Genomic DNA, 144,179 nt, shown 5'->3' on the forward strand with positions numbered 1-144,179 from the left:
TGTTGACTGTTCTGTATTGATCAGAGGGTATGGTACCAAAATAAAAGAAAAATGTAGGGGAAACTGACAATTATAGCAATAGCTAGAGGACATGACAATGCTTTAGACTTAAGTCATCATAAATGTATGCTATGTAGAGTAAATAGAACACATTTATCTAATGGGGAAGAAATTTATCTGGAGAAAACCACTATAAGGCTCAAACTTGTATTCTGTTTTGAGGAGTTAAATAAGACAAAGGGCATGCTTCTACTGAAGCTTGTGGAGTGATGGAGAGACCGACTTTAAGCATCACTTGGTAGCATGTACAGGCACAGCAGAGTGAAATTCACTGAGTTGATTTACCTTAATTTTTTGTTTTAATGAGATTTTTGAATAGGCTTCAAGCACATTTCTTTCCCACAGATATAGATAAATGTTAATGTGATGCAAATGACAATCTTCATTTTGGAAATACTGTTCATAGGACAGGGACCATGCAGGCAGCATTGTGGGATTCTGTGCTTCTCCCTGACCCTTATTTGTTTCATGAGCTAAGGCTAAGTAGCATCAGATTTGTTCAACTTTTCTCATTCCTTCTGCTTAATTGCTATAGAAACATAAGCTAAGTCCTCTAGTAAAAGCAAAAATACATAACTTGTCTGTACACTCTTGCACACAAAACTGTTGGAACATAGTTGCAGTAGCTCACCACTAAGCTTGCATGTCTCACCTCTGGGATGTTCTCACTAATGTTGTCAATGGCTTGCATTCACTGTTATTACTGGTTTCTGAAATAGGTCTTGTTCATACTCACAGCTGAAGCAGACAAGTATAGAAACATCCCAAGTTTTGCAGAGATTAAAGACAAGTTGAAAGCAATATGTGTGTACTAAGGTGTTATCTGGATTTAGAAGGAGGTATGCTTGCCAGGTTTTGTATGAATACATGAACTCTAAGAAATGTTCTCGGTTGCTAGATGTTCCCAGCCTTGTCGCAGCGCAAAATCTGTACTGCGGTTCACGTAATTGGCATAATGCTTTCTACTCTTGGGCATGGCAGACCTGGCACTGGCCTGAAAGCCTTTATTTCCCTCTTTTGACTACTCTAGTAGTAGTAATCATATGTAGAGTGGCTTGGAAGGAGTCACTGAGGGCTCATGTAGAGTTGCACAGTTTATCTCAACCCCAGCCTCAGAACTTCTCTTGCATTTCCTATCTGCCACTCATAATCTCAATGAGTATAGTTTTCTGCCCCTAAAAGGCTCCATGCATAAAGGTTTGTAAGAAGAAAAACTCGCCCACACATTTTACAGCTTCATCAAGTTTTAGATTAAACAGATTTGGGGTTGAGTTCTGGCCCAAAAATCGGCTTACTCCTTAGGTCTTCTGACATTGCATTCCTTCATATATGTGACAGAGCACAGTTTAAATCACAGATTAACTGGACCAGAGGCTTTCAAGCCTGAATGCACAGTCTGGCTAACACTGAACAGAAGCTGGAAACAATGCAGTAATAATGCTCAATTTTCAGATAGCAGATTTGATTAGAGGGAAGGAATCTGTTCTGTGGATAACAACATTTCCTATTTTCATGTCAAACAAGAACTAAATAGCTCAAGTTAATGAGCATGAAAAAGGAACATGAAATCATAAAGGATGTTTTCTGGCACAGGAAAAGTAAGAGCAGAGGTGGAAATTGCAAGAGGGGGTAATTTGATGAAATGCAATAAGGGTGTGTTTCAGGGATCCACAGATCCTGGTGTAGTCACTGCTAATGTAATCATTTGTTTAGTACTTAGGATGGGAGCTGATAGTTGCCTTCTGAATGCATGTACACACAGTGCAGATTAGAAGGTTTCTGCTGCCATATCTTAATGGAAAAAATTATAATGAGTAACAATTTTGGGGTAAAATAAAGGCAACCTTCCTCCCTCAAACCCTGTGTTCTTGGTGTTGACTTACTGAGGCCCTAAAACTTCATCTGTTTTGTCAGGAACAGTGTCTTGATTTAGTACCACAGTAATGCCATGATCTTATTAATTGCAACCTGCACATGTTTTCATAGAACTATATGTGCTTATGCATCTAGAAAGATACCTATGACGGAGGAATAAATCAGTAAATTTTTTAAGCTAGATCTGTTATCCCAAATTTGTATTTGGCTATTTCCCTACTGCATTCACTTGTTATGACCATACTTTAAAGGGCAACTGATATATGCCAGACTTTTCTTGCAATACTGCATTCTGTTTTTGAGGCTGTATGCGATGCACTCAGTGTATCTTTTTATCTGCTCCTTGCTGTATATCCTTCCATCTTTTTCTATTGTGCTGCTGGTTTGATGCGAACAAGTCACTTGCATGTTGTCAGAACAGATGGCTGTTCCGATTTCAGCTTCTGACTTGACTGCTGCATTTCCTAGCAAGCTGGGTGGCCAAGTATTTATGTGTGCCTTATGAAAGGAGGAAATGAACACTTCTGTTATAAATTTGTCTCTAAATTTCTACCATCCCCCTAAAGCTGGCATTTCTTAATTGTACTTGACAAAAGCTGAGGCAGAAGTAAGAGATTAGGAAAAGAAAACAAGAGTAACAATACAGACTTTCTGAGGCACAGATTATCTCTTCGTACAGTCCAAATACAGTTATATCCTGGCCCAAATCAGGCTACTAGCACCACTGCTAGATTTCCAGTTTGCAAAGTCAACAAGCATTGCTTCACTTTTTAGCAGTAATGCTGTTGAAAGACACTGGATTGATCTTTAATTTATGTAACGGACTGGGGAACACCTACTTCCCAAAAGACTTGTGGGAGGTTCCCATGTGGTCAGTACCCATACGAAGGACTAGGTGTACAAATGAAATGAGCAGCCACTTTGGTACCTTGATTGGGGCTTTCCAAATAGGTGCTGAATTTGCTTGCAAACTGACTGGAAGACGGGCAGCATTGCTGCCAGCCTTCTCTATCCTATTCTGTTAATATGTCTCAGAACAATCTTGAAATATCGCTGGAGGGGGGGAAAAGCATCTCCAGCTGTGCTATTTAATACCTAGTATCACTGCTGTTATCTTCATGCTATGAAAGCTCAGACTTGATGGCCTGGTTAGCCCATTCCAGTATCATGTTCCTGCATTGCTTCCTAGCCAATTTCATGCTCTAAGTTAACTGAAGATGCCACAGCTCCCATTTTGAACTTTTTCTTGCCCTGACAGGAACCTTTACTAGATTCCACCGTACATTTTTTTTTATGGAGACCTATCTATTTGCTAAAATGCCATCTCAGTGAGAACAGCTGGTTTAGAAACTTCTATTTAGAAAAAAAATTAATAGGTCTGTTTTTGAGCATTCCTAGCAGATCTGTCATCTGTTCCTCAGCCCAAATGACAAGTAAGTTATACAATAGGGCTTCACAAAGTTCAAACCATATTGCATAGCAGATGCTCTGATACTATTATTCAGTAACTCCACACAGACTCCCCATTGTCATCTCCTTCCCTTGAGGCAATTTATGACCAGCTCTCTGCAGCATTACATTATGGCTGCATTAATCCTAAAGATACATTAACTTCACCTTTGGCTTTGCAATTTTTCTCTGAAGTTCTGTTCTGTACTCCTCCAACCACATCTGTGCAGTGGGTTGGTTCTATACTACACTTTCTTATTATATCCAAGGTGATCAGTTTGATATATTTCAACATTTTTCCCCTAATTCACTAGTTCTAGACTTTTCAGATTTATTTTGCCCATAAATCCCACAGCAGCAGTAGCATCCTTAGAAGATAACGATCATGCTCCTCTTTCTGTTCTGTCTCATTTCCCAGTCAATCTTGCCTTAAAATTAACATCATTTGGCACTTCTTCATACATAAAATACCAGGTAATGTCCATGGTCATTATATCAAATCTGTGAAATTACTGGCTCTTTTGCTTTCTAAGGACAATTATTGGCTAGTTGGTTGAACGTTGATCTCCTTTTGGTTCTGCTCCAAATCTTCTGGTTATTTGCTTATCTTGGATGATTTTCAATTATCTGATACCTTTGTTATTTTGTTATTTCATCAGGAATACTGGGGTCACAGTGACAGATTGCCTTTCTGGAATATTTTGAGATCTAGAGCTGAAAAGAGTTGCCAAAATAACATTTCAGTTGCATAAACTTAAGTTGCAGAAAACTCATGTATTTCAATAAATACTGAAAATGTTCTCTACACATACTCTGTATAGAAAGGTGCCTTACTTCTGTACAGCAAATGACAAATTAAAATTAAATATCTGGGTGATTTATTATATATAATTTTGGTTGTGACAATACCAAATAACCCAGAAATAAGCCAAAACCCCACATTGTCTCTCTAGTGATTTGCTCATCGCCTGTATCCCATCTGAGGAATGTGGCAGAAAGTCTCACTGGGTATCTGATAGGCCATGTCAGCCTTCCACGTTCTTTTACAGTTCTGCTTGGATCTTCTGATAAGCAGGTGCTGTTAATACAAAAGGAAGCTCTTGTCCCAGAACACTTTGTCTTGTAGGTTTTTGCCTTAGAAAATGTAATACCTTACTATACAGAACTGAAAGAGCTGCATATCGAGTTGCTAACTTCCCTGAAGTGAGAGCAGGAAAATGAGGGCAGGAGAATGATGGAAGAACAAAGTAAATAGTCTTCTGTGACTGTTCTCCAAAAGCTGCCTTCAAACCAGGTAGAAAGATATTAGCTATAGTCATGAAAAGAAGCTATTTTTGACTTGCTTAGACACTGTTTTACATTGTACAGTGTATAGTACAATGGGATATTTCTTGAGCTCTTTGACTCTTGCTGTAATAAATAAATTTGGAGGTTTGTTTTGGGTACCTATCCAAATGTTATCAAGCTGCAAAATTGAACTGAATAATCTTGACTAGAAGGATGAAGGAAAAATGAAAAACTTACCAGACACTAAACTTTCCATTAAGAAATAGCATGGGTTTCCCTAACAGTGTCGCATAAGCTGTGACTGTCTCTGAACTGTGTTCCCCATTCCTAATTGAATCCCTCTGTACCAACACTTAGAGCTGAAATTTAACACACCGACCTCCAATTGATCTTAGGAATGATATTATCCCATCAATTTTCTAGCAAATTATAGTTCTTTGCAGGAATGCATTAAACTATCAGATTTTTCTCATTATGTATTTCTCATAGGGCTTTTAGCTCCAAATGAGCTTTGAGACCAACTAAATCTCTGAAGCTGTAGTCTCCCTCACTGCATGAAATGAAAAGTGCATCTTCTGTGCCATAATGTGAGAACAGGTTTGCTTTTGCGGAGTTAGGCAGCAATAGGCATAGGTTACTATAGCTGAGAAATTGAGATGGAAAGACTCAGCAATAGTAAATTGACTCAGGATCTGCAGCCATGCTGATATGATAAAAATATTGGCTACAGTATGTTTAATACTCACTTTCTCTTTTTCCTCCCCAGAATCACCCATAAGGGAATTCCACAAAGCATTTGTGGCAATCTGAAGATCTTGCTACATAATTATCAGGATGTGTACTGATATAAATACTATTGTACCAAAAGAGACATGAATCTCTTCTGATCAGCTCTTGGCATCTGTATGATTTTGGGACTATTTAAAAGGTAAGAAGTCCCAAATTAACTATGTAGATTAATTTTTAGAGTCTACTTTGTATATCTGCTGTAGCTAGCAGTGTCAGCTTTGTTGCTTAAAACAAAAGCTGTTTCCCCATTTGCATGAATGGACCCATCACCGTTTTGCTGGAGAAGCATGGAAGAAGTGGTGAGTAGAGAATTTAATCTGTCTCAGTGTTGGTTCAGACAAATGCGCCTCCCAACACTGCCGTTCTTTGCTGGAAGTTCAGAGTATGAAGGCTACATATTTCCCAGTGCTTCAAAGTTAGAAAAGACAACCAGGAACTGCTGCACAGCAAATGCTGCATTTACTCGGGCTGATCCCACATGAGACTGAGCTCCCAAAGGAGCTGGGAAGGATTGGCAACTTTTCATTAACATCTTGTATCTCTTAGGGTGAAGATTTTTGTTCTAATGATAGCAACATTAAAAACTCACAGCAGTTAAGTTTTCAGTGCCTTTGAGCATGTATGAATCTTATTGTTGGCAGAAGACTGACTCAGTATTTTTGATGTTGCTAAAATACTGTACAAGCATGTAGATTCCAGTTCTTCCTTTGAGATACTGTCATTTATTCTGTGCTTCTCACTGATATCCCACCAACTCTGTCATGGCTTGGCCGGTTCTTCCTGCCCTCTTTGGTTTGCAGGGGCACCTTGTTATGACACTCCTTTTTCCTCTTTGCAAGATGGAGTGAGATCTCTTCAATAAAGACATGGGTAGATGGCACAAGTAGAGAAGGGGAGTTTGACTTAGCCCTGAGAGAGCCCATATTCAAACTCAGCAGGACAGCTTTTCAGAGGCATAAATGAGACCCTTTGTAGTGAGGGCCAGGGATCTAAATGTTATCTGAATCTTTGAAAGCTAATCCTTCCCCAGTTAAGTTGTCATCTTAACTTCTTCCTCTCTGGATGGAAATAATTTTGCCTTCCTTTGAAAAACAATTTATTCTCCATATGATTAGGCTAGGAGAAATGCTAACTGTTGCTACTAATATGGAATGGTATATCTGATAGACAATGAAGTACAGACAATGTGCACAATGTGGTATATGCTGTCGGGAGGAATAGTCAGGTGTGATGGCTGTCTTTTTTTCATGGGGCCATTCTGCAGGTTATGTCTCCCCTTACTGTTAGCTAGACAGCAATCTTGCATTACGTTAGCTCTGGTAACAGATGTGCAGGATGGCATGATTTAAATCACTCCATGAGAATCCTCCCAAGGTTTGCAACTGGTTTTAGTGAAAAACATGAAAGTAATTTATAAACTTTCAAGTCAACCATAGATCCCCCTGCTTGTTAAATTAAGAGGCATTGTGCTGTGAAAGGGGAACTCAAAGAACTCAGCAGCAAGACAGGTCTAAGCAGGTTCTCCAGTTAAGATGTCTCTTAAGCAGGCCACCATGGAGAGCAGAACATACTTGCCTCCTGCTGGAGGCAGGAGGAGAGACATTTCTCATGTTTCTTTTCTGGCTGCCACTTAACCTTTTTCTTCTGGCTCTTCTTTGCTACCATGCTAAAGCATGTTTGTATTCGTGAGAAGAAGAGAAAAGCAATCATCTGGAATATTGGTGAAGAATAGATGTAGGACATCCGAAGTTCCCCACAAAAGTTGCACTTCTACTTACCTTGGGTTACTGTACAACTTGGGTTTAGATTGCTTTAAATGAGTTGTATTACTTTAACTACATCAGTCAAGCTAAAACTAATATAAAAATAGCCCCAAAGCTGCAACACTTTAACTAAACCAGTATCAAATGACACTCTCAGTTAAATGAGCTCATGTTTGTGCATAAGCAAGGCAATATAACTCACAGCCTATATACCATGACCAGCCTTCTTAAGTATAAAAAAGTTTGGATATAGCATTTCTTAAAAGTAGACAAGGACTGCATAAGCCTCCCTTGTGAAGCCCTGAGTAACACCTTTACCTCCCAACTACAGTTCCCTGCTAGTTCAATTTTAGATACATCCACCAAACACTGCTCTTGAAATTTCTTCTTGATTGGCCTCTCATTTATATCCTGAATCTGGTTTGAGAAAAGTGTCTTGCGGTATCATATTGTGTGGAGAAGACAAGTAGGGGACAACTGACAATAAGGTATGATAAAGGCTTCTTGTTCAGACATTCAGGTCTGAATTTAAATTTGTGCTAAGGATAAGACTCACAGCCACCAAAGTTTTTAGGAATATGAATGTCAACTGTTTTGGGGACACTTTCAGGAGTGGCTAATGATTTTTTAGCTTCTCATTTGGGATGCCCATTTTCAAATACCTTAATTGTTATCTAAAACATGAAGACACCCTACATTGGTGTCCCCTTTTGAAAAGACTACCCACAGCGTTTGAAGAATTATCATAGCACCTTCAAATAATCTGGGTAAACTTGTTCACTTGTTTGCAGAAGGGAATTCACACTTTCTGAAGAAGCCAGTGGTATTGAAAATCTCTTAGTCATCAAGAATAGGTCATAAATCCAGTGGTCTGATCTGGGTATCTGAATAAATCAAAGTAGTCAGATACATTTATGAAAGACATGGCAGGGGAATGGACAGAAAGGCCATCTAGGCCTTTTCTGGAAAGTATTTATCTCTGAAGAAAAGAGACTATGCCAAATGACTTTGCCTAATTTTATATGCAGCCTACTAAAATATGCACTTTTATGCTAAAGCACTGAATGTTCAATCATGTGTAAATAGATCTTATCAAACCATCAAAGTTAAGCTAGAGAGGAAGATATGGTATCTATCTTTATGGTAATTAGCTATACAACTTAATTAAAAGATAGCTCTGTTTGAGAAATCAAGCACCTCTGGGTTGCCAAGCTGTGCCTTGAAAAGCTCTCTTTCCCTCCCTGGGCTGCGATCATCATTTTAAAGACAGGCTTTTTAAATCTAAAAGCAGAAATGGAAGTGAGCAGAATGCAGAGTTTTCCCTTCTGAATCCAGCTGAAGAGACTGATGAAATAACAGATAGTCTTTAACAAAATTGCAAGTCTACCTGACAGGATACACATCCATTCAAAGCGTACAACAGCAAGAGCAGTGCATTTTAAACATACTCCCAACTGGTTTGTCAGTAACAAATTAGACTTGTCACATTCTCCAAACAGTTTTAGTGAAAGCATTAACAATGTTAATGATCTGTGGTCTCAGCAGGAGAGGTTGTTTAAGTCTGGTTTCGGGAAAGCACAGAATGGCTTGTAATTTTGTTGTTCTTGAGGTTGTAGGTTTTCCAAAAAATATATAATGTAAGCTATTGCTTGGTTTGGAAATTTAGAGTAATTGGTAGTCATTATGCCCTCGATCATATAAACACGTCAGCATATGCATAACTTGACTTGCTTGGTGTCAGATTTCAAAAATACAACAGCTCCTTTCTAAACAGTCACATAAGGGCTAGAAAACCTTGGCACCCAGTTCTGGATTCTGAGCTGTTATGAAAACTTGGGGCTTTGCATATGTCCATGTATGTTTTTTATAGAGCTGAATCAGACTGTGTGTATGTATATTTGCATGTGAAAACAAGGGAAAGGCAGGGTAGGTTGTTGTGTAGCTTTGTGGAATTGCTGTTTAGTCTCTGTCCTGATGTAGGTTTCTGCCAAGTTCTCTGTGAGGACATAATCAGATACTATTACTTTTCATATCTAAGCACTTATCAAGAAAAAATACTGTTAAAACAGATTGCTAGACTTCTGTGAGTACAGTCATGTTAACAGAGTAAAGGAGTGGAAATACAAATGTCTTTTCTTGTTTGTTTTGAGCTTTCATGACACAATACTATGTTCCCAATTTCCTGGGCTATTGAAGAGGACTAATAACACAGCTGTCTTCCAAGTAGAGTAATGCAACTGAAGATCTTTGATATACACACCTTAAAGAATGTATTTGGATGCATTTCCCACTTGGGGGATATTCCTGTTTGACACATCTGGGATTCTCTGGTACCTGTCTTACAAAAAGCAGAGTAATCTGCTTTATTGCTGGTGTCTTGCTGCAGGACAGAGGCCAAGAGGCTCTTTCACATGTGGTCATATAAGACTTACTGCCATAGGACCCTCACTGAGACATTGCTATAATAACAAGATAATAATAGTAAAAATCCTCATAATCATGTTTCAAAGCTTTTTGCTATTCCTGATCCAAAATACAAGAAAGAATTCAAGATAAAAGTACCCTGTGTACACTTTAAAAGTCTTAAGCTCTGTGTGTGTGCGGGGGGAGGGGGAACCTGAAAAAGTATTTTGCTTTTCTTCTTATAACAGTCTTATTGCATTACCTTTCTTGCCTAAGGTCTGATTCAAAGTGGAGTACTTTATAAGGAAATATGTTCACTGTCAAGCGTGCAGGAGAACACAGAAAACAATCTACCGGTTTCTCCTGATCTCCGGTAATTATGCCAATGGCCCAGACTCAGAATGTATAGCTAGAGGAGAGAGAAGGCTGGAATGATGAGTCATTCAGGTTGAAGCTGGCTGGTAATTAATTCTGCAAAACAAACACTGTAATTACTAAAAAGTAATAAAACTTTACATTAAAGAATATAATAGGTTTTCTGAAAGGATTCTGTTAAGTTTAGTGCACTGGAAATACGCTAGTTATAAATGTGAGCCTTGTAAAATGTCAACAGCTTGGTGTTTACCTAGGAAATTAGGCAACTACATAAAAAAAAAATATTTTTAAAAACACATTTAGAGATTCTTTCATTAGTGAAATTAATTACATAAGGCTTGTGGTGCATAATAGTTCTGATTCCTGAAGCTCTGAAAATAAGTGATCAAGAGAAAATGAAAACACGAACCAGGAAGACTATCCCTTCCTGCTTGTTTCCATTTCAAAACAAAAAAGCTATGAATTTTACTCCCTTTGAAAGAGAGCACAGGACTCCTTTAGAGGCTCTGGATTAGGGCTGTGCGAGTGGAGAACCACATCAGATTGATGGGGGGGATCAGAGGATGGCCTCTTTGCAGGTTGTTACCACCCTGAGGTGTGGTAACTGACTTTTGTGGTAGCTTCAGCTCACCAATTTTATTTTGATTAAAATAGGATTCTGTTGATAAGAAATGGGAATATTAGTTCTTGTGATGGTTGTTCATGTAACAGCAGCACTGGTACAAGAAAAACTGGGCTGAGACTACCACACAGTGATCTAGTAAGGCATGTTTATCTCTATTGTTTCTATATTAGATCCATTGGCCTATTAAAAAGACACTTTAAGCCATTGCTGATTTGGAAGACTATATGTTCTCTGCAAAAGTAATGTTCTTACAGTAAAGCACTAGCAGTTTTTGGCCAGGTTGAAGTAGGTAGTAGTGGAAATGAAGCAGAGTGCCTGTACAGTCAAAATACTACATTCCCATGTATTCCTCACCTTGCAGTTTATCTTGACTATTTACATCTAGGTAAAAACATGTTTCCTGCTGAAATTCTGCATTAAAATAGCAATCCTATGTTAGCTGTTTTGACATAAAACATTTCTTATTTCTCCCTCCCTGAAGGCACTGATTCATCTAGTTGTAAGTATACTGTGGATAGCATGGTTTTACCAAAACTTTTGTTTCTGGTAGGACTTGTGCTAAACTGCACTTTGAAAACTGCAGTGGAAGGGAGAAAAAAAATGAGATACTGTAATAATACAAATACAGATACTCAGCTGGACTCCCCCTGCCACCCATACTCCCCTTTTCCTGGCAATGGGAGAACAGCAGGCCCCTTTTTTAGCTTACACTAAGTGCTGTAACTTTCATTCCTGTAGTTTTGAAGTTTTCTGTAGTGCTAACATAGGAAGCTGAACTTCTGTGGGGCATGATTCAGTTTGCCTGATTTTTTTTTTACACAATTCAGTGTGTCTTCTGTCTTGTCTCTCCCTTGCTGCTTGTTTTTTTCTAATAGTTTTCGATTCTAACCAGCCTGTTTGTGAAAAGATGTTCAGGCTCAGCAAAGGATCTCTCATGGGGCTGTTTGTCTGTATGAGTTTCAAATGGAATCAATTACATCCCTGAAACATGACAAAGCCGAAAGCAAGCCATTTGACTGCGTGTGCTGTGCTGTTTACTTAGAGCAGCTACTAGTCCAACGTACATAAAGCCATGAAGGAAAGTGCTGAGGGCTCAGCTCTATATGATACAAGAAAAATAAGGTGAGATATAGTGCAAGTCCTCTTAAAGGTGAGGACCGGAGGCAGAGTTCAACGTGGCATGGATTCTTCCCTGAGCTGATGAGAGATCTTATGAGCTGATATAACTGACTCCATTATATGTTCTTTGGTTTGCTTGGACAGTGGGACTGGCCATGTCTGTTAGTCATTTATTCTGTGTAACTTCTAGGTTCAGAACAGCCCTTACCTTTATATATAAGAGAAAGGTATTTAAAGCAATAAAAGAGTTGCTTGAACTTCTTCCTAATGGGACAGAAAACAGCTCTTGGGCCAAAAAACCCCCTACACCTAAGAAATTATTTTTGTTATGGTTTGTTTTGGAGTGTTTTTTTCTTTTGTTATCATGTTTCAACTTCTTACCCAAATGTCCGAAGCTTTGATTTGATTTCTGATGAAAGTATGAAAATCACACAAGTCCAAAAATACATTTTTGTATCTATGAATTTTGCAAGAACAACCTGTTTTGCTGGGAAATCTATATTTTTACCATTGCCTCTGAGAGCCACCCTAAAAAGTCTTCAGGATATCATGGCAGATTTGACAAGAGAGCTCACAAGACTTTTATCGCTTGGTCCAAACCCTTCTGAACCCAGTGGAAAGAATTGTGCTGACTGCAGTGGGTTTTAGGTCAGACCCTTTATGACTCTGCCTACTTAACCCTGAGATGCCAATGTGCAGTCCACATGCTGTGTGCATGCTTGTGTGTGTATACAGAGTTTGCTTGGATTTCCTCTGCTAATAGTTACTTACCATTGATAAGCTGATGTATCATTTCTTTCTCTTTTATGAAGAAAGGCAGAAAATAGAGATGCCAAGTCTGTTGGGAAGACTAAATACATTCATAGTCTGTGCAGTCATTTGTTCAGGGAACAATTCCATTGCTTCCTTTGCAGGTGTGCAAAGGAGCTTCCAGAAAACATCCCAAGTGCATCCGAGTATTATTTTTGTGATTTGGTCATATTTTAAACAAGTTGCTACTTTAATAAATGCAAATGTTTTGATTGTTTACTTCAGGCATGATTAAAGAGGCCAGATTTGCATGTGAGCTACACTATCCATGACTGACTGTCATTTAGTATATTTTACTGTGTTAAAGATTCAGCCTATGGGCCAGGTTCTGGATGGGCATCATGCTGACACACTGAGCAGTAAAGATCTTGCTGAAAGATGAAGATTAAAGGGAAATATTTGGCTCGAGTCCTTGATCACAGCACATTCTGACAGGGACCTGGTATAACAGACCACTGCTTTTTATAGCAGGTGTGAAAGCTACTTCTTGGTTCATTTTTCTGGCCTAGTTTTCAGCACCAAATTGCCAAATCAAGTTGCAGACTGCCTGGAGGGGGGTTAGGTATACTGCTATAGAAATTTACACAGATAACACCTTCCATCAAAAAAGCTATGCTCTTTGACAAGTGTTTAATTTTTTTAACTTCAAAACATTCCTGTAGGACATGGAGCATCCCTTCCTCTCCTACTGAATTCTGTGATGTTTACTGGGACAGCTGCTTAGCACGCACAAACAATGCCATGCAACATTTTAGTAAAGGAGAAGAAAGAACAAGGTCATATTTCTTTGGAGGTCATACTTGTTTTACAAGGTTTGTATGGCTTTTAGCGTGGCAGATTACAGTTTACTGAGTAGGTCTAAACCCATAGCATGAAAATTGCTATGCATGCCATCTTCTCTATGCCATTTTCAATGGCATGAGAATCTTTAATCTTGCAAAAATTTTCCTCAGAATTTTGATGACTTTAGGTGCCCAGAAAAGTTACCATCTGTCTCCTTCAAAGGCCATCACTTTCTCTTTATCATTGTCCCTTTGACCTTGGTATTTTTTTTCAGACAAAAAGCAATGTGTAGTGAACTAACACCAATACCTGACACTGCTTTGGGCACCTCTTGGGTAGATATCCTCACATGATCCTTCCTTAATTCTAATCTAATAAAGCAAGATGTCAACACCCCAGCTGTGACAGATTTTAAAATCATATTAAGAGTATTTTAAAATCTGCCTAATTCTCATTTTATTACATTTTGGCATGTGAAATCTGTCTATTGACTTCTGTGGTAGTTCCATTAGTCCCTGAAGAACCTGCATTAACTAAAGCTGTTGTAATGCCATTGGAGCCCACATTCTCTCTCCTGTGTTTACAGCAACATGAGTATGTAAGTGTTTTGCTTGATCAAGCTTTTTGGCTTGGGGACTAGATGGGAGAAGAGAATAAGATGACAGAGCTACAAGCAGGGAAATATAAAGAGAGGACACTTGTGAGTTTAAATATGTGTATTTGCCTTGTAAACAAGCAGAAGCAAAGCTGGAATTTCCTGATTAGCCTGGGAGAATAATCATAGGGCAGAGAATTTGTACAGTATTGCAGAGAGATGGAGGAGTACAAGGAATAAAACGATAAACCTCCAGGCTCCATTCTGGCAAGCACATCATCTGGGTGGAATACCTTGTAGTTCCTGCTCAGATACAATAAATGTTAGAGCTTTACAATGAGAAGAAATGAGAACTGCCATTCCCAAAGGATACAAAATACATCTCTACCTATGACAAGCAGTTAACAATATGGATAGCGTCTGCCTGGGCTTTTATCATGATTTAAATTTGTTTTCCATTCACCAGACTCAATTGCAGAATAATACTGAAATGTGCATTAACCACCAGATACAAATTTTATTACCATCTCTGTGGTGCTCCTACTGTAGAGAGAGAAGTTTATGAATGAACAAGAGCATGGGATACTTAGTCACCTCCAATATTTGTAGTCAGGATTGGAAGTAGTAATTGATTTTCTAATAATAGAGACAATTCTCAGCTGGAAGCATACTATTGTTGTTTAGCTCACATCTAGGTGATGTAATCTGCTACATATGGAGTCACTGAACTGCTTTATGGTGATTGGTTTGCAGGATTACTTCTTAGTCTTTCAGATGATATATCAGTGCCAGAGGCCTTCTAGTCAGTATACTTGTTAAAGAATGCATGCCCATTTTTCACAGCTGTGAAGTTGTCAGCCCCTTTGAACATTGCTATAGTCCTGGAGGCTTAAAATGCCAACTTTCCTTCAGGGTAAATTCCATTGAATATCATCGAGCCCCAGTAATAATAAAACAGGCATTCACTTCCTGGAGGCAAGATGGGATCTCAGATGCCCAGGACACAATAGATCTGATTCTCTTCTGCTCCTGCTGTTTTAATGCAGGGGCTGCCTAAGGCGGCAGAGCACTGTGCCAGTGCAGGATACCACTGCCTTTCATGGAAAGCTACCTCTTCCTGATAGGAACGCTCTTTAATCTTGGACAAAAGAGCTGGTTTAACTGAATGAAATGTTGAAATGTTTTAATGGTAGGTCTGGCTGACCTGTCTCATTTCAGCAGAAGCAGATCAGAAATACAAGTGCTCTGCTTACACACCTGAAGAAATGGTAACCCTTAGCAAGGGTAAAGTGATAGGAAGCCAAGGAGGGGTAGCAGAGTAACTGCTCCAGATATTCTAACTACCTGTCTAGGCTGGGAAAGGAATTCTCTCAAACATAGTGAGGCACAGTGGGCAGCAGAGAATGTTATGCTGTACAAGTTGGGGTTTTTTTAGCTTTCTAGGTCCAAACAATTCATGTCCTTCAAAGTGATTACTGGTCTTGGTAAAAATTGCCAGTCAGGACAGAGAGCCTGCTGCTTTTTACTGGCTGACTGACTCACTGATCTCTATGTCTGACATACCAGTCTCAAAAGCCATTTCCCTTCTTTCATTCTGAATTATTATTATTCAAGCACAAAGCGTATGTATACCACATTGTAGAGAAACCACAGCAATTCAACCTGATGGTGTTCAAACAGATTTTGAAAGGGTTTCATATGAATTTCAAAGAGCTTTGGATCAGGTCTTCTGTGAACTGCATCAAAAATGCAGTTTGGGTCAATGCGTGTGTGTTCACTTGTACTGAAGTACTTACTGCACGTTTGCTGCCACTCTGCTGTCAGTTAACAAACAGGAGGTGGAGCCTGGGAATGCTCACTTACTTTTAGTTTTGCTGTAAAGTTATCACACTGATTCTTTGAGTGATCTTTGAGTGAGGAGAAAATGCATATGCTAATAATCTCCCAAAGTTATCCGGAGCCTCTAATTACAAAATATAATCTGTGCAATTTGCTTTAGTTTTCAGTTATGAGGAAGTTATTGGGCCTCAAATGGCAACCCTCCAATCTTGTGAATAACCAACTTTGAGGGATATGTCTGTTTATCAATCTGTAAAACCATAAATCTAATAAAACAAGGTTCCTTGGTGCAGTCAGACTTGTATGTGCAGATCTCCAGCCTCTAGCTGTATCTTGTTCAAGGGGCAACATGCCCTTCTTTTTTCAACAATGAAAATAAAATAAAAGATTAACCAGTAATTAGGACTGTAGAAAAAAAGCAAATACAGAACAATAAGAAGCATTCCCACTTGTTAATGTGAATCAATGTTATCAAAGTAGATTGTGCCGTGAGGGCAGGTGTCAGCTGAGCTGCAACTAATGACAGCAGATAACCTTTAAAAGAGATTAACTAGCTACTCAGGGGCCTCTCTTGGTTCCTGCCAATGCTGCTTTGGGTGGCAAAAGGAAGCACTTGCGGAAAGGATACTGAAATCACTTTGGTGGGTCCTTGTGGGCTGCAGCAGTCTCAAATCTGCTCTTCCTCTGTAGAAGCTGTTGTCTTTTTGGTCTTTGTAGTATTGCTATGTTAAATTTTGGAGCCTGTTGTATTTCTTATGTACTCTGTATATACTGCTTATGCGTAATGAATATAGGTCTCTGTGTTATGATCTCAATCCCTTTTTAAGGGGAAAGACTAAAAACTTGATATCAGGGTATGTATCAGCCAGGTTGAGTCTGTGCACAGTATCCAAGGAGATTTTGTTTGAAAACTTAAAGCTATAAAAATCCCATGAGAATAAATTTATAGTTTACTTTTGTGCTTTTTAGGGCATATTTTTATGTCATGCACAGAGGGTATGAATCACAAAAACAGCTGACATATAGGATTAAAGTATGATATCTAATCTGTGATTTGGACAGATTTCTGGAGAAATCAAGTCTTAAAATCATCCATAAAGAGGAAACAAGTTTCCTATCTAATCACAGAATCACAGAATGGTTGAGGTTGGAAGGGACCTCTGGAGATCATCTAGTGCAACCCCCCTGCTCAAGCAGGGTCACCTAGAGCACATTGTACAGCATTGCATCCAGGCGGGTTTTGAATATCTCCAGGGAAGGAAACTCCACAAGGTCTCTGGGCAACCTGTTCCAGTGCTTTGTCACCCTCACAGGGAAGAAGTTTTTCCTCATGTTCAGACGGAACTGTCTGTGTTTCAGTTTGTGCCCGTTGCCTCGCGTCCTGTTGCTGGGCACCACTGAAAAACGTCTGGTCCCATCCTCTCGACACCCTCCCTTCAGATACTTGTACACATTGATAAGATCCCCCCGCAGCCTTCTCTTCTCTGTGCTAAACAGGCCCAGCTCTCTCAGTCTTTCCTCATAAGAGAGATGCTCCAGTCCCCTAATCATCTTTGTAGCCCTCCGCTGGACTTGCTCCAGTAGTGCCACATCCCTCTTGTACTGGGGAGCCCAGAACTGGACGCAGTAATCATCAAACACTTAAATTTTTTTAGTCCATCAAAAATATTAATTGAATTTAGTGTTGGTGTTTGTGTTCCTATGCGTGTTGGCATTTTTACTTGTTTTTAAACCTGTTATGTCCCACCTAGAGGCCCTGATAATGGAAATCAGTTTTGTTCAGTGTGTGCTCTGCAGTCTTCACATGAAAAGGCCAAAGAACTTATATTGTCTCAGTGTGAGATATGACAACATCTGCTTAAAGGAATCGAATGGCTAGAAGGTGAAGGAAAATGCAAAATGTAGCAAAGTTTGTAACTTAATAAATAATAGTTTCAGGGACCATGTAGACTTTTTCAAGGGGCTTGAAAGTACTGCCAGAGCAATAGATTTTTAAGAGGATTTTTGGAAGGGAAATAATGTAGCAATTTTAACTTTTTGTTTTTTCTTAAGGGCAGTTGCGGTACATGGGGGGGAAATTTGGATATATGCAGAAAGGTGTGAGAAAGATCATAGGCTAAATGAGTTCCCGTTGTCAGGCAGCCTCAAATCAGGGGAAATACTGCATGGTCTTGTTAGCAAGGATGAGGAGTGGTACTTGAGGGCTCAAGCTCAGATGAAAATCCTCTTAGCTCTGACATGGCTAGTGCTTTGACAGATAGTAATAGTTGAGTTGGAAGTCTTCCAACAGAAAAAATGTTTGAAAAAATAGGAGGAGAATGACAAAATATTTTTTTCCTTTATTTTCTGAGATACTTTTTCACACCCTGATTTCCAAAGAGATCTGTTGACATAAGTGCAGCCAGAGATGAGAGGGTTTTAAAACAACCTTCAGTGATATACAGTTTATACTAGGAAAATAATTATTTTTCAAAGATTCCTGAAAAATAGTTTAAGGTGTTTAATGTTTTAAAACCTGATGTCCTGAATATAAAAGTCAGGTAAAAGCACTGCCAGGGACCTTAATGCAGCTGAAAGGATAAACAGAAAGGGACCAATAATGAGCAAGCCTGAGGTGATTACATTCTCTAATTAGAACACATGTATCATTTAGGCATGTTAATCTTCATCTGTCTTACGTACTTTGGTTAGACTAACCTATATCCAGTGAACAATACTGTGATCATAATATCAGCATGTACAGGAAGAAGAACCATTACATGTGTTCGCATTACTCTGGACAAACACCCATAGCATTATGGTTCACCTTTGCGAATTCACCTGAGTGGGCTAAGAGCGCTGATGTGATGCCATGGGCATCTTGCTGCATTAGTTTCCTTTGAATATCCCCACCAGTATCTCAGGAGCAGAGAAAAGATGTTAAAATAAGGACTGACCCAAGCTGTAAGCTTAATGTCAAACACCTGCTCTTTAACATTCCGGACGAAAAAGGCTAGGAATAAGGTTATATAGCTGCAAGCTCAGCTGCTGGGTCAGTTTGTCTCCATGGGTATGATGCTCAAAATTCACTGAATTACACTACACCTCTTTGTGCTTGCTGAGGATCTGGAATGTGGATCTTGGTGCCCTGTGCCTGGAATCAATGGTATCTTAATGTCCCTTGGAGCTGTCTACTGCAGTAACCAGCAGGTGTGATTCAAACAAGTCTATGTGAATACATATCACAGTCCTGGTCTGTAAAAGCCACTGGCACAAGCCAGAGTAGTGTATGGCAGCACAGGACAAAAAAGCAGCTGGGCTGGCTACTAAATCTGTGTTTACTGATAGGTTTTGCAGGCCCTGGGGTTGTAAAATACTGTTATTTAATAAGCTGCTTGCCTGCTTTGGCTGGGTGGGGTCACAGAGAAGCACCAGAGAAGTAAGAGAGGTTACAGTGGGAGTTTTTCAGAGCTTCATGCTCTTGCTGAGGGAGGTCTGATTCTTAATATGACTGCCTTTGGTGTCACCGCCTCCTGCCCAGTCCCACCCCTCTCCATGTCGAGGATGCTCACTCTCTTAATTTTGTTTGCTAAGAGGTTTCAATGGGAGCAATTTAATCTAAGCTAGAGATGCTTAAAACACATACCTGTGTTAACCTCCAGGAGGATTTTAAACACCAAGGAACTGATGGCCTTGCAGCTGTTGCCCTCCTTGTTCCCGCTTGCAGCTTCTCCCACAGCTTCTCCCTTCCCACCACTTCTCCCGGAACAGGTTACTGCGCTGTATCTGCTGAAGGGCTCATCTCATTTCAGGTTGTTAGTGGAATCTGAGCTTTCTTTGCTGGAGCTCAAATGGTAGAGGATTATGTAATACGTGGTGCATATACATGTAATGCATTTTGTTCTGTGAGAAGTGAACCTCTCTGTGGGTCGTGATCAGTATGTGATATTAGCATGTTACATCAGGGCCCTTATGGCCATCCTTAGTTTGGGTGTGCTATGAAAGCAAGTTTGCCTACAAAGGCAGTGACCAACCTTTTTGCTGTGGCAAACCACGGGACGTATAATGAAGACAATTCAGTATGTTATGGCCCTTCAGTATGTTAAGAACCCTACGTGTACTGACTGAGCTAAGAAGGATCATCCATTAATGGCAAAGTCTGCATAGGACTGTGGTACTCCTGGAATGCCTAACTATTTCTGGAGACCGAGAAAGGCCACACATAACTACTTGGCTATTCCAGCATCCTGGATTATCTGATAACAGATTCCATCTAAACCTAGGCATTTTTCTTGCTTGTACACAAAGGTGCCATCCTGGGTCTGTGGAGAGCTCTGCAGTTAACTCCATAATTGTCAATTGTGTGCCAAAAATCCCAGCCCTTTGTGGACCCTGCCAAGGACTTACAGGAGAGCAATTCTAATTGCTTCGAGAAGGGGACAGTGGGTTCTTTGGAAACTTCCAGGTCTCAGCAGTATTAGCATTTCCTGGCCTGAAAGCTCTTTGAAGCAACTGCATTTCAGCTGTAGGTGCAGGCCTGTCTAGCCATTCATTCTGATGGTGCCCATAAAGTTGCTCAGGGTCTGGCTCTAACAGAAAGAAGCACTGAAGGAAACATGAGGGATTATTATCCTCATCAAGAAAAAAATGTATTATATAAATAGAATTCCTGTGCCATTTATTCTTTTACGGGCAGGGTTGATCCTTTGTCACATGTCGGGGGTGTGTCTGGGAGGGTGAGGTTGCATCTTAGGCAGAATAATGACCTTTCTGAAAAGATATTAGTGGATTATTTTCCTCTTGCTGCAGGTGGCATTAAGATGAGAGGCCCTGGCTATTGTGCTGTCAATTTGTTTAATGATTATTAGAGGAGCAGGTGATTTCTATTAAAGAGAAGTGACAGACTGTCCATTAGATATAGATGCATGTTTATTAAATTGGAAGCCTGGAGCAAGCAGCCTGGCTCATTTGCTTCCAAATTCCAGACCAATCTGTTTTATTTTGTACCTGGAAGGTTCAGAGCACAGTGAAAGTGGGAACTATTTGCCAAGCAAGGATAAGAGGAATACTGCATTCATACATTGATATTCACTTTCTTCTGAAATGGAGACTGCAGTGGGAAGAAGGGTGGGAGAATGCAGGCTGTAGTACATGTTTCTCAATTTAATTTCTTAGCCTTCTTACCTGGTAGGCTTGGAAGCAGCGAGAGAGGTGACATAAGTATTTAATCTTTACACACAAATGCTTTGTCTGTTCAGTCTGTGCGTATGTCCCCATTTAATACAAAGATAGGTGATTTCCTCTAGGCCCATTTATCCCAGAGTCCTGGGTGTGCTGGTAGCCAGCTGCTCCAGTGGGAGATGTAAAGTTCTTCTCTAATTGTTCACTGTAGAGAGAATCTACCCAAAGGAGACATTTATTCACAGTCCCCATCAGCTATTGGTTTATGCTCTGAAGGAGCAGAATTTATCTCTCTCTTTAATCCAGTCTAATGTGACTGTGGATGTTCTCATTACCCAGACAGAAGTTTAATCCTTTCAGGAAATGTCTCCCCAATTCAGTGCCTCTCTTATCCTTCTTTCCTTTCAGTCACACTGGTGCACTTTAAAATCAAATCTTTCCCTTCACAGATCTAACATAATAAGCTTAGCACTCCATCCACCCACATTACCCAGATCTTCTCTGGGATAGTGAGTCGGGTTCTGGTGTCTGCAGATCAGAGGATGCTGAAAAATTGGAAAGGTTCATAAGAGCCATATACATGATTCAGAGTCTGGGAAACATGTTTCTAGTGAAAGATGTAAGGAGCTTGATCCATTAAGGCTATCAAAGAGGAAATAAAGAGGAGACTCCATCACAATGTGCAAGCACAAATATAGAGAAGATTATTTCTAATATTAGATGGTTCCTCCAGCCAGCAGAAAAAGATACAGTAATATTTGTCTGGAAGGTCAAGATCTAGTTTTCACTGAAAGTTGAAACTAGCACAAGAGTAAGGAGGAAAAAAAAAAGTGCATTTTCAGGGTAAGAATAATTAGCCATTGGAAGAATTCACCATCAGGGTAATGAATTGGTAAAATCCAGTGCATGAGCTTAAATTCGGAGGTCTATAATGCGCGCTGGTGGAGAGCATTATCTTATTCTACAGACTACAGAAACTAGCTAAGTGATATGCTAGAGTGGGCACTGTAAACACCTGTCTTAGAGACAGCAGCCGAGCATCATATAGATTTGTTGCAGTGGAATTCATCTGACTGCAAAAGGGAAGAATGTAAACATAGGCCTCTATGTTAGAAAATCCTGAAGTCAGGTTCCTGGTATCCTGCTGGTTCCCCTTTTGGCCTTAATTTTTTCTCTCAGGTTTTTCTACCTGCAAAATATTGATAGGACCGAGCTATTTCCTGTCAGGAGACAGGTGTGGAACTCATCATGTTCATAAAGCACTCTGAACATAAGTATCACTATTTTTGCACTGGAAATGGGCAAAGTGTTATGTCTCTTGGTGAATTTCCACTCTGTATTTAATTACATATGTGTGCATCAATACAGCATAAACTACAATTTAGTCAAACAAAAGAAAATAAAACAGAAGTCTGCTCTCTGCTGCGTGTTCCCATTCCTGACTTACGTATCTGTCACTGCAGAGACAAGGCAGTGTGCTACTGCATGCTAATAAATCACTTTCTTTCTGCAGCTCTGTACTCTTGCTGAGTGGCTGTGATTTGTGAATGACCTGTTTCTGCTCTGGGGACAGTTGGACTTAGAACTGAGCTGCGAGTTATGGTAAGCTGATCCTTTACCAGTCCTGGCTCAGCAACAACAAACAAATGGGCAAAGGCTGCCATCTTCAGTCAAAACCTTCCTACAGCAGCAGAGAAGAGAAATACAGAGAAGAGTTTCCACCTCAGAAAGGGATTTGAGACAGGGCAGGGACTAAGTGTAAGCAATATACTACAATAGCGGTAGATGTGGAACTTCCCATTTCCATTACTGAAGTGGGAATATCTGCAGGATGAGGGAGACAATTCTGCTATCACTAGTTTACAGCGAGAGTGAGCATTGTGGCCTTACTGATCACTGCAGCGTCAAACCCTGTTTTCTGTGACAGAGCTAAGAGCAGCTGAGTTCCAACCTGGTACCTTAACCTCAAGACTTTATCTTGTCTTAAGAACTTTCTAGCTTACGTAAAACTGCTTCTGTGGACAGTCCTAGAAAGTATCTGGCCTGAATTTTTACTGAGATAGTGGATGGGGAGCTTCATGACAGTCTTTGCTACTTCCTTTGCCTGTATTGTGCTCTTGGCTTGCAGAGATACTTCAATATGTTGTCTTGTTGATAGCAGACCTCACACCTAGCATTTCAGAGAAGGGCCAGAGCCTCAGACAGCTCTGTTTTCAGATTTGGACTATCCCACAACTGCCAATCCTGGACCAGAAAAGCTTAGCTTTAAGAGGTGATAAGAATACAGCCAAATTTAACATGTGCAGGTAAAACCCAGTTACACCAGGATAAAAGAGAAAAATTCCTCAGTTTAGAATAGTATTTTTTTCCCTTCCCTTTGAGAATGTGTTTAAAATTCTTTCTGTTCTTGGTTCAGGCATTCTGGAGCCTGAGATGAGGAGCTGATTGCAATTGTGGTGTATTAGTCTCCATGAAAACACAAGTAATGATTCTGCCAGCTGAGAAACTGTCCCCACGACTACCCTCACCATTCAAAACATACCCTACTGGCTCCAATCATTCACAGACCTCTCTGATGCTCAGCATGAGAGGAAAGGGGAGGGCAGGCATTATATATTACTGTATTTAAATACAGTACAACTACAATAATACATTTTTTTTGGCTCCCAGCTGACAATTTGTTGGGCTGTTATTTCATCATTCTTCCCCTGCCCCAGGCATGCGTTTTCCCAATTCAGGCAAAATCACTACTTCCACACTCAGCTGTCCTGATTGCATGAAGAAGAGTCTGATTGCATTATTCATGTGCAGTGTTCATAAAAAAACTTCAAAACTCTTGGCTAGACCTAAAGCTTTTGATGAAATTCTGTTTCAATGGAGAGGGGGAAGGTTACTGAGTGAACTGGTGGCATCTGATCCCATTGCTACCACACCAGCTGCGAATGGGACAGCTAGACCTGCAAGGTGCAAGCTGAACTGTTTTTACTGAGCGATTTGTGGGAGATAGCTTACTGTGCTGCTCTGCTTTGTTTTCCTTCATCCAAGGTTGCAGTGACTCTGGGAAGTGAGGTGGTTTTATATACTGGGATGCAAAGGTAGCGTGGCTCAAAGGAAATGCTTCACCTGCAGACATGAAAGCAGGTTTATCCCAGGTTGGTTATGTTCCTATCCCAAGAAACTTTGACATACCTCATTAAAACTCTTCTGATTAAGAAGTTTATCAATCTAGGAAAGAAATAAAGAGAGGGGAATACAGTGAAATGAAGACAATAGGGGAAAGGTAACATCATAGTTCTAACAATTGAGCACTGACAGAGACAAAAATATTAGACTAAGTGCATCTTTAGTCTGACTCATCTGACCGGTCTTTTTTGCTTATTCACTGTTACCATTGCAGTGATTATCAAAGCATCTACTTTTTCAATGCCATGGTATCTTGCTTATATTTGTTTTTGAACAATAGAAGGACTTGATCGAAAAGTGAAATGGAAATTCCCAAGGGGAGAGTGAGTACCGCAGTACGTGTGTGTTGCAGGTCTCATGAAAGGAAGAAGAAAGTGGGGGCTAAATGGATGAGTGTTGAGTCTCACATGTGAGACTTTGCGGGTCTGGATTAAGCAACTTATACAGTGAATCTGTGCTCGAGCTAGCTCTATAAACTGAGATGTTCCTGAGAGAAAAGTATCTTGGTGTTATTAGGAAAAAGATACAGTTCTGGCTTAAAACCCCTATTCAAATCTTTCCATTGCTGAGGGAGTCCATTTCCATTATCGTATCTTACCAGTGACATCGTGATGGACAGCACAGACAGTGATGTCATTGCAGTGTCACAAAAGCAGTGGGTGTTCTAGAAGGTCAGGACCAAGCAGTTAAGGAAGCCGAGGAGGCAGAAGGCAAAACAAAGTGATTCATAATATGATAGAGAAATTTGGCTTCACTGGTGCACTATATTTTCAGCTGGCTTTTATTGTACCATCCTTATTCATTTTCTTGGGAGGCCTGTTTACCATACTGGCTTTCAGGTTAGCCAGATACGCTTATGGATTCATCCTAGAGCAAATCTGGAGGAAAAAGGTAAAGGCACAGTCTTTCTGAAATAGCTCATATTTTGTGTGTTGATACAAGAATGCAAGAGTCAGGAAAGTTTTGGGTTCTTTTACTTTTTATATTGAACTAGTACTCGATTAGAAAATCTGTATCTTCTGTTGTAGTGCACTGAACTCAGCATGCTCAGGGAAAGTTTGGTCTGGGGAAACCCAAAGGTATTGGTTTTACCTCCAAGATGAGTACTTTTATGAGATTAGTGTTTTGGATATTATTGTCCTTCCCCTTTTGAGAGGAGGGGGCAAGAGTGGTTTTATCAATGTAGATACTACAAACCATGCAAATACATAGATACAGAAACCTCAGCACTTATATATGCATAAGATAAACAGATGCACACAAAACCACTGTAATGCTTGCCGTTTCAGTAATGATCACAATTATCCACACTTGCATATAGCCTGTCAGTTCTAAACACACAAGTTCATATGTGCAAACACACCATATCTCATACACGTTCTTACTTTGACCCCCACATTAGATGTGGTTGTGTCTGGATGTGTTGGTGTTAGCCATCCTGAGAAACAGAGTCTTGTAAGCCCAAGGATAACAGTCTATTTGCTTCTCTGTCAGAACAAAGATGCCTGGTGGCCTTACCAAAGGAAACAAAGCTCAGTCTACTGGATAAGAATCTTCTCTACCCAGGTGGAAATGATGCTATCAGCTCAAACATCCATGGGGCGTGTGCTGGTAAGTAGATGGATTAGCACAGTGTACTAGTTCTTCTGAGGACATCAAGACACAGTGAGAACACAAGTATATGTCAGATTTTGCAGTTCACGTGATCCACTTCAGACTTTTCCCTAATACAAGTGTGTTTGACCTGGGAAGGTGATTTGGAAAGTCTTCCTAAGCAGAGGAAAAATGATAAAATGGCTGAAACTCATCATCTGATATTTGTCTAGGTCTGGTTGTAGGCAGATTGCTGGGTTTAGTTACACAACCTCTGTTTTGTGGGTACTTATAGAGGCTCAGCGCTGTGGCTCACTTGATGCTTACTCATTCAACCAAGCCTACTAAAATGGGAACTAATTATAATGGTATTGATGAAGATGATTTTTGTTATTTTAAATGCATGTCCAGTGGATTGAGGGTGCCATCTTCATCCACCAAAAGAATTCCAGATGATAATGACCTTTGTAAACAGGGATGACTAGGAAGGCTGTAAATGAAGTGAATTCAAACATGTACCCTAAATATTATACGTCATTCATGGGGAGAGCTTCCTAGCTACATTCAGTTCCTAAACACAAAGAAATCATAGGTAGGATCTTAGCTCTGTATTGCACACAATTGTTATCCTAAATGCAACTGGATCTCAGAGACAGCTGCAAAAATGGATGTAATGTTTTTCCAACTTATCTTCAGCACAAGTAATTTGAAGTTTAAGTTGGACAAACACTGGGAACACAGAAAAGCCAAGCAGAAGGCATAACCCAAACAGCACAGAAAAGAAGATCCATCACAATCTCACCTCAGTCACTTCAGTGTTGGGACAAATTACTGCCAATGACATTTCTCAACAGAACTTAATTGCCTTTTTTTGTGTGAGCTTCCTTCTGTATGTTAGATTTTGGTGGCTGCAAGTGAATGAGCAGCTTATCACATGGGTCTGATCCCCCAGCCTTTCACAATTACAACTAAGCAGCTGGAGTTACATGGGAATAATTAGATCAGCTGGACCCAGCCGTCATAAGCAGCAAATCAACATAACAATGTTCCTTTATATTGGTTGACATCTTGGTTCTCTGCGTGTAGGCTTAACATCCCTTTTCTGGGATTGCTGCAGTATAGGTAACTGAATTTTGTTCCTTCTGCCTCTCCTGTAAGTTGCAGACAAACAGTAAAGTGGGGTCTTAGATGTGTGTTTGGAACCTGTGTTACTACAAGGGTAAACCTCACAACATCCTCTTTGATGCCTATGTTTTCAGGTGATATTGGTGTTTCTTCTGAATATTGGCTCACTCGTAATTTATTTTGTCGACCTTACTGAGTAAGTAGATTACTGAAGTTTATCCAAAATGTTTGTTTAAACAAATTGTGGAAGCCCAAGCTGATGTGCTTTCTTAGAGCAGTTTTGTGACAGCAGCCTATGGGTACTGTTATGTGATAGGCCCCTCTGAGCTCCGTGGGATGTTGACTACGTATCTGTCTGTTCCCTTAAGATCCTAATGCTTCATGGGGATTACAGTTACTTAAAAAGCGTACCTTTGGCATAACTGCATGATAGCAGTAGACTGTGTAGTGCATGGAACTAGAAAATGCAGCCAGGAAGGGGAAAGATGCCTTATATATCTTTCTGTTATAGCAGTTTAGGGGGTATTTTGTTTGTTTATTTTTGGGCGGGAGAGAGGGAGTGTTTGGGTGTGTGGCTGTTTTCTGTGTGTGCTTCCCCCCCCCCCCCAGTTACACCTTCAAAGCTGGATTCTCAGAAGAAATGAGGGACAGATTTCCAAGTTCTACAGCTGGAAACAGATTTTTGAAAATGGTCTGGCACCCATTTTGATACACACATTTTCAAAAGCATTCAAAGCCCGGCTGTTCCTGTTGCAATATTTAGAGAATGCTGGGCTTTTAATAAAGCTCACAACCCACTACCCAAAACTCTTCTGAAAGTCTGGCCATGTATTTTTCGTACCAAAATGGGAACAGAGCTCTCCTATAAAATCCAGCCTTCAGTAAACAATTTGATGGGAATAAAATAACGAGACTGAGTAGGAAAGCATGCCATGGCCTCTATCAATCTTCACCTGAATGCATATATTTTATAGAGTATGCTCAGGGGTAAAAGGATATTAACATGTAAAACCCTTTGATCGATTTAATATGCCAGAGCATTGTTCTCAGTGCTTTGCTTGGACTGGTGCATAACATTGGAAAAATAAAATGGAATCATAAAATGAGATAAATATAAAAGCTATGGAGCAGTCTGAACTGAATTCAATCAGCACAGGTAAACCTGAGAATCAGAATTATACATTGAGAGCAATCCAATATTATGTTTAATCCCAAGACACTATAAATCTGACAAACAGCTAGGAATAGCTTCAGAAAGGAAAGAGTTTCTTTTTAAGGAGCAAATGGGCAGTTAATCTTATTCACACAGAGTTCTTTCCATGAATAGCATTACACCCCATATATGAAAGTAGATGTTCACCTGGGCTGACCTATGGGACTAGATTACTTAGTTCTGTTTCTCCTTTTAAAATATCCCATCTGGAGGAGGAAGTGTCTCAGCTGGCTCATAATCAATGTCCCTAACTCACTGTCAGCCTGGTATGGACAATATGTCAGCAAGTGAGTGTGAGAATCTACCCTGTAATCTCTTGAGCTACTGTCAAACATCCTTTGTTGGACAAGGTGGTGGCAGTAGGAAAAGTTTATTCCCTCAGCTTTCCACTGCCAGATTTTACCACCTGCATCTGTCTCCACTGTTACACTTTGTTTCAGCACTCTGTAAGCCTATTTGATGCAAGGTCAGTGGAGCTGGCCTAGAAAGTTTGAATTAGTGTTTGAAACTAGCCTGGCTGACTTTGCCGGAAACTAGCTAGTGCTTTAAACTGCTCTCTTGGCAGATAGAAGTCCGTGTTCAGTAGGGCTTCAGTAAGAAATAGCTGCAGGAGCTATCTCTTCCACTAACTAAGCTGAGTACAGAAGAGGATACTGGTCCACAGCAGAAAGGTGCTCCTGGAGAAGTTGATAGGAGGATTTGCTTAAATGGATGAAAACCAAACTTTCCAGTATAAAGTGCAGGATAGATAAATAATGTCGTGTTTTAACATACTTGCTAATGCTAATATAAACCTGCTATTAACATTCACTCTAACCTGCTGAGGAAGCAGTGATTTAAATTACACAAAATTGTGAATACTTTGAACTTCTGGTTTAGTGAATATTTTGTAATCAAAATAAAAAAACTAAATGTCACTTTATAGCTTATCTGTTGTTTGTTTTCTTCTTGCCTCTCCCTCCTTCCACTGGCTGTGATTTATATTTCCCCATTAGAAGACAGGATTTCAAGATCTCCTTTCCAGACAGCATCCTTTTTATAGATACAGGCTTCAATGCTTTCTTCCTGCTTTACTTCGGATTACGGGTAAGGGGACTTTATGAGAAAGGTGAGTTAAAAATACATATTTGGGAACAGTTTACCTGTATGGGACAACAGGTGTTCTGAAATATGATGTTTGATTGCCTTAGCTTAATTCAGAGCCACCCTGTCTTTTAGCTTCTTTTTTAATTGCTTTCTTTTTGGAATCTGGTTATTTTCCAGCATTTTCCCAGCTCACACATTAGTCATGTCTTTAAACCACTCAATCAATTAGCCAGGTCTCTATTCTGCTTGTCTTGAATGGACTGGATAGCTAGCTGTATGCCATCTGTTAAAATACCATTAGTTGTGCTGTTGTGAAATACATTTTGATCCTAGCTTTTGGCATTAGAATTTTTAGCCAAGTCATTATAAAGCAGGATTTTCCCTGTGATGATTTTAGGTAATAAGGATGGGGTCTTGCCTGTCCCTGGGTTTTATACTGATCCTTTAGAACCACAGAGAAAGGTACCCTAGAAAAAAGATGGAATGGGCAGATGAGAGAGGAGGAGAGAAAGAAAGTGTCGTTATACCTTTGGGTCCAACCTGCCGTTATGTTCTCAGGGCTTCAGCCCAAGCCTTTCTGAAACAAAACAGAAGCCTTAAGTGGGTGTCCACAGAAGCTAAAAAAAGCAGACTGCAAAAATGAGTCTCCTCCTCAGAGAGCCTTCTCCTTCCTCTGATGAGACCCAAGATCACACAGGTTTCGTGCTTTTTGATGTTATTCATCTTTAGTTGGTGGCAGCAGATGACAAGCTGAGATTCTGGCTTGAGCTGAATTCTCTTGTGGATTTCTTCACCATTCCTCCAGTTTTTGTTTCCTATTATTTAAAGAAGAATTGGCTTGGTAAGTGAGACTTGGAGGTCCTGCTCTCTATCCTTGTTATTCTGCATCTTACAGCAATGCTCACTTAGTTTATTTTAACTTGGGGACACTTTGACTAACCACCACTATGAAAACTGTTCTTTGTAAGTGGGAGCAAAATTATGCCTTACTGGTAAAATCTCTTAAACTTTAAGAGGCTTGTGAATTACCAAGCACTGCCTATGTTCAGTTTGTCTGTCTGCCTGGGTTTTAATACCTTACCCATCACTGTACTTCCCCAACTGGATGTGGAGTTATTCAGAAGGGAAGTAAAGATGGTACCCTGTTTTTATGAATGACTTTTATACATGCTCTGGGATCTAAAGTCCAGTGGGCCTGTATGTCGCTTAATCCCTCAGGCTGTAGCTCAAAGAAACTGCATTTCTTAATTTTTCTTGTAATTTAAGGCACCCTTTGAGGACATAAATGGAAATCCAGCAGCAAAAGGCTCTGAATACAGAGCAATGCTATCCTCTCTTGTCAGGTTTGATGTAGGATCTACTATAAATATGTGGAAAGCACAGCATGCATGTCTAAACTTGTCTGAATACATGCAAACACTCTTCCTCTAGATGGAGATTTTTTTTGTCCTCTTTGACTTGCTTGCTTTTCTGCAGGTTTGCGTTTTCTGAGAGCACTTAGGTTGTTAGAACTTCCCCGAATACTACAGTTCCTCAGGATCACCAAGAACAAGTAAGTTAAAGCCTGACCAAGTATACTTGGAAGCATAATGTTCTCCCTGATGTCTGTATTTTGGCCAACTCTGGTAATAAAGGGGAGGGGGGAAAAAAAACAGTTTTGCATATGGAAATAAACTGACTATCAATAATGTTTGGCTAGAAATTACAAAAAGTTTTATAACTATTAGTTGTGTGAAACTCTGTGGGGAAAAAAATAAATGGGAATCATACATACAAGAACTCTTACAGGTTTTGGAGTTTGATAAATATCAAAAATGGGATTATTTGACATGTTGCCTATGATAGAAAAGGCTGGATGTAGGAAGTTGTTTATAACTCTAAATCCTTATGTAGTGTTGCACACATGAGAAGGGTTTTTTTTGAGCAGAGATAGTGTCATGTAGGAATTTTAACTTTTGCAGAGATAATGTTATGTCTTAAAAGCTCTGGGCTTTTCCATTTTCCATCTCTAGTTATTCAATCAAGCTCTCCAAACTCTTTGCTGTATTTCTCAGCACCTGGCTCACAGCTGCGGGATTTATTCACCTGGTATGTACAATCAGTTACACATCCTTCCTTGTTGCCTTAAATCAGTATTACTGTGTGAGCTTTGGGTGTATGTTTTCCCAAAGGAGTGCGGCCTCCTCTTGGAGAGGGGGAGAGAGGGAACAGTTTTGTTGTATCAGGACAAAGCATGATTTAAGCCAGTGCAGTTACTTGGATATGTTGCCAGACATAGTCGCAAGGCCCCATTTTCTGGTAGTGAGTCACTTCTGCAGTAATTATAATAGTGCCATTTTTTCTTTATTAAATAATCAATAATCAGAGATGGACTCAAACCATCCCCCTTGATTCAATCCTCTTTTAAACTTTTTTTCACTTCTTTCTTCTTTCTCCCCCGAACAGGTAGAAAACAATGGAGATCCTTGGGTCCACCCTGGAAATTCCCAGTCCCTCAGCTATTTTGAATGCATGTACCTAGTAATGGTGACTATGTCCACTGTTGGTTATGGTGATGTTGTGGTTCAAACAGCCCTGGGTCGAACCTTCATTATTTTCTTCATCATTGGTGGTTTGGTAAGAAACCTTTATTCCTTTTCTGGAAATGGCAGCTGGGGACAGAGTAAACAGCGATGTCACCAAAGACTTGAGCCTAGCAGAGTTCCAGCAGGGATTAGATATCTAGGCACAAACACAGAGTTTTAACGCGAAGTACTTACTGACACGGCTGTAGAGTATTTTGTCCTCTAAGAGCTGGCAAGGCTTCTAGTATTTCTTCCTGAGGCTGCAAACGCTTGACAGAACAAAAGCCAAAATACTAGCCAAAAAGAATCCAAGGTGTCAATGATTTTAGGAATCCAAAGTAAATTTGTAGTTGTTGTTCCACACAATTTAAATTCTCACGGGTTAATTTATCGTAATTAGGATAGATGGAAGTGGTTCTGAGAGATGTGATATTTCTTGTTGTCTTAGGTACTGTTTGCAAACTTTATCCCTGAAGTTGTGGAAATTATTGAAAGCCATAGAAGTTACAAATCCTCCTATGAAGTGGTGAGTGGGAAAAAGTAAGTATCGTTGCTATTTGTATTTGCAAAGTAAAAATCAGATCAGTTATTAGGTTGGGAAGCTTCCTGTAGTAGTTCAAATCAAATCCTGAAACTTACTCTTGGTTGATCCTTACCTCAAAAGTGTCTCAGCAGACCTTGTCAACATCACCCTTCAGCATAGGCTTTATGCTCAAAAGAAGAGAGAAGCTAGCTGACATGGTAGGTCTCTTTGATCTCTAAATTAGGCTATCTTATTGGCTTTTTTGCCACTCAGGATTGGGCAGATTAGGTACAGGCTTTACCAAGCTTTATCAAGTTCCTTCTGTGACTCACCTTTCCTTTCATAATCTCTACTGTTCACTACTTCTAACAATTACAGTTCCTTTTCCTTTCCAAAATAACTCCTGAGGTACATGGTCATGATGGATGAAATTAATCAAGTCAAAGACACAAACTGACTGTCTTCTGCAGTACTCGGTTTAATAACCAACAAGCAGAAATGTAATGTCATACAATGTCAGATTTGCAGCAATCACTCTACTGTTTTCAAAGTGTCAAATCTTGCTTGATCTCCTCCTGTAGATATATTGTTGTCTGCGGTAATATCACTCTGGAGAGTGTCACTGCTTTCCTACAAGACTTTTTGCTTCAGGACAAGGGAAATGTTTGCACAGAAATCCTTTTTCTGGGAGAGTAAGTATCTGTATTTCTCTGAGATAGTTCACATTCATTCCCTTAACGCTTTTAGGGGAAATGTAGGAGGTCTGAAAGTAAAGGAAAGCCACGCTGTATAGCTGATTAATGGGAGTTACAAAACAAACTGGGGCATGAGACTTTCATGCTGGAATGTTCATGATAAAATGTTTTCTGTTGTGATCACTTAAAAAAGAATCCCCTGTAAATTGTGTAGTAAACTGACTTTGCCTGAGATACCCAACTTTAAGTCTTGCCAAATCTGTCAGTCAATTAATTATCAGCTGTCTCAATTTTTCATACTTTTTTTTTTTATCCTGGGTAGGAAGAAATTTGTAACTTCTGCCTTTGCCATACCCCAGTATGGCAAAAGGAGGAGAGTAAAACCACTTTTCTGTGGCAAAAAAATATCAGGCATCCAAACAAACTGTCCTGTTGGATCCCCTTCTTCTGCTTGGCTGAAACTATTAGACATGTTTCTGAAAGCAGAAGCTTCAGAGGGAGGTGATGGTTGGGTGAACAAACATGATTTTGCCTTGGAATGCAGTGGAGGTGGGGTAAAAGGTGAGCAGAATATTATAGGCATCTCTTTTAAAATACCATGACATTCTGAGAGAGCTGTTGAATTGAGGATGCATGGAAATGAGGTACAGGAATGGTTCAAAGACAGGAAAAAATGCTTTAGAGGAAGAGATGCAGAGTTCAGTCTGTTTAGCTTAACAGAAAGATTGGGAGTTGGCTTGATTGAAGTGACTAAGTAGCTTCACAGCCAGTAGAAAATTCCTCTTTAATATAGAAAAGATAGACACAACAAAAACTAATGACTAGCATTTGAAGGCAAGCAAACTCAAGCAAGAAACAAGGCATGCATTTTCAAGAGTGAAAAGTGACTAATAATCACGGGGACAAACTGCTTAGAGAATGGATGGGTTTTCCCACTCTTATCTTTAAATCAAGATTGGATATCTTCCTACAGGGTATTCTTTATTACTAGGCTTAATGTAGGAATATCTTGTCAATGTTATTTATAGGTCACATAGTGTTACAGAAGTTTGTGGATGAAATATAGTTTACCTAAATTGAATGGGAGAATAACACTTGAGTTGGGAAGAAAAAGTTCAGCAGTTCCATGTGAACACAGAATGCAGAATCAAATTCTAGGAAATGTCATTTCCTGACTCTCATGGAGTAACAGTGAGCTGCAAAATTAGAGTTGCATGGATGGTTGTGGAATGATACTCATGGAAAAATTAATGACCTTAGCAAAAGACAGGAAAAATCTAGGAAATATTTCCATGACTCTTAAGTTTTATAAAAATTTGTTTTCATTAAAATCTAAACTATGTACTTTAACTGAGCTACCAAAATCCCTGTAGTTTTTTTATAAACAGCAAGTAATCATGGCAAATGGCTTCTCTGAGAAATGGAGAATTGAAGAGAATATAATTATGAGAGAATGGATTTTTTTTTTCTTGTTGTTTGTATTGAATAGGTCTCTTCCTAGTCTGGAGCTGGAAGCTGTATTCAAATGCTGTTCGGCTTATACTACTTTCTTTTATGGCTCTGCACTGAACTTTGAAGATCTAAAGAGGGTTGGGGTAAGAACTTTATCGTTTGCTGTTTCTGATTGATGAGCCAATCTCTGGAAAATCTTGTCCCTTATGAAAGGATACATCAGCTGCATTTACTCACTTCGTGTTGAGATTTATACTTCAAGTAGCTCCCTTTATTTTGGAGCTACGTTTTGCATACTAACGTATCACTCATGGGAAGTGAGAATGCAAGGGTTGGGCATAACAGACTTTTCAGACTATAAATTTTTCGAGCACCCAAAGAAGAAAAAATAAAGGACAAAGTCAAACGGATGAAGTAATTTTAATAAATATTATGGAATGCAGGAATAAATATTATGGAATATTATGGAATGCAGCATTTCTGGAAATTTTATTTATATTACTGGAACAGCTCTCATGTAGCCCTCCTTTAAAGCAAGATTCATGTTTGAGTCTCATCCATAGATGACCAGAAAAGGAGTGAGATCATATTTTAAAATACTGAAGACTCAGTAAAATAGCTCAATAGAAACAAAGGGAATGGACCTGACTTAAAAAACAAACAAACAAATGAAAAACCCCAGACATAAACCACTGACTTAACTATGGTTTCTATTTGTTAGTGACCTACATCAGTGGATCTCCATCCAGTTCCCAGAAGATTATAAAAGCACTACCATAAATGAAACTATTCTTTGTTAACAACTTCACTGCACAACTCAAATACCTATTAGATGACAGAGATGGAGCTCTTTTGACCTGCCCAAGTATTTACCCATGAATTACTTTGGCTGGACTTTGCTGAGGATGAATATAACACTGCTGCCTATTTTGTAACCTCTTCTAGAAGGTTTTAGCACAAGGAGCTATAAATTTCATGTATTTCAGCACTTTGAAAATGGATATATGCATTGCGTACTTTATCTACTGCTTGACTGGAACATTAAGGCTCCAGGCTATGTCATTCCCAAAACATTTGGGCATGTGTACAACTCCAAAGTAATAGGATCATGATGTCTTTAGTTATAAACATGCCCAAGATCGTATGCCACTAAATCAGCTCACTATGGGAGATTATTCTACTTCATATGAGATTAAACCCTTGTATGACTTTTCTTTCCTGGGATACAGATGGGGTCTGCAAGTGCCTGTCTGATTCTAGCAGATGTTAACTCTCTACAACCTTATACTGAAGATACTTCCAATATCATGAGGTAGGATGAGATGCTCCAGTGCCTTTGTTCTCTACACGACTGATATTAACGACACAGACAGTGAGTCTGGCAGGGGAGCATATTTGTCCTGTCACGTCCTTTCAGTCAGGAGAACTCTGAAAGCTAACTGACTGCTTTCTGCTATGATTTTTTCAGATGCTTTGAAGGATTGAGACAGGTAGGATCTGTGCAGCCTTGCAGCCCCCTACAGAATATGGTGTTATTTAGTATGGTGTTATTACCCTTTTCACTGTCATGAATGCTCTGTCAGCAGTTGAACAATCTAGCTCTTTTACGCTGGAGAGAGTTATGCACTGCTGTCCTGTGCAGCTCTACTGCCAGGTCTCCTAAGCATCTTCATACTGATCAGACTTGAATTAGGGACTCTTTTAATACTGCTGGATTATATGGAGTTGATGACTTAACTGGCATAGCATCCTACCCCAGAATCAGTCCAGAAGTCCAAGTTCCAAATTGGTTTATCCTTGTTTTCTATTTGTAGGGTGTGTACTGAAACAGAGGTTCTAGTCTGTGAGTGGAATTTACAGGTGGAATTTGCAAAACGAATTAATATTAATTACTGTTGCCACTCTCAGCTCTAGAGTTTTAGTGGGGTACAGGTACAGTTTTTTACCCTGTGTCCTATATTGTGTGCCATTAGCTTATAATCGTTCTGTCTTCCTCACTAGATGATGGACTTGGATTTGCTCAATGTGTAGAGGTCCCTTGATATGGGCTTTGGGCTGTATCCCATTTTCTGGTGTGACCACTCTCCAGTTGCTTTCTGCTGGAGTAATCTACCCAGACTTGAAAAATGAAGGACTTTAGCTGGAACCAAGCATATTAATCAAAAGTTATATTTTTTTTCCTAGAGTGCTGTCTATCAAGAATAACTACCCAAACACAAGAGTGATTTTACAAATAATTCAGTCTTGTAACAAGGTAGCACAATTGTCTGTCTGTCATGCTAGTTGTCATGGCTGAAATTCTGGCCTTTTTGGAATCAAAGATCCTGCTTTTATAAAAGGCCAAGATTTTATCCAGTGTCTCTTGCTCATCCAATTACTAATGTAGGTAGAATATCTTTTAACATTACTAAAAAAAACCCAAAACTTTTTGATTGTTTTGTTGTTTGATGTAATAGTTGTCAGCAAATGCTTATTCAACAGTTAAAACACCTATCTTGGGCTTAAATCAAGCATCACTGAGGGCTCAGACATCAAATGTTCTTGGGCCATACAGTGAGTGCTTCTAGCATGTCATCCTTCAATAACTTGCTTAATCATATGTCTGCTTTGGTATTGGTCGTGGAAAGTACAGCCTATCAAATGATATCCAGCAATGCATTTGAAAATGTTGGCTTTGGGCTTTTTGAAAAATCCATTTATAATGAGGAATTCAGAAGCCTGTTTAGCCATCTATTAGCATATTCCAGCACAGATTTTCAAAAAATAGAATAATGAAGGCAAAGAAGACAAGAAACATTATTTTACAGGAACGTTGTGGCCGTGCTTATCTTGGCTGACTTGTAATCGCTTTCCTACTATGAAACAGGCATACCTGCCAAACATCCCCAACTGGGACTGGAGGACTGGAGACAGCATCATCTGTTTTGCTGAACTGAAGCTAGGCTTTATAGCACAAAGCTGCTTGGTTCCGGGCTTGTCTACTCTCCTAACCAATTTATTCATTGGGAAAGAGAATTCTGAGGTACATCCTCCACTTGTCTATGTAATGCAAATGTAGGCCACTGAGATCTTCTCTGAAATCTGTGCCTGACTGCTTTGAGCAGAAACTGCACCTGGATCTTCTCAGGCTTATCTTTAACATGCTGGGTTTTAGCTTGGCAGAGAAGGCAAGAAAACCTAATAGACTATTTTTAATTTAATATTTGAATTTGAAACAAGAGGTGAAAAATAGAGCTCTAGAGCACAGCTAAAGCAAAAGAGCATAAGGATGTATTTTACAAGGGAGTGTGCAAAGAGGTGCCAAGGCAAAGGATGGCCCATAGCAAGCCACACTGCTGTATTTAGGTGACATGTGGAAGTACCATGACTGTTGCTATAGGTCTAAAAGCAGTAATGTGATGTTAGTGCTGCACTGCCTCTGAAAGAACCCATAAATCAGTTTTGGTTACAGCATTGTATAGACCCTGTTAGCTCTCTGCCTCTGCACCTGATTTCATTCTGTATTGCATTCATAATTTGAATCTCTACTTAAAGCACTTCAGCAGGATCGCTTCTGCTTGACCCAAAGAAAATGGACTGAAAATCAGGCCCTGTGCAGTTAATAGCATGTTTTTCCCACTTCAGTGTTCTTCTGGGCTTATTAATTTCTTTGATTTGTTCTTATGGGGCCATTTACACAAGAACAGTCTGAGGTCTCTGAATTGCTGCAGTGCTGCTTAGGATCTCAACATAGACTTTAACAGAAACTGAAGTGACACTTAGAAATCATATCATCTCTCTGAAAGGGAGATGATCCAAATTTATCCTCCTTTCACCTGTCTTTCCTGATCATTACCTACTACAACACAAAAATCATAAGCTACGTATTAACTTTGCAGTACCCAGAAATTGCTCAGCATTTTCCCAGTCAATACCAGAAGGTATAATAAAAAGATAAAAAGAAATAACTGTTGGGCATTGAATGGCCTGAATAAGTCTTGGTTTTGCTAGTCCTGCAGTGGACATGCTTTTACTATCACCTAGTGGCCATGTGTGATACTTCACATAAATTTAACTTCTTGTGCTAGAGATAACTGTTGGTTTTCAGGGATTTTTCACAAAATTTATTTCGGCAAACTAAATAGATATTATGTGAAATAAATAGAGAATTCGTCAATGTTGAAGTTTTATGTAGAACTGGAGCTACTCCCTTGTCAGGTGGGGTTTTTTTCATTGACACATGCTGTTTCATTCAAGTCCAGTTATTTCGTTGAGACATGACAAAGCTGATATTTTCCATTTTTTAAAGCACACTATGAAAACTCAACAAACTTTTGACATAAGAGGTTTTTTCCAATTAAAAAAATTCCATTAAATTTTATTTGGAAAGGAACTTTTTTTTTTTTTTTTTTTTTACATAGCCTATTAATTTTTATGTGAAAGGTATTCATATGCCAAGAGAATGGCTTATACTATGAGGTAATGAGTGACAGTCTACAACTGTAAGGAGCTGTAAGCAGCAGAACGTTTTGCTGCTTTAACTACTTGCATATAAACAACCCTTCTTTAGTCACACAACTATATATTTTAAAAAAAAAAGTGCTTGTACTGGAGTAGGGCATCACTGTTCAGCAATATATCACATCTCTAATAATTGTAGTTATGATTGGCAAAACTTAATGCAAGACCAGTCCCCATTTAAATATTCAGGGAGACGCATTAATCTTACTGCAAAGTAAGGTGTAACTTTTCCCAAAGTAATGGGCTCCCAGTACTTTGCGGTCTTGTGAAGTTTCTCCTTAACTTTATTCCTCTGTCATAATAATGGCTGTTCTTCTGTGATAATGTGAATTGGAAGTGTCCAGAAAAGTTAAGGGTTCTCCTGACCTAATAGGTTTTCCTAGTATTTATTAACTCTGATATTGTCTCTGACAACATATGGTTGATTTCAGTTCCACTTTCAGTAACTGAGGGCCATCGATTTAATACCATATAGTATTAAAGTATCAGCCCAGTGTTAGGTTACATATGCTACTCACTCTGCCTTTGAATAAATACATCATCCTTATGGTTGGCTCTTTTAGACAAAGAGAAAATATGTGGAGAACAAGATGCTTCTGAAAGACGAAGACTACAAAGTAATAACTTTTCAGCTCTCCAGTGATTTTGCAGGCATGACTTTTATTGAGGTTTGTCGGTATGTAGAACAGACACGGATGTTTTTCTGTTGCTTCCCTTCAGATGTGTCTTTTCACAGTACAGACAGGTCCAGATATTTCTGCTCTTTTGTGACTGTGACCTGCTTTCTTTCCCCAGGTTGTGCTTTGTTAAACTGAACCTTGTCCTGTTGGGAATTGAACTCAAATTTGGCAGTCAAGGAGAGAGGTAATTGTCTGGGAGACTTCTCTTCCAGCAAGAAGTCAACTAATCCCAAACTAAAAATTTCCAAAAAACTTGCCCCCAAATCTGCACAAAGCTTATACACCTCTTTATTCCCTATACACAATATTTAGGACACAGGAACAAGATGTCTGTTCTGGTTGCAGAAGTGCCAGTGAGTGAATTTTACCATATGCAACAATTTCCTTTGTCTCCTTTTTTCTCACAGATAATCAGGCAAGAGACAGAGAATGAAACATCATCCTCACCTTCCATTCCACATGCAATTCTCACTTTGATTTGGCATGACTCAAGCATATTTATTTTCATTGGTAATGGAAACGCCTCCTCATTTTTTAACCACATGAGTTTAGAGAGGCTCCTAAATGCTATAAAGCATTGTCATAAAGGGATAATTTGTCAATGCTGGCAGCACAGCTCTTTCTCTCTGAAGCTGATCTGGTCCTGGGCCAGATAACACTCTCTGTCTGTTCTAATGATGAAATACAAGACATCCTAATGGGGAAGCTGGAACTAGTTCAGAAAGAGGAATAAATGAACACCATAGATCTTAGAAAAGCTTGAGAAATCATCCAGAAAATGCAGACTATTGAGTGCAATTATTACTCTTTCCACTTGTATAAAGGAAATGGCTGTTTTGAGCAAACTGTAGAATAGAAACTCTGAAAGCAAAATGAAGAGGTGTAGGGAAACACTGCTGTGAGGAATACATTGGGGCTGATTTCCAGAAGTGTTGAGTGATCCCCACGCTGAAAGAAATCAATGGATGTTGTAGTTGCTTAGCACTAATGAAAACCAGGCCACAGCTCAATCTATTGTTTCTTGGTTTATATGTTGTCTGGGTGAAAAAGGAATGATGGAAAGAGAAAGCAAGAGGGAAAAGGGAACTGGAAGCTTTTGGAGATAAAGTCTATATTTGAGCTTTGTTTACGCAACAGTTGGTATAGAAGAGATACCTCTTCTGAAACTGGGACCTCTAGTTGTTGCCACAATATCTGTAATAATGATTATAGTCATTCATATGTCTGTTTTGTTTGTCCTCTGAACCATGAATAAGGAGGAGCTGAATAGAGGACCTTCATGTGGAAGGCAAAGGTTAGCAACCTTGTCATCTTTCCCCATTCCATTCACACTGCTAATATTCAGTAAAACTGTGGAAATCAATAACAATTTGGACTGAGGTGGTACCTTGAGTGGTCTGCCTAGGGGAAACTGGTAAATTTAATCATGTTGCAAGGGGATTCCACCAAGATGTGCTTACAGCAGCCCAGGAGGGATATTTGACCTGGATTTTGAAGGGAGTCCATTAGAAAAAGAGGTTTCCTCCCCTGGGTATAACCGGCACGTTCAGCATTACAGCAAATACATCAAACCCTCTAAATCCGTACTATCTTTAGTTGCACAGAAATTGTGCTTTGACTGGGAGTATTCAGGATTTTCAGTGACCCCGTGGAGAAATGAAAATATATGGCCCATTCAGTCTACAGGTAGACTATGAATGGTTTCATTGAATTAAATGCATTCAAAATAATGTGGTGGTAAAAGCACCCTTTTCCTATGAAGTTTATAACTTTAGCAAACTATTTAAAAACAACCTCATATCCCCAGGAACCTCTCAGAGTTGAGTAAACTGAAGAAATCCTAACAAAAGCTGATGTGCATGGTTTGAGCCCCTGTTCTGCCACATCTCCACCAAGTTTTCATGGACAATAAATTCCCTTTGTGTCATTGAAATTCATCTATAAAATGTATCAATTAATTTTCCTGTCTCATGTCTCTCGTAAGTCACAGAAGTTATAACAAAACAGAATAATGTAAGATTTTGAGGTAGGAATGAACCATTCTGAATTCTTACACAATCGAAGCCGAAAATTTCAGCTGATAGACAAATTGTAATTACTTTTTTGATGGTTTCCTAATACAGCACTATCCTGATCAATCCATCTGTACAGATAAAGCTGCATCGGAATACAATGGGCTTTTTTATTGCTCGTTCCCTGGCAGAAGTCAAAAGGTAACATTCCCTTTTATTGTATTGTTAAAAAAGGTCTAGAACAGAAAAGCTTTCAAGAGCAGACAAATGCATTTATTCTTTGCTCAGTTAAATATAATCCATTTCTGCCTAATCCACTTTTGTTTTCTAGGGCACATTTCTACTGTAAAGCCTGTCATAGTGATATAGAGGATCCAGAGCAGATTAAAAAATGTCAGTGTAAAGGCAGACTTCACTCAAAACCTTTCTCAGGTAACTTTTTTTCAATTATAAAGTCTCTGTTTCCTTTTTAGAAAAAAAAAAAGTGGCTGAATGAATCTCAGTGTTAATTGTGTATTTAGTAACTATTTTTCTAGAAGGATAGGTTGGAATGCAGCCATTTACTTGTCAGATAAAATAGGGTGTTTTCTGATAAGGCTAATAAACCTCATGGATTATTCTTAGACCTTAAATGCTTCTTTGTTCTTTTTTGAAGGGTCAGAACTTCTTAGCTTAAAAGAAAGTAGGATAAAACATACCTTTTCCAAAACTTTCACTCTGCTTACAACTGGGTTTAGCACAGGCTACTGTTCTTTAACCACAGAGACTGAAGCAAATTTGTCTTACTACTACAGCATGCATATAATTGGAGCAAAAGGTACAGCTGGGTAAAACAAGAATTTTGCACCCAGTTTGTACTAGGTTCTTGATCAGGATTCCCTGAGGAAGTGTGTCTAGATCTTTGTAGTCATGAGAATAGGAAGTATTAAACATGAAGTCAGCAAATTGTTTTTGAGGTTGTGCAGGGCATATGGCAACACTTACCGGTGTTTGCTCAGAGGATTGCAAAACTTAGCTGGATGGAAAAAACAGTTTAATCATGATAACATCTAATGCAAAGCAGAGCAATTTATTCCTCCTTCACCTCAAATTCTGTTTTCAAGGTTTGGGGGCTTGTTTGGCTTTGGTTTTCTGTGGAAATAGAAAATGTGACTTCTTGGATCTAAGTCTAAACTGCACCAAAGTGAAGCTTGCTGCATTTTTTATTAAGAGTTTAAAGCAAAATATAATGTTAGGTTATCTAGCCTGACCTGTGTCATATAACATAACGTTAGCATTTCCACATCTATTTTTAGTAAACCTAGTGGGTGACACTTGATTTATGTCCTAGCAATGGCAGTGGACTGAAACTGTTGTTTGCAATACCATTCTGTGCTCACCAAAATTGTGGGGCTATTTAGGGCTAGTGTGTGGATTCTGCAATCTCATATGCTAGCTGAAACGCTCAAAGCATTCTTGGACTTCTAAACACACATCATTTGTTACTTTTAGTGTGTGAGAATGTGTGTGTGATGTCTGTGTATACATATATACACACACACACATGCACACTCCTTCCAGGCTCTTGTGAACTTCTCTGCTAGTGTCTCCCCTCCATGGAGACGGTGCTTGCTTTAAAGAGTTGACAAGGAGCTTTCAATTAAATGTGAATATATACATGCATGCCTACTTATATTTCAGACGCTTATAAATCTTTTTAGCAGCAGATGGCAGCCAAACCCCATTACAAAACATCTCTCTGAACTGCAGATGGTTGAGATAAACGCAAAACTCATTCACAGTGTGCTCAGCCAGGCTGAGTGAATGAGCACAAACATGCTGACACCTGGAGGACTCCTTGTAGTAATGTCACATAGGAAGGCAAACTGGAGTCCATTTTCAGTCCTACACACTTAACAACGTAGATACAACTAGGGTCTCTGAAAGCCAGGTACCTCCTAGAAAAGAGACTTCCATAAACTGCAAAGGCATCTTAATAAAAGTCAATGACAAGCAAAAAAAACATTGACATTGTAGGAGCTCCCTGCCTGGTTGGTTTTGTTCCTGTTCCCTAGGCAATTTTAGATTTTAAAAGGACAGGTTGGCATTTAAATATAAATGCATATTAATAAAGCAGGTGTTTACAAACCTTGCCATCAGTTTCCTGTAAGATTCTGGATGTATCAGAGCAAAACAGAGCTTAATTATAGGCACTTTGGTTCATTCCTCTCCTCTGTCTATAACATAGTTTAAATGGTACGTGGTGGTCTGGTTGCCTCCAAAGCCAGCATGTGGTGAAGGGAGGTGGAGAAGGTTGGATGAGGAAGGCCCCCAACTAGCATAGACCAGTATGTCTCCAGTACCTGCAGTAGAAATAGGGAGATTTACACTAGTGGAAGATTAAGTTCATTGTCATGAATCTAGAAACTAATACAGGAGCCTCAGAGATTGTGAGCTTCAGACAAGGAGCTAACATACTATTGTCATTTTAACAGGAGCGTGAATGGCTTACTAGAGGGCGTTCAGTTAAAAGAGAAAACAATGGCTGTTTCTCCTTTATCATCCAAACTTGACCAAAAGCTATTACTACATATATATAAAAATATAAATAAATATAAATATATATTATATATATATATAAAATCACCAGATATGTATTAAGAGGCAATAAGGTTTCCTCAGACAACCACCCTCCCCACCAGGACCTGGTCAAGCAGTGAAAGTAAATGAGAGCATTTCCCCCTGTTCTCCCTCTCTGAAACATCTCAGAGCTACCCTGAGCAGTCAGGCCCTGCACAGATTGTTCACAGTGACCCGGAGAGTGTGGTGAAGGCTGGAACTGAACCCAGCTCTACTGAGTTAGCCAAGTATCTTGGTTTAGAAAACTAAAAGAGTTTTCTCAGTTCCTTATTAGTCCCCATGTGGGACAGACTGTTTTTGAATTTTCATCCTCTGACCTGGCTTACAATACTTTCGTTACGCTTGACCTAGAGGGATTGACTGTGGCACATGGTGCTGTCAGAGAGCTCCCTCTTTATCCATCAAACTCCCACCTCACTGAACACAGGGCTGTAGAACGAGCTATCCTGTTACCAAGACTAAGTGCACCTGCTTTTAGCACATCAGTGTAGAGCAGGTTATTAAGGTTGACAAATCACCCATTCAGAGAGATGTCCCTTTTTGTGCCTGGGTATGTTTAGAATCAGTAGCTGTTTCGTATGGGTTAGTATGGTTAGGCAGTAGTTATGACACCACAAGGAAGCGAAGGGTGTATGGGATGGTTCACCTCTGAGACTGCGAGATAGAGATGTGTGTTCGAATGTTCCTCCAGTCCAACATTCCCTTCCCCATCTGTATGTGTTGGACATGTTTGGACAAATGTGACATGGAGAGCTTTGCTGCGCCTTCTGTCAAATGTTGACACAGGGAGGAATGCAGATTAGCAACAAAGATACAGACCAGGGGAGTGGAGTGTGAGAAATAGCATGATGCATCCTGAACCTGCTGCATCACTGTGAAAAGCAGGAGATTGCAGGTAGGCTTTGGTGCTCTTAAAAATCTCCAGAGTTGCTTCTGTACATCTCAAATCACTACTGGGTGTTATAAAGCTGGGCTTAATGGCCCATGACCTCAGAATTTGGCCCAGAAAGGACCAGATCAAATGTCAGTGAAAAGATGTTCCAGCTGTTAAATTGCTACTCTAGGATTTGGAAAACTTGAGCTCATTTTCTTGATCTGATTCCTCAGACTTGATCTGGGACTTTAGGCCACTTAGCGTTTCTGAATTTTGGTTTCCTGATGGGAAAGTGAGGAAGCTAACATGAGTTTGACTCACAGAGATGCTATGGGAATAGAGACATAAAAAATTGCAAGTCACTCATGATAATTAAGAAGACAGCACGGATTCTGTGGATGAACTCTTGCTACCCTCTGACTTTTCTCATGTGGAAGGACATGTTTTCTTTGAGCGCTTAGAGCATGCCTTCTCCCCTGCAGGACCAGGACTCCCCCCACCACACACACACCTTCAGGACAGGCCCAGCCCCAGGACCCCCCTGCAGCTTGGTCCCCCTTGCCTTCAGGACCAGCCCTGGGCCCCCGTTTTCTAAGATAACCTGTTATTCAGTCTAGTCAAGAATGTTTCTCTTTCTTTCTCGTGCAAAATGAGAGAGAACAAAGGTCGTACAGATCACGAGTGTGTGTTATGTTGTAGAATACCTTGGTTATGTGTGGTGGGTGTAAGTTTCCTTCATCCGTTTGTCCACCTGGACAAGAGACAAAGGTCTCATTCATTTGGGGGAAAAACTCAGCAGTTTTCAATGAGTTTCACTTTTAGCTTCTGCATTCCAACAAAAGAACCTCACAAAGAAAAGGAGTCCCCTTTGGAACGAAATGCTGCATTAAGTGTGTAGCATTCACCACTTTTAAGACTATTATATGCATACTAGATAGAACTGCTGTTTTATAATGCTGTACTATATTTCTGGGCAGTTGTATGGATAACTGGTTACTCAGGACTTCTTTGTCTAGCCTTTTTGAAGCCCTCACAGAATCCTCAAATGGCATAGTAGCCATTTGCAGCCACAGTCTAAATGCAACTGAGGGCTATACAAAAGGAAGCCAATTCTTTTTCATTGCCTTTGTTTCAGAGAAACTGAAATTCTATCAAGAATCGCTGCGTATTTCAGATGGACATCCTGCAAAGTCAAGGTCCTTTGGGGTTCTTCCACCTCTGAGTTTTGTTGATGGGTAAGAAATACAGAGCTGTATGTGCTGAGCAAGCATTTCCTGGACTTACTGTGTGGAAAGTGGGAATGGCAGGGTGTGCCTGTTCCCTAATTCCGCTATTGTTAGTGGTTGTGGCTGCAGTGGATGGTTTATGACTTCTCTCTGCCTTGATTAATTGAACAGCCTGGAAAAGCATAACTTAGGCTTGTGTGTCCAAATCTTTGGCCCCACAGCTCATACCCTCCTGCAGGCTCAAAGCCTGTGAGCATCTATGAGATGCTGTGAAGTCCTGATGCCAGTGTGGAGAAATAAGGGGAAGGAGAAGGAAGGGATTGATGAACCTCACAGAAGTGTTCATTGCCTTCTAGACGGAAGCCCAATGACACCATCGCTGAACAGCTGAATCATGAGCATGTTTTATTCTGCTGCTACTTCTGAGAGAGCAGAGGGGAGGCAAGGGCAGCTGCTGGGGTGGGAACATGAACAGCCAGTGCTGAGATTTGCTCATCGCTCAGATACTTAATTTCTATGTGGTCATGGCAGCAATCTGGAAGAGTCGCAAACTCTGGCATGCCCTAAAAGAAGTTTGCTCTAAAGCCAAATGGAGACCCAAGAGAAATCACACCCTACAGCCTTTCTCTCTAGCATTAGTAATGCTGGAGAAGGCTTTTCTAGGCTGCATATCTAAATTCTTCCTTGGCTGGAGGAATCTGATTCCCAGCAGAGTTCAGTAAGTAATGGCAGAGCATAGTCATCTGTTTTCTAAGGCAAGGTGTGAATTGCAGAATTCATATCCACAGTGTAGTTAACTTGCTGAGCAGTCCAGTTGACTTTCAGTGGGACTCCTCATAACCTGAGCTGCTCTATTCAGCATAAGGAGGGGTGTCGTAGTCTGATACTGAGCTGTCAGTAGTAGCAAGCTGTTACGCTTTTCCAAACCACCCACTAGAGAGGGTGGCAGGACACGTTGGCAAACTGTTATACTAGAATTTGTAGGGCGTAGACAGGAACCTAGAAGTGGAGGGGAGATGCACAAATTAGCATTTCTTACCTTGTTTCTACTTGTATGCAATTTACAGGCACCATAGAGCTAAAGAGGCTTAATAAATAAAGCCCCCAACCCTCCACAACCCTATTTTGTGCTTCGGCAGCAAAGGCAAATGTCAGCACGGCACGGAGTCTAAGATCTCCTCTGGAGAGCTTTGCATCTTAGCAGCTGTCCCCAGTGCGTACAGGGTATCAGGACAATAAAATGTTGCTTGAAGCTGCTGCCCTACAACCAATTAGGTCAGCTGAAAAAATTTGGCTGGCATGGTAAATACGTACATGTGTACTGTTATATTGTGCTGACTTGTTAAATATAAGTGAAAGCATAATTAGATTTATAATGTGGCCCTCCCCCTCCTCATGCCCAGTAACATAATTTACCAAAGGGGGAAGGAAAAAAAAAGTCCTCACAACCTGCTGAAATATCATTATTAACATACGCATGAAAAGTCAATTATGCCAGAGGGAGGTATTTAAGAGAAGTGAGTTTCCATACTCTGGGATTACACCTTGGGGATTATATATTTCTTACTTATTTATTTATTTTCCCTGAGATCTCTGCTGCTGCTTAGCAAGGTACAAAAATCTTACTAGGAGATGATCTGAAATCCCTTAAAGACATGGCCAAATATCAGATAAATAATTGTTCCCTTCCCCACCAAGATTATCCCTCCTCACCATATCATAAAGATGCTATATTCTAGCCAGTCAGGGCAGGTATGTTTTCTGGTGTTTAATTTTAAATGCCACCAGGGACTGGTCTTCCACCACTTCCCTGGGGAGGAAGTTTTACAGTGTTGTTATTATTAGTTGCAGTATTTATTATTTGTATTATAGTAGCATCTTGAGACTTCTACTGGAACTGAGACCCCATTAGGCTGGATGCTGTATATGCACATAGTAAAAGACAGTTTCTGCCTTAAAAAGCTTGCAGTCTAAATAGAAAGGGCAGACAAAGGGTGGGAAGGCAAAGGGAAGTAGAAGAGGTGAAATGAGATATCTAAAGTCTTGGAGCAAACCTGCACAATGCTAAATATAGCTGTTTTGAGGCTGACTCTTCATAACAAGCTTAGAGGTTTCAAATCAATCCCATATCCTTTTTTATTATTATTTAAACCAAAAATAGAATTGGATCCAATTGCTTGTTTTCAGATTAAAGCTGAAGTTTCCCACCTGGGATGTTTAGCCCAGAGAAAAGCTAACACTGACCCTTTGTATTCCAATGGTTAGGATAGTGGCCAAGGGGAGCTCCAAGTTCAGATCTCTTCTGTGTTTAATTTGGGATGGTAAACTGTGATCTGAACCAAGGAGAGCAGGCATTTCAACATAAGTTTCATTCTGAGAGCCCTCTGGGTAGACAGTGTGGATTACTTCCTCTGTGTCTAGCAGGCAGGGCTTCCAAATTGACTTGGGTACCTATCCCCTCCCACCCTTACAGGTTCCTTTGAAAATTTTCATTAATCAGGAAGTTTAACCAGCTAAATACTTAGTCATTAAATACCCATTTTTTTTAAACAGAAATTTACATCTAAGGCTTTGAGATGAGATTTGCATGTGGGATAGTTGATGAAAAATTTAATCAAACCAGAATACATGAAAATTCAATGTCTAGTGAGAAGGAATTGGACATGGCCTGTTATAAGACTCAAAACACATACTTGGTCCAGGCCTTGCTAATATTTCTGGTGTCCTAGAGTATTTTAATGAAAGATATCTTCCATTGTACTGCACACACTCAACTCATTCCTCACTTTTTTTTTCCACATGAAAAGCAGCAGATCTCTGTATCCAGGGAAAGAACTTAATTAGCATCATTAAAAACAAAAACAAAACAACAAAACAAACAAGACCTATAAAGCTGGGCCAGAAGTGAATGCATAAAAACCTGTTAGGATTCCTCAAGCACTTCTGAGCCCCTGCATCGATACACTTGCTTTACTAGTCATGGTTTTTCCCCACATTCTTGCCTAAGGCATGACAAATTTAATGGTGTGTGTTTTGCTGAATTGTTGACTCTTGTTTTTCATTCCTGCTAAGCTTCTCATGAGGCACAAAAGAATGTTTGTGAGCAAGGCTCCATGTGTACCCAGCACTGCAATGTCTCCTTCCCTTTTGTCTTGGTTAAGAGTCACTTCAGTCAAGCAAAGGATTAATAAAACCTGAATTAGATGAAAGGGGAAAACAGGTTAGAGAACCAAGTTTTAGCTCCCCCTTAATTGAAACTTATCTAGTGCCTGGATAATTGCTCATAAATACCTGCTGAGTTGCCAAGCCTACGTTAGGGCTTGTCAGTCTTTAATAAATCTTAAAGACTTAAGATCTTACTCTTTGATGCAACCCATCACTTCCCAATCCAAAGGTAGGGCAAAACAAAGCAGTAATGCTAAGCACTCTAGCTCAGCTAATCTGGCAGAATGCATCACGATCTTTATAAATGTGTGAGAAGGGCTGTGCAAGAGCTCCCGAAAAGGTCATTGGTATTTTTGGAGCAATAAATCATGGAGGGAAAGATTTGCATTTTGGCTGTATAAAATCCAGGGCTGGATTAGAGAGAGAATACTTTGCAGTAATATTTCTCTCCTGACTTGTTTTATTAGCTTCCTTTAAACATGTTACATTATTGCTTATAGAATTTCATTTACTTGGATTGGCAGCTTGATAAATATGTCTATTGGCGATGATTTGGATTGCTCTGGGCATTAATATTATTAAAACCTGTCACAAGGAAATGTCTGAAAGATGACTTACTGTAAAGATTACAGCATGAAATAAATCATACAATGGTATTTGTTACCGTTTATGGCCTCTTGGAGCCGAGTCAATCCCTTTTTATGTTGCATTATTTTTCAAGTTTTTATAGCCTTACATTATATATCGCTGTCAGAAATGAACAGATGGGGTGTCAAACACGAGCCTTCTGAATAATTCCCACCCTCGGGTTATTTGTATGAAGGACAAGTGTAAAACTGTGTTCTCAAGAAAAGGGAGATAGATAGAGGTGGAGAAAGTGTTGTTACAGTGAGCAAGATCCCTTTTGTCAGCAGGCACATTGTGCTTTTGATCACTACCTGATATTTATGCGACAGGGTGGGGGCTCTGTGGAAAATTTAGCAGTCTCTGTTGGCATAGTGAAAACCTCACAAGTTAGACGAGTTTTACGTTCCTTCGGTTTTACTTTTATTCCTAGAATGGAGGAGACATGGAGGGGGTGTTCTGGGTGATAGCCAAACCTCAGAGGGTTCGTAGAAACGTGGAAAAGTGTGGATACCTCTAGGTACCTCTCAAACACTGCAGTGGAGGAGTACTAAAAAGAATCCCTCTGAAGCTCCACAAAGGGCATCTCTGGAGTTTGGGAGGCTCAAGGAAGAAGATGGGTATTTTGGACACTGGCAATCTGTGAACTGATGTTAAGCAGGGGGCTCCTCTAGGAAGACGAGATACTATTTTCCATTCCACTTTTTGTTGTGTTGGGGAGTCCCATATTTCTTGTTGTGTATTTCTGAGAAGTCCTTGTCAGTGTCATGGTGACAGATTAGATGGATTGATAGTTAGATATCATGAGCTGGTAAATACACATGCAGTTAATTAGATTTATCTGTGTTAGAAAATTCAGATGGGAGACATCCATCCATGCATATTCTTCTCTATACTTTCTCTCTCTGAATCTCCAGCCCCCAGAATCTTGCACAGGTACACAGAAAATAAATCGGCATTATTTTTGGAACATAACTCTTCTTTGTATAAAAGAATCTTTAAGCCACCCTAATAAATTGTTCTGTCGACGCGTAGTGGCTGAGTCTTGCTCACAGGACAATGAGGTCTTTTTGATCTTCGCTGAAACTCACATAGCCAGTAAGGCTCAAGGATCAGTGCACGGATCAGATACTTTAGTGGAGCCTTGACACACAAAACCCACTGGCAAACACCTTGCACGGTGTGCAAAATCTGCCCAAACTTGCTTTGTATGGACTGCCTTGTCTCTTTGCATGAAAACCCAGTCTGTTTACTGGCATTGAAGTGACAGGTTCCCCCCCACCACCAAATCCTTAATAAGCAAAAGCATACTCCGTTTGGGCTTTGAATTTCTAAGACATCCCAGGACATTGGGTTGGAAGGCTAAAATTCTTACCCCATCATAGTCACTGGAGATGGTGCTACTAACTCTAAGGGCACTCTTCTTTCATCAGTGATTTATTTCTTGATTGAATTTCTGCTGAATCTTGTCTATGGGCTTCCTTTTGTTTCCTTTTAGAGAGCAAAACATTCAAAACACTAGATATGAAAAAGTCTCAGCCCTTGCCCTTAAATATAGTATTTTTGTTAACTTCAGTTTGTATTCACACTCACTGTATTTAGGCAGTTAAACTCCCTGTTATTTTAGCTAGCCGCCATTCTTGATGACTTTAACCAACCAGTCCAAAGTTTATTCCAACTTCTCTCTAAAACTCTCTTCCCTTTTATTCACATGCCTTTCTTCTTTCTCTCAGGCTTGCCATTGTTGTCAGAGAGCCTTATCCTTTGTAGTTTCTACCTCTTTCAGTACTTAACAGTCTCTTTCTATGTCTCATGTGAAAATATACCTTCTCTCTTTTCACCAGGCCCTTGACGCACATCTGTAATCAAGCTTGTATAAGAGTTTTGGGGATTCACATTCACCATGTAAAGTACAGTTGTACTGCACATTGTACCTGGAGTTGCGCCCACCTGTATATACTAATCCCATTCCACGTTATACAATAGTATAATCACTTAAAGAATTTGCATGACTGATTGTGTGAGTTCTGAGTGCATAAGGATAAGTTTCATAATTAGCTTTCCCTGTGAACTTGTGCAAACCAGTCTATTTATAATTTGGTCAGCTCCTGATTTTTAATGAGGGTGCTGAGAGTGACTGAAGCCTCTGGCAGCATGCATTTCATATTTTAATTACCCACAGTAATTCTGACAATTACACCGATGTCATAAATCACATCATAATGACCCATTTAAAAAAAAAAAAGCATATTTAATGACTGGATGGGGATTTGAATTAAACAGGTATGCAGGGGCTTAACAAGGAGCCAAAAGCTCCAGAGAGTTAAGATTCTTCCACATCTTTTTGTTGAACTATGGCTCTAGCTGGTGAAGAAACTTGGTGCAGAGTTTCTTTCACAGGCCAAAACCTGATCTCCTCAGCAGGGCATTATAGGATTACTTTCCATGGGATGAAATCCAGTCCTATGTGCCAGGCCAGAACTGGACTTCTGTGTGATTCGGGCCTTGGAAGCTAATGGGCCATTCTGAGCTCTGTCACTGACTCTAGGAGACTTTAGGCACTCACTTACCCTTGGCAAAGCTAACACAGTAATCGCAAGCATCCCTGCATCTCATGTAATCATAATTCTTTAGCTAATTAACTTGAGTTTTGGTAGGAATAGCATAGAGCTACTGCTGACATATTTTTCTATTTTAGCTGGTAGCTTTTGTTACCCTGTCCACGGTTTAATGAAATTTAAGCTCTTCCATCTCTCATGTGGTGCGTAATGCCCTCATCACTAACCACTGGTGGAAAGGGAGAGTAGTAAAGTGAGGGCCAACAGCGCATTGCTTCCCTAGCATTTCCTCCTTAGGTTGTTCCTTCGACAGTGTAACCGTATGCCACCTCTTACAGAGACCTGAAATGACAGGGCTGGACTAGATTTCACAAACATGTGCGTGTAAGACCTCTGAAGAGCAGAGTGCACAGATTAGGGTACCGGTTCAAATATAATGCGAAATAATGCAGTGCTCCCCAGCATTGTCTTATTACCCAGCTGGGTCCTGCCTCCCTGATTTTGGCCCTTAGTGAAAATTACTTCTGTTGTTTAAGATCTTGACTAAGCCAAGTTCTGTTCTTTAGATTATTTTGCTATTAATAACGTCACAATAAGTGGGTGGAAGTAGCTAATAGCTCTAAGCCACAAATGATCCCAAATGTTCCCAGTCTCTGCTCTCCTGTAAACCTTGACAGATTGGGAGTGCTTAGTAAAACATTGTAACACTCAACACGCATTTACAAGACAGCGATCTGTCCCATGACGGCTTCCAGATGTGTGAGTGTGTGCAATTTCATAATTCAAGAGCAGATTCTGTTGCCCTCTGCAGATCCCCCATCAGGCTGTTCATAAACACTGCTTATAATTAAATTAGCCCACTAACTAGCCATGCAAATTTTGATAAGCAGTGACCAAAAAAAATAAAAAGAGGGAACTGTCGAGATGCTTTCAAAAAATGACAAGGTTGTCTTCAGAGATTATTTGTCATTATGATAAGATTTGTTTTTCCCTTCCCGTCTGCCAAATTCCACTTTGTCCCTTTGTACATGACAGCAGTTTTCAGGTTTTAATCTAATAATTAGGAGCTGAATTTTGCCACCCTTGCTCAAGCTGTCTGCTGTCTTACTCTCTGAACAGCCTTTCTGGAATCAAAGCAAGCAGCTATCCTCTGTGTGGGTAGCAGGATCAGGCTTTATCTTCTAAATCCAGCCTGTCCCCAGCCCAACTAGCAATGAAAGAACAAAAGCGTGTACACACACATGTGCCTGCAAAGGGGAAGAAGGTGGATTTTATCTGGCCCTCCTGTGACCTTGGAAAGGAAGACAGGGCACTTCACCAAAGATTTCACAACAGAGGCTATGAATAATAAGCTGTTGTTTTCTGTCAGAAATAATGGCTCATAGCTCTGGCACATGAGATCTGCCTGCAGAAGGAGTATCTAGCTTCCCCATGATAATTGTGCTATATTAATTTGTGAAAGTGCTGAAGTTATTACACCTGGTTTGTATCTATGGCTGAACACCATGTCCTTATATAGTAAAGCGTTAGCTGAGGGAGGTGGTTAGGGTGGAGGTTGAATGAGGAAATGCAGAGTAGATAATGAGCAGAAGTTTTGGAGTTTTTTTATATGTCACTCTAGGATTTCTTTAATGGTGAAATGGACCCATAAGAGCATCTAGATCACTGTTGAAACAGTCCAGTCCAGTGATCCCTATGTACTCTGAATTTCTCCAGTGTTGCCAGCTCTTCAGATTTTGCCGCACGTATATTAGGAGTTCTTCTTAACGTACAGCACCTAAAGTCCTGTTACTATTTGAGAATCCTGCCTCCATTTTTAAATGTGGTGTAGTGCAGCACTTATTAGACTAGGACCCTAACTTCAGCCTATTTGTGTGTTTTGTAAGTCCCAGTGCCTGCATGTCTCTTTCCATCCTCTGTTTCTTAGTTCAACCTTTGTTGTTCATATTTACAACTCTAGGTAAAGCAAGAGTTCCTAAATTTAGTGGGAGGCTAGGTATTGCTGCAATATAAATGATAGCTACCAACTATTTTTATTTTAGTGATTCCTATACAACCACACTGACTTCACTAGGATTACATGTGTGTTGCTTAGGGGCAGATTTGGTTTGGTGGATGTAATTAAAAAAAAATTTAACTACTCATTTTTAAGATTGGTTTTACTTGTTGCCTGATGTATTTGTTAATTATTGGATGGAATAGTCTAAATTATAACATTTTGCAATGACGCAAAGTACCTCTGAGTCTATTAATTAATTAAGCCTCACAGTTCCTTGTGAGGTAGGCAAAGCACTTTGATGCATTATGATTAGAGTGATATAATCCATGATGATGAATAAGCCAAGTCCAGACAAGCACCATATTCTCACAGTGCAGGCCTGGGAGTGAGAAAGGGGCTTTGCAGCAGCCTTCTCAGGCACAGGCAATTTTCATTCTGTGTGTGAAACTCCACTCCTCTCTGAAGGAGAAGGTTAACATATGTGCAGATCTGGGAGTGATTCAAAAAACAATAAGAGGATTCCCAAATGGGATGTGAACTGAACAGCCCACATGCCAAGTGTTAAATCATTCACAAGGCTGTGGTACACAGGGACAATGGAATGACGTCAGGGCAATTGTGCCGGTGGGCTGGGGCCTCGCCAGATTCGGCTGTTGGAAAAACCTGCCTGCTTCACTCAGGTGCCAATGGGTGTCTTGTCTCTGGAGACCTCTGTGGTAGCAGCTCACAGATTTTTTCATGTGTGGAGCTTGCTGTGGACCAATGATGCAACTCTTCCAGGCCTTGCTAGTCCTGAGGTGCTTTCTGAGTAGGTCGCTACACCTTTTTCTCTCCCTATGCAAAATTTAGGAGACAAATAATCTCTGAGTCCTGAGGATTTGCTGCTGTTCTGTACTTACAGCATGGAATGCAAATCAAATGAGCACAGACCTCAGTGTGTACACATGACATTCAGACTCACTGTAGCCATGCTCTCCCACAGCAAGGAGTGGAAGAGCTAATGTCAGAAGACTGCAGGCAAGGGATTCAATAGAGCTTTCAAGGCTTTGCAAAGGCATTGTGAAGAATTTAAAGATAGCTTGTCATCAGGAAGTTGTTGGCAGCTAAAGATTTGATAAAAGGACTTCCACTCCCTGCCTTGTAATGCTATAGACAACTGTTAATCACTTATGTTAGTCCTCAAATTAAGTTTGAAACATCTTGGATGTGTCCGACCCTCTTCTAGTGTAGATGAAAGCTGTTATCTACCCTGGTTCATGGAAACATGACTGACTGGTTTATATTAGGTCATGGCCATGGGAGCAGGCAAAGAAGGAATGTTTCACTATGTGGTAGTTCTCTCATTTTGACTCTGGTACGTTGGACTGAGCTGCCATTTTGAATTACATATTAGGTATTGAATTGAGGTTATTTGCAGTGTAAAACCAAATTTCTTTCTGAGTTTAATGTTGGGCCATTGTTGTAATAGACTGGATTCATCTGCAAGTTGGACAGAGGATAGACTGATTACACCAGTGGCTTATGCGTCTGACACCATGAAACAAGTTCAGATGTTCAGCACCAGCTGCTGGGATGACATTTTCAGAAATGCCCGGAGTCCAAAATACCTAGCTCTTTTGAAGAAGTGAGCTCCACTTGTATGGTCTTCGGTAACATGATTCTGTGCTCTTCTGATAATCTGTCCAATGTGAATTAAGTGATGAGAACCTTAAATGAGAATGTGATAGAAAAAAAAGTTCAGTAACACACACATGACAGTGCACAGCATTATGTCAATGAAACTGTTCTGCTTCCAGGTTCATGCAGAACCAACATGGTTAGCTGTGCATCCACAACACAATTAATTTGTGACCTAGATAACCTGCTAATGGCTGTGGTGAGTGACTCTAGCTCAATCAGAGATTACTTCTGTGTCTCTGTAGGGTACTATGCCACATCAGTTCCAGTCCCCACATCTCAAGATCCTCAGAGTCCAGGGCTGGATGATTTACTAGTCTCTTAAGAAAATCAGATTTCTGTGAGGATCATGTAATTTGCAGAGCATATGGCAGAAGGAACCCTTAACTAAAGAATGGTTTGCTAAATCAGAATGTGCTTGTCTTTGGCAAGGTGGATGCCTTTATGATGAAGTGGGTTTCCTGCTGTCTCTTCCCTCCCTCTCCTACTTGAGGGATCCAACAGGTGTTTCCTCCAAGGCATGTATATTTCCCATAATATTAGAATGAAGAGATGTCATTTCTGACAGGTTGTGTATATAGATGATGGCTTTATTATGATAGAGATATATACACTGATTGATTGGTAGAGCTGAGTTAAGTAAAGAAAGCTTGTGAGAAAATAGTCTCCAACTTGCCAAAATAACGTTTAATCATTGGCCAAGACATTCATTATCTGAGGAGGGGGAGAAGTGTGGCTAATGGATACAATTGCCTGCAGTTGGCACAGGGCTACACAGTCACTGCAGAGATTTAAGGGGTACTGCTCCCCTTTCCTTCCAGCTTTGTACTAGCTTGTTAAATTCAGGAGAGCCAGTTTGAAGCTTCTCCCTACTCCTCATTAGAGAGACAAAAGGACCTTTCATTTAGCTGAAGGGTGGGTAATTCAAAGCTGATCAGAAATGCTTCATGCAGTGTGCAGTTTGCCTGTGAAAATTCTTGCCACAGTTGCTCATGAGACCAAAAATACTGTAAGTGGCAGAAGAGGAAGAGCAACAGGCATAGGTAGTGTGGTGGCCTCAGCTGTGGTTTGTGAACCTCTGGAGGTCGGTGGATTTCAGCTAAGGGGCCTGGGAAAAGATTGGAAGCCTCCTGGCTTGATAGAGCCAGGCTGTGAGAGGAGCAGAGCTGTCATGAGCCGTTTAGCACCCTGTTTTCCATTTGCTCTTCTTTTCTTTTCCTCCAAGCTAGTTCCAGCTGCCAGTGCCTGCTGCTCTTGCCTCCTCTTCAGCAGTAGCAATGCAGTAGCCAGTGTGTGCAGATACATTTCTTGTTCTTTGGTGCCTTTCTTGCTTGAAAGGAAAAATTTCCTACATTTTCCATCAGGCGTAGCTTGCATCTTGCTTTGGATTGTCTGGTGTTTGCCCTCATTAAAGATTAGATGGTACTTGAGTTGGATCTACTGTAGGCAATCTCTGTATTTCTAACCTTGCAGTAGTGTGGATCGAATAGAGATAGGAGGCACTGCAGTGCTGGAAAGACCAGTTCCTAGGTTTGGGATTACAATCAAACACAGCACATGTCGTGAGCATATTGCAGAAGAGGCTTGTGAGCAAGCCTTGGCAAGAGTCAGTCATTATGGTTTTTCTCAGTGCCATTAATAGACCCTTTGTGGCTTTTGTATTTTGTGCTGATTTTAGGATAGGTGAACAAGGTAACCTATTGTAGTATAAGCAGTCCTGGGATTTGTTATTAGTCACTTAGCTAAAGACCTGGGGAGCTAGCAGGAACTGCAAGAAAGTTCTGGCCTGGTCTTTGATGAGATCTCACATAGAAAGGAAGAGATTCTGCATCTATGCTGCAGTTACTGAAATAACTGTGGCTTTTAATTAGTTATCCTGGGTATGAGTTAACCGTATTGCCATAGTACCATGGAATTTGGCACAAACTGCAAACCTCTCCTCCCCCCCATGTTTGCAAAAATGGGCAAATTCTCAGGTTACTCGCTGCAGCGCTAAGCCTAGTACCAGCATAAATCAGTCTATACAGGGCACCATCTAGATCTGCCTTGCAAGCATCATAATGAATGATACCTTCCCCCTCTCCTCTCTGTTAATCTTATCTCACTTGATACTGCATAGGCAAGGTAAGGACAAATTGGACAAGAAAAACAAAGACAGGACCATACACATCTCTAGTCATACAGCTTCACTGAGGCTGTTGTGTTCAATGTATTTTGTAATTCTAGATGGCAAGTCTCAGTTATCATTGCTATTTCAGTTACAGAGTTCAAATAAGCTTTGCTCCAGAGTCAGCTGTCCAAGGTTGATTCTACAAACAGTAAAGCTGGAGAGATGGTGTTGAGCAGATGGCTTATCCAACAGGTTTCAAGTCTTTTTCTGTTCATGCTTGGATCATGAGCAGACACCAATTCTTCCATAATCCATTGTTTGATCTGTAGCAGTCCTCTGAAACAGTTCAGTGTTCAGAGTAGCTTCTAATTGAATAGCTCTTGTTTCACATGGTCTTGTTACTGCTTCTGGACTAGCACAGTGCTCACAAACACAGCTGCATATCTGAAATCTGCCTCTGAGACTATCCTGCAATATGGGTCTAATTTAAGTCCCTGAAGACAAGGGAAAAATTCCTGCTGACTTCTTTTTTTCTTAATCAAGACCATGTTTATGTAAGTATTGCTCTAATGAATATCCCCACTGAAGAACTCTTTGCAGTATATTTTTCCTTATATTTGTCCAGCTCAACTGACATATTGCAAAGGAATTACTCCACCACACAACACTTTTTGCCCCATTTTGTCATGGTTATGCACAATTCATATACAACCGAATTTTCCTTGCCACTGTGGGATGTGAAAGCTACGAGGTAAATAAAGAGGGTTTCTCAGCAGCAGATGAAGAGATGATATAAACTGTAGTTGCCACTGATCAGAGGTTGTTCTTTAGCTGATCAGTTGCTCTCTCTGTTTAGGGATTTGGATGTCCAAGGAGAGGACAACAGCAGAGTCATCCTAGACTCAACAGGAAGGTTCCACTGGTGCGATTCCGTTCCACTGCAGGAGGCTCTTCTGGTAGGTGTGGTGTATTTGTCTTTGGGACCCTCACTTGTCTTCTTCCTTGTTCTCCTAGGAATAAGCTGGGTCTCCACAGCATTGATCTGGGTGAAGGGCACAGCGCTCTCTAGTTTACTGTTGTTTATTTAACAGTGTTACCTTAGCCTCTGTCTAACTTTGACCTCATATGCAAAGCTAAGAGACAGACTTTGCCCTGGAGAAGACAGACTGAGGGCTATTACCCAATTTTTCAGGAGTGAAAGTATAAAGTATCTTGACCAGGGTCACATAGAGACTGTCACACTGATGGGAGCTGAAGGCTCATTCCAAGGCCACATTCCTTTGTAATTTAGGTGGTAACCTGGGAACAGAGAAAGATCTCCAAGGTAACAAGGGATCAGTAATGCCTTCCATGTTCATCTAAAGCAGGGTGGGCCTCCTATCTCAGAAGAGGATCTCAGCAGATGGACAAAAGAGGGACTGATTGACACCTATTTTGCTTTTAAATTTTGTAAAGTGTTTTTTGACCTTTGTATCCCTGACATTATTGATCCGAATAGCTTTAAGACTGTTTGGTTTGTTTCTTTAATGTAAGTGTTTAATCCTTAAAAAAACAAATCCCATCTAGAAGTGGCAGGTTGTACTCAGAGCTGCCAGAGAGCTGAGAGTAGGCAACCAAATCTTGCAATGAGGTGATCAAAGATTTCATCAAAAATACAGAATGTTCAAGCTGTTCTGCCAGCTGGGAGACTTGTAGCAGGCTGGAATTCATGCTGCTTGAAATGCTGCAGCTTCCTTCCAAGCAAATAAAAGGACCCTATTGCCCAGCAACCTCCAAAATAGGATTAGTTGTTACAAATGGGCAAATATCCCAATAGAACTGGAAGCTCAGCTCAGAGAATTGAAGGGTAATGTTTTGAAAAGATCTTACAGGCCTGCTTACATGAGCAAAAAGCTTGCAACAGCTAGTGTGTCCTAATTCCCCATGTGCCACTTTTGTACTGTAGTGAGCGTTTTTGTGCACCTAAGGTAGACTGTGCAAGAGTCTCTTTTTGAGGATTAAAAATGTCCACAAAGGAAATTAGAGCATAGTAACTATTGCAATGCACATTTGTGTAGTATCTTCTTTTACAAGGAGATTTCTGGGACAGGCAGGCCCTCAAAAACTTGGGAGTTTAAGATGCATTTTCAAAAGTGAATTGGGGATTTGACAAAGTCCCAGAATGTGCTTCAAGCTTTTAAGAGCTATATTTTTTAAGTTGTTTAGGTGCCTAAAAGTGCAAGTGTACCCCCATGGGATTTTTCATGAAACCTCAGCATTTCATTGTTTGGAAAGCATGGAAACTTAAATACATATACCTTACAAAAAATCCCCCTTGATGCCTGTATAGAACTCAAGGCATCGAAGCGCATCTAAAAGTATGATCTTCTTTGACTTTTGCACAGGGCTTATTCTTAAATCATTTAAATGTTTTGCAGAAATGTTACCCTTCGTCTAATACTACATGGATGTTTGAGACCTCATGTAATAATTTTTCCTTGACCTCACTAACAAGTAATAAAGTTGGTCAGATATGACCAACTTCTTTGCCCCAGGTTGGAAAGAAGGCATAAGTCCTTTAGTAGTATCCTCAAAATGGTTCACCTGTCCCCTTCACTATTCTGCTCATTCACTATTCTCACTGCTCCTGTTGATCTTGTAATTGCATATTTCCTCTGCAGGTTTCAGCAGTAATAGTTTTTCCAATTGTTCCTATAAAATAAGCTATAAAATAAATTGTGTTTTTAATTGTTTAGCTTCATTTCAGCAGACTAATCGTTGGACTTTAGGCATGTTACATTAAATACAGCTAAAGGTTTCATTATTCAATTTAATCTAATCTAATTAGTTAGAGACAATCATTTAATTTGGTTATGATTCTAATCTCTCATCAGGAAACTTCCCCTGACAAAGTCCCTTGTTTCTCTTTGAAAAGAATACTGCCAGCACATGAATATTGCAGGGGTGTGCTGATCCCACAGTTCCTGGCTGGTTAATGTGGACATTAATGTGGTGCCTCTGACAAGACTGGTTTGGCTAACTGGTCATACCACCTAACAATCGTGAGAAACCACACTAAGCACTACTTGCCCCCCAGTACTATATTTTCCCAGAATACATCTGAGAAGCATGATCAATTAGCCAGGAAAAAAAAACACCAGGCCAAAGCAGTTATTCTGCTTCTAGCATCAAACTAATATCTTGGCCTCCTTTTACAATTTTGACACTTTATGTCAACATTTATGAAATTTTCACTTCTGTAAGATAAGCTTGGATTCCAAATACTTAAGAGGAAATGCTTCGTTTTATATGTAGTCCTGTTCTACCCAAAGATGTTACACAGCTAAGAAAGAATAAGTCTTTCTAATTGAAGAGAAAAAAATAAAATATACCTCGCAGCTGGTTTAGCAGAATTCTCTCTACTCAGCCCTGGTGAGGCCACATCTGGAGTACTGTGTCCAGTTCTGGGCTCCCCAGTACAAGAGGGATGTGGCACTACTGGAGCAAGTCCAGCGGAGGGCTACAAAGATGATTAGGGGACTGGAGCATCTCTCTTATGAGGAAAGACTGAGAGAGCTGGGCCTGTTTAGCACAGAGAAGAGAAGGCTGCGGGGGGATCTTATCAATGTGTACAAGTATCTGAAGGGAGGGTGTCGAGAGGATGGGACCAGACGTTTTTCAGTGGTGCCCAGCAACAGGACGCGAGGCAACGGGCACAAACTGAAACACAGACAGTTCCGTCTGAACATGAGGAAAAACTTCTTGACTGTGAGGGTGACAGAGCACTGGAACAGGTTGCCCAGAGAGGTGGTGGAGTCTCCTTCTCTGGAGATATTCAAAACCCGCCTGGAGGCGATCCTGTGCAACGTGCTCTAGGTGACCCTGCTTGAGCAGGGGGGTTGGACTAGATGATCTCCAGAGGTCCCTTCCAACCTCAACCATTCTGTGTGATTCTGTGTGTGATTCTTTTTTAAATTTAGAGTTGCAAGGATGAAGCACTACTGAACCTGCAGAATCACATTTTGGTTTGTGTGTTTGGCGATGCAAACTCACCGCTGATTGGGCTGCAGGACTTCGTGATGCCCTTACGAGCTAGTAACTTCATTTACCATGAACTGAAAGACATTGTTTTTCTTGGGTCTTTGGAGTATCTGCAAAGAGAATGGAAATTTATTCAGAATTTCCCAAAGCTGTGGTTATTCTCAGTAAGAATTTTTTTTGAATATTCTCTCTACCTCTTTCTTCCTTTCTCCAACTTTCATGCACACTTTTAAATACATTTTAAAAGTTCAGTATGTTTCACATGATAGTAGCACAATTCGATTCAAAATAACCAGAATTATCTTGGGCTCAAGACTTGAACTTGAACCCAAGATGTTGTTGAAACACTTCACTTTTCAAATATTTATTTTCTTCTGGGGGAGCCTCAGTGCTCTTTGATTTCCTACAGAAGCACTGAGAAGCTGATCCTGATTGGAAACAGGGAAGTACCCAATAAATTGCAAGATAAATTCTAGACCTGTGAATTTGCTTCTCTGACCAAAGTTGCTCAGACTTTGGAGATGCTTCCAAAATAGATTTGTGCCTGCTGGGTTTGAAAAAGATTTCATGTTCACTTTTCATCTTTCATGTTTGATAATATTCAGCTTTCTCAGATTTCTGCTCATCACTATTTCTTTGATTTTATCAGGGTAGTGCTCTCTCCTGTGCAGATCTGAGGGCAGTTAATGTCCAGCACTGTGCTGCATGTGCCATTCTGTCTTCCAACACCACTGCTTTGAGCAATCCTTCTCTGGTGGATGCAGAAAGCATCCTAGCCACTCTGAATGTCCGATCCATGCAGAGGAAGCCCAGCTCAAGCCCTCTAGGTAAGCATGTTTCCCTTTGCTTGTGAGCATGCTGATGTGATAGAAATGGAGGCTAGAGAAGGGAAGAATGGAAGGGTCACTTGTCACTACTCTGACCCACAGTCTGTCTTTCCTGAATATAAATATATATATGTTAAAAGGGCTGGAAGTCAGTTTTAGCCTAGCTGGATGTACAGCCTAGTCCAGTTTCTGTAGCCAGAGGTATGCAAAGGACTGATAAGGCTAACGTTGCACCTGGAAATTTGCCAGTCCCTCCTGCAAATTCTGAGTGAGGCTTCTAGGTTTCCAGCAGAGAAGTGGTTAGAGGGTAACGGGTAACCAGTGTTGGTAACTCCTGTGTTATCTGCAAAGCAAATTTGAGTGGAGTCTCCTTCCATTCTTCAAAAGGAAAAAGAATGTTGCCTTTCCTTGAGGCTTGAGAGGGCGGGCGCTCTGTTCCCAGAGAAACAGAGCTTGTAGCACAGAAATGCAATGAAAGCAAAAACAACTTCAGCCCAGTATAATATTTATTGTGTCTCTTCCTCCCCTAATGTGGCAAAGGAGCTAAGATTTGTCCTCCTCTTGAGAATGTGGAAGTATTAATTAACCGAAGACGGGCTGAGAAATGGATGGCTCTCCTAAGTGTTTTCCCTATACTTTATTATCATTCAAGGCTTTTAAAACAATGGTTGTGCCAAGGAAAAGATTAGAGTGAGGCAGAGACTGCTTTTTTAAAATAATAACTTGACAAAATAATATCAATATATAATATATACAATCAGAACAGAAGAAGTATGACTTATAAGGGATATTTGAGTAAGAGGTAATTGTGACTTGAATACATTACTTTTTAAGTAATGTATTTATGTCTATATAGATACAAAGATGTATGGAACTCTTTATTGAATGTATATAGAGAGCAGGTAAACAATATGTACTTTATATATGTGTGTGTGTATGTGTGTGTGTATAATCTATGTGTCTTATATGTGTTAGAGCAGAGACAAGCAGACACACGGCTATTTGTGTATTACCACTAACACTGTTTCAGCACATCAGAAACAGTCCAAATACACAACATCTTTTTTCAGGCATGAACAGAAATCAGGATTGCTTGGTCCTCTCTCAGGATCCTCAGTAAAGTGTGGTCTAAACATTAGCACAGGAAAAGTCAGCACTTCTGGTTTTTGGTTTTGGTTTTGAGAAGGGGCAGGATCAAGTAAGTTTCATGGTATCAGATCTACTTCTGTTTCTCCCACTCCTTTGCTGTGTGTCCTTGGCAGCTACCAGAGCCATGCTGCACCTCAGTGTACAGCCCCATAATAATATTTTATCTCCCAAACCTGTTGTAAAGCCAGACAAATTAAAGTTTACAATGTAGCACTATGGAAATGCAAATTACTCTTGTTATTATTATCCATTACTGTGATCAGTTATTTCTGAAAGATTGATTGAAATTAGAGGGGATAGATTCTGTTACCATTTACTTTAATAGCATTGTCTTCCTCTACTTAACAAAATACTGTGCTTCTATCCCACCCTGGTTTTACTATTTTAGGTATTTCACTTTACATATTTATACAGCACCTATTGCCTAGCTCAGATGTTTGTGAGTTGTCACTCCATAAACTGACTACAGTTGCAATCTTATAAATCTTTGGCTACTAAATTAAGGCCGTTCCTCAGATTTACAGTGATTTCTGCGGACAGAAAAGCAGTATTCACTTACAGGATATTATCATCAATAAATAAAGATATATTTATGAAATAAGGCTAAGAAACAAGCTTCACTTCTTTCCCAGACTAGCTATTAAATCTGTTAGTGATTCACCCTCTGTGTAAAAAATTAGCTCTCTTTCCTGTAGGTTCATTAGATGTGTTGTTAAAATACCCAGCCCATGTTCTTCTTTGCTGCTGTAATTATTTATAATTATAGGCCCAGAATCTTGGGTTGGGATTCTTGTACCAGGCTCTCCTGCTGATTCAATTGCAAGACTAGGGCTGTGTTTTACACTCCTATAGTGCTTTGCCTCTGAAAGTCTCCAGACACATTGCAGACCTGTGCCCCTATAGGACAGTAAATTACTTGTAGATTGTTACCACCAGGTTTTGGATCCAGGTGCCAGGAGTGGGAGCAGAACCTGCGTGTCCCCACTCCCGCTGTTCCAGTATCTACACTCCCTCCCTACTCCCATTATTATTTTACAGGAATTCATCTCTGAGAAGACAGAATTGTGACTGATAATATGCTGCTGTGTCTAAAAGCAGGCAACAAAAAAAAGATTATGTACAAGTCCCTTTTTTAATGGCCATTGCCTTTTCATAGCCTTACAGATACAACAGCAATTCCTTGCCTTCCTCAGTCAGCTGCTCCTGTTCCTAAGGGCTCTTTTATTGATGTCTGTGCCGTGTAAGACCAGATTCTAAAAGGCAGTTAGGTACCTTAGGATGCAGTCACTGGCATTTATAAATGCTTCCAAGAAGGCTGGGGCCAACACACTGATCTTGAAACCTAATTGGACACCCGTTTGTTTAGTTAGGCACGTGAGTGTCTTTGAAAGACAGGGAAAACACTGACCTTTCTTCCTTTACCAGCACTGAACAGGTGATGAAGGGGTTAAAAATCTCATCCTGCACTGCAGCTCTACTAGGGAGTATTTGCAAGGTCTCAGCTCATCTTAGGTGGTCCCAATGGATGGAATGGCCTCCAGGTGAAATAGTTCACGGGGTGAGCAAATGAGGAAGCTTTCAAGGAAAAGAGAGACCCTGATACAAAGTGGGAAAGAAGGGCTATTCTCAGAATTTATTTCTTTCGGTGTGGGGAGAAGGAGTAAGAGTATGGACAGAGACACTGGCATTATTTAAGTTATGTAAGAGCACTGAAGACAAATGCAACATAGAAAAGAACCAACAGGATGGAGAGTATCAAGAAATTTGCCAGACTCAGTAGTTGTCAACTGAGCTAGGAGATAATACGGACAGTAAATAACAGTAATGTAGTCAGGCTGTGCTAATGCTCGTCAGAATTTGGTGCTGGTGCCACCTCTTGCAGTAATTAATTAGAGAAGATTGTAGAAGCGAAATCTACATTTTCCACCAGTGTAGTATATGTACAGTGGGTGCTTCCAGCAGCAGAGTTGCAAAAACAGCAAGTTTAGGAAAAAACCTATCCTTTTGTAGAATAAAGATCTAGGAGGAGATGCGCGGAAAAGCAAATGGGCAGCTACTAATGTACGTAGGGAAGACCCAAAAAGTACAGCAGTTTAAAACCTCCTGTTTTGAGAGAGAAGGGTAGATTTATATTCAAAAGCCTCGGTCCAAGAAAGACCCTCAGCTTGACCTTGATTAATGTTAGAAGCCAAAAGTGGAAGAGCATTGGCTAACGGGAAAGGTAGGAAAAGACAGAAAAACAGGAGGGGAGAGTGGATTATGGGTAGTTGGGAGAGCTTACTACAGCAAGATGTTAAAAAGCTGCAGTGGATAAGGTGCAAATTTAAAATCAATTTCTAATTAGATTATGAAACTATTCATCTGATTTAAAAAGAAAAGACAAAGTCTGATGTTTCTCATATTGCAGTTGTCATTGCTGATAGGACAGCCAGTAACTTGATATCCAGCTACCAATCCAAATCCTTCCTCATCCCCAGGTTTGGTGCAGTAGATAAAGCTACAGCCTTTTGCATCATAACTATAGGGAAAAATGTTCATTTATAATTATTTGGATGAAAGGCCCTGTGTTCCCTTAACAGCTCAGGAGCTTTAGCAAACATTGCAGCAAGCATAGTTTCAATTTGGAGATCGTAACAAAGCCCGAATCAATTGCATTTCCTGTGGTTTTACATTTCAGTGTGACCATTTCACACCAAACCAACCCAATGTGTGCATTACCTGTCTCATGGGGTAGAGAATTAGACAGCTCTCTTAGAGAATCAGATCCACACAGAGGTAAACATTACTTATACTTGCAGGAATGAGCGTTTACTAGGGTCAGTGCTGATGCCAAGGACTTCTAGTCTTTCCCATGGAAAATTTTAGGTTTTCCAGTAATGCTGTAATTATCACCCTGTCATGTCACAAAGCAAACAGGTTGGCAAACCTAGGTACCGAACTAAATAATTTGTGGCATAATCTAAACATATAATGGTAATTAAGTCTGACAGCTTAATAAGCTAGTGAAATTCAAATGTACAGTAGTAATCTACAATTAAGTAATCTTTTGTAATAGCACCCTGCCAGTTTGTAAGATTTCAGGTATAGCGCTGTGTACTGTTTTGCAGCAAAAATATTGACGCAAGGAAAAGGTACCCAGGCAATGATCAGACATATATTCAGATCAGCCACTACAGTACATGGAAAGGTAGAATAAAGGCAATGATTCATTTCAGGCATTCAGTTGCTGCCATTTGCATGTATTCAGAGATGCCATGCTGTACTTGGGAAGGGCTTTTTCTGCTGTACTGAGGGGTTATGATGCCTGACATCTCTAATGTGTGTTTTGGCGGTCCGTCACCTAACCTTAGGGATGGTTGATTAGAACAGTGGTCTCTCCGTGACCCTGTTAGAGTCCACATATTGTTCAGTCCTGCTCTTCATCTGATTGCCAATGTTCACTTGCTCCTGCAATGGATAGTAATGGAAAAATTTAGGCATAGTAGTAGGGAAAGGATTGGGTATAATCAAAACACAGAAAGCAGATTTCAAATGGGCTTGATTCTTCCCTCCCTTACTTTTTTGTAGCTCCCTACTAAGTCAGCCAGCTGGTGAGAACTGGGATGGAATCAGGACATGTGTTTCTAGGAACTTTTAGATTTCTCTTTTAAGGCTTTTGGGGTGTCAGATTTTCAAAAATCAGGATATTTGCTTTTGCTTTCACTTCTGCAGCACATGTCCCATCCATTTATGCACAGCCTTCTTGAAGGAGAAGGTAGAAACGCAACCCCATCCCTCAAAAAACTTTGAGTGCAAATTGGCTTACTGGGGACTTTGTGCCAAACAACGCTATAACCAGCACTGCTGCTCCACAGAGGGTAATTATATTTTAGTTATGATGTCAATAAGCAGCTCCCAGGAGAGATTTTCTTTTTTAATCCTTTGAAGTTCTGAGTGAATAAAGCGAGCCTTGGAAAAGCAAACCAAGGCAAGAAACTTTCTAAATATAAGAACTGCTTTGGGATTTTTGCATGAAAATTACATTATTTTTAGACACAGGTAAGAGATTTCCTGCATTTGTCAGTCCATTGTGTCTTGTGTTCTTTTTTCTTTTTCTTTTTTTTCTTTTTTTTGTTTCTGCTTGTACCAACTTCCCCGTCTTCTCATGTTTTTATTGACAGTTTCTACAGAGACTGTTTTCAGAACGAGAGCATTGGGGAATCAATCAGAGCCATGTTATAAAAGGATCCCCGTCACCACAGAGCTGAGTAAGTTATTCTTTGGGAACAAATTTCACAGAAGCAATATGTGTGCTGCATTATTTATTTACCCCAGGCCCTTTTTAGAATTCACAGACAGAAAGCGACAAGCACTATATGTCCAAGGAACATTAAAAGGTTTGACTTAGATGTTAATTCACTAGCTTTGAAAGAGTCAGGATGGTTTATCTGGAGAATAAATATAACAAAGTGTTGCAAAGGTCTCAGTGTGTAGCAAAACTCCGAAGCATCCATTTAGGAGAAAGATGATGGCCTTTTTTTTTTTTTTTTTCTGCTGGACTGGATCTTAGGAGATGTGAGTTCTAGTCACTTGGCCCACATTCATCCCATCTATCCTAAGACACTTCACTGAGGTAAATAAATCAGAAGCCTATTTGCCTGTCTTCCCCTTGTTTTCAGTGGAGAAAGAGGCACCACCAAAGGCGATTCTGCCCACCTGCCTGAATCTAACTTGTCCTTTTGCAGTGCCTTCCTTGCTCCATTGATTATAAAAAGCACTGAGAATAACTCCATGCCCAGTTTTCATCCCACAACAAAGTGGGGTGAATCAAGGCCTAATTTTCTGTGTTTCAACCCCCTCTTTCTGAAATACTTGTAATGGTTCCCTCCTCCTCATCTGGATTATGGTGGTAGCTACAGGCTTCCTCCCCATTTGTACAAGTGGCTGTGAAAAGACAGAGCCTGTTCCAAACCGTCTGCAGTTCAAGGCATTGTGCCGTGAATGCCTGGGGTCCAGTGCTTGGACAGGTCCATACACACACCAAGGTGGACCAGCAGCGCAGGCATTTTCCTCTAGATCCCAGACACCTCTGTCCTTATCCTTCCACAAGGCTCAGCCTCTCTAGATTGCATTCATAACTGAGGCAATCCGAAGAGCTCTTTCATGCTGTACTTGGCTGTTTTTTTATCTTTGTCTTCATCCCCCAATGATTTCAAACGAGATCCATTAATTAGGAACATGTGCACTGATTAACTGATTACTAGTAACATAGCAGTCAGTGTCACACCAGAGTGGTGTGGCTGGGCTGCCAGTCCCTGGGGACATGGATGTTTAGCTCCATTTAGAGTGCTGACACAAGAACATACTCATCAAATTAGCATAGCATGTTGCTAGGCATCATGACTGGCCCCTGACTCACTCAGGCTTTTTTCTGTCTGTCTTTTTTCCTTTTTGATGCAATGCTTGTAAATAGTATGTGGGCTTAGCAAATTCAGGGAGAGGTCTTTGCTTTCCAAACCTTCCCAGGTTTGTATCTGAGCCATGGTTAGTGACCAGTCCTGGTCTGTAGCAGGCACTAGCAATACTTTATTTGTATGAGGCTGCGGCATACTGCATAGTCACAAATTACACCTGATGAGCTGGTAGGTCAATGTGGGAGAAGTGCAATGCTGTGTCCCAGAAGCAGTGAAGCACCTCAGCAGGCTATTGAGTCTGAGGAGCTGCTGAAAGAGAAATAGTGCACGATAATGATAAGATAATGATGCCTCCTCCAGAGTCATTTCAGAACTCTTGAATTTCCTGGAATGATGTTTGGATGCTCTGTTGTGCTGTGGTTTAGACTTTTATTTCTCCTGTGTCAAAAAGTTTCAGAAATGTTTTGAGCTGGCTACTGAGGCCCAGCTCCTCTGAGAATATGCTGTGTGGTCAAGCTAATATCTTTAGACAGGCATTGCACCAATGTGATTTCCCTCCAGGATCTGGTGTGTCAGTGGAGAGGAAAACATCTGCAATCTGTTGACATGACTTGGATTTTAGTCATGTCAGATCTTTGACAAAATAATGAATCGAGCCCAGGCTCTTAACACGCGGTGCCTTTGCCCGGCACGTGCTGAGCTAACAACACATGTAGTAAGGACAGAGTTGGTAGAATTAGCTGAGGGCCTGCATACCTCTAAAAGGGGCTGAATATGTATTTTGCCTTGGGGAACAGGAGAGTTATGTGTTGTCATCATACTTTGATGTAGTGCTGCTTCTCCCTGCCCAGTGGTGAGAAACCCTGGGAAAAAAGAAATGCTAAGCCAACCACTTGACATCAGGCTGATGTAAGGCCCATTAAATGGCAAGCTGCACATTGGGTTTCTGCGGGCCCAGATCTACCAAGCTGAGAACAGTTCAATGAGCTGAGCATCTTCTGAACTTGTGGGTTGGTCACTGGGCTCACAGGCATGTTATAAATGGATATTCCTCTGAAACAGTGGATTCTGGAAACGCTTGCCATAAAGGGCCAGAGATTTGGGAGTGATACAGCAAAGTAATCTGTGAAGAAATAAGAATCCCGCAAATATGTGAAAAAGAAAGAGAATGGTGTGGGGAAATAAAGTGGGTCGCTTATTATGCCTGCGAGACCATGCTTTTAATACCCAGACTTTTATAAAGTAGTCAGTGGAGTCGTACTGATTAATACCAGATGCAGAGCCAACTCCTAAAATCCAGGGTTGGTAAAATATCTGTATTGAGAAGACATGGCTGAAGGATGACACTGATACTGCAAGACAACAGGAGGCATTAATAGTATTGTGATTTTGGCTAGCTTTAGTCATCTTTAAAAATGATCCACTCAAATGCCTCCTGGCCTTAGGGGACATAATAGAAATTAATCATTACTCACATAGAGTTACTTATTGTCTCTATATATTTTTTAATGGGAAAATATGGGTTCTTGATCTCCATTTCTTTCACTCCTCCTGTCTGTCTCCTGCTGTGCTGCTGTCATTCATCAGCATTCTTACTGGCAGTGCTAGAATGCCAGGACGTACCTAGCACATTCAGTCACATTCAGTAGCACAGTAGGGGCCCTCTACCTAGATGTACTTAGACAATTCGCTGAAAATAGCAAAGAAAGTTAAAGAAGAATCACTTTCAGAGTAGGGGGAATTCTCCAAGACTATCTCAGACAGTAAGAATAAAGCTGAGAAGCTAGTGAAGATTCTAACATATCACTGTAACAGTAGGACAGTTGTGATAGGGACTCCCTAACTCCAATTTAAGCCAATAGAAATAGTGATTGTACTTCTGTTAAATCAGGAAATTGAGGGGAAAAGATCAGGCTAATCCCTTTTTTTTTTTTTTAAAGATCCTGTGTGTTTTGACTCCTTTTGCACAGTTGATCAGCAGCACTGAATATTTTGTTCCTCTTTCCTTTACAAATCCAGCATGCTATGGCTAGTACTGGACACAGAATGGCCAGCTAAATTTATGAACTTCATTTCTGATTCTAGATGGCTTCTCTCTGTTTCTAAGATGTTTCCTGTTTCTTCCTTGCTTGTCCAATAGAGTCTTCACCAAACGCCCAGTTCATTAATCAGGCTTTCGACATCAGTTCTGAGATCCCAGACCAAGATCAGCTTTTCTCCACTGCTGCCTGCACGGGAGATATCTTCTCAGATAGCTGCTTGAATTCTCTTTTGTCTATTGTAAGTAGATGCATCATGTCCTGTCATAATTAGTGGCATCAGAGGCATCCCTTCCCTGTGAGGAGTGTAACAAAGTGATTGGCAGCCAGGGTAAGTCCACTTAATCTAGCCTTTGCAATGGTCAGTGCCAAGTGCTTCAGAGAAAGGCACAAGAAACCTTGCAGTAACTGGTGATTCAGTTAGTTAGTCTATGCCCTGAGAATTATACATGTCCATTCTTACGTAAGTAATTTGCTAATCAGTGGGCCTGTGTGATTTCTTGGGGTAGTGAGTTCCACAGACTGAAAGACAAGTATCAGCTCCAAAAGACGTGACTCTCAATGCACTCTCCCTGTGGTTGATAGGCACATAGAATTATTTGGAGAAACTTTTAAAGTGTTTTGATAACTTCCTCCCTTTCCCAGCTCCAAAATACTGATATGCTACAAAAAGTATTTACAGTCAGACTACTTTATTTACTTCTTGATAACATGTTGTTACAATCGGTCCCTCTAAGGGGACCGCAGTCACTGAAGCCAAAATTTGGCACAAGTTGGCCCCATGTTAGAAGTTCCAGCAGTGATGCCAAGGGCTGAGCAGATTATGGGGACTCTGAGTTCTTTCCCGTTCATGCAGAACAGATTTTTACAAGTCTGGCTGGAGGTGCATGGGTGAGCAAGGGAACAGGGAATCTGCACCATCACCATTTTACTAGAGCAGACATAGGGATAAATAGAACATTTAACTTTTCTTATCTTCTTAGCTGTCAGTCCAGCACCTGGGCAGAAGTTCAGTGGAAGTTTGGATAGAAAATCCATTGAACTCAATGGGAATTTCTCAATGCTTATTTTCTGAAATGGTATAAAATGTATTCCTGCTGATCCAGAAGACCACATCAGATTTTAAGAGGAGAACATATTTTGATTCTCTGTAAATTCCTGGCACTTTCCCTTTGAAAACGTTTGCATCGTGGGGATTGGGTACATTGCACCAAAATGCAAGAACAGAGGGAACACAACAGTCCTGTCCTGCTGTGTAATCATTTTAAGTTTCTGTCAAAAGTGAGTGATACTGTTTGAGGTGACACCTGTGAGTGACAGTTTGGTGCAGTTCAGCTAGGATTTGGCTGCAAAACAGCAGTTCCACTCATAAGCTGGCATTTTCAAAACGGCTTTCTCCTTTTCTGAAAGCCCCCTTCTTCCTCTTTACCCTGATTCCCCATGCCTCAGTCAAGTTCCATATACCTTGCTCTCAATTCAGGTCCAAGGGAATAGTGCTTGGGTGGCAGTTTTAGAGAAAATGAATAAATAGAAAACAAATCTCTCAAAGGGATAAGCAGTCCAAAATAAGTGTGTCAAGTCCAGTTATGCTTTCCTGAGAAGGCTTCTGTGTTAGTGAAAGTATTATATTGCTGCTACTCACTGATATGTCAATCAGTCAGTAATTAATGACCACTAATGTCAAGTGTAAAAGCAGCTTGAGACAGAGCATGACCTGTCTTAAAGGATAAAATTTCACTCAAGTGTAAGACTCCAAGTCTGTCCAGGAATAATCAGCACTCAACGGTGCTTTAGAGTAGAGGAGCACCTTAAGTTGGATTCAGTTAGTCTGTAAATATAGGGAAGAAGGAGAGAAATATGATATTGCTTAGTAATTGCAATATCAAGGGAAAAAAGTGTGAATGAGAAGAAAGAGGAAGAGTCCAGCAGTCCAGTATCGCCTCCATTTGCTATCACTGTGAATATCTGTTGAAATTTCTTGAGACATGCAGAGGAGAGTTGCTGTTCTCTTTTAGTTTGTAAGGAGAGTGGCAGAAGAATCTGCATGGTACAAAGACATCTTTTATATGGTCTATAAAGTGACATGTTACCCCTTGGAAGCCTGAAGCAGGACTGGCACTTGCTCTAACCTGACTCTTGGAGTCTCCCTAGGCAGAAAAGAACAATTCAATGAGCATGGTCATTAGGGCTCGGGTACTGTAATGAGCCCTCAATTCCCCTCCTGATTCAGCTGCAGGTTCCTAACCTGTACAGGGCCAGCTTAGTAGCAACATGGAGTCAGTGGGTCTAAGCAGCTGCTTGGTGATGGGAGGAGGTTTCTAGCCTAGCCTTCCTGTGCAGGTACATCCCTGGAAATGTGCGTATCTCAAGCCGTAGCCAAACAGCAGCTGGCAAGGAAGGTAGTGTCTTTCTGGTACATTACCGAAACAGCGCTCCTTTAAAGTCAGCTTGGAGGCCCATTCTGAATGCAGGGAGTTTTTCCTGAGTGCATGTACATACACACATGCACACCTCCGTAATTGTTTTCCTCCTTTCAAACTCCTGCAGTGTAACTTAGCAAAGAAAGTACGGAATGAGGGTGACATGCAAATCCTATTAATTCATCCAAGTATGGAAATACAATCCTTTTGATGTCAAAAAGTACAGCAATGATATGTTAAAGAGCTCAGCGTGCTTCAGTTAAATATGTAAAGTGCAGATTCCCCCAAAGCTGTATCACTCCTGGATAACCCTGGACTATAGCTCCTTACTTTAAAAGCCTGAGAATTACTCTAACAGCATTATACCCTTTTGCCCAACAATATGGTCAGATGTTCTTAAGCGGATTTGAGTTTAGCTTGGATTTAGTAACACCATTCCTTCTCTGCAGCTTGTTTAGTTTCTTTCCTCAGGAGAATGCAGGTGACAGATTCCACAGAGTGGCTCTGTACAGGAAATGAGCTTTTAGAGAAAGGGTAGAAATTAAGTTATTTGGTGCACTGCAATCACAAGGGAATGCTTTTAGATCAAAAAAAAGACCCTGGGTTTTGGAGAGGGGAGGGGTTGCCCTCAAATCTGAATTTGAACCACAATATTTTTTTCAAAAAAAAATACTGACTGAGACAGGGGCAGAGAGGGAGGCTTTCAAAACCCATACAGCAACTACAGGGACAGAGTTTCCTCCTGCTCCTGTGCCCTAGCTGAGCAGGGTGGTCGCCCTCATCAGCTCCACTTCACACGCTGTGCTCATGCTCAGGGGGCATCAGAGCAGCTGCCCAGGTTTCTTGCCCCCCCCCCCCACCAACTGCAAAAGTCATTTGAGAAATTAAAGGGAGCTATGACTGACTGCCATTTGTGTCTTTGAAAATCTCCCATTCAGCTGCTGAGTGATGCATGTTGTTATAAGAACATAGGTGGGATCTTCTGAGTGCTCTTTGAAACTGAAGTGGGCTAAGCAGGTGGTGATCCATAAATATTGTCAGAATACTTTATACACAATTAAGGACTATTTTAAGTGCACAAAAAACTCCAAAGTCATTAATAGTATTCTCCAGATTTTCACTGGAACAATTTTGTTTTTCTTTCAGGAACCAGGGCATACTACTTCATCTTTGAATTTTCAATGTCTCTTCCTTTCCAGACCTACTACAACCATCACATCTTGGCTTTGCTGCAGACTTTGGTGACAAGTGGGACAAACCCAGCATTGGAGGAGCAACTGTTGGAAAAGGACAGCATACTGAGCAGAAGTTCCGACAAAATGATGCACAACGCCTCCCGAGCCAGATCCAAACTGGCACTCCTGCCACTGTCCAAGAGGTTGTTAACGGGTGCCATGGTGAGTTATATCACTGAGTGATACTTCATAGGCTAGGTTTTCATCCCTACCGCTAGCACTAGGTGGAAACAAAAGGCTGATTGTGATTACGTGAAGTTCAGCTTCTTTCAGCTGAATCCACTATACAACTTAAAAAGGCTAAAGACATCAAATAGCCTCATTTAATACTGGATTCTAAGCTTTTGGGGAGCACTGGTTTTCTTTCCTTTTTTTCTTTATCCAGTGATAAACACATAAGGGTCCTGGTCCTATGACTGCAGCTCACAAATGTTATGGCACTAGAAGTAGTGAACAATGATGATACCAGTGATGATACTTGGCTAAATGCCTGACTTAGTATTAGGCTGAATTGTCTATTTTGGTCCCTTTGGGATAAGAATGTTTTCGCTTCTTTTACAGCAGGAGAACTCCTTTGGAGACATTTACTGCAGAGCTTTAGACTTGTTTGGGATACTCTGCTTTGGGCTCTACCGTCTGATGGAGGAGCCCAATCCATGCAAGAATAGGCAAGTACACTTCATCTGAAATGGTACCATAAGTCAAAAGAGTAGTCATGACTGAAGTTAAACATTGTTGTAGACAACCTGAATGACTTACTTTTCTCTTGAATTTAGACATCCTTGTAGGCAAGTAGGGCCATTTGAGGCAAGCTGGTGTGTGATCTGAACACTGCTCTCTGACTAATTCTGGGGACTCTGATCAAGTGAGCCTTCTTCCTTAGAGAGTTGCTGGAACATGAAGATAGTAATGCTGCTGAGGTCATGGATTTCAGAGAATTTACAAGCAGAGAGAACTTCCTCATCTAACCTGTTCTACTCAGTGATCCTTAAAATTTCAAGATTTTAGTGACTGCTTGAGCTTCAGATCTCTTAGACATTTAGTCTTGATTTGAAGATTTTGAGCAATCAAGAATTTAACACATCTTTCAGCAGCTGTTCCAGAGACCAATTAGCTTCATTTAAAAAATATGTATCCCATTCTTAGGTAGAAAGATAGGTAAAATTAGACCCTCTGTACATCATCTGATCGTTTCAAAGAATTCTGCAGATGCAATCAGCCATTGCAAAAAAAATCTGCAGTTTGCTAGCTATCCTAGACATTCAGTAGCAAGACCTCACAAAGCAGTCTGAATCTCATGTACTAGTGCTTTTTCAGGTTTGTGATTGCTCGGCCCCGCAGTGATTTGAAGATGCTGCCTACAGATCTGCTGTTCTGTGTTGTTCCATTCAACATTGCAACAACTGATGACCTGTGACATTGGGTGGAGAGTCAGTTACCAAGCAAGAAAACAGGTAGTAAAGACAGCCTCATGACAGAGTTATGAGAGATTGTGAAACGCCCTGCAAATAAAGAAGAATTTTACAAATTATTAAGACCCCGCAGTAAATTTTCCTGATTCTTATTTCTTAGTGGTACAGTGGGCAGTTTGAATTTGGCTAAACATTGGCATGATATTATCACTGAAAACTGTATTAAACTTTAGGATCGGAATGGAGTAAAATGCCTCTCTGTGAGGAAAAGAGCAAAAACTTGAGCCTCTGCTAAGCCCTGCACAGAGCAGACCCAGTTACATACAAACTCAATGACTGTGTCAAGTTTAGAGATTCTCTGCTGAATTTCTCAGTTCAAAGAATACAGCACTCTAAAATGTACTTTTCTTGCAAACACAACTGGAGATGTTGGATTGATATGCATTAAAGAAGAAAAAAAACAAGCAAAAAAACCCCCATGAACTTGTACCATAAATCAGGTCCCGCCCTTATGTTACAAAGTCAGTTGCTGGAAGGAGGAGAGAGGGGTTTTTTTCCTCTCTTTCCCCTAACACTAATTAGGTTTGAAAGACTGCAGCTTGAGTCCAGATACCACATGCTGAGAAGAAAGGAACCCAAACAGCTGACGCAGAGTTCAGACTAAACTAACTGCAAGCTCCCCAGGGACATCACAAGGTAAACTTGATAGTATCTGTCATTTACAATCATTATCAGGCAGCTGAGTCTCTGTAATTTTACTAGGGAGCCAATTAACAGAACCCTGAAGCTCAAGAATAAGGTCTTGGTCCTTTTTCTGTTTTAGACGGGAAGAAGGGAAAATAAGTCTTTGTTTAAAATAAATACTCCAGAAGCCTTCCCACCCAGGGGAATGGTCAGATCTGGGCTTGCACTTTTCCTTTTGAGGGATAAGTTAAAGCACTGAACTCAAAGTCAAGCAACTGCCTTCAGTACCCAACTCTGCAACAAGTTGGTTGTATAAACTTAGGTGAGTTATTTAACTCTCTATCCTAATGCTGCCTACTGGACCCAGGGAAAAATAATAAAATAGTTGTTCATTTAGATTATGAAAGCTTTGGGGAAAGAACTGTCTCCTGTGATTTGTGTAGCCTACCATAATTAAGTACTGATTTAGGATGGGACATTTAGGGGCTCTGCTCAAATAACATAAGAAGCAAGAGAAAGTTTGGACCAAAATTCCAGATGGAAACATATCTGCACTTGGAGAAGTTTGGAGTTTGGATTGAGATCTGAGCCTTAATGTGTTGGACTCATCTTTCCTGGAACAAACTAATCATACATTTTCAATTCAGGACAGATTGCAAGTAGTAATGGGTAAACCATGCTTAGAGCAAACAAAATACCATAGCAAGTGTGCTTTCCCTTTGCCAGCCCTTTGCAGACCTGAATTTGTGCCAACACAGTCAGCTGATCTCTTGGTAGGAGCTTTTTGGCCTAAAATTACCCACTGTATATACAAACTCAGATAAAAATTTGTGCACTGGATTCTGCTCACCCTCTGGCAGAATGAGACTTCAGTAATACAGTACTTCAGTCCATTCCCTAGCATGCATTATTTTAAACAGACAAGACAGTTAAAAGGTGGAAGGAACAGCCTGGGCAGGCTTTGCAGTGTCTGATACAAGTGCTAGGAAGAGCTGAGAATTGACTATGGAAGATAGCTTTTACTAAGACTCCCTGCAAACTTTCTGTATTGTCATCATCTAAACCCGTCTTCATTTGCAGCTGTAATACTCTCAGTCTAAGCAGAGCACAGAGGAAGTAATATCCCTGTTCTTTTCTTATTGTTCTATTGCTTTTAAATAACTGCACATGCCTGGAACTCTTTGTTCTTATTTTAAACAGGTCCTGTGCAGTGTTAATGCATTTTTATTACAAAAACTGCGAGAAGCCTATTTACTTAGAACTTTCCTGAGTGGATGAGAAACTCAGATGATCTTGCCAGCAGACTCTTCTATCTGAAATCATCTGCTTTGTGTAGAAAATGGGGACAAATATTGAAAGTACTCCTTCATGATTGAGAGCCGGAACCTATTCGTTTCAGCTCTAAGGCACAAAACATTGGATATGCCACTGTGTTACTCCAGAACTATGCTACATGACATAAAACTGAAGCAACCCCTGGAGTGAATATCTGTCTTTCTTTTTTCCAACAGAAAGAAGAGTCTGCAGCAAGTACTTTTTTTTTAATATGTTCCGTGTCTCCAAGGTCTCTTAGGTGCAGACATGGCATGCTTTCCCCTCCTACATTGACAGTGTCTCTGTGATAGGGGAATATGCCCATCTCCAGTCATGGAGCTTTTTTAGTGCTGCGTATCTCCAGATGCTTAATCTTCAACTGCTAGAGCGTGTACTTTACTGGGGTAAGGTGGGGCGGCTGAGAGATGACAAGGTGGGGAAAGGACCTTTTTCACTTTGTTCCACCTTGTTGTTTGGTTGCTATCTCTGTGCAAGCAATTTGTTTCTCATGGAAAAAGGAAGGGGGAGAGAAATTCTCAGGAAGGTAAAAGCATTAATGGGTCAAGGCCTTCTTTGCATAATTCTATTATCACCAGGAAGATTCTACAATAATCATGTTAGGCATGTGCTCTGGAGCATCAAAGTGACTTGTCTTACCTTACTTTTTGATGTCAGACAGATTTAAATGCTTTGTACAGATGAGGCACCTCAGGCAGCTGATCAAGAAGGCATGTGCTGCTCAAGCAAAGCAAAGGCCTGTTTCATTTTTTTTTCTTAATGTCAACAATGCCACATTCCTCCAGCAAAGAATAATTTCTGTTGTCACAAACTCTGAAAAGCAAAGGTGTAGGAGAGAATCTGTGTGTGGGTGCATGCAAACATGCTTTTTTAAAGTTACAACCTCTGAATTCTCCGCAACAGAATCTTCTTGTGTATTGGTGGGTAATATATAGATATTGTATCTATAAATTTAGTGCCTGCAGTGAAAACCACTGTGTGGTACACAAAGCTGATACAGGATGTCTGCGCTCTCATTTGCTAATCTGCACGCATTCTAAGCTGTAAAGGTCACCTCAGTGTGTGGAAGGGAGATAAATATTAGTAGTGTTTATTTTTTAGCAGTGTTACTGGAGTCTCCAACTGAGTTCTGAAGCTTTTTGTGTCAGGTGCCAAACAAATATAATGAGAAGTTGTCCCTGACCTAGTTTGTTTAGGTGGTATATACAAAAAAATATTTAAAGGGAAGCAGAAGAGATGTGGTTTGCTCAAAATCATATACCAGATTGGTGGTAAGGATGAAAATGGAACTGAGGTGTCCTCATTCCTAGCATGGTAGGAATCCTTCCCATTGGGCCATTCTGCATCTCTGCTTTCACATCTCAGCTCCTGCTACATATGCCTAACATGATCATACCCTTGTCAAACAGTCTGTCTAGGGATTTAAGAGAGTCTCTTCCAGAGGTGGCAAGAAGATTTCTAAAGTAGCCTTCATGGAGTACTGCCTGGCTCATTTTCCCCATGCATTATAAGATGGGTCAGCCTGTTTACAGAAGCCAGGAAGTATCATCATGATTTCAGAGAGGAAATTACCTGAGATTACACACTAGGTGAGTTGACTCTCTTTCTGTCTTGTTTATCTTATCTGCTGGGCCACAATGTCTCAAGCTGGTAAATGAAGAATGGAACCAGAAACCTCTCCAAAGATGCATTCAGGGATATGTAGATTCTCCAGAGACTCAGACATGCAAAACCACTTATCCTAACACGTACATCCACCCAGTTCTGACCACTGATATGGGCGCGCACACACAGATGAGCACAGGCCTCTACAAAGAGCACTTGCCCATAAAGAGATGAATACACACATCCAGGCCTGGGTTGTTTTGCTCCCTCCTCCTTTGTGTAGTCAGATACAATCCAGCAGAATGAGTAGTGAGGGATGTCACTGCTGTGAGCTGGGTTGGGTTTTGCAGTACAGCATGCTGCAGGTGGTGACTGACACATAGTCAATGAGATCTGAGGAGAATCCAGACTCTATAAATGTTAGATGAAGCAGGCTGGGGACTGAGAAAACAAGAGGTGGCTGCAAATACCAAGTGTCATTATTCTCTGAGCAGAGATGGTGAGAGAGCAAGGAACTTCCCATGGAGATTAACTACCGCACGGCAGGATGAAGAGCCGTCTCTTGATACGATGGGACATCTCTGTCCTGAGAAGACTTGGGCAGAAAAGGTACATGACAGCAGGAGCAGCTTTTCAGAGTGTATATACACGGTTCCCCCAAAAGCACATATCTCATCTGAGAAATGATTTATTCTCCTCAGATAAACTCTAAATACCTGATGGTTTAAGTTAATGCCAGAACAGAACGAGGTCTCTTTTAATCATTAATTGGCAGCGGGTTCTCTAGCCTCTTCCTACTGAAGAAAGGGCTCTTTTCTACTTTCCCATTCATCTACTTCAGCTTACTTTCTTGACCTGCCGCCAGTGTGCCGTATAGCCATAGTCTCACCCCCACTGTCTCTCTAGTGGCCAGTTACAAAGGGACTAGAGCTGTCTAAGTGCTGATTGCTTCCCTGTTTGCAGCAGGAGGCCGTGCAGAGTGAATTAGGTGAGCTAACCATATTAAGCAATCTGGAAGTGTATCATTAATGCTTCTGACACTTTCTTTAGCCTACATGTGCTAGCTAATAAGCATTAATGACTGAAGTTTCTCCATTTCCTTGCTCTAGCTGCATCTGTTTTCTGAGAAAGTATTGACACAGTCCACCGGGCTCTATCTGTCCATAAGTTCAGATGCTTATCCAAACCCTCAAATCTGTATATGGGTGGGAGTCTCATGGGGATGACCTAGAGCTGGCTAATGTTCCCAACTTCTGTTGAAGCTTTAATGGAGATTTTGGGGTGGGTTGTTTTTTTTTGGTTGTTGGTGACACAACAGCATTTCATTTTCAGCCAGAAGAAGTGAAATCAGTCATTGTGACTTGGAATTTCGTTGCCTTGTAAAGTTTTCTGCTACAAAAATGCGACCTTATTGAGATTCATTCTTCACAGTGGGATTTTCAGGATGGGGGAAAGGGTTATTAGTTTTTGTGAAAAAGAGATGGATTTTTTTAAAGTCCTTCCTTTTTACAGAAGGTTTCTAAGGTTGAGGATAAAGGTTTAGTTCTGTTTTCCTGTAGTTTGCTTTCTTGAATAAGCCCACACTAGTGGAGGCTTTAAAGAAAAGAAGTAGTACTGCTATGACTTGATCTTGTGACTCTTATAGAGATTAACGTCTGAGTAGTGGTCATTTCTTTCTCTCTTTCTCTCATCTTAGTCCTCCCATTCTCTTCCCAGCAGTGGAGAAATAGATGTACCCAGTTCCTACACTCCTCCATAAGTATCTGGGACTGGCTCTTGCCAGAGATGAGCCTGTTGTCTCCACCGGTACGGCTGTCCTTATGTACTTGCATATCCAGGCAACTACCAAAAAGAAGCAGCAGTCCTCGATGCCAGACTAATACATCAATCATAACTCCTGAGCTGCCAGCAGTCATGTAACTGCTTAAAGGCCTCAGCAGCCCTCTGGCACTTAAAGAAAAAAATCATCTAATTAATCACAGGTGAAACAGCTTGGACCTACTCCAAAAGCCCCTGAATTTACTGCCAAGCTTTGATGCTAATTTTCCTTCTAAGTAACCCCCTAAAGAAATTTACGATTAGGTAATTAAAGTGATGAATAAAGAGATACTTAGAAGAAGGAGGGAGAAGAAAAAAAAAACCCTTGAGTCAAAAGCCTTAAATCTCCTCCCCTCCTCAAAGAAAACGTTAGTCATTTCTGCACATGCATTGTCTCTGAAAATTGGTTTGGATTCCCACAGGAGGCTTGAGAAATATTCCTTAAATCAATGTTTTCGTAACCAAATAAAACAGAAAAGAAAAAATTCCTAAACAGAATGTAATGTCAAGGCGGTAGGGAGAGAAAGGACTTGTGGCTTCTCTCTGAGAATCACATACTGTAGAACTTTATTAGAAACTGCTTCATGCCTTTTCCCCAGAGGTGCCTGAGGTCTAGTTTATTGAAGGTAATTAGATACCTAGCAATGCAAATTCATTTAAAAAAATGTATTGGCATCTAATTAAGAACCTTTGAGCATCTAAATAACTTTTAAAGTCTGGCCATAAGTTTTTAATAGGACGCAAGTCTTGCACGAGAATGAAGTTAATGTTTTTCAATGTCCTCTTACATTCTTCCTCTCATTTCTTTCAGAGGGGAGAGAAATAGAGTTTGATATGTGTTTTTTCTTCAGGCAAATGTGCCACTCAAAATAGGGAACATGTATTTAAACGCAGTGGCACATGCTGCAAAATTTTGGTGGTGCCCAGATTGTTCCCACAAAAGATATGGATACAGACCTGAAACAGAGGAAAAGGTTAAGACCTAGTTTCAGTTCCAGGCTTTTATTTATTTTATTTCTTTAACACATGTCATTATCTGGGGATTTGGTACAGTTTTTTTGGTGCAGTCATGGCTAATTCTTTCCTTGTGGCCAAAAGAGAGTCTTGGAATCCAGGAAACTTTACTTTCTGGCTCATAAAATGAAAAGTATTGGGGGGGGGAGGTGGCAGGGGAGAGGGGGTGCAAGGCTCATTTGTGGTGGGGGGAATACTTTCCCTCCAGGACTATGCCTCACTTTTCTTTCTACATTCTGGTCCCAGGCCTTGAAGTGGCAGAAAGCTGCCGTGCACTTGCCTGGGTCTGCTCTGCTCTACTCTGGGTGTGCACCCAAGTCTCCGCTTCACACTACATGGTACGCCTGACCTTTCTCTGCTAATAAATGACTGCTGACCCCATCACATGGACCCCTTCTGCTCTGCCTGGCACTGAGGGAAGAGATGCTGAATGATTTTAGAGGGGACCAGAGAGGATAAAAAATGAGAAAATGGCAGATTAGATCTGTGGTGACAGAGATGAGAAATAAAAGCCATTAGAGCCCATTTGCAGTGTGCCCTCATTGAGTCAAGTTTCAAGGTGTTTCTCCAGATTATTAATAGCCTGACAGCAGTTTTTGTACAGGAATCTGATACATGAAATAACACTCATGTATACACACTGCAATGTAGAGGGGAAAGTAGAGTCCCCTCATTTATTTACTTACGGAGATTTGAAATACAGCAAACCAGCCAGCTGGGTTACAGACAAAATAAACATTTTCCATTATAATAGTGGCACCTTCAGACACACATCTCTATAATAACACAATGGTATGAAAGAAGCTATCATAAAACCCTACAACCAAACTTTGCTGTCTGTACAGTCTGGACTGCCTTCAGAGTGGCTCTCCTGAAGCCATAGCGTTCTTTGGTGTGGAGCAGGTTGCTCTCAGTCATTTCAGTTGTTGGTTAACATCCCCAGAGCCTGGATTCTGTGGGCCGTTTTGGTAACTTAATCTCCCAGGCATCTAATTTTCTCAGTGCAGTAAGTTTCTTTTAAAACTCCTGGTCAAGTCCTAAGCAGATCTTTCTTGTCTCTTCTCCCACTCATCTGAATTACCTCAATCTTCTCAGGGTGATATCCCAGTGAAACGAAAGTTACAGAGAGAGGGAGACAAGAACGAGGACATTTGGGCGTGTGGGAAAGAAACAAGGGTTAAAAAATTCCCAAAGTTACACTTTGTAATTGCATGCTCATAAAACAGAAATACCAGGTGGGTAGTACTTTAAACTTCACAGGGCTTTGTGAGACTGAGTTGTCAAATATGAGTAATTGTAGCTTTCTTCATAAACAATGGGTGGCACAGAAAATTGAACTGATACAGCCTATCATGCCTACAGGCCAAATGGACACTGAGCCAGAAAGAAAGAAGATGATGATGTCTGCTTGTCTATGTCTGGTGCTTTCTATTAAACTTGCTGGTTTTACTTCTTCATCTCATGTTGCAACCTAACTCTACTTGTGTGTATTATTGGGCAGAAGTAACCACGGCTTGATCTATATTGCATAATATGCTGTAGAGATGCCCGAGCTAATTTCCAGTGAAGCCAGACAAAGAACTGTAGAGTCTAATTTTACCCAATTTTTCTCCTTTCCTGAACAGTCTCTATCATGCAGCCTTGTCTGGAATGTACTACAATGCAAACAAGCCACCATCACTACACATGCAGCATTTTCTAATGGTGGTTGAACAGCCTTAACCAAAACAAAAGGAGCTGTTATCAGAGGTGCTCAAAATCACACAGATTTGTTTTCTCTTTAGGGCGAAAGGAAGGTTCTTTTGATAGATGTGGAGCAGATCTGAGACTGAGGTCTCAGCAAGATGGGGAGCTAAATTTGCAATAAGAAGAGCTCTACATATGGTAATAGATATATTATTTACTGGACTGCCTGCAAGAAGGTGAGACAGCAGCCACCTGTCTGGGTCAGTCTGAAGGACGACACAATTGGAAATCCTACTGGGACGCTGAGGTAAGATTAGAACAGAGATGGCTAAATCTCTTTCCTGCCAGCACCTTCCATTGTTTTATGGTCTCACAATCTATAGTTTAACAGGAGTTGTAGTTTGTATGCTAGCAGTCTTGGTCAGTGCTGGGTGCTCTTATGATACTTCTTCCTAGCAGAAGACAGATGAACTTAAAACACTTGGTTGCTTTCTAATGAAGCAATATCTCTGCCATCAGGTCTTTTCCAGGAAACAGATGAGACAGCCTTAAAACCCGCTCCTACAGCAGGGTCAATTACCTCCCGGTAGATCTACATCACTTACGATGCAATTGAGCATGTGCAATTCCTGTTTAGTATGGTACAACCTGTGGATGCACAATTATTTCCAGAAGTTAAACCATGTATTGTTGTGAAAGAAAGCAATGCCTTGACAAAGAGGCAAGGCTGAGGACAGCAGCCCGCCACCATCTCAGGCTTTCACACCCTTAAAACTGCTGCATAACTCCTAGGAAGTGTTGAGAAGCATTTGTAATTCCTTGCTGGCACTTCTTGACTTCTTGGACTTGATGTGCAGGCTGCAAGTTGCTTTGGGAGCCAACAGGTACGATAGCGTCTTACCTTCTTGAGCTAAACAGTGGTGTGAAGTAATTCAGATTTCCTGCAACTGCACTTTCAGTTCCCAGTAGCACTAACTCAGCACTTCGTGCTTTCCAGCAAGGTGAGTTAGGGATCAAGCACTTTGCTCTGTAGATTTCCATTTGAATAAACCCTTAAGATCTGGGATTTTGTCCCTGCAGAGAATTGACGACACTTTGAATCAGTCTAAGACGTTTTCTTTTAGGGGCTTATCCAATATTCCCATTGCCTCTACATTTTCTACAGTGCATTACGCCGCTGGCCTCCCCTTTCTTATCCACATGTTGCTGCTGCCACCTTTAAACTCTACTGAGTTCTCACAGGACACCCAGTATTACTGCATCTGAACAGCTCATAATGGCAACCACAAACTGCTACCTACAATGTAAAGAATTTGTATCTCTCATGATTTAGTCAAAAGACCTCCCTCGCCTTTTACTGTAACTGATTGCTTATATTTTCAAATGAAAATAACATTTTCTCCCCAGGAAAAATTGCTTTTCTTCCAAAAAGTAGAAAAAGATGACTTTTTTAAATGTTTAATTTTTCATGCAATTTTTCAGTAATGTTTTTCATTGACAGTATTCTCCAAGCTATAATTTTTTAATCAACTTAAGACTGAAATGGTAAATAGTAATCCAACCCTGCAAGATGAAGCAATGTAAAAATTGTGAATATTTTCACTATACTTAAAAAAAAAAAGAAAGAAAGAAAAAGAAAAAGAAACTCCAGTGCTGACATCTGCAGCTTGTACTGTACTTTGCTATCCTTTGGGATGAAAGGTGCCGATATAACAATAAGATGTTAATATACTTCCTTTAGTGTTTTGTACACGCATAGTTTACTGACTGCTAAAAAACCCCTGGTGGAATACCTCTTTGATGTCATCTGTCTTCCCTAAGTACTGGTTACTGCTTGCTTCTTTCCTACCCAACTGGTTGTGAAGCTGCCTATGGCAATTTCAGTGGCTAAATTCCTTCCTCCAGTAAAATCTTAACTAGTTGGACTGAATCTTGAAACAGGTCCACATCTCCCTCAATAAATATCAAAAGGGAAATCCAGCTTAATATAAACAGAGAATAGCAAAATGGTGCTATTTATATGGTTCAATTTCCCTTCAGGTAAACCACTAATGGCACATATAACTCTTATAATTAAAAGCCACATCTGATGGAACAGTCATCTGTGAAAGCAAAGGGGAAGATGAAAGCGCCACCAGTACAAACCAACAGTCCAGCTATAGGTCTGTACTTGCCTCTTTTTCCTATTCTGAGAATCAGTTAGAGCTTGAAACCTCTTTTGACAAGCAGCTTCCCTGATGACAGATGCTCCCCGCAGCCTCCACAGGCTGCAAACAAATGCATTGTTCTTGCTGTCAGCTCCCCACTGAAAGGTGATTCCAGTAAGCAACAACTGGCCTCACTTGTTCGCATTAGTCAGCAAGTGGATGGATCAGATTTGCTACCAAGGAAAAGGAAAAGCAGGTCTGAGACTGAAAAAACAGAGCTCGTTATCAAGAGCTTGTCAGTGTGTAAGTTTTGCTCTTTGGAACGTGAGTGAGGGACTTCTTGGCGCTTTCGAACAGAACTCATTTTTGTGGAATGGTCTGGATAAAGTGATCATATCCCTCTGCAGGATAATCACCTAGACAGCCTACAGACTTCATCAGCTGTGGCAAGACTTGGTGTCTCTAGCAAAACTCTGATGTGAAAAGGGAATGAACTATTACAAAAGACTGAGTAGGACTATTGATCAGAATAGGGTGATGGGGGAGAAGGGGGAGGCTCTGGATTAGAATATTAATTATTTAGAAAAAAAGGCAGAAAATCAGATGACCCAAGTCAGGCAATGATGTTCCTGTTGTGGAAGGATCTCAGATGGCAGTTGGAATTCAATGCCAGCAAAGTTGCACAGTGAAAAAAAAATCCCCATAATATTTACTCACAAATCCTGCACACATTTCTGGTCCCTCCTCTGAAACTGAAGCCCTGCTCCATTAGAAGTACAATTAAGTAGCTTTGATTATTGTAGTGATACCTCTTCAGCTGCAGCTGGAACAAGAAAATGGAGAGCCTGCCTACTGCTTCTTAAACAGCAGTTGGCAGTAGGGAACAAATTCCTGCTATCATTTTCCACCCAAGTTACCCTACCACCTTCAGTGCATCTGACTGAGGGCAGTCTGATACAGCAGTGCTTGGCTCATGTGCTTGATTCCAACTTTGTCATGGAAAAATTTAAATAACTAGGTAATTTATGACTCTTTTCTTTCTTTAGCTCTCATCAGCAGCCAGAGACCCTAAAGAAATGATAGATTTTCCCCGTCCTGGGTTCCAGGTAAGCAGATACCACACCAATATGATGCTAACTATAACTTCAAGCTTGTCTATGGTGTACTTGTCTGTGCTTCACAGAGCATCAGAATTGCTCACAGTGCAAAAGCATAGAGCAGAGATGAGCCACAAAGATGGAGCAGATGATTTAACACTGCGCATGCAGGCTGGAGCTGCAATTGCACCTGATTTTTATTTTATTTTTTTTAAGTACGTCTCAGCACTTTCTCCCCAGCCCTTCCCCTCTTCTTTCCCCCAACACAGCTAGAAGTAGTCCATTAGTGTGAACGATGCGTGTCACTGCATGCTGATCTAGGGCAGAGCTCAGGCTGCTTTTCACAGCAAGTGCCTAGAAGCATACTATACACAGGCCAAGATTCTCAGTGGTGATTTTAAAAAGGTTTTGATTTTAAAGCTCCATCTTAAAGGCACCTAGTTTCCTAAAAATTTAAAAGGTACTTGGTTCTTACTATCTGCAAATCAGAAGCTCTCAAACTAGGTACCTAAGAATAGAACCATCCCATAGCATTAGTCACTTCTGGAAATATCGTTAACACAGCCTGATTTCCTTCTAGTCTGCAATTTGTGCTCACTGCTCTCTGTGTGAAATGCCCAAGTGTAAATGACTACTGATGGGGGAACCAGGCCCCTAGGATTCGAGCGGGTTGTGTTCACATTATTTTTTCCCTGTCTGTGCATTTCAGTCGCAGTTCACATCATGTCACCCTTTGGAAATGGTGCTTCCCCCAGCCCAGCTGTGTCAGGACACCACAGCCTTGACCAGAACTACTCAGCTATCGCATGTTAACCTGGACTCAATTCCATCCTCGGTGAGTGGCTGTGTTTCTGACCATCCTATGCCTCCATGTATCTCTGCCCTGGTCAGTCCTGTTTAAGTTCTTATATCCCTGACCAATTCTATATTGCTATGTCTCTGGTTCTGACAAGTCCCCTTAAGCCAGTTCCATTCTGAAGCTTATAGATAGCTCAGCAGTTGTCAATGTTGTTAGATACTTGAGTTGCTTTGATTGTTTGACTCTTCTTTAAGCCTCATAATCGTCCTTCTTATTGTGGAATTCTTTGCAGAAAGTTTGTTAACCATGTAGATTCTTCAGCTGCCTTAAGTTGAGGAGCAGGGTCCATCCATTGCAAGGCTGGAAATATTAAAACAACTTTTTGGCTGGGAGTTAGTCATTAAACTCTTCTTTCCAAAGCTTATAATGGCTGCAGGTTGTTATGGGGAAAAGGAAATTTATTTATCTGGGGTAAAAGCTTTAGAAATACTGACCTGAGCAAAGTTACAGCTGCTTAGCATCTTCCTGCATTTGCCCCTTCTCCCTTTTTATTAATTAACAATTCAACAAGTTAAGCCTGAGCAACTGCATCCAATCCCATGGCTAGAGTAACATCTGTGACTGTACTCTGTCATTTGCAAAATGGAGCATCTCTAATCTCTTGAGCACACTGCTCTTCAGTGACATTTCCAGGACATCCGCACTCCAAAAGGCATGCAGTAGCCTTGGATTAGAGTTTAAAATAGAAACATGTTTGCCTTTGTACGCAGCACAGGATTGCTAAGGAGTAATAGCAATGAGAGCGTGCAGTTGGATTGCATGACCTACAGTAGTCGTATGGTTCAGAGGCTTTCATGTGGTGGGACTTGCTCTGCCTTTTGCTTTACAGTGATACTCTGAGCAATTTATTCAGCTTAGTCAGGTAAAGCCTCTACCTGTTCTTCCCAAGAAACTCTGTTGACCTTAGTACAGCCAGTCCTTATTACCACAGGTCTAAATTAGAGCAGAACTAAGAATAATGCTTTAGAAAACTGGATGAACTGACCGAGGTACTTCCAATGTAACATAAAATCAGGAGAATCCCGCATGGTTACAGAATCACAGTGTCACAGAATAGTTGGGTTTGGAAGGGACCTCTGGAGATCATCTGGTCCAAACCCCCTGCTCCAGCAGGGTCAGCTAAAGCAGGTTGCCCTGGACCGTGTCCGGCTGGATTTTGAATATCTACAGAGATGGGGACTCCACAACCTCTCTGGGCAAGCTGTTCCAGTGTTCAACCACCCTCACAGTAAAGAGTGGTTCTCCCTGAACAGCCTATGGATGAAGTTGTAGAAAACATGCTGTTACTTTCCTTGCTCCAGCCAGCTGAAAATGTCTGTACCATGCAGTGGAGGGCAACTGAGAGGTGCCAGTCTGTTTGGAGGCAGCGTGCCGTGTTAGTGCCGTGTCATGTCTTAGCTAGCGAGCCTGCTCTCTAAGCTGATGTGCCAGTGCACCTCCTGGTTGTTTCACAGGCTCAGCTGATAGCAACTCAAGTCCTTTCTACCCTTCTCTGTAACGCAAAGTAAATATCTCATAAGGTATTCTTGGTCTTTGATGTTGCTAAAGGTTCTTTTCGTAAATGTGTGTTAGCTCCTGTTTCCTAACAAACAACAGCTGAAATAGGTCTTCTGTTTGTTTGTTTTAGGTATGGTATTTTTAAATACTCAAGCAAACTGGTGTTGTTTATCTGTATGTTGATAAATAGTAGCTGCTGACTTTCACCTTGGAAGAGGCAGAATTTGAACGACTAGTTAACTGCTTGGCTGGATCAGGCACAGAACTCCTATGGGTAGATAAGGGGCATGTTTCCAAAAGGCAATTTGGTTCCTAAAGCCTGCTGATTTTCACCCTGAGTGGGGTGCATAAGCATCAATCCATGCCTCTGGAAACCTCCTTTGGAATCATTGTTTATATACTTACGATTTCGGAGTAGGAATTCTAGAGACCTTTGTCTGGCACAGGAAATCAGGACACGTTAAAGAGCTGGGTGCACAGCAGGCTTTTTCTTACTTTCTCCATCCCCTCTCTGCCTTTCCTCCTTCCCTTCTCCCCTCCTCCCTCATTTCCGCAGCCCAGTGCAACTCACTGCAGCCTGCTGATGCCCAGCTCAGCTAAAGCCTGGCCTTGTGTGTTTTCCCATTCAATTCTGCAGTGGCAGTTTTCTGCTGGTTTGTAGAGAGCATCCAACTGATTTATTGCTCCCAGCGTCTCCTAGTTTGTAATAAAGTTTTCAGCAGCTCTGTCGAGCCTGCTCCCCGCCCCCGCGCACGCACACATCCCCGCGCTTGCTTTGTTCTTCTCACACATAATGTCAACTCATAAACCTTTCATCAAGTCAACCAGGTGGAAAAAACCCATTACTGAAAGAAGTGTTCATTCAGGTTCGGGGGGGAAATGGAGGGGAAGGCGGAGGAAAAAGTTCCCCAATGGAAAAAAAAAGGGCGGGGGGGGGAGCAAAAAAGCTGTGTGTGCTCTTAGCTGAAAAGCCGGCTTTGCTGCGCGCCCCAGGTGCCAGGCCTCGCAGAAGCCTGACAGATCTGTCATCCTGGTGACAGGATATGGAAAGCACTGTGTACATATTCAAAGAGGCAGCGATTTGGGCCTAATACCCACTGATGAAAGGGAGGCTTCAACACAGCCGGCCTCTGCCAGCTCGAACAAAACCACTTGTGCTTTTGTACGGAGGAGGGGACCCCCCCCCCCCCACCAGCACCACACACACTCACACACACTCACACACACCACACGCTCACACTCACACACACACACACACCCCCCACACACACACACTCATGTAGGAGGCTTCCCTCCTGCTCCCCCCCCCGCCCCCCTCCTGTCCCCGAATTGATGTGTTGGAGCCGTGTTGGCTGACGCTCATGTGCTGAAAGACGCTGCTGGCCACACAATAGAGGGGGTGACACGGGTGTGTCTGCAGGAGACGTGCTGCGGGGAGAAGGCGCTGAAAAATGGAAGTGAGGAGGAATGTGTGAAGTGCAGGGATCAGGGAGCAGCCTGGGATCTCTTCATATTATGGCATGTGCAACTGAGAAGGCACTTGGGGACAGGGCGCTCGGAGCCGGGTGGTGCGGGTGGCTGTGCCAGCAGCGCCCAGGCGAAGAGCCGGTTCCCCTCCCCGGCCGGAAGGCTCGCTGCTGTCTCTGCTGTCCCGGAGACCCCGGGACTCTGCTGGATGGGTGCCCTAGGGCAGGAACAAGGGGTGTCTCATGGGCAAAGGCATTGCACCAGGACTCAGGAGATCTGGGCAGAGTAACCCTGGGCAAAGCATCCTCATTTCTGTGCACCAGCCTCCACCTGGACAGTACAGATGATAATATTCCTGTCTCCTGCTCTTTGTCTCAGCTCCTCAGAATGTAAACTCTTTGAGGAAGGCACTGTTGCTTGTGTAATTCATTGTTCCCTACGCTCAGTAACACTTTATTAGTTTTGAACTGAGTTTCAACCGAAAGGGATGTAGGTGGAGTTCACTGAAAAATGAAATCTCCCTTACACCCAGCATTTTTGTGGTTTGGGCACACAATTCGGGTTTGGTGGATTTTTTTTACACACAGACTTTGAGAAAGTTCTGCACAAAATGTTGTTTAAATAAGGTTTTCAGCAGGGTGGTTCGGTTACTGCTCTAGAGAAGGGACAATGACTGGGCACTAGGGGACGGAGAAAAGGTGGAAAGCAACAAAGGAACAGAGGCAGTGACATCTGTCACTAGCATTTTCTAAGTTAAAAATTCAGCATAATCTACTGCCACCCTGTCCGCTATACCGAGTTCCAACAGTAACAGAATTGTCATGATTTCTACATGAATTAATTCAAATCTCTTTTGCATGATATGGCGTAAGAAAGGGGCCATCTGGTTTATGTTCTAGGTGTCAGAACCACTCATACCAGCACACTCTCATAGTGCAAGATGTAAATTGACTGCACATATTAATGTCTCCTTACCCTCTGCCTCCCAGAGATCTGATGCTGTTGTCCCATTATGGTGCTGCCATTTATACTGTCAATAGCAATAATAATAATAATGCGATGCTTGGCATGCACATAGTACCTCCCATTACAATTATGGGCGAGTGTTACATATCATTACAATAATTATACTGGTTTCTTCGTATGTAGGAGGCCTAAAGACGTTAAATAGGATCATGCCATGACTGAGTTAGGAGTGGCCAAGTGCACAATAAAGGGTTGTCCAGTTTCCACAAAATTAGTGTCTAACTAGGGAAGGCAGGCATCCTAGATCATATGCAGAGGTGAAGTGGCTTCCTCTAGACTACAGAAATAGTCATTGGCAGTAGACTTGGGAAAAAGAATCAAAGCATTTGGAAACCTGCTTACTCTATTGGGGAATGACAGCTGCCAATCAGATATCTTTTTATAATAGTAAATATTTAAATGGTGGCTGTCAGACTTAAGAGCCTGCTTAACTTAGATAATAGCAAAAATATAATTAGGATGGTTGTAAGGTGACGGTGCTGTACAGATTTATATTGCCTGATTTTCAGAAATTTAAGCAAACTTGAAAGTATTAATCCACACAACCCCCTGCAGCAGTGCATTACTGGCAGTTCCTGAAAATGGGCCTGACTTCTGGCCTATGAGCAAATACATCAGATAACAATTACTTATTATAGCAAGTTTTGTTTTTAATTTTGTTCGCTTTATAGCTTGGTGACAAACTGGTTCGCTATGATTTTCCAGCAGTTAGTTGAATATGCAGAATCTGAGCAGGATTGGTGTGCTGAGACTCATCACCTAAGCCACGGACCCAGTTTCTACTGCCTTGACTAGATGAAAGCAGCTCAGAATAGCAGGGAAAAAGTCCTGAAGAAGAAAAGCCTCATCTACTACAGATTAGCTCTGTTTATATTGCAGAGGCTCTGGCTCAAGTGAGGGGTTTTTTTCTTAGAAATATTGTTTTAGCATGAATTTATCTTGAAATGAACTTTGTGATAAATAGAATTTAAGCATGAGCTTAAATTTAAGGTCTTATTTAAGTGCTTTTCTACTTCACTTGCCAGTTAAGCATCTGGCCTGGGCTTTGAAAGTCTTAAGGGAGAAGAAACAGATTAATGGGATTAGAACACTTCAAATCACTTTGTACTTTTCTGGCCTGCGTGGTCCTTATAATACCTTGTCTCTATAGGCTCTATAAAATATCTTGGCTGGGTGTTGGTAGGCAAGCATGCTGAAAATGAGGCTTGCTTGTGCATCCATTCAGATTTGGGCAACGTTTTCAGTAGCCTATGGGCATGTTTGGTTTCATAAGTCAAGGTGCATTTAATATCTCTGCCTGTTTTTTTGAAATCCAACATTTTAGTGCTTAACTCTCAACCTCACTGGCCTAATTTCCTTCCTGAGGTTTGCACCAGATATTTTACAATAGGGCCAGTAAAATGAAAAACGTGGTCATGGAAAATGGCGATGGGTGACCTAGGAACAGACAGGCCTTTGCCCAAAACATTTAAACTATAGCAGGGTCTGGACTGCTACCTGTTAGCAGCTCCTCCTAGCAGGTCCCCATGTGTGTACCCACACTCACCCCTACAACTTCATAGCCAAAGGCAAATCTATGATACTAAGTTTTGCAATTTTTTCTTCCTCCCAATTCAGAAATAAGCCGTCTCCAGAGCAGTGCAGTCAGGGAATCAGAATAGCCTGGTGAGCTCACGTTTCACCCTATGACACTGGGTGGTTTCCATTTACACAATGATGCAATGTAAAGCGACCCCTGTGAGAATAATGGAGTGTAATGTGGATGTCAGCCTTAGGGGGTGAAGGGGCTTGTCAAAGGGAGATGGAGCAATTGCAACAGACTGGAGTTTCCTGCAGCTAAAGTTCTCCAGTGGACAAAGTTAATCGGTTCCTCAAAGGTTTTATTTGCAGGAAACTAGCAAGAAGCCCAAATCCCACAAAATATCAGAAGCTCCAGGATGTTTCTGTCCAGAGATTTTCATCAAGGCAGGTTTCCCTGAGAGTTTAATTGCATGTTCATCTGTTGCAGCCCCTGGTAGTTCAGACTCTGAAAAGCCACATGGGAAGAAGTAGGATGAAAACTTGGAGTATTCTGAATTCTGCTTCTGGTTATTCCTCATGTGTCAGTGGGTTCTCTGACGGATCCCTCCCTTAGTCAGGAGGAGAGAGCGAAAAATGCAAAGAACTGAGAGTACCTATTCATAGAAGGGATGTCAAGCACCAAAGCAAACTAACAAGGTTATTTATAGCAATCATGTGCATAAAGTTGAGCATATATTTAATGCAGAACTCTCCAAAAATGCAGCCAAAGTAAATGATTGTCATACAAAGCTTATACCTTTTAAGCAGGTGAAACATGGAAGAGGTTTTGAGTGGTGCCAAGGCAAACTCAGTAAAACATGCAAACTCCAGTTCCAGCTCAGTTTCCCTCATTGAAATAGTGAGTATAATTAAAAATAAATCACCATTGCTTTTAGTTTGATGAAATTACCACTTATCAGCAGCTTGAGCTGACTTTAAATCAATTTCTGCCGAATGTCACTCTGGAATTTAAATTATTTGATTGGTTAAAGAAAGTGTGCTGCATTTGGGAAGAAAAAGAGTAGAAGACCAATCAAATCACACATGGGTGAATGTAAGAGGTTTTTAGATTTGGGTGCCCTGAAGTCTGTAAGAAATGAAATTAGTCCTTTTGAAAAGGACTTGATTGTGCTTCTCCAAAGATGCTCCCATCTACTCAATTCATCTGCCCTAATCAGATGTGGGAGTCAATTTTGTCTTACTGGCCGAAGGGATGAAAAGAAAAAGTACATACTGAAAAAAACAAATCAGGGGATTCCTGACTAAAAGGCAGTTCAATTCCCTGTTTGTTACTGGTGAAGACATTTAAATACTTGTTCTAGAGATGACATTTAAATAGAGTCTTTAGAGGATGTACGAAAAACAGAATAAAGCAAAAAGCAGCACAACGCTACAAAATCTTCTAAGCTCAAGCATCTTAGTGACTGGGAAGCAGAGCAGGCTATGTGGGGCACAAGAACCTCGAGTCTTTTTTCCCCCCCTAATACACTGTTCAAGTTGCACCTAGCAGAATTCAGCACTGGTTATACCGAACCTTTGATCCTAGCATGAAGATTTCAGTCTTTTCAAATGTGGAGAAAAGTCTTCCTACTTTTGTGATTTTATTGTGAGTTTTACAATATCGAGTATTTTTGTAAAAATCCTATCTTCTGAAGATGTGAACTTAGATGAGAACCATGGTTCTCATTCTGTTTTGTTTCATTTTCTTTGTTGACTAGGTTCCTAGCCATAATTATGGGGGGGAAAAAACTGAAAAACATTAACATTGAAAGTTCAAAAATCAGACAGAATTTTTTTTAAAAAAAAGCATTTTCTGAAACTGCATTCTGTGTTGCAGTTATGGTAACAGAGGAAAGGAGAGCTTGAACTCATGAATTTTGAAAGTTTGGGGTTTACGATGCTGCAAAAGGACTATTTGTGAAGTACATGGCCTGATCTGGAAATGCATTTAAGACATGCATGACTTTGAGCATATAAATAGTTGCAAAGAAGTCAATGGAACATAAATTTATGAATTTGCCTAAGTGCTTTGCTGGATCTTTGCCTAAGGAACCACTTACCATGAGTTTGAATAACAGAATCATGGCCTCGTTAATGAGCAAACCTCTGGACCAAGAGCATCAGTGAAATGCGAAATCCAGCTCCATGCTGTATCTATGCTACTCAGCTTGATTTCGTCTCTATGTAAACTCATTCTGCTGTGCTGACATTTATGTCCTTTGCCTTCTCCAAAATGTGATTTACAAGTTCCATTTTACACTTGTGACTACAACAGGACTGTGCAAAATGTAAAGCCACAGCCACAGCAATCAGGGTATGGTGCAATTAGGACTCCGTTCTAGAGGCCAGACATTCGAGCAGCTTTTTCCCAGAAAAAAGGCACTTTCAGAGCTTCATCTGTGAATTGTGGCTTTCACCTTCTGCTTTTTTTTAATTACAGTTTTTTGGAAGTTGAGGAGGTTGACCAGGAAAGAGAAACATGAATGAGTAAGACCGGTCAATCTTGTCAGGTCTCTGCATACTTCATTAGTGCTGGCAAGCAATAGAAATGCAGATGGCAGTATGCAAAATATCATAAATCACTTCTGGAAATGGCAGTGGGGGCAGGGGTAGTAGGAAAGGAAGAGAGGGACAGTTCACACACTGCAGCACCAGCTGGTGGGGATAGAGCCATCCATACGTTAGGAAGGCCCTCTGGACTGGGCCTTTCACGAAGAAAGATGTTGAGTTAAAACATCGTCCGTTGTTTTAAAAATGAAACAGTTTTCCTTGATTGATTAGCTAGAACAGTGACTACTAAGACCTCTGTCCCTCATGTTTTCCTGTGTGTCTAACTTCTTGTGAATGAGCAGTGCCACTGCCATCAGCCTCCATGCCAGAAAGCACCTGAGTAACAGCTTGCGAGGCTGGTGACTGCAAGGTTACAGAAGGCTTCCCGTCTCCTTGGAGCTGGGCTGAACAGGGAGACTGGTCTGCAGCAACCCGACGGGATGGAGACCAAGTGAGGAAGAGGGAACTGCCAACTCAGGGCTCTTGTGGGTAGTCGCAGGAAAGGATATTCATCTTGTTGACTGAACTAGTAAGGCAAGAGCTGCTGTGGCAGGAAGGCCTTGGAGGCATTATATGTGATTACATGGGCTCGCTTTGTTCCTTCGCTGCCTCCAAATTTGTAGTTCCAGCAATGGGCAAATTACTACAGGTGGGCCAGCATAAGGCCTGTGCCACCGCACAGGAATGGCCCTGGTGCCCCATGAAGCCTATTTATTTCTGGGTGTTCTGGGTAAGGCCATCTATCCCGATGCTTCACTACACAGGCCTTGCGGTGGCTCTCTGCACAGGACAAGTTGTATCTACTACCAGCAGCTACTTGCTCCAACTCTGCCCAGCACCTCTGGGAATAGTCACAGCACCTGTTTTAAACTGCTCTGCTAACTATTACTGTTATTAGCTTCAACAGTTCAGGTAGCAACTAGAGGTCAGATCAGGTCTCCACTGATCTAGGCACAATACAAAACCGGAACAAAAATAGGGTCTCTGCCTTCAGGGTATTACAATGTAGAGAAAAATAGGAGCATGGAAGTGCTGGAACCCATGGAAGGGTTATAGTAGCTTTGATCCTCTGCTGCAGGCACGCAGAGGGGAAAAATTAAACCGATTTTACACTGGGAATTCTTTTAAAACAAAAAGTAGCAATGCCCCTTGGGAGACTGCAGAACAAATAGTGAGGACTAGGCAGAACACTCATTTGCTGAATATCAATTTGAGCTATTCAAGAAAATTTGGGTACATTCAATAAATCCATGACAGAATTCCTTGAAGGAAAAGTAATGTTACAAATTAAAGTATATTTTTTTTGTCCTGAATTATCTGTTTTTCTGCACAGACATTTGTATCAATGGAATAAAAAATAGTACCAAGCCATAAAGAGACTTTCCCCAAATCTGCTTGTCTAACTCAGAACTAGTCACTGCCACTTACCTGAGGGGGTTACACCTCTCTTTTTATTAATTTTTCACTTAAATGTCCATGAGGTGTTCTCTGGGCTTCGACTAGTAAAAAGCATTAAAAGCGAAGAAGAAGGGCTGTCATTGCGCTGCAGGTGTGGCAATCGCTCCCTTGCCAGAGACCCTCAGTGTGTGCCCATCTGAAGAGCTTTGGGAACTAGAGGTTGTTCAAACGGTGAATCCCAGCTGGAAGCAGTGACAGGAGCGCACAGCAGACATACAGGGAGGCATGATATACACTGAATCAGTATGTTAAGCTTCTACCCTAAGAATGTCAAGAAAGCAAATGCTTGGGAGGTTAGATTTATGGAGATTAGCATGTCAGGTATATTTTGAGGAAACTTAGGGATTGTTTTCCAGAAGTAAACCTCCAAACTTTTCCAGGATTCCCAGACACTGGTTAAAGGGCTCCCAGTCCTTCCTGTTCTCACAGCATCCTCTGCTGTGGTTCACACACAACTGTGCTAACATGAGTCTGGAATATCTCAGCACATAATTATTTATCCTTCAATAAAACAAAGAAAACCATGTCTGAATCTGACTAATATCTCCTCTTCGACCTGCCAAGTGGGGCCTTGTGTTTTCAGTACTGAAAACCAAGCCTGACTTGCTGCATATTTTGTGTTACCATGGTTTATGTCCAAATGCAAGGATTTAATTTTGTCCGTCATCAAACCATGGCTTCCATATGACACCAATACATTCCTCCCTTCTGCCTGCTGTTCTGACAGACGACAGAATAGAATTAAACGTTCCAACTGCGACGCTTAAAAGCAAGAGCTTATATTCCTTAGGTTTTGGAGATCAAGGGGCAGATCTTGAGTGGGTATAAATTGTCTTCACTAGAGCTGTGATAATTTTCACCATTTACCCTAGCTGAGGTGCAACCGCAGATGTATTTATTGCGCAATACAATTCCAAGAAGATAGATACAATAAGACTGATAAATAAGATAGGCTCTCCTTGTCTTGTTCAGTGCCTAGGTATTGTGAATGATTACTGTATTTCCTCCTGGAACAGTTACTGACCAGCCCAACTTATGCCTCTGAAAGCCTGTAAAGAGAAACCCCTCCACATATTTCTGCACTGACTGCAGCCTGCCCTACATGCTGGCCAATTTCAATTTAACGATATCAACATTAAAAAAAGCCAATCCACAGTCACTAGCAGATTGAGACTGAAGGTGGAAAAATGACCAGCTCCTTCTCAAAGCACAGGCTGGGGTTTTCAGAGGAAACTGAGGGAATTACGTACACATCTTGCTTTGAAATTTAAGCTCTGGGTCTTGAAAGAATAGGTTTGTTTCACAACTTCACACCCTGAAAGGGCAGCTCATTGCCTGGGATTGCTGTGATGTCATCCCTTTAGGGAACTTTTTCGGATGAAGTCAGTGCATGGACCTAGGCCTTCTCGTGACCTCCATCTTGATCAGAACACCAGCAGTATGATCCTGGGCTGGTTGGATTTTAAATGCTCATGAGTAATAGCACTTTTCCTGTCTGTCCATCAATAATGCTCAGTCAATATGTTGGAAATACGGTATGGCATCTGAGCGTTGTAAGAGGCCGAGCTGAAAAATCCCAGTGGATAGGAAGCGGAGATATGCTATTCTCAAGAAGGAAAAAAAGAGTACAAGAGGATGATAATAACAGTCCAGCTGGGCCTGCAAGTCAACACTATTCCTGGATTTAGCTAAGAACTTTGGCAGTTTTTGAAGCACTTGGGATTTTGCCCTGGACGTATAGTCTCAAGAGTGGCTGTTGTCAAGATTTGCTAGGTGTGGTAGGGCCACTGCTGCTGATGCCAATAGTCTAGGAGAGGGGAAGGGAAACCTGCTGAGACTCGGGGATGAAACAAATTTGTATTAATTAAAAGCAAATGCTGTATGTTGGCCCTTGGATTCCAAAGCAGATGTTTGTCAAAATAGCCAAGAGATGGGTCATCTGAAAGCAAAAGCTATAAATAATAAGAACTGTGTTTCTTGTTATTTCATGTTTTCTCAGTGTCATTCAGTGTTGGAAAATATCATAGTGAAACATACTGTGGTCAAAAAACAGTAACTTGCACATTTTCTGTTATGTGCCACAGTCTCTGTGTATCTGACCTAGAAACTCAAACCAACGTACAGTTAGAAACCTGTGCAGGGCATCCCACAAACAACTTGCTGTCAGCTGCACAGACATCTACAGTAAAGTTTATCAAAACTTTTGCAGGCAGAGGATGGGAGCCTTGCTTCTCATCTGACCATGCTTCCAGAGTGGGAATCACACTGGCTCTCTTCAATTCTCTACTCAATGTCTCTAATTGGACCCATCTGTATGAAGGGCACTAGCACTGCTGTGAATCCCTTCTTCAGTCCCGTTATGCATCAGAAGATGAAGAAAGAGACCCATCAGTGATGCAAACTTACTGAATAAAGTAAGTTTCTCTAGGGGAAGTTCCTGGTTTTAATTCAGCTGTGTTGAAAATGCTCTGCAGGAGACCCAAGGAGTTTGGCACCCAAATTTGGGATGCCTTATTCCCATAATGGTCTTTAATAATTCTTCTGTGGTCTTCAGTACCAGTTAAGTCTTCACCCTTCACTCTGCACATGGAACAGCAGCTCCTGGGAGGCTCTCCCTATCATCAGGGCTGCAGAAACATAAATACATATAGAGCCAAATTCACTGCTGGCACAAGTACACCTAATCCATAACCTTCAAAAAGATGTACCTGCTTGCTATTGAAGTGAACATGGCCTGCTTATTTCCTCTGGTACCACTATATATAACATCCCTATAGAAACATACTTTGACCATGTTCTAGTATTAATATACAGTGTGGTATATACTATAAAAATATCTATGGGTTCAATTGCCAGCACATAAATCAGCACGGTTAAAAAAAGATACGGATTTACACTCCCTGCAATTCTGACTTTATAAATGGGTCAGTATGAGCCAGTTCCCCAGCATGGCACTTCCCATGCAAATACCAGCACTTTCTGCAGACAGGAAATGGTACGAATTGAAGCGTGGACCTCTAAATCTTCGTACCAGAACTTTTGCGTTCCACAAGCAACTAGCTTGTGTGTATGTATAAATATAAAAAAGACAAAAAAGTAAACTAACAGTTAGACTCCACTTTCCAGAAGAAATGAAATGCAATTTTTCCCCCAAAACTTTAAACAAGTAAAGGTACTTCAGATTTAAAGAATACTGTCCATGGTTTGTATTCAGATTTGCTTACAAATAATGTAATTAAGACACATGTTTAAAAGGAAGAAAGAAAAAATATGTATGAATTACTTATCTTGGGATGTATCCGTGTGAGTGTCTTCACGTGTGTGGAGATGTTCAGATGTTTTGTATCTTTGAAAATATGTATGCAAGAGCAAAAAACCCTATATTTAAGATTAATTTGTGTGAATACACATGTTCATGTAGACACCCCCTTATATACAAACATTTAGTCACATACATATGTGCATATATAATAATGTTTGTTTACATAAACACAAATTATATACAGAAAATTAAGCATATGCCCATCTCACCCTAAATGATGTATCCCTGCAAGGAGCAACTCCCCTGTGTCAACAAACAGACCTCTCCTACCCAAGAAGGCATTATTATGGATTCACAGTGAAAAACAGAATTCTCTATACCTGTAATGGCAATTAGGTATTTATGCAACACATCTACTTTCTCCCAGTCACTCCCTCCCGCTGCAGTCTCTGTCCCTCTCGGGCAATGCTCCCTACCCCGGATCCTCTGATCTTTGCCCTCTTTTCCTTCAAATTAAATTTCTACTTTTTTTCAAACCTCTGGTAGAGTGACAAGCCAGTGCCAGAACTGTCTTTTAATACACAAAAGCATAAATAATGCCATCCATCAGAGCTGTCACTCAGAAAGATAGATTGCTACTTGTCCAGACACTGGGATGACACAAAAGTGAAAGTTAGAAACTGTCTCTTTTCTTTGCTTTCCTTCTTTCTCCTTTTTTTTTTTTTTATTTGCCGGACTGCTTGATTCTGATTAATGGTGCTGTCAGGGAGGGATTCCGCTTGCCCGGATAATGAGTCAGGAATGTATTCCCTGTCACAAACACAGCAGATGTCAGGGGCAGAAGGGCCCGGGAATGCCAGAAACAATATACAGTTTCTTCCTAGTCCCCTGACAGGCCAATATGCTGCACAAGGTCTAATTTATGTAGACAAAATGCAGGCAAGGGGCTGTAGCAGCAGAGAAACTGTGCTGGGAAGTCTGAACTACAATGCAGCAGAGGAGAGAACTGAAGGGAGGTAATGAACGCTAGCAGTGGGACTCAATAGCACTGCATCAAATGGCCTTAACAAGAATGGCCCAGGACCACTTTGACTCCATTAAAGTGCACTTTACATCATTATAGAGAGAAATCAAACAGGGCAGAGGGCTTCTGTTTCTTTTAATGGCTCGATTAGGTTATTCACTGATCGGGGTTTGCAGCTGTCATAGTAATGCAGCAACTGCCAGGAGAGGTACAATAACACTCGTGGCAATGTGGGGCCCACGGCCCCTCTCAAAGTGGAGTGTATTGACTGGATCTGCAAATTCTCCACGTGCGCACAACCGCTAAGGCAAAGGCAGAATTAGAGGGGATTTGCCAGTCCTGGTAAAAGAATTTCGAAGTGATTTGTCTTGAGATGCCTTCATTTTCGGGGTGGCCACCTGGAAGCGCTGGAAGGGGGCCAGGTCTTTGCTGAAAGCTGAGCACCTGCCTTTGGATATCTGGGGCCCTGGCTTGACATGCCAACAAGAGGAACTCACATTCACTTTAGAGAATAATGACCTTCCCTACAATGGAAAGAAAACCATAGCTTTTCAGCTACAAAACGCTGATATCATAAAACTAGCTCACATATTGGGAAAATAAATTAACATTTTGAAGTATGTGCAACTGCACTGGTCTGTTGCGCTTTCTGTTCAGCAGTCTGGGGCAATTTGGTTTGCCAGTGCTTGTTCAGCACTTGGTATAATGAGGTCTTGGTCCAGGAGGACTAACCCTGGGGGCCGTGTGATGGTGTGTTTCAGTTCCACAACACTTTCCTGAAGGTGCTGCCAGCCCCCCCACCACCACCACCTATCACAGAATGATGTGAAAATGTTGATTACAGCAGAATCATGGCTTAGGAAAAGAAAAGAGGTTGGTTCAAAGTCCTCTGATGTCTGCCACAGTTTTTGTATTGACATCAAGGGGTCATGCAGCAAACTCCTAAGCACTTTGGAAAGGCACCACTTTCTTGACGATATCACATTATGCATCTAGCATCTGCCTAATGAAATCACATTATACAGGAAAATTTAGAGTGCAAAAGGACTTTGAAACTGTCTGTGCCAGAGATCGTTTGTTAAGGCCATGTCTAGCAGCAAGTTTCAGAAAAGTATTGCCAGCCCTTTGGAATAAGGACATTTTCTTACTCCATGTTCAGCTCTTAGCACAGTGGAGCCCTGGTCCATGGAAAACTTTGCTTCTCCTATAATAATAAAATAATAGCTATTACCACAACAGAGCTAGTCACTTAAAAGGGATCCATTCCTGTGCTGGGGTGAGTGTACTTATTACCTGAAATTAGGTTCTCACCCTCTTTACTGTGAACAGTCTTTCCGGTCCTAAAAAGAACACCCTAAGGAATGCATAAAGTCTCATCTTCAAGAATTCGGTCTTAATCCTAATCATTTCACTCCTGCCTTAAACCGGAGTAAAAACAATGAAAACAAAACCATTTAAGGCATTTTGGTGCATTCAAAACACTTTCTACTGGCTTCAGTGCACTTTATCACAGTGCAGCAGCAGTCCATGAACTCTTCCATAAGAACCATCTCTGGCTGGCTTTTATCTGCCTGCCACTTTAACTCGGTCTGAACCCTGAACCATGAGAGGTCCCAGTAACTTCTTCCCGAGAAACAGAAGCTCAGCTCTGACATGATTTTGGCACTGAATGGTGAAGGACCTTGAGGTCATATGATCTGCAGGAGCAGGAGGAGGGTGCATGCATCCAAAAAAGTAAAATCAAGAATGACAGATAGATGAAAATAAAGATAAGATTCTGCTACCCAGAGTCACAGAGTAGACAGGAGCTGCTGCTTTGAATGTGAAAGTACAGTCAGGATGCTGGCCTTGGCTGATTTCATGGCCAAATTGAACAGGATTAAACGAAAGTCTTGAGTTTTCCCCAGACTCTGCCTAAAACCCTGCAAAGTATCACAAAGCCATGTGTGTGCAGCACATGTTTCCTGATGTTGTTGTTCATTGGGTAGCAGACATTCAGTTTAAAAGTGGCACCGTTTTAGTGACACCTATTTACACTAGTCAAGGAGCTGCTCTAGCAGGACTGGGTTTGCCAGACCCACACTCTGAAGGCATGATGGTATTTTTACTCAGATCAGTGTGAATCCAGCCACTGGGCCATATTTGCTTTTATTTACAGCAGCAGCAGTCCAAAGCAGCTTTACTACAAACACCAGGCTGTTTGTTCAGCAGCACAAAGTAGCATAGCTGTATCACCATCATTGAATTAGGTGAGCAGAGAGCTGTCCTGGTGCAGCCACTTTGACTTTACCGGAGTGTAAAGTGTGTACTTGGTCCCACTCTACTGAACCCAAGCTAGTGACTTCATATTTACCAAGTGAATTCTAAGCGAAATCACACTTTGGTTTTGTGAGGCTCAGAAGTAGGTGAGTTTGTCTCTGAACATGCTCCTGAAATTAGATTTTCCCAAAATGCTTGCAGTCCTTGCCCTCTTCAGTCCAACTTTACTGTTTGCTCTGTCCACAGATGATGTCCTTCTGATCTCCAAACCATCAGAACGATGCGACTAACAAGAAAGATTGCTTCCCAGGTTGCCTGGATCAACACAGCCTTGTCCACAGCACTGGTGAGCTTGCATTGAAAAGATATTTCTTCTAAATTGATAAGGTGGTTGTTTTTTTCCCCTAAAGCTCAACATGTTTTTATTTAAAATTGCTTTATTCCTGCTCAGACTGTCCCTAATCAGAACCAGCACCTAACAGCCTGAAAATAAAGGAAATAAAATTAAAGATTGCAATTGCTTTGGTTTTACAAGCCTGAGGCCTGGTGAGGCTTGCTTCAGGAGAGGGGAGGGGAGGTAAGGGGCTTGTTTTTGTTAGTTTTGCTTGTATTACACTGATCAAAGCAGCATATTGTTAAGTAAGCACAAGTGTGGCTGTAGAAAGTCGGCATGTTAAAACAGCTGTGATTGACATCAGATTGCAGGAGAGACAGTGCTCAAAGGGAGTGCAAAGCACAGAGCTCGGGACAAGGCAGGTCCTCAGATGCTGCCAGGAGGAGCTGAGCAGGACAGGAAGCGGAGAGGAGGCGAAGGAGCTTCTCTGATGCTGCAGGTTAAATATGAAACAAGATGGGAATGCAGGAAAGCAATGAGCAGCAAAGCAAAAGTAAATGTACCCAACGTGGCTAGTGCAAAGGTGTATCCCAGCAGTGGGAATGTCCCCTTCGCTTTCATCGCTCTCTCCTACCATTTGCATGATTTTTACCCCTCCTTAAGTGAAACTTTCCTCTCTCTCCTTCACACTTTGTAATTCAAAGAGAGAACTGAGTCTGACATCTTGCTGCGGGAAAACAGGCCTGGGCTGAGCTCCCAGCACCTTCTGCACGCTATGATCCCTGCGTGGAATGGCAATCCTGTAGAAGCAGTTATGACATGGACATTAATAATACCAGAAGCAGTCTTCAGGCTGAGCTGTGTTATATGTTGCTGGTGGCACTGAGAAGAATGAACACTGTTTAATACAGCAACCTTGACTGTGTATTGTTGGGCATCCTATGTTATGGAGAAGGGAACATGCATGTGATGAAAGAGTTGGAGATTAAGTTATTATAACATTTTTTTTATGCCTTCCATTGCAATGAAAATGTGCTCTCACTCAGAGCAAAGTCTACAGTGATGTTTTTGAAAGGGAGTCAGTGACACAGGCAAAGATATGCTGGTTTATGGCAACGTGAATGTAAAGTCACTCCATTAGATTGAGGCCAGTGAAAGGCAAGTCATAACTCCACTGATGCTGGAGCCAGGAGGGGCTGCAAGACTTCAGAAGGTCATGTTGTAGCCTATGAATGGAGCTGAAGTCTCTCAGCCCACTAAAGGCTGCTGTACCACACCAAGGCTACCCTCCATGCCTGGAGGGAGAGCCAGAGTACACTGCCAGGAACGAGCCAGCTGCCAGGGCAGTGGCAGGAGTGGGGAAGGCCACAGACCACCCTCCAGCCTGTCTGTGCCCTCCTGCATGTCAGCATTAGCAGGCAGCAGCTGAACATTAAATTATTTAAGCAGTCACCTGCTGAACTTTGCAGAAAGTTGCAGCCCGAAAGATTTATGCTTATCGGAGCCAGCACAGCATTTTGTGTAATCTGAGTCCTTGTAGGACCAGGTCAAAACCTGGTCAGTGTTCAGTCATCTCCCTGACTTCCCATCCACACAGCCCCATGAGAGGATATTGGATTTCAAACATGCTCTGTGTGTTGTCTTTAAAAGACATAATACAAATAAGTGACACCCCAGGACCAGGCGTCAGTATTGGGGGCAAGGGGAAGGGAGAAAAGCACATCTGATCAAAGATGCCCCCAGCCGCTTTGCTGAGGCATGTCCCTCAGGAGGGAGGCTGAAAAGACCAATTTTCACAGATCTCAGCACCAGGAAATAGGCATTTCATCATGAGTTGAGTCATGGAAAGGAGGATTCAGTCAGGCTGCTGCTGCTAAGGCAGAGACAAATGTAATTTATTACCCTGAGGCCTGCTGAGGCTTGGGGAACTCACGAGAAACATGCAGCATTAAGGAGGCCTGGCCCCCTAGGAGGCTTTTTGGAGAGTGACTAATCGAGACGGGGTATTCTCAACCATTTGAGCACATTCAGTCCTTTCACACACTTGTATCATAAAATAAACGGCATGTAGGTACTGGGAGAAAGGGTGGCCTTGCTGTTAAAGTGCTGACCTGGAATTCAGGACACCTGGGTTCACTCACAGCTCTTTCAGGTGGCTTATGCAATTCAGCAAGTCACTTAATCTGCTCCACTGTCAATTCCCCATCTGCAAAAGCTGATGATAATAGCACAGTGCACCCAGGCACTAGGAAATACCTGTGTTCATATATGCATTGTCCCAGTGAATAGGAGGAAGGCAGCAGTGACTCTCCTGCCCCTAGCATGGAGCTGCAGGGGATGCACACGGACACTCAGATCAGCTGGGGACAGGAGTACAACCAACGCCCTGTTACCTGTAACGGACCACCTTGGGGCTGCTGCATCAACAGCACTTCTAATGTGGGCACAGATGATTAAGAGTTGACACTACAGGTACTTCATACCCCTAAAAATCCATCACTGGGATTTTTTACTGCAGGTCTCTGGTGCTTGTTGGGGTGAGGGTGTGATCTAGCCTGCTCCACCCTTCCTCCTGCAAAGGTCGTTCACCAGCTGATTTCAGTCATGGCTGCATCTAGCTGAACTGCCTGGCTGCCCTGTAGAGGAGTCTGGGGTGAGCGTGCTAGCAGAAGGATGAGATGGAGCAGTATCAGCTACTATACTTTAGCTCTTGCATCTGTGGCAGGTTTTTATAGAAGCTGTCTACCTCTGTGAGTTCTCGTGTTTCGTCCCTCAGCCTGGTATGTATTTTGGATAAACAGGGCGATGAGGTTACATTCTAGATTCCACTATGGGGAAGCTATATGATCTTGCAGGAGGGATTTGACTTCTACAGGTTTCATTTAAGCCAGTATTATAGCTGAGTCCCCCATACTTTCAGTGCAGGGGAGGGAGGCTGAGGATCTGTTAATTTTTGTGAAATGCATTGAGAATTTTCAGGTGGATAGGGACCTTTTATTGCAGTGTAAGGTATTGGGTTTTTTTTCATGTGAGTGGTGATTAACTGATAGTACTAAATACTGAAGCCCACCACTTCCCATATGTGCAAGCGTGTGTGTGTGTGTAGCAAGGCCAGGCAAATGACTAATGCAAACCTGAAGAGAGACAGCAGAGCATATTGTAAAGATCAACCCTATTTCAGCTTATGTTCAAATCGGAAATGCCAGAGATTGTTTCATAGTCTTCTGCAATGTTCATTATAAAAGTCCCCAGATGGCAGATGGCTATTAGCTCACTGTGACCTATATAAATGTCAAACGTAAAGCTATTGCCCCAGTGAAAATCTCAAAATAAATAACAACAGGAGGGATGCTGTTCTGCTGCCACCAGGATTTATGGATTATGAATTCGTGCTAATTCATCCCAAAGCCAGCAAAGGAATGAATCTTGTCCTTTTGGAGGGATTCACTTAACACCTGCTTGCAGATGAATTCAAGTCCCCCATGCCTGATTCTTCCACTGATCTCTTCTCTGCTGCCTCCCCCTCTAGTCATGTGCAGCTTATCCTGGAGGGAAAGCTGGTTCCTGGGAAGAACAGGGTATGTGTAGGGTGGTATTGATTAATGTGAGACAATGCCAATGTCACTCATCTCTGACAGTGAAGACTCTCCTTTGTTTGCCAAAATCGTGTAGCAACAACTTGAACAATGATTTCAAGTTGTTTTCATTGCTCCTATTGATTGCTATGGCACCTGTCAATCAGAGAAGGTGTGATTCCTCCCTAGGCTTTTTAGGGAATGGTCATATGTTTGCAAAGGCCAACTTGTGCTCATAAGCACACTCCCGTTGCTTACACTGGTTCCTTTGGAGAAGAAAGGGTGGAGGAAGGGGGGGCTTTAGTTGTTCTGCTATTATGTTCTTAAATAATCAAAAAATGAATAATGCAAACCACAAGTAATCGCACTTTTGGGAGCACAACTTTCTCCATTCTACTATCGGAAAAGAGCCTGGTGGAACAGCAAATTAGCTGTTATAGCTCACTCTGATCTCTCTTGCAACACCACCCACCTGTGGTAACTGTGACAGCGGAGTTGCCCTGAAACAAAGGGGAGCAGACCCAGGCCCTCAGGTCCTGCCACAGCGGCAGAAACCAGTCTGTTGGATCCTGCCTGCCCATCGGGAGGCCTGAGACACGCAAATATAGGACGTAATATCCTGGGTGTCTCGGGCGCCTTCAAATATTGCGTTCAAGCTTGAGCAGCTCCCAGTGAACTGAAGTGGTATGTAGATGACTCGGTTGGATAGCAACAGCTCATGCAACCCATAAACTCCTAAATATCCTTCAGGCTTGTCTGTATGGGGAGCCGTGAGGAGTAACTAATTGTGTGAGGCTAACAAACAGAAGTTCAAGACTATTAAGCCCCCATGTGGTTGCTCTGCTTCAGAATAACCTGCCCTTAATTTGCTGCAGTTTCATCTAACTGCAGAGCTCTGTATGCACGTTAACTTCATACCTTGGCTTCGTTTATCTTAACTTTCCTCAATGTGTCCTGCAAAAAAGACCTTTGAAAGGAAGAGTTGCATTCATGAGTTTCAGGGAATTTGTCCTGAATGGCCATTTGAAGATGACTGGCTAGACAACTCGGCAGTCGCCATTTAGAATGTTTGTTTATGTTTCTGCAGTGTTCGTATGCCTCGGATGGCATCAGGGCCACATCGTGTTCAGCAGTGTACAAGCACAGAAGTAAGAAAATTGCAAAAAATTGTGGAACCAGAAGAAATGCTTGTCCCCCATCAAAAAAAACCCAGTTTCCACAAAACAAGTTGTTGCTGCTGTCAAAAATCTTTGTTTCATGCACACAAACTATAGTGCTTTCTAATACGTTGCTTGGTGAAAACATAGATTAGCTGATTTTAGAAATACTTTACCCCCATAAAAGGCATTTTGCTAAACAAAAAATAAAAGTGAACAGTGTATTAATGTTTTTGATAAGGAAGTGACCATATAGTGATACCATGCTGTGAATGATTCAGCTTACTAAAAAATTAAAAGGAAAAATAGAAATGTGGGTCACTTTTATCAATGCAGGAACAACTTCACCATATTTTTTCTGCAAACTTGAGATTTCATTCTTGAACTGTCCCAATAATAAATATTCCTAAGAAGCGTAAACTGACTTTCATTTCTTAGCACGCTGATTTATGATGGCTGAAAGCTTGCAGGCCTCTGAAGTTGAGCATCTCTCTTTAAAAATAAACCCCATGTCATACCTAGAGTTGCACTGCTGTTCTCTGATGATATCCGAATTGAGAAATGGAGTACATCATATATAGGGAATATGTCATATGTGAGGAAATACTGATTAGACTGTTGTAACATTCTCTGTAAGCCAAATGAATCCGTAGAAAGCTGTATAGTAAATCCAGGGCTCAAAAGCTATCATGTAGTTAATGACCAGAGCTCTAAAAATGTGTATTAAGCATGACATTAAAGTGCCAGTACTAAATACTTCACATATTAAGTGCAGCTCTGGCTGATGTAAATTAGGAATAATTAAATGCAACAAAAAATAGAACTGTACTATAGTTGTGATCAGGCTGCACCATAGTTACACGTGTAGCAAAAAGGAAGGGTCTAACGTATGATGTTGGGCAGTCAAAAGTCAGTACTAGAAATAATTGTATTTACTGCCCTTATTCTTCAGTATAGCAAAGGACACAACCATGCTCAGTGCTTCATTGCCAACATCAGCAGTGGATAGGTTAGCCTGGCATTCAAGGAAAAATATTCTCTGGGTATGGCTTATAGGGGCAAATGCTGTCATTTTTATGGTAGACTTAGTAACTGAATCCTGGTAACTTTTTGCTGCTTTAACTTTTACAAGTGCCTGTTCATCAGAACAGAGGGTCATACTACCTTTAGGTATAAAATGAACTTGCTCCTCTAAAATCGTGGAGCTGCAGTCATTTACATGAACTAGCAATCCAGTATAGCATAGGAAAAAAATCCAAAGGCAAATTTCTTAGACACATTTTTATCTCATAGTGGGCTGGATATTTTCTTTGAAAACACACCGTGAAGAAATGTACGGGTCCACTTCCAATTTGATCCATATCCATTGTTCCAAAGCTTTAGATCAACGGGCTACTGAAATTGCACTTGAAAATTAATTTCCCACAAAGCTTTTGCTGACAGCTGACAGGTGACAGATTGCTGTTTTGGTTGTATATATATTGTTTGTGCCCTAATGAGAAATGGAGGTCTTTGAACAACATCTTTTTGTTTGTTTTTTTTTTATTAAGCTTGCAATTCCACAGTGACAAAAATTACAGCCAACGGCCAGTGCTGTACAAAGACACCCAAGCTAATGTTGAGCTGACAGCTCCAGAACCAGAATCGGCATACTTGTGCCCAAGCGAATTAGCAGGGCAGGAAGGGCTAATAACCTCGGATCCTTCCCATGCATCTGTAGTGCTCTTGAGACCTAAGCTAGTACCTCTGCCTTGCATTGCATGGTAACCTACAGAGGGGCTTACTGGAGTATCATTAAAGGGTGAAGTGAGTTAGGCAGAAGTGAAGGACAAATAGATTCTACTCAATCCCCTTCTTGTGACACACTGAACTCTTACATCAGAGAAAGCCAGGAGAAATAATAGCAAAAATGAGGAACAACCTCCAGGTTTTGTGCTAGGGAACTTTGAACCTGATGGTTAGTTTCATACCTTTCATACTCCTGCACGCTGATGTAAATCAGAAGACACCCTCTGAAGCGATTCACTAGTGTAGAACTGGTAGAAATAATGGCAGAATGAAGTCTGTTGTTATGCCAGGCCTACAGAGAGAGGAAAAAAAACAGATTAGCTGAAAGCATGTCTTTTCTTAGAGCCCAAGCTCCAGCTGCCCATGGAAGCCAAGTGAATCTGTGTAAGATGATGATATTGTAGGAATTACCATCCCAAAAGATGGGGAGACAGGGAGGGTGTGGGGGTGAAACATCAACACCCTTTGTTCCTTTGCAGCGTGGCAAGGCTAGAGTTAACATGACCTAGAAGCAGAAACAAAGAAGGCTTTCCTTTCTCATTCTTTGGCATGCCTGTTTCTTGCTTCTCTGAGTATTTGCATGACCATAAATTCAGAGCTCTGGAGGATATTTTCAGCCAAAGACTACATGTGCAGGATACCATAATGTAAACTGCATATGTTGTGAGAAGTTGTTAAATGGAACCAGCAGATGATAATGTGCCCAGCATTGCTGCTAACATCACTTGATTTCCTCTCACCATAGGTAAAACAAGACCTCTTCCCAATCAATTCTAACTTTCTGACAGGCCTATAAATTAAAATAAAGAGGAGAATGTTTTTTGGCTACCAGACCTTCACTAGAGACCCAGGAACTGGCCCCCATTTCCGAGAGAGGCTCTGGTTCTGAGAAAGCTCAGGCGTGTTTGAGCACAAATGGGCTTCATTTACTGTTTCACATTTCTGCGTTCTGCCTTGCAGACAATGAGATGTGTTGAAAAAAGTCTGGTCCAATCCAGTGCATCTGCCACCTTTTCCTTCCCCCTCCTTTTCCAGTGGCTGCCCCCCTTTTTGCCTGAATTTAGGGATAATAAGAGTTGCAACTTGAGGATGTGCAGCTGTTAAAGCCATGTCGTGTATACACCAAACCCATTTTCGAGGCATTCTCCTGGTCAACAGTGACAGGAGAAGGGGTGAGAAAAATGTACCATGGAGCTCACTTCATCAATGGTTTACTGCACACAGTAAATGCAATATTCTCTGAACTTAGGTTTCCTTGCTCACTTACACCCATCTTGTGCTTTTCCTGCGTGCATATAAATGGCAGCACAGGAAGCATGGCAGTGAGGAATCAGGACTGAGGTGGACGGAAAACAGGCACCTCTCCCTGTCAAAATATTTGGAGGTGATTACATATCAGGAAAATAATTGGAATGCTTGTCATGTAGTAAAACCCCGGTTGGAGACTGTTATACCCTTTCACAGAAAATCCTAGGTTGAAGGAGAGAAAAAGGTTGGTTTTTTTACAGTATTGACAAAGACAAATTTTAAATGGATTATATTGTTAATACTACTGGGCTCTATCTTGGTTTGTTTGAAAGTCTAATATTGTATATCACATAGACAAAGATTACTGGGAGAGTTTCTTAGGAAGGAACCATGCAATGTCATAACACTCTTGGAAAATAACTTTTCTGATAGAGAGGGAGTTAAAAGCTTGTACAGAGGGGAAAAAACAATCTTCAGTAGTTCTTGTTGATCAGTTCTGACACAGAATCTCAGCCTGAACAATTCAGATTTTCTATGTGATAGCCCTTAACACAGCTATTACTGTTGATTTTTACCTACCCTCTGCTTTGAAGCTTGGAACAATATTCAGTTTTCCTTCCTGCGTCAATGAACTCCAGCAGTCGGCTGTACAGTGTCAATGAAATTCAGCTCTGAACAACAATTTCGGAGTTGGCCAACTGATCTTTTTCCTTGTCCTTTAGCCAGTGAGAGATGTTGTAAGTTTTTTTTTTCCCCAAAAAGAATCAAATGGAGATGGTATGTTTATCTAAATATTAATAATATCTAGAGGTATAACACTGAACAGTAATCAAACACATTGAAAGAATGTTTCAAGTTTTGCATTTGTTTTTAACTTTAAGGGGTCAAGAAAAGACGGCCATGTGGGTAGTACAATCCTATACTTGTGGAGTTTTTTTGTTTCTTGAATATCCTGCTATTTAGTTTCTTGAATTTTTTGCTGAAGCATTTGACGCAGGCCACTGTCAAAGGCAGGATATTGAGCTAGCTATATGATGTGTATGATCCATCATGGAATTTCTTTCCTTTCTCTGTCAATTTTAGAGAGGAGCTAATTTTTAGAAGTGTTTATAAGTGCAAATTACAATCATGCATTTTCATTTTGAAGCTCAGCTGCTGGAGATCTATTTACTCATTATTTACCTGCCAAGTCTCTTGCCAAATTGAGAATTTTTCCCTGCGAGATTCCAGGGTATTGCAAGCATCTCAAGCAGCACAGGCTGAAAGAAAAAGCTGCTCTGCTTGAGGTGTCTGAGATGTCACTAACTGTTGCTGAGAAAAGACAGAAACCTAAACTCAAGACTAGTGAAGCAAGTAAAACAGACATAGTATTTGACTTTCTCTGTAGTTTCAACATGCATTCGGTTTGCCTTGATGTTAATTTTGTTTCATTTCCTTTGCCATTTCTGGCTTTAAAACTTAATCTTTATACTTATTATTTAGTTATTGTTTGTCACAAAGGCTTCTGAATTACTTTTTAGGTGGGTCAAATGTTGTCTGGGGACCTGAAAGAATTTCCAGTTCCAATCATTGCAAGACAATTACATTAAATCCCTGGTGCTGGGAATGTTCTTGCTGTGATCTGTATCTGTGCAGTCACAAGAGTTCAGAGTCTAGCCAAGCTGATAAATTAGCAATGCGTTTTACACTGAGAGCCTAAAACGTAGCTTTTACAATTCTTATCTGCAGGGCACTGGTGCACAGAACATGTAAGACCATTCTGCCAATGCTTAATAAAGATCACCTGGTATTTCTCTTTTCCCCACAGCAAGTTAGTAAGCCCTGTAGGAGATTAATACCCAAGCTTGTTCTTATGCGCCTGAGTCAGGTGATGCTGTGACCATTATAAAAAAAGCTCTGTGCCCATAGGTGCAAGATATTACTTGGGTCTGCCATTTGGGATTGGGTGGTACTAGCACTAGGAGCAACTGCATAGCTCTGGAGGTATTCTAGGAAGTCTGTTCTCTGCTGTTTTCTGGGGGCTAGAGTTTAGGGAAAAGCGGGCATGGTTCTTTAATGCTGCTTCTGCAAAGATGGGAGATTAATGCAGTCCTTCTCAGGAGGCCTGCAGAAAGCTTTGCACACTGGTTTAGGGAAAAAATGGAACTGTAGCCTTTGAGGACAGGGAAGGAGAAATATTCAGAGATCTGTAGGGTAAAACAGTCCTCGGCATGACCACATATGATATAATCTATTCTGAATGTAGTCTCCTAAGTGCTTTGCCAGTTCAGATCCTGAGTTCCTCATGGAATAGTTTATAAACGTAAGGTCTGACCCTTCCACAGATGGTGCACGGAGAGACTGCTAGATCTGTCTGTAGCCCTACTGCCTGCAGAGTTTGGATGCTCATGGATGTAGGATGGGGCGCTAAAGAACCCAGTTCTGGAGTTGCAGTGGAAAAAAATTCCTATATCCATCCTCCTTATCCTATTAAGGAAAGGATTAATTAAGAGGATTTTCTATCAAGTCCTGCAGATTTTTCCACAAGGGCAGGTGCTGAATAGCCTGATGGGTTACAAGCATGCTCTGCCCTCCTGAAAATAAATTACTTACCTGAGTAAAGCCTGGAAGGGAGAACTTTTGGAAAGGCAGCGTAATTTAGATCCTCTGCTTTCCCAGGGAAGCTGTGCGCCTGTTTCTGAGATCACAAACAACAGGGCTCTTGTGGGTGAGGAATCCTCCTGCTTTCTTCCTTCCTCTTGGAGTGGGCCCTTTTCATTCCACGCTGCCAGTTCCCTGTGATTGAAATTTGAAAGCATGTAGCTGTTAATCTGGAAGTGATTAAAGAGCCTCATTTCTTGGAAGAGTCAGTACTCATCGTCTGCCGTGCTGAATGAGCCTCTAACATCCCCTGATCCCATTATATTGTGATTAATTGTGCCAGTTTAAGTCAATAATTCATTTGTTAAAAATAGGCCTGCAAAGTATCATTTGTCTCAGGGGAGATATCAGAATAAAAAAAAAAATTCATTTGATACTTCTCATTAAATTAGTGTTGGGAGTTCTATTGAAGGGTTCTGTTCATGAAACATTTATTGCAGGCTTATTTGATAAGAAGTTGTATTTGTCTAAAATTATGTCTGCTAACAGATGTAACGGCCTGCATTTTTCCATTGTTAATGAAAGTATAAAGAGTCTAAATAAGTGCGTGACTGGGGAGAGAAGTCTGTGATGACAATAAGGGAGATTTCTGAACATGTGTTTTACCAAACAGGCAGAAATAATGTTCTCATCTTTCACTGCAAAGTGGGGTTCTCTTCTCCCCGCTCACTCTTCAGCATGACAGTGTGGTAATGGGAGGTTATGTGCCTGCAATGAAAGATGGATGTGCCCCAAAGTCTCATATGTGTAAATGGTTATAAATGTTGCATTCATATTCATCGAGCCATTAAAAATGTTTCAGCTGTAAATGCTTCTAAAAGGAATATATAGGGAATAGTAGCTAGTCTGCTAATGATAATGGCCATAACTGACAAAGACACATGCTTAATATCTTCATCTCTCTAGTCAGTCATACCTTGTATCACAGTAGTGTTCTTGGAGGTGTGTGGAGGATATATGGATTATGAGAGCTCACCAAAGCCGCACAAAGCATCCCTTCCAGAGATGGTCTAGGTGGCTAATGGGGTGTGTGGCCTTTGATTGCTAGGTCACTGATTTAAATCCAGGCCAGGTCACTAAGGGCCGAAAATCCTTACTATCTAATGGGTGTTCAGTGGCTTGCAAGACTGCAGCCAAAGGTGGTTTCAATTGCTCTGACCTCTCCGAGTCTTGTTTATTAGAACATAAACTGTGTGGTGCAGGGCTCTCTAGGTGCCGGAGGAGGCATGCAGAGGGAGGAGAAATGGGTTATGCTTTATCCTTTAAAAGGTGTGCAGCAAATCCCAGCCTGATGCGACTGCGGAGATCCATGCGCTAAAGCTTCCCAGCACGCTCCCTGGCACGAGGCAGCTCCGTGCTCGCTTCCCGCACTTCTGTGCCGTAAAGCACAATCCAACCCCCACATCAGTCAGTGAATTTTAGTACTGGCTTGGTATCTCTGGAGAAGTAGAGCTTCTTGCAGTGCCCAGGGCACTTACCACCGCAGCTGGGAGAGTTACTGGCCGCCTTAGAGGCTCTGAATGAAATACGACCCTTTGGCGTCGCTCACCGGGCTAGTTGTTAGATTGAGCTGGGGTTACAGTCACATGCGTAATTTTCTTTCTCTCCTTCCCTCCTTTCTCCTTACACTCTTTTCTACCTGGTATTTGTTAGCTTACCAGTGATTTATATAAAAGATTCGTCACAGTTGCTAAGCTCCAACACCGGGTTCTCATTAATCATCACCCGTTGCACTGCAGGCCTCTGTCGGAAACCTCTCCAGGGTACATCCGCACGGACAGCTGGTTCAGGTGTGTGCCCTGCGTTTGCCCTTCCTCTAGCGTGATGTGGTAGTCCTCAAAAAAGTGGTCCCCGTTATTCCTTCTGAGGCTCAAACACAGCATGAATGTTGTACCAGGTGAAGTGGAGCCTTTTTTTGTTTTTTTGGTAAAAAGTGCTAGTGACCAGCACACTGTTTCTGTGCAGGTTACAGTGCACCATGGTGTGTTTTAAATGCATTTTCACTGGCTGTATAAGGCCAGCTGAACTTGGCCCATAATTTGTTTCAAGTAATGAAATGAAGGATGGGGAGTGCATACCAGGGAAGGAGGTACTGGAGAAGATGAGGAAACGCTGCACTGTTTAAGGAGATGTGCATGTTAAACTAGAGCTAGGGTTGGAAACCCAATCAAGTCCAATGCCAGGGTCTGTTCCAAAATATATACCTAAAAAAAGTGCCTGCAAACCACAAGTTTCTTTGCAAACCTGGGCTCTGTGCTTTTTGCTTGTGTCTTTGAGATATTTTATAGCTCTTGCATCAGGTTACCTGGTGATCAGCCCATCAGCCGTGCTGCTCAGCATACAATCCTTCCATTGTTTGAAAGCCCTCTTGTTTGACAGCAAGTTCTATTAATGTGATGTGCTTGGCCAAAAATGTGTCACCACTGCAGAAGGGTGAGCGAAAAGCGCCTTTGATGTCTGAGTGACAAGTTTCATATGTCTGTGTGGGGTAGAGGGAATGTGAGCTGGAGCAGTGATCAACAGGGAGGGGGAAAGCAGGGATGCCGATAGCAGAACCTGCACCTACAGCTGAGTGACTGTGTTGTTCTGTCTTGTTCTTTGTGGGCGCTGCTGGGTGCTTCTTCGGCGAAAGTTGTCTGTATTGCCTTTTTTACAACATAATTATGCATGTGCCACCCTGGCCTTCTAATATACTCGTGCTACTTTGGATGGTCTCTAAAGAGAAACACGATGGAACTTGCTTACGCTTAGCATAGCTCAGCTCAGTGAAGTCGATGAAGTTAAATCAAGGACAGTTTCTATTCAATGAAGCTGTGAGTAAGTCTCTCTGTAAAAACAGCGCAGGTTGTGTCTACCTCTCTGACAGATGGCTCAAGGAAGGCAGGGACGTGCTGTCATTTTCTTACACTTTGGCAACGTTTTGTGTAGCTTCTCCTGTCAATAAAATCTCATTTGAATTGACCTGAATTGACAGATATCTATTGACTTTAGCAGGAGATGAATCCAGTCAATAAGCTCTTATGCTTCGGGGCATAAGCCAGTCACTAACTCAGGGAAGGTTAGAAAGAAATATCCTTGATGTGTTGATTATTCCATAAAATTGTCCACTAGGAGGATTTATGGACTTTTGGTTGCTCACAAATACAATGTACAGGACTGTAGGGACCATTAACTTGTTCTAATCCAACAGTTCTGAGGTTCTTCAGCTCTGAGTCCCTTTACAAAAAGTGTGGTAGGAAGATGGAGTATTGGCAGCGTTTAAAAGCATAGGAAGAACAACAATTTTGTTGCTGAATCTTAATCTGGATACTAAAACCTGAGACATGCTTTCCCCGTGCCCTCCATCCTGCTTATAGGATCCTTTATGTGGCTTTGCAAACAGCACTCTTGCAGAGATCCTCTTCTAAATTTTCATGGTTTCTGTTCAGGACATGCAAGCTTTTGTTTCTTTCTGTGGCTAACCCACACTCGTCATCTCTGTATCTTCAGCAGCTGCCAGTGATGGGACTTTGTCCATTAGCTTTAAGGGTAGAGCTTTGCTGCAGTGGTTTATATGATTCATTTTCTTATGAAAGCAAGGATGCATTCATTAAAAGCAGTAGCAATACTAATATAGCACTTTCATCTTCTTGGCCTTAATAACCTTCTAATTTATCTAATGAGTCTCAACCACAAGCCTATAGGGTGAATAAGCATTATAACAACTACAGAATGACCGTGGCACAGAAAGGTTCAGTCAGTTCCCAGAAGCAACACACTAAGCTCTAACTCAAAGCCAGAAATTCTCTGCGCTCATGTTTCACAGTTTTAATAAAGCAAAACTAGGGTTTTTCTCCTTTTTTTTCCCTAGGAGAAAACCTCAAAAGGGTGTCTGTTTAGAGAGAGTTTTGTAGCTTGACTGACAGTTGAATTAATCATTGATGACATTCTGAGTAATTCACACCTATGTTGTGAAGACACCCAGTAAGTTGCTCAGGACCACACTTGTGTGAGTTATTGCTCATTAGCTCTCGTGCTTTCAGGTCCCACCGCTTCATTTAAAAGAACTTCCACAGATGCAAAGCTTCCCCTCTTGTTTATTCATTAGTGAAGGTCCCCCTTCTTCTTTTGGTCCTTAGCTCACATTAAACAATGCTTTTTTTAATTTGAAGATGGGTGTGGACATCTCAAAGCACCAAGATACGTGACCACATAGAAAGCAGGCCTTTTACTAAGAATGAGACCTTGTGCACTTTACGCACTCCTGTTGATAATGGCTTTTATCAGCTCTTTGTCACTTCTGAAGTATTGGCCTCTATGAGGTTGTTCTCGCCAATGTCAACTGAAGGGAGATTCTCTTTGCAGACGTGTTATCAGTTGTGTAGAATATTAACCCTGGATAAGAGTGCTAACCTGCAAGCAGAATCCCATGCCATATACAGGAATGACCATAGTATCTGAGTTGGTCTCATCACTGGCTCTAAAACATCAAGAATTCCCTGAGAAAGCTAGAGTTGCTCCCCAAAGCATGCTGAAAGCCACCCTCCGTGTCAGTTCTTCATTTCAATGCAGCCACAAAGTAAATAGTATCAAAAATCCAAAGAACCTATAGGCCCACACTATCAAAAAAGTTCCTGGTTTACAGAGAATAGAGGATGCTGTCTGCTGTTGTTTGAGGTGTCTGAAAAAGAGAAGAATCCGGCGCCTACTGCATGACCAGCAAGTTTCCGAAGTTCCCAGGCACCGCACATTAAAGAAACAACCCCAAAGGATGGGATTGCCCTGAAATGAAAGCCATTCGAAAGGGCTCCCAATTCTGATCTTGCCTATCCCACAGTATATCAGGAACTACATTGGGGATGTCAGCAGAATTGCACTGGTATAAAAATAACATAAGGGGCGAATGGGATGTTTGTAGCTTACAGACTAAAATTTGGACCTATACTAGGCCTATGTTTTGTTGAGGATCTATTTGCATTTTACTTTGAGGGCTTTAGTAAGATTTAAGCCACTTAATGGCTTTTTGCTGGCTCTCTGCACTAATGGAGAGCAGAGAATTTTATAGCATGCAGAGCTGTAGCATTAGATCTTTCCGAAGTTCTCAAACCATTGCGTGCCTGTTAGAGGCTGTGATTTGTTAAAGGCTGTCCCTTACTTAAATGCCAGTGAGTTAAGGACTTGTGAGAATCTGGCCGTAACTGTGGGTCCTGCACACTTTGAAATTCAGTCCTGTGGCATGTGGGAGGGAAATATTATCTTTATTCTACTATTATTTTCTGATTCAAAGTTCAAATAGAAGAGGGAAAGGTCACCATTTTCATTCATCAGCAATTTATGTAAAAAGTGTGTTTGTTTTTCATTTAAATAGCAGGGGAAGGTGTGTTCCAGCTGAGCCAAGAATAATACAGTTGTACAGATCACAGCAGTGCCACAGACCGCCTGCATTAACATACCAGCAAAGACAGACTAACCCTGTCCTGTCTTTGATACTGTCATTTTATTTATCCAGGTCAGAAAGATTTTGCTGGCTGAAGAAAAATTAAGAGCTAAGTTTTATGACTCTTCCTTGTGTTTTGCACCCTGAAGCACCTGAGCTTTCGGAGGAGTATAGTGCCTGGTTCCAACAGTTAGTGGCTGTGAAATATGCTTGGAGGTATGGTCCTGCCTTTGTGCTACATTTGCTTAAACTTATGCTTAAAACATCCCCAAGATCTGAAATACTGAAACTCTCCCCAGCCCAAAGAGTACAGGTTGCCTGCAGACCCACTGAAAAGAGCAGTTACAGGTGTGTGATCCAAAAGAAACAGTGGACTTTCAAAGACTGCCCTATATTTCAAAAGAGACCCTAGGTGAGAAGTGAAATCTGTCAGGCTGGTTCACCACCTCCTTGTGAGACTTTTGATACAGCTATTTTTGATGACATTTTGTGAACGCTTGCGTGTGAGAAGTTGGGATAACCTCACCCATTCCCCACAGGCATCAGTAAGGAACAACTTTTACTTGCAGCCGTGGGTTGGATTCGAACTGGCATGCTGGAGGTCAGAAGCTGTCATTGCTATCCCTTTAAGTCATCCCCTGTCCCTCTGTTCCCAGCCGTCATGAGGCTGCCTGTCAGCAGGGAGCATAAAACAGATTGTGACACAGGGCAGTGATTTTTTTAACAGTCCTATTATGAAAGACAGAGTGCTCCCATTTCCTCTGCAGCTTTTATCAAGACTTAAATTGCTGCCAAGGGAGAGGGGAAAAAAAAACCCTCATTACTTTTTTTTATTTTTTTTATTTTTATTTTTTTTTAAGAAAAGATTTTGCTTAGTTACTAAATTCCTTCCTAAGTCTTCTCAAAGCAGAGATCCAACAGTATCCCTATTAAATTATATAGAGCGAGTCCAGTCCTTGGCTGTCAGCGGGACCCATCAGTCCTAATTTATCGCCCCAGGAAACACAGTACAATTATGGTAATAAATAATAATAGGATTCAGTACATGACAACATGAATGATGGAGCCTCTCAGAACTCATTTACATTGCTTTGTGTTGCAATCACCCTGCTTCTAATGTAATGCCAAGCAAATGAGCCTTTTTGAATATTGTGCAATCTATTGCAAGTCAACTGGCACAAAACTCACTCAATAAATCATGTTCAAACACATGCCTCTAATGACAGGTAAATCAACAATGAAGTAATTGCATTTAATGTATTGAAATACTGGACAAAAACAGTGACCTCGAAGTGACTTTTTGTAGAAGATTTGATATAGTTGCAATGGCAAATGGGTCTTTTTTATCAGGCACTTCTTGCTCAGATGCACACGTGAGAACTAATGATACTATTTCCTTCCTACACCTTGATTTACTGGCTGCTTTCTGTGCTACCCCCCACCTGATGCTAGCAGCATTGGCTGCCGGGAGTTGCTGGTGCAGCCATTGTATTGCTTTACATGCCTGGGGACCAAATACTGGGCTCAGTTACGTCCTCTCTGAGGATCAATATACTTAATAATCAGAGACGCACTAGATTCTTTGCTGCTGTAGAGCAGTGCGACTTCATCAAAGGAAATTCAGGTCTACCAATTTATAGCGGTGGGGTTCAGGTCTGTCGCTTTCAATTCACTTTGTTCAGAGTTCCCCTGATTTCCGTGTTCCATTTGTTTCAATAGAAAAGGAAAAAGAAGGGTTGGCTTGCAGAGGTTTCTCTGGTACCTCTTATCAACCTTTTATGTGGTTTCTTGTGTTTTTTTTCTGGGTGGCTGGAGGGTGGAGGAATACCTGTGTTCAAGTTCTGCTTAAACCAGAAGCTTGTTCTGCTTTGGGGGCAAGGACAACATGAGACTTAAACTTCTGAACCTTAATGGGATGTTTCAGGAAAGGATTTAGACTTGATTCCCCAATGCCTTGTGCAGACATCTACGCCTCTGCAGGAGGTCCTTGTCAGGACCATTTTCTACTGTGCTACACTGAGGGAAACATGGGGGCGTTTTCTACTTGTTTGCAAGGGTATAACTGACTGTAAGGATCATGTCAAAGATGGATCAGGCTCAAAGAATATTCTGCCTATGCAACTAGAAATAACTTGAAGAAATAATGTTGTCTCAGGGTATTGTTCAACAAGAATGTCAGTGCTCTCGCAGAGGTCTTTTATTTTTGCTGCAGTTCCCACGCCATGTTGCCTGCCTAAATCCTAGCAGCTGACCTGGCGGATTGCGACAGATCTTTAACTTCCACGCACTTGGCTCTTCAGCAGCCATCCATGAACAAGCTGAGGTACCAGATGGTCAGGCTAGATTACGGGTGACTTTTGTGCAAGGAATAGAGACAACAGTGTGAAAAGCAGTGTTCTCAGCAAAACAGCTCCTCGATTGTTGTTGCCCACTAAAAGCAAGGTATCGTGGCAGATTAAAGCTTTAAGATTAGATTTGAAGGGTACTGAAGAAATGACATTGCAGATTTTGGCTCTGACTTTCTTCCTTTACCCTTCTCTTGCAAGGGAATTTGGCAAGTGTCAAAGGTCTCCTTGGATTCTTCAGGCAGTGGAAAGGTTTACATATCCTCAGGCTTGACTGTCTCTGCTGATAGCTCCCATATGATATAAACTGATTATCAAAATGTCTAGAGTTAGGACAAAAGAACTATTAACTGAAGAAAAGAACAAGAAATTTCTCCAATTTTAGAAAATTGTTACCAGTTGTACTTACCATCCAGTTTGTTCCTCTGAAATAGGAATGTCAGGATGCAATCACCCAGTTTTCCTGGACACAAGGCTTCAGTACCTTAGTTATAAATACTTCCAGTGTTGTTGTGGTGCTTTTTTCTCACTGTTATGATGGATTCATATCATCCCCAGAAGCATGGCAGGTATTTGGCACCAGGGCTTTCTGCAGCCAGGGTTTCAGACGCTGCCTCAAGATGTAGAACCCTCACACTCTGGCAGTCTGAAGTCGGAAGGGGTTTGGTGGTAGTTATTTGGCTTGGGTTTTTCTTAGACTGAGCTATGCTCTGGGAATCAGAGCTACGGTTATAGAGTAAACTTACATAATTGTTGACCTAATTTTCTTGATATTTTTAAGGGCTACCACTGAAAAAACTGAGCTTTTTAGGTGTACTAGTATGAGTATCAGTCCAGATAAAGTAGTCAGCTGCAGACTGGACTTGCACCTCTGAAGTGCTGGAGGATCAAGGGTTGAATCCTGGTTTTGGCCCAAGTTTGTGCCTAGTGTTTTGCAAAAACAGATTTTCTCTAACTGCTACATTTCACTAAACAGGACAGTAGCGCAGACGTGCTCACGTATGCACGCTGTTACACATGCGTGTTCACACACACACGCACACGTTAGCTTAGGTAACAGCACACAGATCCTGCACTGTTTACTTGCACAGATAGACTTTCTTTCCCTGCTCCCGCCCCTCGCCTGCCTTCCCAAAACCCCCCAGTGTGAATTAATGTCAGCAGTTTGGCGGCAGGAAATAGACTCACTCCCCTTGTCATTTTATTACGCAGCTCCCAAGAGCCAATAATCAGGCTCTGGCTGTGAAAAGACCCTGGCTTAGGCAGTTTGATTAATGACTGGGGGTCATTGCACACCACCTTTCCCACTGGATCGCTGAAGCACACATACAGCCCAGCTGGAAATGAACAAGAGTCTGAAAGTGAGGAATAAAGAGCCTGAACAATCAGGAGTTGAAAACAGCCGCAGCCAAGACAAAAGGGAGGAAATGCTGCTTTTTCAGGAGTCCTTCATCCAAGAGTTGTTTTTTTTTCCCCCTGCAGTGAAGTCAGTGGAGTTACTGCATTAACCATTCTGCAGGCAGAGGAGGGGGCAGCCGAGGAGGCACAGGCCTAAGGTTTAGGCCATGTGGATGCTCCCCTTTCCTTGCTGTCTCTCTGCCATCCATTCTGTCCTTGCCTGCCTGCTAAGAGGGACAGTGTCCAGCCAGCAGACTGTGAGCGATGGCTTGCACTCAAAGTTCTTTCTTTTACAATATATACAGGCTCCAGTTCTTCTATAAGGCCTTGTCTATACCTGAAAGTTAGGTCTGTTTAACAAAAGTGGTCTTGAAACCACTCTAGTTAAATTGCAGTAAACCCTTGTGTGAATACATGTTTCAGTTTCCGATTATTTTAAGCTGAACTGAGAGCATCAGCACAGCCTTTGTGCTGGTTTATTAGATCAGTTAAAAAATATCTATTGATGTTTCAGATGCATCATCATCTTACCATGACTTCACCAGTTGCTTCTCTTCATATGCACAAATGCAAGTTAACATGCATGAACTAGAATATTTTTCATTGATATTTAAGCTAATTTATCTTAACTTGTGTTTGCCCTGATGTATTGCATCAGTGGCAAGCGTGATATGTCAGTAGCACGTCTGAATCCTAAGTGAAATTTGGGAAGCTCTGTTGATAGGAGTGCCTGCAAAGTGGGGTCACTGAGGAGCAGTTCAGCAGAAATAATGGGGCTGCCCAGATGTGAAACTGGTGCAGAACTGAGGAGAATCTGACCACGAAGCCGGATTCCCTGATACCTTGTACCAGGTTTAGGTCTTTGCAAAAGAGATATGAAATGTTACCATTGCCCTACTTTGCAGAATGAGGACATATAGTAGAAGAAATCAGTCCAATAGAGCTCAAGAAATTGGCAATGTAAAAGGCATGTCAGTCGCTTGAAGGAATAGAGAGAGATTTTGAATTTAATTCACCTCAAATTTCAGTTGATTCTACACAAGCGAGTAGTGATTTTTTGATTCACTGCAGACAAGAAAAAATGCTGATATTGCTGGTGGAGTCAGCTCTAAGAATTTGATTTGGGTTTATCAAGTTTTGTTCTTCTGTTGTTGAAATAAATCACAAAAACATGTTCATCAGAAGAAAGGGTGAAATTTTGCCCTTGAGTGGGTTCCTGATCTCTAGGGAGAAAGTTTCCTCCAGTTTGTGAGTATGTAATTTCCCACTGTGATAGGCAATTTTATGTAAAACAAGCTGGGTTTGAAATGGAATGGTAGAAGAAAGGAAAATTGAGCAGATGCATTAGAAACTTTCTAAGACTTTATGGGCTAGTAATAGAAAATCTAGTTCTATTAGGTCACCTTGTTCACACACAGACACTCGGACCAGTGCCTGCCTCTTCCCAGCACTGCATCCTGCTGTTCTTTGTCCAGCCAGCTGTAAATGACTCAAGCAATGTGGTTTTCACTGCTTCCCTTGAGAGAGTGTTTTGCAGTCTAACAGAGCTCACCAGTAGGAAGGGTTTCCTGGTAATCAGTCTAAATTTTTCTTTGCTTGCTTTCATCCCATTACTAATTAGCTGTAACCCACTGGCCTGTTCTTCCTCAGTGAAATGGCCCTAGAATCCTTCTTCCATCATATCATAGTTTCCTATTTCTATTTTCTTGCCAGTTACTCATCCCCTGTCTCTTCCACATCACCCGCCATTTCCACCGACAGGCTGGGCCCACATGTTCTTGGCGTTAGCCAGCTGGTACAAGAGACTCCCGAATTTCCAAAGCCACTGTGCCTGCAGAGCAGCGAGGTCAGTCTCAGAACTCGGGTCAAGATCCAGCAAACTCAACACCAGAGGAAATTAGGTTGCTAGGATCCCGGGATTGTTTATTATGCTCTCAGCTTTAATTAGCTGTAAGTAACATCATGTCAGTGTTCTGCCACAAATGTTAAAGCTGTCAAGGCAATTTTACTGAGTCTGGCAGCTTAAATCAGAAACAAGAAAGTCAACACGTCAATAATGGATCTAGACATGATGGATATATTAAAGGGAAAACCTGAAAAGTTCTGGACTTCATTATACTGACTTTAGCTCTGAAAATGTATGCCAGAGAAATCTGCACCTCATTGGAAAAGCCCCTTGGAGATATTGTTCTCAATTAGGGGGCACTTCTCCTCACCTCCATGCGTTTGGTTTTTGCAGCGTATACTTTACAAAATAAATTAAGGAAAAGAGCAGGGGTGGAAATAACCCATTCAGGTTCGAGTTTTACAAATATATCTACAGAGGTGGAGAGAGTAGGGTGAGTCTATGGATGGGAATGTTACTCCCCATTAAACAGGGACTTTACCCCCCCCCCCATGCAATCATCCTTAATATCAGGCAGGTTTTTTCATTGAAGGTTTCTGAGAGTGAAGTACTGGAGAATATTCCCATGCTGGGAGGCTGAGAGATGGGGTTTTGCTGAAAGATGCCAAAATAAAGATTAGCAAAGCCTCCCCAAGGAAGAAGTATGGCTGAGTGGTTAAGATGGGAAGCTAGGATTTGGGAAATGCAAACTGCCATAGATTTCTCACGTGACCCTGCCCAAGTTCCCAGTCAAAAAGGGGCCTCTGCCTTCTCCCCACGTTAAAGCAGCACTTCCTGCCCCATGGGAGGTTTTGAGGGTCAACACGCTGCCAGCTGAAAGGTGCCTGATTCTGTGACACCAGGATATGCATAAGCACCTTAAAGAGGAGTTGTCTGGCAAAAACAGGCCGTGTCCATACTAGATTCACAGCCGTCGCGCATGATGCTTGCAAAGAATTGAGCATAATTTTTTTTGCAATTGAATTTCAAAACTATTCCTGTGAAAGAATCCATAGCCTCATCAGAGACAGGAGATGTTGGCCCTGATACCCAAGGCCCCTTTCCCCCATTCTGACTTGGGAAGAGAGCTTTAAAGTGAGCTTAAATTCCAGTTGCATCCAATTTTAGCTTTCTTAGCATAACTATCATAACCAGCGTAACTGAGAATCAGGCCTTTTCATGATTCCTCCAACTCAGGCAGCTGAAGTGGTGCTCTGATGTCTCTGAGTCATAGTTGCTCCATAAGCATTTTGGTGGGGCTGATTTTCACATGAATGTTGTGCTTTGATTAACCTCGTTTGACCAACAGAACAATACTACAGCAATGCTGAAAACATGAATGCAGACAGAGGCCTAGCTTTCTCCATGTGTTCCTTCCCATGCAATCTCAGTGCCCTGAGAAGAGGCATTTCTTTATTTTTCTGAAGAAAAAGTTTGTGAGCATGAGGCTGCAGTGGGCAGCTGCAAGGAGGAGATCAGTCAGTTGTGGCTGTAGGGGATGTATGTGGGAGAGAAGGAGAGAGCAAGAACTAATTTCCTATGTATTTCATTAGTTAATAGTTGTTTATTTTCTGACATGTCCCATTCTAAGTGTATTTTGGCTTGTGTCTTATACATACGTCCATTAAAATTAAGCAGATTTGCCACGGCCTGACAATGTTAATACTGCTCTGAAAATGTAAACAGATGTTTTACGAGCTCTCAGGTTGTGGGTTAACCACAGCAGAAGAGTGTGCGTGTCAGGGAGCCTGTTCTCTCCAGTACCTGGTGGGAAAATGTCCATGTGTCTTTAGGTGGGGCTGTCAACAGAGAAGCAGAGAATATCTTATTTTACACTAGCAGCGGTAATGGTTGATTCAATGTTTGTTTTAAAAACTGGAAATGTATAAGTTCTATAGAGGGAAATGACTGCAGAAATTCAAAGCATTTAGTAGAGCTGAACCAGCCTCTCAGTCCAGCAAGATGTGCATGCACCTGCCAAATTTTGAATGTCTGGATACCATATTTGCTCAAATAATGATCATGCTTGAGCAACGGCCACACTTCACACCCGCATACTGGTACCGGGCAGCAGATTATAGTACTTTCAGGTCAGTCCAGAGCAATATGTCTGCAGCTGCCCTTGGGCATGGGGACGGGGGGGCAACAAATGAAAGGAAAGACCCAAACTCAGTGTACAGGCAGGAATAGCAGTCTAGGTAACTGCAGTAACACTTCTGTACTGACACCTTGCTCACTGAGGCCTACTGATGCTTTAAATACTTTGCTCACAATTCCTCTTTCCGTGCAACTATAAGCCAAGTAGCAAACATCTGCTTGTTACCTATTACAGATTCATTTGCTTTTGATCAACCTTCTGTTAACTGTTGGTTGATTTTTTTGTTCCAGTTCCAAACTAGTAACCATACTTGATTAAGCATTCTGGATCTGGTTATAAAGCTGTCTACTGTACATTCCCATCACTTGGTTTGGTCATTTTTCAAATGTTTTACATTTTAAAAAACTATTTTGCTTTTCTTTCTTTCATTAAAACATTTTGCTCTTGTTTTGCTGATGGATTTCTGTTTTCATTCTCTGCATTTGGTTTGGGGTTTGGTCTGAACTTTCTTCTTTTTCTATTGCCTGTTTTCCGTCAGTTGATTTACAGCACGTTACTGCCATGTAGCCGCAGTGCTACAGACATGTGCTGGCCAACTTGGGTGTATGCACACAGTGCCATTTAATGCCATATGGGGAAGATGATTCAGGACCTCAGGGTGGCGCAGCTCCTCTAGCATCACGCCTCTCTCCAGCTGGCAAAGGCTGTCTTTAACAGACATCCTTTCTGAGGCTCAGTGTTGTGCTCTGACTACTCCCTGCTTCTAGTCCTAGGGCTGCCACTTGCCACGGTGAGTCCCTACACTGCGCTCCGTGTGCAATACGGGACTGCTCCTTGTCATGTGATTCCCCCCTTCTCTGCTGGCCAGACTGTGCCTCAAGCACGTGGGCTAAAAGACCTTGCTTTCTGCATCCTTAAGGAGGCTGGTAAAATTGGCTTTGCAGCTGCCTTTCTTGAAGTTCACCAGTGCACAGAGGCCATCATGGAATCAAAAATTTGGCCCCTTTGCTCAAGCTTGCTTTCTCTTCCACGTTTGGCTCTCCCAGATGTTATTGGTCATTTCCGGGTTGTAATAAATAATAATAAATCAACTGATTCCATCAGGGCTGGCTATTTCCTGCCACCACTTGGATTAGAGGGTTATTTTTTTTTCCAGATTTTCCAACTGCTGGTCAAGGGAAGCTGTCATATGGGGACTGTTGGTTAATAATAAACCCTACCACATTTCCTCCCTGGGAAAGTAACATCTCCACATCTGCTTTTGGGTGGAAACATCTGTTCCATCCAAGCCTTGTCTGTCTTGAGAAGAGACAGGCATTCTGGGAAAGTGTTCCAGCTGGGCGGGTTTTTTTCTTTTCTTTTCTTTTTTTTTTTTGCGCCCAGAAATCTTTCTGACATTGATATGCGCCAAGCAGCCAGCAGTATCCGAACATTTGCCAGGCATTTGTCTCTTATGCAAAACTGTACTAGCAACCCAAGGAAAATCATGAACAATGCAATAAGATGGAAAAAAAAGTTCCTTCCTTAAGGATGCAGATATTTAAGAAAAGTGTATCAACAGTATGAATGGACAGGAGCTAAGCAATTAGAGCTAATGGCGTCTTGTCTTTAGCCTCTAACACTGCGTAATAATGGGCGAGTCCTGTTATATAACTAAGTTTCAACTAACATAGTAGTAAAATTAGGTAGGAAGAATTATGCAATGCTTCTGGGCTACCCTACTTCAGTAAATAAATGACTATCAGATTATAGTGGGAGACACTGCTGAACTGGATACGCACATTCGGGTGACTGCAGCAAATATTTTGCTTCAGCATAATGGAGAAGCCAATGACTTTCTCGTTGCCACATCCCTGCGACAGCTGCAGAGCACGTTGTGCACTGCAAGCCAGGAGGAGCTCTGCTCCATCTAAGTCGGCTTGTCCCTACCACCTTGGTTTCTAGATGCTAGCAACCCATTAATTTCAGACACATAAAACTAAATTAATTTTCTTGACTTCAGTGGATTGACTCTCTACCCTACGGTAGTGACAACAATATTTGACCCTTAGGCATCCAACCAAGAAGCAGAAATCCCCATTGCCAATGTTTGTAACCTGTTGTGGACTCGAATTCCTTCAGGAAAAGGACCGTCTTGCTTTTTGTTTGTAGAGTATTCACTGCAGTGGAGTCCCCAGCATAAGGAATTTCAGTGCTCCACGCTAATGCGAACAAGCGAAGTATGACAGTGATATTGCCGTAGCTGCATCTTGAGCCTTTATCTTCTTAGTCCATAAACAGCACCTCTGGTGAGATGGGACAGAATAGAGCTAACAGCTTGCCAGAGCACAGCACACAGTGCTTGACAGAAGGCACTTTGTGGGTGCCCCCACTTCTGGTTTCACTTCGCTGCCTCTTTTACCTCCAAGCTCCATTTTTATAAGTCAGGTTCAAAATACCACTTGCATGTGCCACTATTCCATTTGGGAACCTTTCAACTAGCAACCAGAGTTATCTGGACTATTTGGAGCTTCTCCCTGCTGCCGGGCACACTGCATAGTGCATATGTTCCCCATAATCCTCAGGCGCCCTGGGTTGTCAGCAGCAGCACCCTGTCTCTCCTTCCTCTCCACTGGTGTGAGCGTGAGCCAGGGTGATGCCAGAGCATGTGAGCCAGGAACCTTTGATGAACCAAGACGCTGGCCCTGGCTGGCCCCTTCCCTGTGCTCTTATCCTGGTTGGAATGAGAAGATAGACAGTGGTGAAAGTAAGCAGCCAGCCATGGACATTTTCAGTAAATCTGAGGCTCTCCTTCCTCTCCCCATAGGCAGTTTCTGTGCTGCATAAACATTTGTTCCTTGTCGCTTGAGGGAAAGAGCACAGTGTGTATCAAAGCCAACAGTGTTCCAGCAGTGAAAATGTGAGGAGAGATGCTAAACAGTTCAGGAAAGGATTGCAAGAGACAGAGTGATGAAACAGAGAACCACAGCAGTGTGGCTGCACAGGATCTGGGCCAATTATTTATTTTCTTGCGGTCACTGTCTGCTCCTAAAAAGCTAGCTGCAGGCCTTGTCCTTGCCCCTTGGTGTAGGCTTGCCTGGCTGGTGCATTCCTGAATCTCTGAGTATGTGGCAGGCTCTGCGTTTGCTGGGGAGAAATGTCATTGGGAGCTCCATCCCCTGGGGCCTAGTTAGATGTGCGAGAAGGAGTCAGCAGAAGCACTGCCAGGCAATTGCCTGGGTTTGTATTTTCTTTCATCACCTTTTTTTCGTTTGTTTGGCTTGCACAAAGGATTCCGGGTGGCAGAGAGTCTGTGCAAAGAAGGAAGAGCATAAATTGGGCAAGACTGGCGGTGTGTGCCTCCATCCCTCGTATACATAATCTCCGCATCTGGCCCGGCTGACTCTGGTCGGAGTCCTGCTAGCACAAATTCGCATTCAGAGCAGAGAGACGCTGTTGTACACAAAATTACCAAGAGTTAGACATAATGTGGAAGGAGAACAGGGAGTAACTGCACTGGGTTAACTATGCAACACCAGCAGAGCAAGCAATTGCCTAGGGCAGCAAAATACTGAAGGAGTGGCTGACTCATGGTAGATATTTTCCAGTTTGTGCAATGCTTTGCTGAGCTCGGAGCCTGTGCTGCTGTTAGGATCTGAGATGCAAAAGAAACCAGCATGGGTAAAGATAATCACTTTCCCAGAGAAAGGACATACAGGATTTTAAGAAATGAATGCTGGGAGCTGTGGAAAACATCCTCAGTGCATCTCCACAAGGCTTGTTAACGAAGTACCTAATAATCCTCTCTCCTTTTCCTGCGAGTGTCCCAAGATGCATTAGAGCCCTCATAAATTAAACTTCATGCCATCCCCAACTGCCACATTAGTATAATTGCTTCCACTGCAAACCTAGGGAAACCGAGGCATGTTGCGATGGTCTGATTTGTCTCAGCTCATCCTGTGAGTCAAAGGCTGTGCTGGAGGAACAGAGCTTGAACGCCTTGCATCCTGTTCCTCTTCCTTCATCTGCAGCCCAAACTGTGGTGCGGGCAGTATGAAAAGGCTGGCAGACTAGTGCTATTTGTGAGGTCGCTGTTGAGGCCACAAAAATCACTGTTTATGACAATGTTTTCTGCATGATATCATTGCAAGGTCCCTTCCAGGAGCTCTGGAAGGCCAGCCTGAACCTTGCTGGTTTTCTAAGGAGAGCAGCCCTTATTTGAAATCTTTGCAACTGTACGAAAGCATTCTCATTCAAGCATAAAGCTCTGTAATTTAGCTATTTTGTAACTAAACCCTCTGGTGGGAACAATCACGACTCAGTGGAAGGGAATGGGGCTGTGGGAGCTCATTCCTGCGATGGCCTGGCTCATCTGCTGTATTGCTGGAGCGCGAATGGGGAATTGCTCCCCTTTGACCTCCACCTGTCCAGGGAATGGTTTCTTTGTAATGCTTGCACACCAGGAGGTACTGGCCTCTGCCGTTCATTACCTCCGGCCCTGCCGTGCTACTCTGCCAAGTCTTCCCTGCCCACGGCCCTCCAGGCTCTCCCAGCTGTGTTCAGAGGGGTCTCACGGACCACCGGTCCCAGCCCATTAGGAGGAGATGCAGCTGGACCAGTGCCGGGGCAGGGAGCGCTGCCCCATCCCTCAGCTGCCACGGCCACTTCCGACAAAGCTGCAAACCCTCTCGTGAAGCAAAAGACCGAGGAAGTGGTTTTGCCAGTTGGATAGGGATTTATGACTGCAGCGACACTTTCCTCCCGCACTCTCCCCTCCTGTGTTCAGTCAGAATTAGTCAAGCCACGCACACCCACTGCCAGGCCTTGTACGGATGAATTCACGCATTAGAGAAGGATTTGTCTGCCTCTGCTCCCCCTCCGGCATCCTGCTACCTCCAGCCGCCCCTGTTCTTGTTTACAAAGGGCTGCAGCCCTGCAAACGCAGCCCGCCTTGGTCTCCTGCTCTCTCCAGCCGTGTGTTGTACCCCATGAGCTGGCTTGTGGCATTTATTAGCAGGAGCAGAAAAGTGCTTGCCTCATCACAGAGAGCAGCTGGAGACAGAAAGGTTTTCAAAGGCATGTGACTGACCTCTACCTCGGCTGCTGGATGCCTGGGTATTGCCGACTCAGTGGAATTTTTTCTTCTTCTCTCTGTCTCTCTCTCCCTCTCTCTCGTTTCTTTCTGCAGTGTCCTGACCTTGTGAGGCCTTGGTCTCCCCCCTATCCATCTCCCAGCGTTCAGTCTCTCCTGTGAACTCATGCTGGGAGATTAATTGCCACTATCGCCCCTAATCCATCACACTTCCCAAAGATTGTTTTGACATCTAGTTAATTTTTGGCTGATGATTTATCAAATTCTTATTACCGTGCTCTGAAGGGGCTCATTTATTGTGTTGATTCATGGTAATGATAAAGGGGAACCTTTTTGAATTTTAACTACATTCCCTCATGTTCTTCCCAGCACAGCTAAAGAGGAAAAAGGGAAAAAAATATAGCCAGGGACTCTTAATTCAGAGAGTAAAAGGGGAGGGGAAAAAAAAAAAAACTTCTATCCTCCATTATTTGTTTGAGAGCCAAAAGTCCTAAAAGAGGTTAATATAGATTAAGACATATTTTTAGAGTTCTGGTCTGGACTGTGTTTCAAGAGCATCCCCCCAAGGCTCTTTAAAACATTTATTGCCCTGTAATATTACCTAAATGTCTACTACCATTTTATTCAAATAGAAGTTAATGCTAAATGATGTCAGTCATGTACCAGTGGAAATGTAAAACATGTCTCTCTGCCAGTCCATATGGCAATTCCAGCTTTTAAAAGTACACAGAGAATTTTCTGCAGCCCTTTATGTCATTCCCCCATCTTTGTTCCCACCTATTTTTAATTTGCTGTGCAGCTTTTAATAAGCCCAGATGGTAAAGGAAACACAGAGTAAATGTCCACTCTCTCTTTTTCTTTCCAGGCAGCTCAGGGAGTCAGAGCCCTTAGGTGGAGGGAGAGGAGCATAGCAGGGGGTGGACATGGCTTCACGCATGCGTTCGGGGAAAGGACCCTCGGAGTTGGAGGGGGCACCAAGCAGAGTAGTGAGATAGTATTAAGGGAGCTGCTGTAATCCTAAAATGGGAGTGTGCTATTATGTGATTCGTGCGGGGCATGACTGAGAACAGACACAGGAAGAGGTCACTTCAAAGACACTCCGGCTACCTAACAAACAGCCGTTTCCCATCTGCCCATAAAATAACATCCTGTGTGTCCCTGTTTAAGAGCTGGCTATTAGAAAAGGAAGGATGCTCTTGTGCTTAAAGCACAACCCCGAGAGCCTGAGGCTTAGCTCCTGATTCTGCTTTGGCCTCTCCCTTGTGACTGCAAGCAGTGATTTATGCTCTGTGTGCTTCAGTTTCCCACTTGTGAAAAGGGATAATAATCTTGCCTTTTATCCATCTGTCTTCACTATTAAGCTTGCAAGTTCTTTGGGGTGGAGACTGCCTCTTCTTCCCCATACATATACACTGGCTGACAACACCTCTGGGCACTACTCCAGGATAATAAAAACAGTAAATGAGAGATAAGGAAAGTAGAATCAAAATAGTAGGGAGAAAGCAAATGGTTCCTTTTTATCAGTTCAGTTTTCAACTTTAGCAGATCATTTTATTTAACCTCTAGGAACCCTACAGGATTCATTGCCAAAGCACAGAATTCATCACAGAAGAAACTGCGAGCATCCAGCTAACAGCTGAAGGAAGGGAGATGGCTGATATACTCTTAGCTGGAGTCAGGTTTAGCTGCAGGCCAAGGTTGCTTTGCATGTGTTATAGCAGGGTTGCTGGGCTCCCTTCTAGGTTCTGCCATTGATTTCCTCAGACAGATCAGTTTAGAGCTCTTGGGTACGTCTTGGGTATGCTGCTTTATCAGTCTGGGTATCTTTCTCACCAACAAATGAATATAGTAGTTTCCATCAAAAAAGTGGTATTGTTAGGTGGGAAACACAACAAATGCCATGAAAATATCTGTTTTTCTATTTTCCTTAAAGAAATTCCTGGAAGTTAAAATGGCATTTCTCTGATGATCTGTACAGGGTTCTTTGAAAGTCAGGTCCCAGCAGACAGTGCAGAGCACCTGAATATCTGGGTCCTGCCACTGCTGTTACTTCCTCTGCCAAGCTAGTAAGACATACTGGGGTTCAGAGTACAATTCCTCCAGGCTGTGCGCACTGATGTGGCTGCAATAACCTTTCTAAACAGACAGGGGCCTCAGACCAGCATATTAACAGTCCTTCCTGATTCTCCCGAGAGAAAGCAAAATGTTGTTTCAGCTCTGCCCAGAGTCACATTTTCCTTAACTCCTCTTCCCTCCTGCTCCTGCAGCCTGGAGTGCACGGGGCAAAAGCCAGCCCTTTGCTGTACAGGTCAGCAGGTGTTCTGGCTTCCAACGGTCCTTGTGAACTTTGCCAGGTGGCTGTGACGTATCTGTAGCCTTCTTTGACAGCATCATGTGGTATGCTTTGTGGTTAACTTCAAATGCTGCACTTAAAAACAAATCTTATCCATTTTTTAAATTCGTGGTGGAGTTCTGTTTTAATTTGTCTCAGTTTTTAGGGCTGCTGTCATTTATTCATTTTGATCCCATTTGTGTTTTTTACATTCATGTTTTTTATGCTTGTTTTTTTCACGTGCTCTACCTTGTTTGCTCTGTTTCCCCTGCCTCTTCCTGAAAGAGGTTGGTGGCTGAGTGTCATACTGAGGGAAGAAGGGATGGAGGCAGAGTTACTGAAGAAGAATAGTATTTCAATGAAAAGTTGAAGGCTCTTAATAAGGGGACTAGACACCCACTCCCTGAATCTATTTATTGCCTGTAATCATGCAACAAGGAGTCATGCCTGCCCCCAAGCCTGAATGTGTCACTAGTTTCAGGTTATTTTATTGCCCTAGGCTGAAAATTGCTGATGGACAGGAGCTGTTTCACAGGCCATCCCAGCTTTGGGGACAAATTCCAGCAGAGAGGACGGGTGGGCATCTTGTAGCAATAACTACACCCCTAATTTACCAGATCACACAAGGTGTGCGTACGCCTGCGGGGTCAGCGCCGCAGCCAGGAGTAATATAGCCGCCTCAGGAGGAGCAGGGTTTGCTGGCCCTGTCGCACAGGCACCCCACACCAGGGCTCCACTGCTTCCTGGACTCAGGCTGGTCCAAATGGCAGCGTCCGGGGCCTGAATGCAGCGGCTCGCCCAGAGCGAGGCTGGGGGTCTCTGCCCCATGTTCTGTTGCCCAGTGTAAACGTGTTCATATTTACATGGGCACAGGATGCCTCAGTTTATTAGCCGTGCCCATCTCCTCCGAGTGACCTCCCAGGCTCTTCTGTCCTCCCACTGGGGAGTGCAGGCAGACGGAAATGGGGTGAGAGAGGAAAATGATGCTGAGATGTGATCTCCCAGCAGAGAAGCGGAACAAGCCCTGAGCGCTTGGGTAACAAGGCTGAGATTTGCACCACAGGGGCCTCATTGTGCTCTCAGCAGCACTTGTATAAAGAAGGAGTAACTCAGTGCAAGCAGGAAAAGAATCCAGATTGGCGCAAACCAGATCAGCCCCATAAGCCCCAGTCCAGCTGCTGCAACGCTGGAGTGAACCTGAAGCAGGGTGGAAGTTCATGAGAGGTGATTGTTCATTTACATCACGCCCTCTCCTTATCTTTTATTTTTCTTATTCTCTCTTATTCTCCTCCCCTCTCTCCCCCTTCTTCCCTCCCCCTCATACTCTGCGCCTCTCATTTTCCATCCCTTTAAATGAGGTCACCCTGACTGAATGAAGGACGCAGGGAGCGGGAGAGGTCACGCATTAGCACTGCTATAACTGCGCTGCTACTGAAACTAGGCAAGTCATCCATCACGGGCTCCACTACTCCATTAGGCCCCGCATGAAATATGCCCTGCTCTGAATCGCACGGCCATACATCTCCCAGTCTAGACACCTTCCTGTTGTGTGAAGATCAATGCCGCGCGGTCATGCATCATGTGTCATCCAGTAGCCCTCACTCTAATAATCGTGTCTATTCTCTAGTCTGCAGTATAAATTATGGGCACTGTGAAAGTACTATATTATTCAGCAACCTTGGTCACTAATGGATTATTGGTTTATTGGCTGATAATGTGAGTCCTTTTTTGGCTGGATCCTACCTTTATTTATTTATCTTTTTTTCATGATTATTATTCTGAGTGATGGCTGATTTAGATTCTTATCCACAAGCTTTCACCCTTGCAAAGCAATTATAATAATAAAGCCCTTTGACCATGGGCCTATTGCCCTGGCTCTCAGTTAATAGAGATAGCTTTTGCTAAAGTTAGTCACATATCTGTCTCTCTACCAACTCTGTTTCTCATTCCTCTCTTCTTTTAGCCACTTAGCCCTTTTCCTGGGATAGTGCCTAAAGCAGGGAACTGGAAGTAAAGACCCCTGGATCTTTGCAGGTGATACTGCAAGAAACTGATTTCTGAAAGAGATCTAATGCAAGGAACCTTCTCTATCAGACCGCTGCAATCCTTCCTCCCAGCTTTAAAGACACATGCCTATTTGAAGAATAAAAGCAGTCACACTGAGTCAGGCCAAAGGTCTCACTAGCTCGGTGTCCTGTCTCGGATGGTGTCTGATACTGGATGCTTAGGGAAGGTTTAAGAGGACATGTAGCATAACCTGCCAGCTCCCTGCAGTCAGCAACTGATCTAGTGGGATATTTTTCCCAGTTCTACCAATGACTTGTTGTGTTATACCTGACCATACCTCTGTATCGCACCTTATCTCAGACAGGGCTCTGAAACAGCAGAGGAGGAAGAAACCCCCATGGGAAAAAGGCAGATGGAGACTGTAGAGTAAGGCCACAGGGCTGGGGCAAGAAGTCCGGGAAGAGACCCGACTGGCACGTGAGCAGTCAGCACAGGCAGCATTAATTGCCTGAAAAGAGTGCAGCATGTTGCTTTGCCGTGGCTTCCTCACGTGTCAGCTGCTAATTTGTTGCTGTTTGTTTGTACATGACAGTAATGTGTTTACCTCATTAGGGGATGTCAAAGTTCCCCAAATCTGTAGCTGGGAGATTACGGATTTCCTTTCCTGACACGCGGAGGAAGCACAGCAGACGAATGAGCAGAGTTTTTGGCAGTGGGACTAAAGGCAAGCAAAACGGAAGAATGCATTAACCCTTAGAGTGCTTGGTCCATCAGAAGAAGCATGCCCTTCCCTGAAGAGATCACTGATGTTCCTAAAATCAGAACCTATGTATTGAACTGTAGCCATTAAATACACTCAGATACCATAGCGAGGACTGTGATGTAAACCCTGTAAAACCCTTAAAGCAAGGACGTGAGAAAGAATGGGCATATAAAGAAAGGGGATTAGAAAACAGCTACTATACATCACACTCCACTGTTCGAACCACTACCAGGCCTCCATGTAGCTATTCATAGAGCAGTGGCTTTCCATTAATTATGATTAAACTACCCTACAGTTAGTTGTTCCTTCATTTGTAAAAATGCTCCTGTTTTCCAACCAGTTCTAAGCTTGGCTGTAATTATCCTGATGGCAGAGAAGTTACTCGAGAGCCTTTTCTTCCCCCTTTGATGTGCTTGAATTTAAACAGGATTCCTAGCTCTATAACCACATGCCATAGTTTCTTCCTCTAAAAGGACTACAGCTGGACTTGACCACATCTAACACCCTATTTCTAGTGTGGGCTCTGATATTGATACCATCTGGGACCCTGGGTCTTGGTGGCCTCAGCCTTCCCCTGTTCCATGGCATTCTTACCTATTTAATTTACAGGATGGCTCTGAGAATTAATTAGTTAAATTTTTGCAGATAATTCTGAAAGTACTAGAGGCTACCATTGCCTATGTTCTCTGCCAACACATCACATTTACCACCTTCCATGTGAATGAATTCCTAGGATGCTGTCCAAACTGTCAAGAGGAGCAGGAAATACCTCCTGTGAGGGCAGAAGGAAGGTGTTAGGAAATTAAAGGAGCAATTCAAAAGCTGCAGCTTTTTCCTTCACTATGTGAGACAGGAATCAGCCGTGTTCCCCTCCCACATTCTCTACTCACAAAGCTAAGCCAGGCCATGTTTTCTCAGGCCCTGACGTGGGATGAAACCCCAGCCTGCGCGATGGTGCCAATAAGGCTGTCCCTTTTTCCGCAGTGTGGCTGCAGTCCCTTAGAGGAGGGAAGGAGGAGGATGGAGGGAGGGAGAAAAGCCTGCGGGATGGGGAAGGGAGAAGGGGCTGCATTTGCTCAGTTGGGGTCATTTGCAGCACATGCTGGGAATTCCTCAGCAGCTGGTATCTCTGACAGACAGAAGGAGTATCTCAGGGAAGATCTAGGCAATCAGTTTGACGGGGGCGGCTGGTTCCACTTCCTATGAGACATAACTCCGGCACCACATTTGACTCTGCTGATCAGATAGGAGCTGCATTACAAGGCAATATTGTGGTTTCCCTTAATGTCCTGCCAAACTACATTTATCTTCTCATTCCTTCCCCACCCTCCCTAAGCAACCCTGCTCAGGTCACAGTGTGGAGAGAAAGCCTTCCTTGTGAGAAGGAGGATGGAACTTGAGGCTGATCAAGAGCCCTGATGCAGAATCGGGGCTGATAAGCATGTTTTGTATTAGTCAGGAATGAGGCAGAATAACTTAATTAGAGGTACTCTAACTGGTTCACTATACTGAGGTCTTGACCTGCAAGGATGAACATAGGAACACTAAAAGGCTGAAAGAGTGGTTGTAAAACCCTGGAAGGCTTCTGATTGCTGTTTCCAACAACATCAAAAAAGTGGCTAAAAATAGATAGTCTTTCAAATACGTAAAACCATAGTGAGGAGCAGGGTGGCGTATTCGAGCTGACTGAATGCTGTGGTTGAATCCTGGAACCACGACATTTTAATTCCAGCTCTGCTGACGAGTGTTCTCCAGCAGCTCACACCTGGGGATTTGGGGTAGCTGAGTACTGTAACACAGAGCAGAAAATGGGCTCAACTTCACTAGTGAAATGTGGAAGGAGGGGTTCCATCAGCTTGTGGAATAAAGAAAATGGTTGTGCTTGGGACTTGGAAAAGATGCTGCAAAGAACAGCCCTGTGCAGGCAAGGGTGTGATTGGAATAGCTGAGTCTGTCTTTTTTTTCTCTTAAAATCAGTGAGGAATTGCAGCAATTTGTTCATATGCCTAAGTATTGCTATTAAGGTCTGCTCACAGTCATCCTGAATCATCTTGGTGTAGAGGAGAAACTAAGTAAACAGCAACAGCCGCATCAGACCCTGAGCAGCACCAGCCAAAAAAATATTGCTGTGGCAGTTCCAAGTGCCATCAAGCATATGGCTAGCTAGGGCACTTTGTCATCACTGCCTAGCAGGGCTGAAATACGTTGCCGTCAGCTTCCATCTGCATCTCTGTCAGTGGAGGAAGGCTTCCATCATACAACCTCTGTAAGGTACCAAGGGAAAAAAAGCCTGCTCCAGCTCACTGAGAGGTCAGTCTTGTGACCCTCCTGAGGCCTGAATGTTTGTTGTCCTTTCTCCCAAAGATACTGCACTTTAGTATCACATGTTTTGGGGACACCTGCCCAGCTGAACATACATATCTACCCAGGGAGTAGAGTGGTAAAGCTTTACTCCATGGAGCCTGTAGCATGTTGTTTTATTACAGACCAAATGATTTCATTTAGCTCATTCAGTGGCATTTCCCTAAAAATGGATAAAAACCATCATCAAAATTATATGCAGGGTTGAATGTATTGAAATTAGGGGAGATTTAAGCACCTGCCTGCAAGTGGAGTGTCTAATTGTCTCTGTGTCTGTAGCCCTTCATCCCTCTGAGCCTCAGTTCCCAATCGATAAAATAGGGACAGCGAGATGTCTTCTCTCTCCCCATCTGCCTTCTGTGCTCTTTGGGACTGAAGCTGTCTCTTAGTCTGTGTCTGCACTTCTTACCACAGCTGGGCTATGATTTTGATTGGAGCATCGAGATACAACTATTAACAGCTCGTTTATAATGCACTTGCAGCCAGAAAGTGTTGTGGCCATGGAGAGGTAGACTCCCCTCTGGGATTACATACAAGCTTATGCCAATTTTAATTATACATAAAATCAGTTACACACACACACAGACACACACACATCTGGATATGTAGAGGCACAAAACCATACATAATCACCAGCACTTAATACCTTTATATGGCTGCATACATGCATAATAAACCTGTCAGGCATATGCATGGATATACGTCATATCAGTACATGTGTATACAGAGAAGAGAGGGGGAAAAAAAGCTGAAAAAGGAAATGCATTGAAACCTCCCTGCTTTCCTCTATCTTCTACTCCAAAGATCTCTTTTTCCTGAAATTACTTCTCGCCACAGTGATATAGGGCTTGTAAGGCTTGTTGGGATACTCAATCCATCTTCAGGAGACCATAGTCAGAGAGAGAGAGAACAGAAGGGGGGAAAAAAACCAATTCCTAAGCACATTTCTCCACTGGTTTGATCCATTGCCAAGGCCCTCCACCTGCAGAAATCCTCAACTATCACATTTCTACTGCTCTGGCCGATAACGAAGATAATTGTTTCATCCACTTTGTCAAGCTGAAATGAAAAGAGGGCAAAGCAAAATGATGCCATCATAAATCATCAGGCTGAGACAGCAAAAAAAGGACAAGATAGTGACTTCATTAAGGGTTATGTATTGTGTCATTAAGTTGGCAGGGGTCACCTTTCATGTCACACTGCAGCCCCATGATGCATTGCTGGCTCCTCTTTCCAATAAAATTAAACGTAGATGTAAAACTGATTAGGCCGTGTTTGCTTCAGCCCAAGGCAAAGGAACTGCGCAGGGAATAATTGATACAAGATCACGACTGATTTGTAATGGCAGCGATTTCTCTTCCTGGTCATTTCTTTGCTGACCTTGCCCATTAAAATAAGCCCAGCTGCCTTGAAAAGAGAGACGCTTATTCCACCCGTTCTCTCCCCCCTGCCAGAGTAGCTTGCCTGGAATTCATTTCCTCAGACTTTGTTTCCTTGGGATTTTTCATTCAGCATTATTGCAGATTGACTCGGAACGCAGGCAACCACACACTGCCTCTGGCTTGGTGTAAGACGGGACAGCCCTGTCTTACAGGGCAATACCTTCTCGGTATTGCTGGTGACACCATCCTCATGTGTCAGTGGCATCACCTATTCTGGGCTTTGCCTTCCTGATGGACAACGTCATCTTCATAACCCTCCATTCCTTCAGGCCTTCAGGCCTTCACACTTTCCACACTGACAGGGTAGGCAATGCTTTCCTGGGAATATGGTTATAGAAACATCCCAGCGCATATGTCTTGGTGGTATGTTGGGCGTTTTGTGGAAAGATTTTATCAATGCTATCAAAACTCCTTCAAGACAGGAGGGCGTTAGCCTGAAATGGTCAAGGGTCTGCATTCCACGCAAATTTCAACCTTTTGATCAAAAGAAAAACTAAAGAAGAAAGAAAACTAAAAGAAAATCCCAGTGTTTTTAACTGAAAAACAAAAAAGTCAAAAAGTTTAAGCTTTCAGTTTTTGTATAAGTCCATGTCTTTATGTGTATGTTTTTATTTCTAGCTGGGGGGGACAATACTTAAACTAATTCTGATTTCCATTTTTTCAGAAAGAGAAAAGGGGAAGCACACAGGAGTCCGAGTGATTACCCTCAATCCCGATAGAAAGCCATGTGAGAGTCAGGAAGCAGACCCCATCTCCTGAACCTCCTGAAGGCCTGAAACATGAGATCAAACGTCTTCTGAGAGCACCAAACCGTAATTCTGCATCCCCCTGCAGTACCTCTTTACTACTCCCATGTACTCTCAGGTATGTGAAACAGCACTGAAATTAAAGGGCCTTTCATATGGATGAGATAGGATGGGAAACAGGGGCTGAATGTAAATTCCTATTATACATTATTGCAAACCCCAGGGCAACTTACCATCTGGGATCAGGGGACTTGACACTCCCTCGTGTGTCACACGTAACAAGAGCACATAAATGTGTCCTCTCTAAAACTTGTGTACAGCGT

The 144,179-nt window shown here is 41.8% G+C and overlaps 1 protein-coding gene across 1 annotated transcript; it reads left to right on the plus strand.

Moving 5' to 3' along the window:
* Positions 1-24,847: 24,847 nt before the first annotated feature.
* On the plus strand, positions 24,848-76,910 carry KCNU1 (potassium calcium-activated channel subfamily U member 1). Its single transcript, XM_067312274.1, has 27 exons — positions 24,848-25,012; positions 25,610-25,726; positions 26,968-27,029; positions 29,042-29,132; positions 29,862-29,973; positions 30,609-30,684; positions 31,145-31,220; positions 31,578-31,748; positions 32,145-32,236; positions 32,801-32,911; positions 34,404-34,509; positions 35,596-35,678; positions 36,551-36,620; positions 37,233-37,388; positions 39,430-39,542; positions 39,662-39,730; positions 41,670-41,759; positions 41,890-41,990; positions 46,187-46,286; positions 59,267-59,366; positions 62,370-62,594; positions 63,080-63,257; positions 68,576-68,653; positions 71,940-72,079; positions 75,458-75,655; positions 76,058-76,161; positions 76,811-76,910. Exons 1-27 carry the CDS (start codon positions 24,848-24,850, stop codon positions 76,908-76,910), a joined length of 3,084 nt encoding a protein of 1,027 aa, XP_067168375.1.
* The last annotated feature ends 67,269 nt before the right edge of the window (positions 76,911-144,179 follow it).

Source organism: Apteryx mantelli, chromosome 29, assembly GCF_036417845.1.
Source record: "Apteryx mantelli isolate bAptMan1 chromosome 29, bAptMan1.hap1, whole genome shotgun sequence".
Lineage (NCBI taxonomy): Eukaryota > Metazoa > Chordata > Aves > Apterygiformes > Apterygidae > Apteryx > Apteryx mantelli.

Excerpts from the sequence above, each read along its gene's own strand:
- KCNU1 (XM_067312274.1), top strand. The coding sequence starts at position 24,848 with ATGATAGAGAAATTTGGCTTCACTGGTGCACTATATTTTCAGCTGGCT. Across the intron at positions 39,543-39,661 it reads ACTTTTATTGAGGTTTGTCG|GTTGTGCTTTGTTAAACTGA; the intron begins GTATGTAGAACA and ends TTCTTTCCCCAG. Across the intron at positions 75,656-76,057 it reads GGTTGTTAACGGGTGCCATG|GAGAACTCCTTTGGAGACAT; the intron begins GTGAGTTATATC and ends CTTTTACAGCAG.